The 141596-nt window shown below is 27.8% G+C and overlaps 21 protein-coding genes and 1 long non-coding RNA gene across 37 annotated transcripts in view; 13 read left to right on the top strand and 9 right to left on the bottom strand.

Annotated features, from left to right (window-relative positions):
• LOC122521533 (myb-like protein Q) overlaps positions 1-34369 on the top strand; it is a 42700-nt gene extending 8331 nt beyond the window's left edge. Inside the window, 7 exon segments of the mRNA XM_043642389.1 lie at positions 23232-24362; positions 24365-24652; positions 26449-26620; positions 30834-30895; positions 31457-31589; positions 32236-32350; positions 32720-34369. Of these exon segments, the coding sequence (XP_043498324.1) occupies positions 23232-24362; positions 24365-24652; positions 26449-26620; positions 30834-30895; positions 31457-31589; positions 32236-32350; positions 32720-32821 (2003 nt within the window). The 3' untranslated portion in view covers positions 32822-34369.
• A 4720-nt stretch (positions 34370-39089) lies between these two features.
• Positions 39090-46128, bottom strand: LOC122521532 (protein PF14_0175-like). Of its 2 annotated transcripts, XM_043642387.1 has the most exons (14): positions 45970-46128; positions 45659-45729; positions 45413-45551; positions 45162-45339; positions 44951-45064; positions 44628-44864; positions 41487-44540; positions 41288-41405; positions 40990-41188; positions 40699-40882; positions 40436-40597; positions 40198-40365; positions 40029-40121; positions 39090-39922 (listed from the first exon to the last, which is right to left on the bottom strand). In XM_043642387.1, the coding sequence occupies exons 1-14, from the start codon at positions 46012-46014 to the stop codon at positions 39672-39674; spliced, it is 5013 nt and encodes a 1670-aa protein (XP_043498322.1). In that variant the 5' UTR covers positions 46015-46128; the 3' UTR covers positions 39090-39671. The 2 variants fall into 2 exon arrangements, with proteins under 2 accessions (XP_043498322.1, XP_043498323.1); XM_043642388.1 differs by lacking the exons at positions 39090-39922; positions 40029-40121; positions 40198-40365; positions 40436-40597 and having other exon boundaries at positions 40726-40835.
• Positions 46129-46471: 343 nt separating this feature from the next.
• LOC122521043 (SH3 domain-binding protein 5 homolog) lies at positions 46472-50298 on the bottom strand. 2 transcript variants are annotated; one of them, XM_043641430.1, is made up of 8 exons: positions 50119-50298; positions 49993-50046; positions 49534-49596; positions 49293-49430; positions 49022-49183; positions 48648-48945; positions 48404-48567; positions 46472-48299 (listed from the first exon to the last, which is right to left on the bottom strand). In XM_043641430.1, the coding sequence occupies exons 2-8, from the start codon at positions 50038-50040 to the stop codon at positions 47352-47354; spliced, it is 1821 nt and encodes a 606-aa protein (XP_043497365.1). In that variant the 5' UTR covers positions 50041-50046; positions 50119-50298; the 3' UTR covers positions 46472-47351. The 2 variants fall into 2 exon arrangements, with proteins under 2 accessions (XP_043497365.1, XP_043497364.1); XM_043641429.1 differs by having other exon boundaries at positions 49993-50298.
• A 35-nt stretch (positions 50299-50333) lies between these two features.
• On the top strand, positions 50334-52275 carry LOC122521044 (cAMP-dependent protein kinase catalytic subunit). Of its 3 annotated transcripts, none has more exons than XM_043641433.1 (6): positions 50334-50479; positions 50602-50739; positions 50919-50954; positions 51101-51279; positions 51392-51540; positions 51955-52275. In XM_043641433.1, exons 2-6 carry the CDS (start codon positions 50629-50631, stop codon positions 52131-52133), a joined length of 654 nt encoding a protein of 217 aa, XP_043497368.1. In that variant the 5' UTR covers positions 50334-50479; positions 50602-50628; the 3' UTR covers positions 52134-52275. The 3 variants fall into 3 exon arrangements, with proteins under 3 accessions (XP_043497368.1, XP_043497367.1, XP_043497366.1); XM_043641432.1 differs by having other exon boundaries at positions 50919-50966; XM_043641431.1 differs by having other exon boundaries at positions 50919-50978.
• Positions 52276-54147: 1872 nt separating this feature from the next.
• LOC122521101 lies at positions 54148-55488 on the top strand. The gene is made up of 5 exons (XM_043641542.1): positions 54148-54327; positions 54403-54550; positions 54620-54749; positions 54831-55174; positions 55254-55488. Exons 1-5 carry the CDS (start codon positions 54309-54311, stop codon positions 55465-55467), a joined length of 855 nt encoding a protein of 284 aa, XP_043497477.1. The 5' UTR covers positions 54148-54308; the 3' UTR covers positions 55468-55488.
• Positions 55489-56612: 1124 nt separating this feature from the next.
• On the bottom strand, positions 56613-61343 carry LOC122521028 (merlin). Of its 2 annotated transcripts, XM_043641409.1 has the most exons (9): positions 60472-61342; positions 60238-60367; positions 59950-60155; positions 59513-59740; positions 59213-59422; positions 59004-59110; positions 57956-58085; positions 57551-57886; positions 56613-57466 (listed from the first exon to the last, which is right to left on the bottom strand). In XM_043641409.1, the coding sequence occupies exons 1-9, from the start codon at positions 60568-60570 to the stop codon at positions 57089-57091; spliced, it is 1824 nt and encodes a 607-aa protein (XP_043497344.1). In that variant the 5' UTR covers positions 60571-61342; the 3' UTR covers positions 56613-57088. The 2 variants fall into 2 exon arrangements, with proteins under 2 accessions (XP_043497344.1, XP_043497343.1); XM_043641408.1 differs by having other exon boundaries at positions 59004-59422; positions 60472-61343.
• A 2902-nt stretch (positions 61344-64245) lies between these two features.
• LOC122521299 (cyclin G) lies at positions 64246-69476 on the bottom strand. Of its 2 annotated transcripts, none has more exons than XM_043641887.1 (8): positions 68790-69476; positions 68326-68564; positions 66224-66346; positions 65877-66128; positions 65370-65786; positions 65029-65283; positions 64704-64915; positions 64246-64431 (listed from the first exon to the last, which is right to left on the bottom strand). In XM_043641887.1, exons 4-8 carry the CDS (start codon positions 65994-65996, stop codon positions 64386-64388), a joined length of 1050 nt encoding a protein of 349 aa, XP_043497822.1. In that variant the 5' UTR covers positions 65997-66128; positions 66224-66346; positions 68326-68564; positions 68790-69476; the 3' UTR covers positions 64246-64385. The 2 variants fall into 2 exon arrangements, with proteins under 2 accessions (XP_043497822.1, XP_043497823.1); XM_043641888.1 differs by lacking the exon at positions 68326-68564 and having other exon boundaries at positions 68790-69166; positions 69315-69476.
• Positions 69477-69570: 94 nt separating this feature from the next.
• LOC122521297 (putative glutathione-specific gamma-glutamylcyclotransferase 2) lies at positions 69571-71623 on the bottom strand. 5 transcript variants are annotated; one of them, XM_043641885.1, is made up of 4 exons: positions 71445-71532; positions 70363-70531; positions 70127-70250; positions 69571-70042 (listed from the first exon to the last, which is right to left on the bottom strand). In XM_043641885.1, exons 1-4 carry the CDS (start codon positions 71462-71464, stop codon positions 69741-69743), a joined length of 615 nt encoding a protein of 204 aa, XP_043497820.1. In that variant the 5' UTR covers positions 71465-71532; the 3' UTR covers positions 69571-69740. The 5 variants fall into 5 exon arrangements, with proteins under 5 accessions (XP_043497820.1, XP_043497815.1, XP_043497816.1 ...); XM_043641880.1 differs by having other exon boundaries at positions 69571-70250; positions 71445-71623; XM_043641881.1 differs by lacking the exon at positions 71445-71532 and adding an exon at positions 70607-70904 and having other exon boundaries at positions 69571-70250; positions 70363-70533.
• LOC122521298 (eukaryotic translation initiation factor 4E type 3-like) lies at positions 71526-73638 on the top strand. The gene is made up of 6 exons (XM_043641886.1): positions 71526-71677; positions 72324-72444; positions 72629-72736; positions 72810-72932; positions 73328-73427; positions 73523-73638. The coding sequence occupies exons 1-6, from the start codon at positions 71526-71528 to the stop codon at positions 73555-73557; spliced, it is 639 nt and encodes a 212-aa protein (XP_043497821.1). The 3' UTR covers positions 73558-73638.
• A 2951-nt stretch (positions 73639-76589) lies between these two features.
• On the top strand, positions 76590-79653 carry LOC122521296 (rhythmically expressed gene 5 protein). Of its 2 annotated transcripts, XM_043641879.1 has the most exons (5): positions 76590-76680; positions 77060-77109; positions 78109-78280; positions 78388-78480; positions 79117-79653. In XM_043641879.1, the coding sequence occupies exons 1-5, from the start codon at positions 76656-76658 to the stop codon at positions 79455-79457; spliced, it is 681 nt and encodes a 226-aa protein (XP_043497814.1). In that variant the 5' UTR covers positions 76590-76655; the 3' UTR covers positions 79458-79653. The 2 variants fall into 2 exon arrangements, with proteins under 2 accessions (XP_043497814.1, XP_043497813.1); XM_043641878.1 differs by lacking the exon at positions 76590-76680 and having other exon boundaries at positions 76975-77109.
• A 1022-nt stretch (positions 79654-80675) lies between these two features.
• On the top strand, positions 80676-81768 carry LOC122521293 (transcription elongation factor SPT4). Its single transcript, XM_043641876.1, has 4 exons — positions 80676-81062; positions 81154-81260; positions 81412-81467; positions 81573-81768. Exons 1-4 carry the CDS (start codon positions 81000-81002, stop codon positions 81689-81691), a joined length of 345 nt encoding a protein of 114 aa, XP_043497811.1. The 5' UTR covers positions 80676-80999; the 3' UTR covers positions 81692-81768.
• A 215-nt stretch (positions 81769-81983) lies between these two features.
• LOC122521291 lies at positions 81984-85424 on the bottom strand. Its single transcript, XM_043641873.1, has 6 exons — positions 83559-85424; positions 83083-83485; positions 82800-82966; positions 82579-82720; positions 82351-82493; positions 81984-82240 (listed from the first exon to the last, which is right to left on the bottom strand). The coding sequence occupies exons 1-6, from the start codon at positions 84702-84704 to the stop codon at positions 82016-82018; spliced, it is 2226 nt and encodes a 741-aa protein (XP_043497808.1). The 5' UTR covers positions 84705-85424; the 3' UTR covers positions 81984-82015.
• A 386-nt stretch (positions 85425-85810) lies between these two features.
• On the top strand, positions 85811-101748 carry LOC122521294 (serine/arginine repetitive matrix protein 2). Its single transcript, XM_043641877.1, has 10 exons — positions 85811-85979; positions 86650-86887; positions 87645-87749; positions 92204-92485; positions 94424-94549; positions 94827-94905; positions 95808-95863; positions 95961-98072; positions 98444-98617; positions 100180-101748. Exons 2-10 carry the CDS (start codon positions 86658-86660, stop codon positions 100331-100333), a joined length of 3318 nt encoding a protein of 1105 aa, XP_043497812.1. The 5' UTR covers positions 85811-85979; positions 86650-86657; the 3' UTR covers positions 100334-101748.
• On the top strand, positions 88341-89225 carry LOC122521295. Its single transcript, XR_006304733.1, has 2 exons — positions 88341-88717; positions 88923-89225. It is a non-coding gene; the product is annotated as an uncharacterized LOC122521295 (long non-coding RNA).
• A 1143-nt stretch (positions 101749-102891) lies between the features above and the next one.
• On the bottom strand, positions 102892-104261 carry LOC122521292 (peroxisomal membrane protein 2). Its single transcript, XM_043641874.1, has 5 exons — positions 103982-104261; positions 103764-103859; positions 103308-103455; positions 103111-103230; positions 102892-103022 (listed from the first exon to the last, which is right to left on the bottom strand). Exons 1-5 carry the CDS (start codon positions 104077-104079, stop codon positions 102915-102917), a joined length of 570 nt encoding a protein of 189 aa, XP_043497809.1. The 5' UTR covers positions 104080-104261; the 3' UTR covers positions 102892-102914.
• Positions 104262-104409: 148 nt separating this feature from the next.
• Positions 104410-109785, top strand: LOC122521290 (DNA excision repair protein ERCC-6-like). Its single transcript, XM_043641872.1, has 15 exons — positions 104410-104676; positions 104965-105203; positions 105284-105654; positions 105923-106000; positions 106067-106196; positions 106288-106440; positions 106516-106643; positions 106762-106916; positions 106990-107304; positions 107377-107574; positions 107663-107812; positions 107927-108037; positions 108128-108331; positions 108395-109295; positions 109482-109785. Exons 1-15 carry the CDS (start codon positions 104575-104577, stop codon positions 109646-109648), a joined length of 3402 nt encoding a protein of 1133 aa, XP_043497807.1. The 5' UTR covers positions 104410-104574; the 3' UTR covers positions 109649-109785.
• Positions 109786-109972: 187 nt separating this feature from the next.
• Positions 109973-112630, bottom strand: LOC122521140 (NEDD4-binding protein 1-like). Of its 3 annotated transcripts, XM_043641609.1 has the most exons (7): positions 112389-112630; positions 112006-112167; positions 111771-111934; positions 111561-111617; positions 111017-111479; positions 110736-110945; positions 109973-110652 (listed from the first exon to the last, which is right to left on the bottom strand). In XM_043641609.1, the coding sequence occupies exons 2-7, from the start codon at positions 112125-112127 to the stop codon at positions 110442-110444; spliced, it is 1227 nt and encodes a 408-aa protein (XP_043497544.1). In that variant the 5' UTR covers positions 112128-112167; positions 112389-112630; the 3' UTR covers positions 109973-110441. The 3 variants fall into 3 exon arrangements, with proteins under 3 accessions (XP_043497544.1, XP_043497543.1, XP_043497545.1); XM_043641608.1 differs by having other exon boundaries at positions 111561-111934; XM_043641610.1 differs by lacking the exon at positions 109973-110652 and having other exon boundaries at positions 110781-110919; positions 111561-111934.
• A 720-nt stretch (positions 112631-113350) lies between these two features.
• LOC122520719 (zinc finger protein 26-like) lies at positions 113351-117968 on the top strand. Its single transcript, XM_043640944.1, has 3 exons — positions 113351-113628; positions 114986-115129; positions 115497-117968. Exons 1-3 carry the CDS (start codon positions 113494-113496, stop codon positions 117312-117314), a joined length of 2097 nt encoding a protein of 698 aa, XP_043496879.1. The 5' UTR covers positions 113351-113493; the 3' UTR covers positions 117315-117968.
• Positions 117969-119577: 1609 nt separating this feature from the next.
• LOC122520718 (zinc finger protein 2 homolog) lies at positions 119578-125284 on the top strand. Of its 2 annotated transcripts, XM_043640943.1 has the most exons (7): positions 119578-120208; positions 120289-120405; positions 120487-121731; positions 121877-122092; positions 122407-122637; positions 122949-123130; positions 123226-125284. In XM_043640943.1, the coding sequence occupies exons 3-7, from the start codon at positions 120526-120528 to the stop codon at positions 123662-123664; spliced, it is 2274 nt and encodes a 757-aa protein (XP_043496878.1). In that variant the 5' UTR covers positions 119578-120208; positions 120289-120405; positions 120487-120525; the 3' UTR covers positions 123665-125284. The 2 variants fall into 2 exon arrangements, with proteins under 2 accessions (XP_043496878.1, XP_043496876.1); XM_043640941.1 differs by lacking the exon at positions 119578-120208 and having other exon boundaries at positions 120270-120405.
• Positions 125285-128212: 2928 nt separating this feature from the next.
• LOC122520720 (sulfotransferase 4A1-like) lies at positions 128213-131865 on the top strand. The gene is made up of 6 exons (XM_043640945.1): positions 128213-128861; positions 130351-130450; positions 130592-130787; positions 130895-131021; positions 131107-131201; positions 131295-131865. The coding sequence occupies exons 1-6, from the start codon at positions 128651-128653 to the stop codon at positions 131616-131618; spliced, it is 1053 nt and encodes a 350-aa protein (XP_043496880.1). The 5' UTR covers positions 128213-128650; the 3' UTR covers positions 131619-131865.
• A 157-nt stretch (positions 131866-132022) lies between these two features.
• On the bottom strand, positions 132023-136221 carry LOC122520717 (glutamate--cysteine ligase catalytic subunit). Of its 2 annotated transcripts, XM_043640940.1 has the most exons (10): positions 135794-136221; positions 135471-135699; positions 134681-134790; positions 134422-134607; positions 133898-134070; positions 133573-133790; positions 133099-133467; positions 132669-133019; positions 132419-132600; positions 132023-132307 (listed from the first exon to the last, which is right to left on the bottom strand). In XM_043640940.1, the coding sequence occupies exons 2-10, from the start codon at positions 135618-135620 to the stop codon at positions 132130-132132; spliced, it is 1917 nt and encodes a 638-aa protein (XP_043496875.1). In that variant the 5' UTR covers positions 135621-135699; positions 135794-136221; the 3' UTR covers positions 132023-132129. The 2 variants fall into 2 exon arrangements, with proteins under 2 accessions (XP_043496875.1, XP_043496874.1); XM_043640939.1 differs by having other exon boundaries at positions 135471-136221.
• A 2737-nt stretch (positions 136222-138958) lies between these two features.
• Positions 138959-141266, top strand: LOC122520905 (glycine-rich cell wall structural protein 1-like). Its single transcript, XM_043641224.1, has 3 exons — positions 138959-138985; positions 140125-140745; positions 140829-141266. Exons 1-3 carry the CDS (start codon positions 138971-138973, stop codon positions 141048-141050), a joined length of 858 nt encoding a protein of 285 aa, XP_043497159.1. The 5' UTR covers positions 138959-138970; the 3' UTR covers positions 141051-141266.
• Positions 141267-141596: the final 330 nt, after the last annotated feature.

Genomic DNA, 141596 nt, shown 5'->3' with positions numbered 1-141596 from the left:
TCCTGTAAATATGCAAAAATTTTTCTACGATTGTAATAATAACATTCTCGTTAGAAATGATTTATTTTTTGAAGGAGTATTACACACGTAAATATATAAAATTATTAATTATTATTATTATTATTACCTGCATTTCGCAGAGAGCGAATTATGGCATATTTCGTAGTGTAACTTTTCACATGACAGGCAACCGTTGCGCCAAAACACCGTTGTCATGGGAAACGTGATTGACGTCCGATAAGGGTTAAATGTTTTTTAATATCAGAATTAGTATAATATCTATTAAAGTAAAAATAATACAAATTATGTTTATTTCAAAATGACATATATAATAATATACTTCGAATATTACACAATTTTATTAGATGAAAATATTTAATATTCAAAGTTATCATTAATCATTCATTATTAATTATTATTTAATCGAAGAAAATGTGTACATTGTAGTTTAGAAGTACAGAATATAATTTCGACATACCGTATATTATTTTTTGTTAACACGTTCCGTGCCACGTGTACCACCGGTGGTACACGTAGTCATATTTATTTAATGCGCTAAACATCAATTATTTCAGTTAAAATTCATTTATTTTAACGTTTATGCCAAGTGGATAAGTTTCAATTGAAAATGTTCATCTAATAAAACATTAAATGTACATTGTTTAATAAATCCAATTATATTTTATATTTAAACAAATGTACTTCGCATCATTTTTACATTAATTCGTATTAAATTAATTCTGACATTAAAAAACAATTTAAATAACAGCAAAAACAAAGAATGATGAAATTGTTAGATCTGAAAAAATCGGATGTTCCCACTGTTTTACGTGTTTTTAATATCACACACAAACACAAACACACATATCACAAAATTAAAAATTTCGTCGACGATTCATATATTGAATAGGTTGTGTGTACGTTTAGCATAAAGCAATGTTCAATCAAAACTCTGCCGCACGGATGTTGCTCTTCCAAAGCTATGATCAACTTTCTGCCGCAACATTTCCGTTCCAACCACTGCGGCACTATCATGTCAGTCATTTATGAAAATCTAGACGGTTGTGTATAGTACCTGGTTTATTTCTTTATTGTTTTGTTTTTTTTTCAACCATAAAGCCTGTTACATAACCGTCCTTTCTCTCTCTTTCTCTCTTTCTAATCTGTTGAATTTTTTAATTATCATTTCTTGATTAGCATGAAGATTAAAATAATATTTTACAATTAGATTTCGTTGCATTAACAGTTTTCTCGATTTCGTATGTTTATTTTCTTCTTATTTGTATTTTGTATATATACGAAAATTAAAAAAAAATTATCTTTTTCGATGTTAATTAAAAATTAGAAAATTTGTATCTTACAAGAAAATAACTTGAATTAATAATAATTGTGCATTAGGATTAATTATCTTTTTATCGGAAATGTTCGATATAAATATTATCTTCATTTTATTTATTAGAAATATTTATATATGAATAATAAAATAGAAATAAAAAAAATAAAATTGATGAAAAATATGTTGAAAAAAGCTTAAAAAAAGTAGAAAAAGTAGAAAAAGAAAGAAAAGAAAACAATACAGATAGATTTCTCGATCATTAATTGCTCAATTCTCGTCTCAGTTTCTCGTCTCTCGTCGTTCACAGAAAAGCTCCTCTTCCTCGTATGAAAACATAAAAAAGGTTGTAGGATTGGAGGGGGAGAAAGCTTTAAGCATTATAGATTCTATGCTACGAGCTTTCCGTGCACTTGATTTATTATTAACGAACGCGATAAACTCCACGCTCGAATGCCACCTTTTATACACCCCCACCCCCACCCCTATCCCCACCCCAACCCGACCTCTACACCAACATTACGTTAGAATCTTCCGCAGTGAGTTTTAGGTATACGGTGAAAGAGGTTTCGCCAAAGAATTTCGATCCGTGAAAGGAAATCAGATGCAAGTGGGTTAAATTTAACATTTTTTAACCTATTCTTCGTTTTATTCTTCGAAAGAAATTCTTTTTAAGGGGGGATAGGAGGGTAGGGGGTTACTAACCTCATCATACTTTCTTTTTTATTATATACATATATAAATTCACGTGATTGAATGTCAACATATATACCAAATACTTCGGTGAAAGATCGAATATATTTGGGTTTATTTTTATACAGTAATATTACGGACATACACCAGGCGACCATGTGAATCTTGACATTCTTCAATTTCGGTCTTTCACGATAATACGTTTATTTTGAAAGTGACTTAAGTCCATTTGTCAGTTGTTTGTTGGTAACTGTAGTAACATGTACCACCTGGAGTTAGCTGTCGTAAAAAACATTTTACGAAAAAAACAAAAAAAAACAAAACGAAGTTAGGTCAGTTTCAAAATAAAACGGCTCATGTATATAGGTATATATGTATGCATATTAATTAATATTTAGATATTCATGAAATTAATAATAATTTGAATTAAATAATATGTGCCCATCATAATTGGACCATTAATTTTGAAAGTGGTGTAAGCCCATTTATGAAAAAAATGAGATATCACGTAATTCATGCTTAATTTATGCTTAATGATTTAGACCACTTTCATAATTATGGGCACATATATCTTGCATATCTGGGAAATGATGTTGAACTATAATTTCAAAAAAAAATACCAAGAACCAAAAGTAAAAATTGTTATTTTTCGTGAGTCTAGATTTCGAGACCCTTGTAATCCTAATCTCTTCACAAGAGATTTAAGAGTTTTAACAGATGATCAGACATTTCTCAAACGTTTTTATTTTACAAAAGAAAACTTATACACTTTGTATACTAATCGAACACACTCCTTATTTCTAAACGAAGTTGAAGACAAATTTCGAACGATAAGTTACACGCTTATGCACATAAATGCATTCATAGAGATATTTGGAAAACACAACCAAAATGGGGGGTACACACGTACGTCAATAAAACAGGCACCCACATATATACCACATTAACACCGTTATACAGTGTATACAGAATTATACAGTATGTTACAGAGTATACAGCGTATACTCAAATAAAAAACTAAATAATAAAAACAAATTTAAAATTGGTGGAAAGGGGGAGGAGGGGGAGAAGGAGGAAGATATCAGAATCAAACAGAACACACATACGCTTAGGCTAATATTTTATTTTTATTTTTACTTTTTTTTTAATATCATTTTAATATTTACAGTAATATTTTGTTCACAAAAAATCTCATTGTTGTTTAGAATACCTGTATACATTTTTATATATACATATTTTATAATAGTAAATTTGTCGATACCAGGAATACGAATTTGCATCTTAAAATGCGTGGATTAGAAAGAGAGAGAATGAAAGAGAGAAAGAGAGAGAATGTCAGTGCCCTTGTTTCAAATTTTTAAGTACAAATTCTATTTATATGTTATATGTATATATATATATATGTATATACTAACCATAAGTGAGCTGCCAGTCGTAAGAGAAAGAGAGAGAAAACCAAGAGAAATAGTAAAAAGTCTTACGAGACGAGTTCTCCTCGTGTGTCTGGCAGACGCGTATCCCGTCTCGCAGCCGCGTTTCCAGGAAGTGACGTCAGCCGACGACGCTCTTATGAATTAATTTGAGGAAATCAAGACTCTTTCTCTTTCTCTTTTTCTTTCTCTCTCTCTATCTCTCTCTCTTTTTAACTCTTTCACAAATCTTCGTAGTGTTACGTTGTTTCCGATACTTTCTCGTATTTTTATACCACTAGCCAATAATAAGAAGATAGAAACGATATTAACATCAATATTTTTCAATTGCAATGAATTTTTTTTTGTATTTTTAATTTTCTTTATTATACACAATGATTTTCATTTTTTTTCACCCTCATATTTTATTTGTTTCGCAATCGAAATTGATTATTAATGCCAATCAATAGAAATATTTCGATATTTTCTCTTCATTTCATTCAGATATTTTCTATTTATTTATATATTTCTTTTTTTTTTTATTTATTACATATCTAATGATTTGAATGATATTTGAAGTAAATAAATACTCATAATTGGTGGTGGTGGGAAGGGGGGTTGTTGTATCGAGTAATAGAAATAATGGGATGTTTTTTATGTTAGTCAGTTTAATTTAATTTATTTAATTTATTACATATGTAATGATTAATTTCTAGTTAATGTATGATATTTGAAATGAATAAATACTCCTAATTGGTGGTGGGAGGGGTTTTTGTATCGAGTAATAGAAATAATGGGATGTTTTTTTGTTAGTCAGTTTAATAGAATTTTAATAATTAATTAGTTTCTTTATCACATATAAATTATATGAAAATATGATTGAAAATAAAATAATAATAGGAAATTGAAAACGAGTGATAATAATTTATAAGAAGATTTATTTTTGGAACGTTTACCGTACGTGACGTAACACGCGTTTCACGTTCTATAAGAAAAAACATATCTATTAAACATGCTTACAATTAGATATATAAAGGATCGTTCTTACGTTAGATCATCGTTATTTTCTTCTTCCTCCATCTCTTATTCTTCGTCGATCCTCGTGATCGCAATGAAAACAGGTAATAAAGAAAAAAAAAAAAGATGGAGTGGGGGGGAAGAGTAAGAGGAAAAAAATTGAGAAATAATTTATTGGTGTCTATCTGTGATATACTTTTTCGTGTTTCCTCATTTTTCTGAGTCATAGATAACACTGATGGAAAGTATCTAATGTATAAGAAAAGTATTTATGAGAAATACATATATATATATATATATATATATATATATACATGCATATGTAAATACGTACGAAGACGTAACTGCATTGCATGTTTCTCTCTTGGAATTTAATTGGGGGGGGGGGATAGTCGTGTATTATACGAGTTATTACGATAAGACACGAGTAGACAATTTATAAAGTAAAATGTTTAAGGAAAATAAGATAAATGTAGATTTCATTTTCCTTAAGATAATCTGTTTTCTTTGATATATGTGTCACTTGACATCATTAATCACCCGTTTATTCTTACAAGGGATACACTTTAAGTATTTTTTTATTTCCTATTTTAATTATTTGAGGAGGAATTTTTGTTCGAAAGAGTCGTAAAAAATCGATTTTTTTTCTTTTTTTTTTTTCTTTTCTTTTTTTTATCTTTTCGCAAGTATTTATCTACTAGAATATCTGCTTCTTTCAAATTAATTCGCATTTAATCACTGCGTCATCAGTTAAATCAAATTTTTATCGCCTTTTTCTCGAAACAGCACTTTTTTTAAAACTGGTATCCACGATTTCTCGTAATCTATTTGAACAATTTCGCACAAATTGTGCGTACATCTTAAGCGTGCATTTTATTCTCGTCTAAACTAGAATTAAGTTTAAATATTTATTTTTATTAATTTTATAGCTCTTTTAATAATAATAAAAAAAATGCATTAATCAGCATAATGCAGTTGTTTTTCAATAATTTTTCTTTCAAACGAATAGAACGATCATAAACATGGTCACCGAGTAACACTGTATCTTTTACATGCACTTTAAAATGATTGCTGTATAAGTGTTGGTTTTATAAAATACAGCAAAAAAAAAAATTGTTGAATGATACTTAAAATGTATATTAATAATATCTAGAAAAAAAATCCTGATATAAATAAACCTTAAATAATTGTGCACGAAAAATCGAGCTTCTAAACGATAAATGGGGGGTGGGGGGTCTCCTATGAAATTAATAAAAAAAAACAAAAAAAAGAAAACAATTAAAAAAAACATTGCAACAAGTTTACAAGTGATATTGTTGCAATAAATAGGACACAAATAAATTTTCAAATATTTGATAAATATATCACTGACCGAAGAGAAAAAAGAATTCCGTGTCCCTGCCCCTCTTGTCTACTCCCCTCGAAAAAGGAAAACATTTCTCACATTTTATAAAGATTAAATCTTACCGGGGGATAATCTATTCACGTGTTAAAATGGGAATTGGAATTTGTCGGAATTTCGTGCACGAAATCCTGACAATTCACTCGAAAGAGAGCAGAATAAGCAGAAGAAGCTGAAGCAGAAGCAAAAGCAGAAGCAGAAGTAAAATCAAGAAGCAGAAGAAGAAGAAGGGGAAAGGGGGGATGGGTGGGGGTAGGGGGAAAGGGACTCCCTGTAGACCAATTCTACCTACCGCTCAAATTAATGGCCTAGAGAATGTTGTGTGCAGACGGATATAGCTGTTTTGTGCCAGACCCTGTAACAAGCTGTTTGACGTGCAAAGACGCCGACAGAAGAGAAGTGTGGAGGGTTTTGGCTAGTAGGGGGTTGATGCTGGTGATGGTAGCGTTCAAGGAGAAGGGGGAAAAAGAGGGCATGCCAATGCAGTTTAGGATAATTGACGAAGATCTGGAAGTACTACGAGAGGAGCCTTGAATCCCTTAACAGAATGAAAGAGAAAGAGAGAAAAATATGCCAGGTGTTTCATAGAGTACCATAGAACGAAGCCACCCTTGGATTTTCTCTCTCTTTCTCTCTCTCTCTTTCTCTCTCTCTTTTTTTCTGTGTCCAAAGAGACCAACCACGCGCTCCCTCACGCCCTCCCATCCCTTCATCCCTTCCCATCCTTCAAGTTCCTCCATTTTCTCGATCCTACTCTCGATTCCCTTTCTCTACTTTTTTTTTTTTATCTTCAATTTCGACCATTCCTGTTCTACCGGGTGTCAATCTCTCTCCTCGATATTACTAAAATTTTTTTTTTTATATATATTTGTAATTGATCACATTCGGGTATTAATTTTATGGGTGTATGTAACAGAATTTGATATGTGAGTAAAGTGAATTTTCAATAATGTGATATTGATTTATAAAATTGAAATTATATTGTTAAATATGAATTAAATTTAAATATATAAATGAAAAAAATTATATAGGGGGTACATATAAAGAAATTTAATATTATATAATAAAATTATAAAATTTAATTCTTCAATCACATTGAGGTTATGTTAAAAAAAAGGATTATAATATATTTAAAATAAAATATTTTTTGAAATGATGAAAACGAAAAAGGGGAAAAGAGAATGTCATATATAAAATTCTTGAATGAAAAAATTATAGGGGGGGAGTACATAAAAGAAATTTGATATTATATAATAAAATTATAAAATTTAATTCTTCAATCACATTGAGGTTATGTTAAAAAAAGGATTGTAACATATTTAAAATAAAATATTTTTTGAAATGATGAAAATGAAAAAAAGGGGGGGGAAAGAAAACGTCATATATAAAATTCTTCGATGCACTAACGGAATTTGATAATGTTATTTATCGTGACAGATATTTATCGTTAAATGACTCATTTAAGGATCCTACGATGAGTCAGTTGAAATTTTCTCAAAAGTAAATACTTGCATACGTGTAACAGAGATAATATGATGAAAATTCTTCTAATTGTTTAGTAATCTATTTCCATGTGATACTCATTCGTGGTATTTAAAATTAGCTCGAAAGTGGGCAGACGCTACGAAAATGTGTATGTGCGTATATATATAAATACATATTTGTAGTACATATGTACATTGTACAGTTATAGTTGGAAGACTAAGTCATCATGTTTGAAGCATCGAGTCACCCGGTGTATTATACCGTAGAAACAGCAACGAACACCCAGAAGGAGGAAAGGAAAAGAGCTCTAGCCTTCTGTAATATTATACCAACGTGTATATAACGCATATACATACATATCTAAAGCAAGTAGGAAAAGAGGACCGTTTGCATTTTTTCGTATGCATTATTATACGGTTATAGTTTAATGAACTTTGTTTTCCATCAGATTTTACTTTTCAACCCCAAATATGCTATAGAATAATAGTTAGAAAAATTAATACGAGTATAGAATTATATTATAACATTAAAGATTGTATTAATCATAATCACTATGATATTTAATATGAATTAAATGAAAAAACAAATTTATCTTAAAATAATTGATAAAAGATTTATCTGTGTTATTTAAATCTAACATTGTACACGTACTTTGCTATCAAAAAGAAAAACATACACACATATATACATATTTTTAGATATAACGTATATAAATAAGCGTGTGTATGTTTGTCTCTTTAGAGGATTAAACAGAAGATATAGATTAGAAAAAAAAAGTACGATATGTAAGTACATATGTTGAAGAGAAAGTTGAGGACTTTGTGAGGATGAAAGAGAATTATCATTATTATCGTGGTTGTGTCGTTGTTGGTCGTTGTCGTCGTCGTCGGTGACAGCGGCGTTTCCTCGAGGCCGCCAAGCTAGAAAATTCCAACATTCTTCGGGCTTCCATATCCATTTCGAGTTTAGCGAGAATCGATATTATCGTCCGCGTGGTCCGCCGAACGAGGTGCGTAGGCGTCACCTATGTATAAATGTATATGTACATGTATGTACATATATATGTATGTGTGTATGTATATGTATGCATGTCGGCGGCGCACCTTGCCAAATCCGATTTCTTCTTTGTCACGGTCATATCGCACACTTTCTCATTTTTTTTTCATCGCCACATCTTATATTACATATAAATTCAATTTTGTATATTTGATTTTTTGTTTTATAAATAATGAATTACGAGATTAATTACGCTAAACAAAATTTCAATTTTAATATACAGTCAATTTTCAATAATTTTATATTATGGGGGGATATATGGGATGTACGCGTGTGTATTTGGAAGAATAAGATCTCATTTTTTTTTCATCGTCACATCTTAAATTACATATAAATTCAATTTTAATATACAGTCAATTTTCAATAATTTTATATTATGGGGGGATATATGGGATGTACGCGTGTGTATTTGGAAGAATACGATCTAATTTTTTTTTCATCGTCACATCTTATATTACATATAAATTCAATTTCGTATGTTTGATTTTTTGTTTTATAAATAATGAATTACGAGATTAATTGCGCTAAACAAAATTTCAATTTTTAATATACAGTCAATTTTCAATAATTTTATATTGTGGGGGGATATGAAGATGTACGCGTGTGTGTATTTGTAAGAATAAGATTGAAAGGATGAAATAGAGAGAGAGAAAGAAAAAGAGAAAGAGATAAAGTAACGGTACGAAAGAGATCGGGATCGATAAATAGCATCGGCATCTAAACGAGTCAGCATTATTATCATCGTCTCCAATCAGCAGCCACACCTTTAACCATCTTTATCTTCGTCTATCTATCTCAGGCAAAAAAAAAAACAAGACAAAAAAAAAGGGAATCAGGGAATCTCTTTTGATCATCACCATACCACCCCCTCCCATGTCTTTTCCCCCTGCCCTTCCCCGAGCTCACATATAAACACATTATACCTCCACCAACCAATATTACATCTAAATGCATATATAGTTAGTTTGTTCTGGAATATATATATTTACTAAATTCCATGATATATGCGTCAAGAATTCCTCGTCTCGTTACATTTATAGATTTTACAGAAAGGACATCTCGTAGGCTGGCGTCGGTCGTTGTCATCGTCGTCGTCGTCGTCGTAGTCGTAGTAGTCGTCGTCTCGAGCAACAACTATAACTACACAACGATGCGACAGTCGACTGCGTCTCTTACATTATTAGTCACCATTTTGGCGAATAACGTAGACGCCGTTAGGCCTACCTAAAGACTCTTCAACAAAAATACGACAAAAAAAAAAAGAAAAAAATAAAAAGTAGGAGAGAAAAGAAATGAGATGTACTTTTCTAAAAATATACACACGCAACACAGTCCATGATATGCAAATCATTGGCGTATAATTCTTATCCCCACTCTTAAACACTAACGTTCTCATCCATCTCTCTGTCTCTCTCTCTCTCTTTCTCGCGTTTACTGATTCTTTCACTTTATCACACGTACACAGATACATGCTTTATATATATATGTACATATTATCGTATCTGGGTCAATGTCGTGTCGGTGTCATTTTGATTTATGCACTCCAATGCAGGGAGTCTTTCCAGTTACCCGTACGACATTATCGGCAACTGCAATGAATATATATAATAAATGTGCTGATATTTATATGATTACGAATTTAATCTAAAAAATAGAAAAATATGTATTTTATATGATTTATTTTATATTATAAAATCCATATCGATATAAGATCTATCCCTTAATTAATTAAAAATAATTAACTGATTATTAATATATTCCAGATTTATCCCTTTTACACTGAAGTTACTTTATTTACAAAAATTTGTTTAACAGTATACGACCTCCCCCCCTATTCTTGTGTGATATATATATCCATTTAGATATCAACGAGTAATTTTAAAATGAATATGTATCATTTTTTAAATTCACACAAACTCTTCCAACCTTAACTTAAAACTTATCCCTAATTTAAAATTTGTTTAATTGTAATCCTTAACTTATGACAAATCGTTTTAAAAGTAATACGAATACGCGTTTAGATCAAATTCAAATGATTAATTTTGATTGATGCGTTCACGAGATATAAATAAAAATTATCTTCAATCCTTTTTTATTTTATTTTATTATTTTTTTTTTTTAAATCCTCTTCTTACAATTAGTCATCCACCTTTGTTTTTTTCGATCGATAATTTCGAATCTCTTGTAAATTCGTAGCACGCGCCTGTAGTATAACGAAAATAAGTGTATTACGATTACTATGTAGAGACGCATATATAGATACAACACAGGTGCATACGAATAAGGATTCTCCTTTCTATAGTTTCGATATTAATATTCATAAAGAAGGCTTCCACAGCCTTCTGGTGTTATCGATCTCCTAATCTTACACTCTATCTATCTTTCTCTCTCTTTTTCTCTCTTTTTCTCTCTCTTTTTTTTCCTCTAACGATCGATGATAACTTCCTTGATCGTGCACAAGAGGTTTGAACCACTCCCTGTCGTTTCAAATGAGCTTGAATAGAGAGGGTGAATAGGGATATACATATATGCGGATATAACACTCTTCTTTTTCCTTTTTTCTTTTTTTCTTCTCTTTTTTTTTTATATATACAGAAGGTGGTACGAATATGGCATGTCCATTTTTTATTTTTATTTTTTTTTTTTTTTTTTTTTTAGTATAAAAGTCTCAGTATAAAACTTATCAAAATGATGCAAAGGGTTAAATACCTTGATGTATCATATTACTACCCTATCTAATATTCATATGTTCTTTTTTATACACGTATACACTTATATATATTACATAATATAAATCTTTTCAATGTATTAGGTTAGCAACTGAGTTCCCGCCATTTTTTGTAAATTTTAACAAAGGAAGAATACATCATTGTTCTTAATTACTCGTTAATTTTTATTGATAAATAAACTTTGAAAAATTTTAAGAAAACAGCGAGAACTAAACATTAGTTGCCAACCCACTACAATAATCCCCACAGAAGTACATAAATATGTATAAAAATATTTCAAACATAACCTATTTCTCTCTATCTCTCTGTTTTAATTCGGACATCATCGTGTGTGGCACGAGGCCTAAAAATCGGAACGATTCCTCCAATTAGAGTCGAATCGAACTGAACCGGTCCGATTCGAATATCGTATGGGATCAACTTGGAAGGTGTAAATATTGTTGTAAAAGGTTCGACCTTGTGTTGTTGATACCATCCAAACCTCGTTACGAGAAACTTTTTCCCCCACTTTTCTTCCTTCTCTTTCTTCACCTTTTTCAGGTAAATTGGTAAAACCGGATAACCGACGTAGAGAATCGACCTAAAGTGTTTCGAGAAGAGTAAAATATATATATATATATAAAAGGGGGGGGGAGAGAAATGGGGAAGAGGGGGGAGGGGAAGGCTTTAAGAAGCTAATCTTCTAAAGACAAGGCGGATTACTCTTAGGTCCGTTCCGGCAACTCTCTCTCTCTCTCTCTCTTTCTCCCTCTCTCCCTTTTTCTATTTCTCTCTTTTTCTTAACAGAAGAGTCCCGGTGGCTCCCTTTAATTTTCCCGCCGTCCAATTATCTCAGCATGCTTGTGCTCCAAAGTAATATCTATCGACGGAACGATGGAACGTTTTAACGATTTCTTCTACCTCCTTCTACCTCATCCTCCTCCTCCTCCTCCTTCACCTCTTCCAACTCTTCCACCCTTGCTGTCCGCTCTTTCTTTCTCATCGAGAAGACTACCACCCCTCTTGTATTCCAAACTGAATGAAACAAAAGTTGGCCTTTGGTATATATGTGCTCATAATTATGAAAGTGGTTTAAGTCAAAATTAAAATAAAAAAATTAGTTTATTAGTTATTTCACAGCACATTATTTTCAACTAAATAAATTCAATGTAATTTTCACGATATTGTGAAAAATGAACCGTTAATATTATGTAGAATTCATTTAATGTTCAAATGTAATTCTTTAAATATCTCGAAACAAGAAGTATATGACTTAGACCACTTTCATAATTATGGGCACATATGTATCTTTAATTAAAATTAGAAGAAGAATATATATATGTATTTATTTAGTTTTTAATTAATTTTTTTAAAAGTCACGAATACGTCTCATATATATATACGTATCTATTTAATTACCTCTCTTTTATAAAAATTAAAAAAAAGAATTCTTATATTTTTATTGAATTTATTTAATTAACATCGCGATCTTATCTTGTTTTTTAATTTATGCACGCCACGTATAGGTGTTTAACTTCAATGAAAATTATAGAGAGAAATGTTGTTATTGTTTTATTTCATTTTAATTCATTTATAGAATAGAATCGTAAAATTTTGTTTGCGTGTTTTCTGTTTGTACAGGTATATATATCTTTAATATGTATATAAAAAAGGAAAGTCTTATGTATTTTATTATTTTTTTTTTAATTCATTTTTGGTAATTAACTTATCTAGTGACACTCCCAGCTTATCAAGCCATTAACACACCGCAATAAGATATACAATTTAATTAAATACAAATAGTGGTATACAAATGTTTACAATTTATTTAAAATTTTTATACGATGTACTGTCGGGGAAAAAATTGTATGAATTTTATAATTTAAGTAATACTTGCATGCATCTGAAAGCTAGCTTAAACAAGATTTTGATATTAGTTCGTTCAGTCAAAACTTATTGCATCGCGAGAATGAGTATAAATAAAGAAGAAATTCGATACGTTTAGAAATTTTATTATAAAAAAAAAAGAAGAAGAATACAATTCTAAAAAACTGATAAATAAATTATTGATATTTATTGTCAAATCAAATTTTAATCTCAACGATACACCTCGCTTTGATTGATTAATCACCGAAAAAGTCGATGAAAACATGAACAAAATTGAGAAAGTTATGATATCATTAAGAAACAAAGAACATTTTAAAACCATTTAGGAAAATCTGAAAGATACAAAATATAAAAAAATACTCGGTTCATTTTTCTATTGAAACGAGAAAAAAATTATTTCCCCTAATTCGTTATATTAAATATATTCAACGAAATTCAATTATTTCTTTCTCTCTCTTTTTATGCATGTGTATATATGTGTGTTAATATTTCTGATTTATAAAGCCCATGATTTAATTGACCTTAACCGTTGCCCTTCGACCACGTATTCCTTCTACTTCTCTTATTAAGAAGAATACAAATATGATAAAGTATTCATCATTTTTTTTTCTTTCTTACTCTTCATAAATGCACGCTCTAGTTATTTATATGCCAGTGTATATTTTTACCGTTGAACTGGTAATTCGAGAAAATTTGTCATTGTCATTTGTATTATATAATATCCTCCACTATGTGAATGGTCGAACATCATGGTCCATGGGAAAAGAAAAATTAGTTATTATTAACCTAACGTGGATTTACCGGATTGCTTAGAATAGCAAGAAAAGAAGAAAAAAAAAAGTAGTACTTTTGGATTAGAGTGACAGTCATGTTAAATTTATGTATATGTGTTTGTACGTACGTGTGTGTGTGTGTGTGTGTGTAAAATTTCTTTTTCTTTCTGACGAAAAATAAATTAAGCTATAGAATCGCATCTGGAGTACACAATAGTGAATAATAAACCGGACCGTCGTACGGAACTACTGCAATTGGCAAATGAAACAGAATAAGAGGATTGGCTTGGCTATATTATTGGTCACAATAATTCCCCTTGAGAAAAGAAAAGAAAGAGAATGAGAATTCGGAAGCAGATTTTTCTCGGATGACGACACAACGACTGACTATATTAAGTAAGGGAGAGAATAAGGGATCTCTGAATGGAGATGAAACTAATGGGAAATAAATACGATAGCATCTAATAATCTCTTTCTTACTTTATTCCATTATTTGAATATAACGACATTTCTGAATATCGTCTAATCTCGTTAGAAATTTGTCTTATCGCAAGAAAAATCGATAATATTAATGAAAGAACCAAAAAAAAAAGTGATGAAATTTAAAATGTTTTATACGCTTATCTATATATCTCTAATTATTTATTTTCTAATCGTCTATATATTATATTTTTCCAGTCAGAATATAATATTTCCATACAAAAATTGTCAACAAAAGCTCTAAAGTCAGGAAACACTTTTTTTATCCGCCCCTCAGCCTGATATTATGTGATTAATTAAGATTTATAGGTTATGTTGAAATATATCAATAAGAAAAAGAAAAAAGAAATTAAAACGATTGGTTGCGCAATTATATCATTTTGATATTATTCGAGATAAAATGTAATTTATGAAGTAGTGTATGATTATGTTCAAAGTGATATCGATCATTTAATCAAAGTAGAAAAAGATAGGAATGTTAATTTGAAAAACCAATCAAAACTCGATAGGAGGGGAATGGAGAGATAAAAGTGTTTACTTCCTGATATTTATTCTTCAAGATTGAATATATAAATAATTTATCTAACTAATCAAATTTGATCAGTTATATCGGGAAGCAAACAATCGATAGATTATTTTCATTAGTGTAAAAAAGGGATAAGCATCGCGCGATTTAATCGAAAAACAAAGAATATAATGATTGAGACAGAAAAAGAAAAAGAAGAGTGTGCCTTACCGGCTGGACATGGGGTATGGTCGACGGAAGACCATAATCGTGCACGTAATGAACCATCTGCGGCTTCGGAGACCATGATGCAGCGAACACCATGTGCCGGCTGCCAATGATACTCCGTAATTCCATAATATATTGCAATACGCTAACTCGCGAGATTTTTCATCTTAAATCTTTCAAATGTACAAAATGTACGTATTAATTCCTCCATTTGCAACGCGTCGGATTTTTGCCACACATGTGTTTGAATAATTATTTATTATAATTATTTATTATATAAATAATTATATATATTTTTCTTTATTTATTTCTTACTCCGCCCCTTTCGGGTTTGGATGGTATAATTATATATATATTTTATATAATTATAATTATATAATATAATATAAATATATTATATAATAATTATAATAATTATTTATTATTTATAAATAAAAATTATAAATATGTAATAAAACAAATTGTTTTAGATAATAATATTTCAGAAATTTTAAACAGTACTAATTACTTTTTTTCCCGATTTTTTAAATAACAATAACATTGAAAAAACTTACCCCCGTGGCTTTAGAAAATCCGCTATACTGACGGAGTGTTATTTATATTTTATATTATATATATATATATATATATATATATATATATATAAAGATAAATTTATTTAGGAATTTTTGCTGCAATATATATTTATATTAATTGATTAAATTAATATAAATATATATATATTAATTATATATTAATTAATTAATTAAATAAATATAGTATATTATTTCGTAATTTTGAAAAACTAGAAAGAAACTAGAAACGATCGGGCAGCAGGTGACACCAATAGTATATGTACTTTTCTATAGTTCTCTACAATAGATAAGCTGATAACTTATCGTTGAGATTTTCTACGGTGTGTACACCGATGCCGGCGCAAACAAGATAAACTCGCTAATTCCACGAGTCGACTTTGTTCAACGTTCGAGGTCATCAAAAAAACGCAAAACGGGGGAGACAGGGGAAGAGAAAAAAAGGAGGGGGTTGGGGAATATTTATTTTATAATACATAATGAGACCGAAAGATTGCTACATTTATTCCATTAAAATAAGAGAATAATTGTTTAAATATTAAATTACATTTTTTAATACGTTTAATATAATTTGTAAATGCTATACTATACTAAAATATTATATATATATATAGTAATTTAGAAAAAGACAGAAACAAAGTTCGATTTTATATTAATTTCTAAATAAATTTATTCCAAATATTTATTATATTTTTTCTTGATCTTTCGTGTACAAGAAAGAAACGGGGTTCGTTGCTCTTACAATATTAAATCGTGTCGCAATAATCGCTCACCAAAGACAGAATAAACCGCTTTCCGAAAAGGAAGTACTCACTTTTATATTGTTTTATTTTTCTCTTTCTATTTCTATCTTTTTCTTGCCCGCACATAACCGCCATAATATTACGGGGAACGTCATTTTTCTAGAAACTATTCATTAGTAGAAACTATTTGCGTCGCGTTTCACGTGTATACACCACGGTTTTAAGTACTTATAAATTATATATGTATATATGCATGCATGCATCTATGTTTATACATGTATGTATGTATATTCTACGTAATGTACATTGCAAAAGAAATCTTACACATTCCGCTACTTGTTCTTCCTTTTCCATTTCCCTTCGCTTTTTCCCTCTCTTTTCATTCTTTTCTAATCATCAATCTTATTATAGAAACTTTCACGATCGAAATGATATTCTAAACACGTATTTAATATGGGGTAAGGTTATTTAAGTTGTACCCCCATAAGAAAATAGGCGTATGATATATATATAAACAAGAAATGTTTGTATTTTTCATTATTTCATAATATGTAACATTGATTTCATTTATTTGAATGAACTTCGAAATAGTTACACGTTTTTTCACAAAATTAACAAAATTTTAGAAATGAATATCGCATAATTCAGGATCTTAAGTCGTACCTAAGAATAATATTATTTAAACAAATATAATTAAAGATAATATTTATAGATAATAGTTAAGTAGAGAGAGTTTTTTTTACAATCGTTACATAAATCGCACCACCCATATTTTACATTTTAATCATTGAATCATATTTCTTACAGTATCCGAATATTTTTCTGAGTTACTGTATATATTCTTTCTTTTTCCCATAACTATTATCATTATTACGAGTCTAATAAATTACGGTATAAAACTAATAAAAATATTTTCTAGAAGAATCAATTTAAAAATATATCTAATTTTTAATAGTATTTTTATATTGTTTTCTGATAAATCACATGATACAAAAATTAGGCAATTATTGAGTTACACGTATACGACACGGGTACACATAAAATATTGAATTGTAAACGTTCCAATATTTTTCAATTCTGTCATAATTGTCGGAATATTGATTTTTGCATATACATACGTGTTTTACATATCTTTGATTTTATTAGGTTTGTTTTTTAAAAATTTGAGATGATGTGATTAATATATTATATTACTTAATATATTAATATATTAATATATATCATATTATAGATATATTATAGTACATGTCTACATAAAAAATGAATTCGAAATAAATCAAATAAAATTGACAGGATAATAATCATATGATGAAATTTCCGTTTCTCAACTGAACTAAAGAAAAACAAAAAAAAAAAAATCAGCTTCTTCCTTCCTATACTAACCGCAATCCCTCTCAATGATGACGATGACGATGATGAGGAGTCTGATAACTTTTAGACAGCTCTTCCGTTTAAGTGTTGAATAGAAAAACGAAGTAGGAGGTCCTTCAAATGTAATAGGGAATGTGCCAAGAATAAGTGGAAGGGTTAGCTTTGAGCAATTCGATCATCGAGATAACAACACGCACGCGTACACTCACACACACACACCTCCCACAAAAAAAAAATAGAAAAAGGCTAAGAAGAAAAAAAAGGAACGTAGAGAAGAGTACTTTCGATGGATTAATCGATCGAATCCAGATGGATACAAGAACACCCTTATAGAAGGATAGGTTCTTAAACGTTCAACTGGACCTCGAAAAAGGGCGCACCCAATCGAGAAAGCGTGTGTTCCTATATGTTCTGTGTGGCAATGTAATATAATGCAATGTGTGTATTTCGTATGTGTGTATGTATATATGTGCGTACACCCGTTGTTCAAAAACGGGACCGCACATGTTCCACCTCGTGCGGGCCGGTAGGTATTCAGGGCGTGCAGCTGCCGAACGCCCTTCAACGTCATTACCTGCTCGCTTTTCGCAACGCACGCTTGCTTGCTTGCTTCCTTGCTTGCTTGCTTGTTTCCTTGCTTGCTTGCTTGCTTGCTTGCTTTGCTCGTCCTATCGCTTCTTTTAGGACGCAGGCACGCGCCCTATAAAATTTACTCTCTCTCTTCAACCCCCCCACCCCCCACTACCACCACCTCCATCATCACCACCGTCATACCACAGTCATACCACATCAGTATGCCACCCCTTAGGCCCCTGCCTGCCACCGTTCGGAGACCGTCAGGCCCATCATTTCATCCCTCCTTTTATTCCTCTTACTTTTTCTTTTATTTTCGCCAAGTTTTTCTTCTTTTCTTTTTTTCTTTTTTTTTTCTTTGCATCGCTTCTTTAACTCACCCTCCCCCCCCCTTTCTACCTTCTATCCCTCCAATTGATTTTTTGATCTGAGTATGTGCGATCTTTTTTTGTATTATTTTGTAATATGATCAAAAGTAAGATCTATGAGTCATCATTTTCTTTTTTTAAATATTATTTAGAAATTAGAATTTTTATCTGATTAAAATTGATGTTACATATATATGTTTCTGTGTGTGAATAATTTTTTCTTAGTATTGACCACTTATCAATGCTGATATTTAAATGATTTTTCTATTTCAAGTAAAAATATTTCAAAATTACTGATCGTGTGTAAATATAAAAATGACCGTTTAAAATAAGAACCAGTCGAAAAAATATATATCCATTTAAATATTTAAAAGAGAAAAGTAATAAAAAAAAAAGAAAAGAAGTAAGAAAAAAAAGATAATTAAAATTTCGTCATATAAATAAAAAAAATAATAAAAAAATAAAAAATACACATCGCTCGTGTTCGGCAGCTGCGATCGTCTGAATAGACGTAAGAGGAACATGTGCGATCCCTGGCTTCTCGTTTACGTAAAAAAGAAGAAGAAGAAGAGGTAGAAGAAGTAGAAGTAAAAGAAAAGGAGAGAAAGAAAAAAGAAAGACGCGAATGCTTCTTCTTTGGCGTACTATATGTGCATCGTTGCACACGTCTGACTCGTGCCAATGACGATAGGCGACGACTATAGTCGTCGTTCATTCCTTCCTTCCTTCCTTTCTTCATTTGGTGGTCAAGAAACGAAGATATCTCTTAAATATACAGGACTTTATCTGCTTCTTCTTCTTTTTCTTCTTCTTCTTCTTCTTTTTCTTATGCTCAAATCAGAAAAAAGAGAGACCTTTACGAAATTCTTATCGTTCCTTCATACGTTGGTAGGTTCGTTGGTTCGTTCATTCATGTACTTCCGGGCGCGTGCCACTATTTAAGATCCTTTTCGATGTCCTTTGAAGGGATTCTCAGCTGCAAGCCACGTTCCACCCCCTACCCCCACCTATATCACTTCTCGACCTCGTATTTATTCTCATATTTATTTTTTTCTTCTTCTTTATTATTTATTTATTTCCAAATAGATTATCTTTTGCAAAATATCGAGTTATATTATTTCTAGGGATTAATAGAAAAACTTGATATTTGGTAAAAACAATACACCACAAAAATTTTATATATAAATTAAGATTATATATATTAATAAAAATATATATTAATTATTAATAAATTTATTAATAAATAATTTATTAATAAAAAATGATGCAATCATAAAAATATAGTATTAAAAAGAAAACTAATATGTTTAAAAAAAAATTATGGCAAAATTAAAATCTTTCCTATCAAATTTTTGCATACATGTACTCACAAATTTACAATACCTTCAGATATCTTATCTACCTACATAATGTCCATAAAATCTTATCGAATTATATATATATATATATACACATATATCCAATCTAATAACGGTATACCTTTAAACAGATAAACCCTGACATAATTATAATACTTCAAGTATCTCATAAATATATATTTTATTTATATACATAACATATATCATTCTATCTTATAACTATACATATAACCCTCGTAAAAGTTTAATGCAAGAAAAAAGAGAGAAGTTGCACGCACCCCTCTTTTATATTCGACAGTACTAGTCTCTAGGATCTACTTTGGAGATATCTCATGAACGTTTCAGCTGGTGGTCGTTTCGAAAAATAGGGTGAATCGTTAAAGAGAGAAAAGAGAGAGAGAGAGAGAAAGAGAAAGAGAAAGAAATAAAGAGGAAGGGAGATGAAGACGACGATTTCGAGAGGGGCCTTAAACTGTCCCAGACATCATCTCTCTCTCTTTCTCTCTCTCTCTCTCTCCTCCTATTACTGGAGGGCCTCCTGCACGAGCCAGACGCGTGATGAAATTTTTTTTTTTTTTTTTCAAACGTCCCATAACATATTCGGACTTATACGTATTTCCGTGTTTAGACGACGAGACACGCAGCTGGTCCTCTGGACTAGTCCTCTCTCTTTCTCTCTCTTTTGGAAAATCATTTCTTTATTTTTTTTTTTTTCTTTCTTTCTTCATCCCCTATCCCTGACTATCTTGTATGTAGTGTTCCCCCCCCCCCCTCTTCCTAATATTAAAATCGAATATCGTTTGTATGTATATATATATACTTACTTTTATGGGTATTATATATATTAGATAGATTTTCTATCGTAGAAGTTCGTGTGCGACAACGATATATCACAGTTGTGCATTGCGACACTCTTGACACTCTCTTTCTCCCCCCCTCTCTCTCTTTCCCTCTCTTTTTCTCTCTTCTGTGCTCTAATATAACACTTATTTGCACTTGACTTAGCAGCTTTTTACTAATCGTTAGTAAGTTGGATTCTAGAACGTTCTAAATGTCGTGTAATAATAATAATAATAATGTTTAATAGTTACGTACAACGTGAATGGGATTTGTGTAACTTTTCTATTTTTATATGAAAGAATAATTTAAATTTATTCAAATTCACGTAAGATATATAAATATCGTTTGAATATATTTTGAAGATTTTGTGGTTTTATTGAAAAAAAAAATAATAAATTATCTTTTTTTTTTTTTATACATAATAATGTAAAAAAAAAATATATATAGCTATAAATATTCTTTCTGAAGAAATAAAAAAAATTGTATTATTCAAATTCACATAAGATATATAAATATCGTTTAAATATATTTTGAAGATTTTGTGGTTTTATTAAAAAAAAAAAATAATAAATTATCTTTATTTTTTTTTTTATACATACTAATATAAAAAAAATATATATATACCTATAAATATTCTTTCTGAAGAAATAAAAAAAATTGTATTAAACATTAAAAAAAAACCACATAGAAAGAGAGAAGAAATGAGTTATGAGTACTTGTGCACTCGCAATAAATCCTTTTAAAAAAAAAAGAAAAAGAGGGTATTCATTGCTAACGATAAGTAGGTGACACGGCAAGACACGAAAAAAGAATAGAAATATAGAGTGAGAAAGAGAAAGAGAAAGAGAAAGAAAGACAATGCAGTCATCAGCCGGTGAGTTTAAGTACGGTCCACAGCCCACATGCAGTTCTCTTAATAATTGGCTATTTCCCTTTCCTCAACAGAGACGTTAAATGCCTCGGCGTGTTTCTCTCCTTCCTTCTAGTTTCTTCTTATTCTTATTCTTCTCTCCTTTTTCTTCTTCTTCTTCTCCTTCTTCTTCTTCTTCTTCTTCATCTTTATATCTTTCTCTTTAGAATGAAAATTATCTCAAACGCGTACACACACACACACACACACACACACACAAATATTTTTTCTCGCTCTCTTTCTCTCTCTCTCTCTCGCGTATTTCTGAGTATATTATTCTCATACTTTTTAAATTTAGGTTATTTTCTAATTGCACGTATTCATAACTTCCGTTTAAATTTTAACCCAACTACTTCCTTCTTCCATCTTCCCCTTCTAACTCTTACTTCTTATTCTTCTTCATCTTCATTTTCATTATAATAATGATCATTCATATACCTATACATGTATACAATAATTACGTGTATGGTTATTATGATAATATTCATATTTATCAATTTTTTCTAAATCTCTATATTTTATTTCGATAATAGAGATACACATACAAAGTTTTCTGTTTGAAATCAAACATATATGAAAATTTATCCTCTCTCTCTCTCTCTCTCTTTCTCTCTCTCTCTCTCTCTCTCTGAATCTCTTCTTGGTGTTCTCACGTACAAACATATACGTAGAAGAAAGCAGCCGTCCTTTTTTCACCGGCTACGTACAGAACACCAGGCATTGTGTTATAAAGCTGTAGAAAAAAAAATTTCTCTCTCTCTCTCTCTCTCTCTCTCTCTCGAGAAGCAAAGCGTCAGACACATAATGATCCTTTATATTCCTTCGAGGACCTTTCCTCTTCTCTCAGGCTGCGCCTGGCACGGAGTTAAGTCAATAACGGCGCACGCTTTAGGGAATCCATAATTCGATAAACTTTACACAAACCGGCTTGTGCAAAGCCTACGAATGACTGGGGACTACTCTCTAGGAAAATGCAAAAGAGACAGACGAAAAAGGGAAGATTGAGAGAGAAAGAGAAAGAGAGAGAGAGAAAAGTGAGAGAAAAGAGGAGGGGGTGGAAGCAGATGGTTAAAAGGAAGGAAGGAAGGAAGGAAGGAAAAGGATGCCACTGTGAAAACAGCTTTCTTTCACGGTAAATGTTTTCAAGGCAAACAAACCCTCCGGAGCGAGCACATACCTTTTGCAAAAGAGCATTTGCGCTTTTCTATTATATCTTCTAAATATTTACAAGTTGTTTAAGGACGGGTGTTAGTGGAAGGGGGGGGTGTTAGTGAGAAGTTAGAAAGAACTCTTATAAAACGTTCAGCTACGTGTACATATGAGTGAGAGGAGATAGTACGGATATTGATATAGATATTAAGAGTGCGAGAGTTTGTGAGCGAGCGAATGAGTGGGGGTAAGAGTATACTCGAGTAACACACTCGAGTTGTTGTTAGCCCTAAGGGAGAGATAGATCGAGTAGACTTTGGCCGAGATATAACACACTGTAAACGTGCGGCCTGTTGGATATTTGGTTACAGGGAGGCGGCGACACGTGCGCCGGAGTTCTGGGCCAGGTGGAACGGCTCGTGCTGTCGAGGAAACAGAAAAAGCTGCTGCTGGGACGGCAACGATGGTGGCAGCAGCAGCAGCAGCAGCAACAGCAACAGCGGCGGTTGGTCCGACAACGACGGCAACGACCACGACGACGGCGACGACCACGATGACGAAGATGACGAAGATGACGACGTTAGTGGCTGGAAGCAGCAGCAGCAGCAACACCAACGACAGCAGCAGCACCACCACCACTACCAACAACACGATTGGAGGTGCCCTTATGGCAAACGGGGGATGCCAGATGATAGGAAGAGAAAACGGGATTATCGAAGAAGTTAGTTGTAGTTCGTCGTCGATCGTGGACGATGAAGAACTCTGTTGTTGCGATAATAATATCAACAGTACCACCAATAACAGTACAACCACCAGTACCAATAACATCATCATGAACGACGGCAGCAAGAATTATCATCGTTACCAACAATATTATAGGCATCATCCACGTATTCATTGCTGTCATCAACGTAGAAACATTGATGTCGCTAATCCAACGAACGATGAAAATATGATTGAAGATTATAGTCATTTCGAAGAGGATTATTGCACGGATTCGTTATTATCGCATTGTTCTGAAGAAGAACAACGACAACAACAGCAACCGTCATCTTGGGACATAGCAGATTTACGTTACCTTCATCGTCAACATCATTTGCATTATAGTTATTGTCATCAACTTGCACATCAACAACACCGTCATTATCATCAGCATCATCGTCAAGATTGTCAACAGTATCAACATCGTCCTCATTATAGGCATCAACAACATACTCATCATAGTCATCATCATCCTCATCATCACCACCACCACCACCACCACCACCATCACCATCACCATTACCATCAAAATCATCATCATCGTCATCATTGTCATTACCACCAACAACAGTATCATCAACAACAGGACCAACAACGACAACAACCTCATCAAAGTCCTCATCATCAACATCATCAGCAACTAGATGATCTTCAACAACGTCTTCGGAAGGAACGAAGACGAGAAAATATTTCTCATTCTTCTTCTTCTTCTTCTTCCTCTTGTTCTTCTTCTTCTTCGCTTCTTCTTGTTCTTCTTCTTCTTCTTCGACGACAACGACGATGACGACAACGATGATGACGACGACGACGACGACGACGACGACAATAACGACGACAACCAATACCAATGATAGCGACAGCAAGAGCAACACTTCTTCTTCCATATCGTCATCGTCACCTATTATTCCTCTTGTCCAACCTGAAGATAGCAACACATCTAGGAGTGTCACTGCCGTTATGAGAAGAAACAAGATTCAACCGTACCTCGCGACATTACTCATCATCTCCTATACCCTCTTTGGTATGACAGGTTAGTGTCCAAATTTACAAGTTTTCTTTTTTTTTTTTTCTTTTCCTACTTTCCACATTTTCATTCTTTTACCAACAGTTTCTTTTACATAAATAATATACGTACGACAATCAGCATTCGGCGACGTACGTAATTATATTATAAACACGATGATAAATCCAAATAACGATTCAAAATAATCAATTAAAACTAGCTTTCTTTCAACCGTAAAAAAAAAACAAAATAACTGAAAATTAACTCGAAACGTTCCTTTTATCGCATAACCACTTTTCTCTCTTTAATAATCATCCCAGAAAACCCTTACTTTTTTTAAGCAATAATAATTTCACGATGATACACGCGACGAATTACGAGCCGCGCGCGTTCGCCTGTGATGTGATGGTATATGTGTATGTGTGTGTGTGTGTCAGGTGACAGAACGGGAGGCACCAAAAAAAAAAGGAAAAAAAAACTAACAAAATTACCCAGGCACGCGTACGATGGTAGTACCCCGGTCCTGGTATTTTGTCGACTTTTATATTTAAACAAAAGAAAAAGACTGTGAAAAAAGGGGGGTCGAGGGGGGGCAAGAGAGATAGAGTCGAAAATAAAATCGCGTATACGCTTAATTTTCATTACTTTTCTTTTTTTGCTTTTCTTATTATTATTATTATTATTATTATTATTATTATTCGTTATTCTTTCCGTAAAATTTTTTTTTTGTGAGGTCACGCACGCCAAACGGCAGATTGTAAAATTGCAACAGGTGACAGATAGAGAACGCCGCGAAGCGCTCGATATATTTTACTTTTTCGGGGGGCAGATGCAGGCAGGAGTGCAGCAGTTTTCTGGGTACGAGAACGCTCTGTTGTACGTACGAGGAAGGATCCACCTCCCCCTCCCCCGTCCCGCCCCCGCCCTCATCCTCACACCCATCACCACCTCCACCTCCACCTCTACTTTTACTTCTACCTCCTCGTACTCGCGCACGTGTGTGTGCTGTGTGTTGTGTGTGTGTGTTTGTACGCATACGCAGAAAGATACGAGCACGTGTGCTGAATTGTATCCGATCAAAGTTGCTAAAAAAAAGAATTAGCTAATCGTGACGAGAGAGAGAGAGAGAGAGAAAAGAAGGGGAGGGGGGAGGTTACATCGAAAATACCAAAATTGTGAGTCCGTTAACCCCCACCCACCCCCTCCTATAAACCTGAAAACTGTGAAAAGTTTGTAAGACGTATATTCGACGATTCGATTGTCTTGACAAACGCCCTTATTTTTCTCCCTTTCCATACCTTCCCCCCTCTTTCTCCTCTACCAATAATAATGGGATAAACGATCTACGTCCATTAGTTCAAGTTGCGATTTAATCGCATCAGACGTACCGTTATATACCTCCATGTGTACATCTATCTATCCTTTTCCATCTTTCTTATTTTCTTCAATCATAATTAGCGAATTTTTTCATTCGATTTGGTCGATCGATCTTTTTTTTTAAGATTGGTGGTGGAGAAAATAAAATAAAAGGGGGCGGTGGGAGGGAGAAAGGATCTTTTTCTTATCTTATTTTATTTTATTTTATTTTATTTTTCTCTCTTTTTTTTTCTTTTTTTTTCTTCGTGTATATTTATTTCTTACAACAGTAATTTATATAAATAAATAGAAGAGACAAAAGTTGTTGATAGAATTTTAGAATGTAAATGGAAATTATTAATGTGTTATTTATTAGTTTCTCTCTCTCTCTCTCTCTCTTTTTTTTTTGTCTAATCGAAAAAATAATAATAATTGTCCTTTTTTTGTTATGTTTACACAAAATACAGATGCCTGTTCGTCGCGGTCAACACCAAAGCCACGACCACCAACGCCGACACCTCGGCCAAATATCACATTCCACATGTATACGTGTCCTCCGGATTATGCGCAATGGTACTGCTTAAACGGTGCCACGTGTTTTACAGTCAAAATCGTCGATTCCCTCCTCTACAATTGCTTGTAAGTATTTTTTGTTTTCTCTTTATTATCAATTTTTCTATTTTATATACATATTTAAATAGTCTAATTTTTGTTCTTCTTCTTCTTAAATTCCAAACTAAAATCAAAAGTTATTCAAAGGGTAGTTCGACTGTAAAATTCTGACACTTTATATGACATAATCATTTCATTTTTTAATATAAAAAAATTTCAGAGTAGTAATAAAATAATGGACAAATCAAAAACGAGGAAATTTAGGGACTTCTTTTATAGGGAATAATATGCCACGCAAAGATCAATATTTTATCTTTTTATTCTTCCTTTTACGGATTCGAGTTACTCATCTTTACGAATACCTTTTCACACCTATCCTTTTTAACTTTTTATCTCTGGAAGTCAACAGCTCGCGAGTTTTTTCTTTTGTTTCTTCGAACGGGTCACCGATTCATCCATTTTATAAACCGTGCCCACGTTGCTTGACTTTGTTGATCTAAAGGGAAACTAGTAATCAAACGTGATTAGGCCACACACATATACATTGACTAATTATTAGTTTATTATATTAAATTTAATTTTAGGGTGAGGTTAGGAAACCTACCCTCGGTAAAAACAATAAATTGTTCCTAGAAATAGCAATAAAAAAAAAAGAAGCTATTATAACAGGACAAAAGTCCTTATAAAAAAGAGGAGGAAGAAGAAAAAGAAAAAATTAATTTTTATTAAAATCGGGTGATATAATATCATTTTTACATAATAGTATACTGTATATGCTGTATATTAAATATATATATATATATATATATATATATATATAATTAATATATATATATAATTAATTTACATAAATTTAATATAATAAATATACATATATAATTATATATTTTATATATTAATATATATAATTATAATTATTACAAATAATATATATATATAATAATATAATAAATTTATAAAATATTAAATATTAAATATTAAATTATATAATTAATTATTTAATTATTTATTTATTATATTAATAATAATATTAATTATATATAATGTATTATATTAATAATGATATTAATATATTTTATATATTTATTATTAATTATTATAATATATATATATATATATATATATGTGTGTGTGTGTGTGTGTATATTTCATAAAACTTCCGATTTCACATAATCCGTGCGTCATCCCGATCACGAAGAACCAAACGACCCTGGCCACGATCTATTAGTTTTCTCATTACAGAAACCACGAACCTACATACTATTATCTATTAAGAGAGAAAGAGTTCACAGAAAGAGACATACAACATTTAACAGTCTATCTATATATATATATATATATATCTGTCCACACATATATACATATATATATACAATATATATTTAACAGTCACAGTGTGATCTAATACTAGTTGTAATGATAAACGCGTTCATTTGATTGCGTCAGAGTAAGTACCTAGTTCGGGTTCTGTTGCGACATGAATCGACATATATAGGGAGAGAAAAAAATAGAAAAAGAAAAAAAACTACGAAAGGAGATAGAGAAAAAGTAGCAAAACGTGCACAGGCAAGAAGAGAGTTAAATAGGTGTACCTTTATAACTACTACATATCTTTTATATGTTACTCTTCATACACCTATATATATAAATATACTCTATATACATATATACATACTCTACAGTTATATTTATAGAATACATACACTGTAGTAATACACATATATAGGATCTGTCGAAGCGAAACGAAAACCTACATAGGACACATAGAGACAGAATCGAATTAACTTATTCGTTTCCTCTGAATCACACAATCAAAGGTTACACCAATGAAGGGTGTGTGTGTGATGTGTAGTGTGTAATGTGTATGTGTGTGTCAGAAAGAGAGAAAGAGAGAAAGATCTCCGTGCTCGGTCGACAAAGCAAACACCGTGGGAAATAAAAAGTTCTCTCCCCCTCCCTCCTCCCCCCTCCCCCTTTTATCCCTGTTCACTGAATAACACCGTACGAAAAGTTAATCCCGTTTCTTTCTGATATTATGAATATCGTTATATATATATTGATATTGAAATTTTCTATTATAATAACATTTCTGCATACTCTAGTATATACTTGTTATACTTGAGAATAGGTTTTAACGTCCAAGTGACTAATCAAAATTTCTTTTCTTTTTTTTTATTTTATTTTTTTTTTCTTGCTTTGTATTATTAGGTTGTGCTGTATTTTACTCTTAAGAATTTTGATTTTAAATTTCCCTGTTTTTTTTTAATTGTTACCCCCCCCCCGTTATTCTTCTTTTTTCTGTTTCAAAAGAAACATATAAAAATTTCAATAGAAATTTTGTCATTTTCAGAAAAAAATTTTTTTTTTTTCTTCCTCCATTCTTCTCAGAATTCTTCAGAATTTGACGATAACAAAAAGAAGAAGAAGAAGAAGAAGAAAAGGGAGGGAAAAAAGAAATCAAAAAATGACCAAAGCACAGCGGGTGGGGTGGGGGGGTAATATAAAAGGATTTTAAGAATTTATTGAAGTTAAGAAAAATGATAGAAAGAAAAATTGGTTACTTATTATTTTTGAGTAGTCAAAATAATACTACAAAGGAAGGATCAAAAAATAAATAAAAAGGTAACATAATAACGTGATTCTTTCTATTCTAAGTGAAAGAAAAGGAGGAATTCGTCGTCGGTGTCCAGCTTTTTGTAAAATTTACAGCGACGACGGCTAGTAGAAACTACCCCGATTATTGTTGATATAATAATAATAGTAGTAGTAGGAATATAATATTAGTAGCATAGTAATAGGAATAACATAAAGCAATAGATCCTGATTGTATCCAGAAAAGGAAAATGTTGAAAAGGAGACCGCGAAACCTAACTCTAAACCTAATCCTTGCTACCTTTCCTCTGGCACGAACTACCAAAATTCCAGACATGTGAGTCCTCTGCGTGTCTAACATGTGCACGTAAATCCGTACAATCTTTATTTTTTTTTTTTCCTTCTTTATCTCTATCTTTTTCTTCTTCTTTTTCTTTTTCTATTTCTTTTTATTTTTATTTTTATTTTTCTTTTTCCTTTTCCTTTTCTTTTTCCCTTTTACACTCACGTTTTAACCTTATTCCCCTTTCGCCATTTACCGCACCCTGAGAGACGTGTTAAACGTTTCTAAAGAAAATCGAAGGAAAGACACGGATAGCACGGATTCTTGGCGGGATACAAAATAGGACGAAATATTTTTTCGGTGACATCAATGCTCGCCAAAGAAAGATCCTCCAATTCCTTCTATTTTTTTTTTTCTAACGACCCATTCTCTCTCTCTCTCTCTCTCTCTGTATGTCTATCACTCTTTTTTTATCTGTCTCTTTTTATTGATTTATTTCTTACTCTCTCTTTCTTTGTTCTTTTCATCGTCATTGTATCTCTTTATCTTTCTTCTTCTCTCACTTATTTTTATTGTTTAATTTTTCGTATTTTTTTCTTTTTTTTTTCTATCTACTGTCTCATTCTCTTTTTTCTTTTTTCTTCTTTTAATTTTTATTTTTATTTTACTTTTTTTTTTTAAATTTCTTTTCTCTTTTATTCTTCCGTTTTCCCATTTTCTGTCTACCCTCCCCCCTTTTTCTCTCTTTTCTCTGTTTGTTCTTGCCGCTCTACTTGAGAAATAAAATCTTGCGAAGGCGATCGAGCGTCGAAATCTGATCAAGGAAGCGAAAGAATCCGGAATAGTACTGAACGGACACGAACTCTTTCTCTTTCTCTTTCTCCTCTCCTTCTCTGGTTTTAACTCTCTTAATTATTCGCGAAACGCCACAAGGAGGAAACGAAGGTTAAATTAAAAAAAAAAAAAAGAAAAGATTCTTGCTCGTTAAGAATCCACCTCGTGTGAGAATCCTTTTAATTAACCGCCTTTAATTATCTACCCGCCTTTGTAAACTTTTTTTATTTTGTATTGTTTTGTTTTCGTTTAAACCAATATTAAAACAATCTTATCGTTCTTATTGTTAGTTAATCCGTTTGAAATTATATGAACTATCGTAATTAATTATCTATATCCATTCGTTTAGAAATTCCTATCACTATAGAGACAATTCTAATATTTTAAGGATGCATTTTTTTTAATTCTCATATCGTATTTTGTCATCCTTTATTTTTATCTTATATTAAATAATATTTATCTCGTTGATCTTTCATTCTTTCATTCATTCATTTGGATTAATTTGTTTTTTTTATCTGACTTTGATTATAGATGTGCTAATGGTTATATCGGGCAGAGATGCGAATTTAAAGACTTGGATGGTTCCTATTTACGTAAGTACATTTTTTAAGCTTTTTTCTCACACATACTTACATATACATTTCAACAATTAATTCTTAATTCTTAAAAGCTATCATCAAATGTCGTTACCTTAAACTAAAGTTTGTTACAAATGACTATAATAACTGATTTATCTCTCTTATGATGATAATTGAAAGACATTGTTATATATAATCTCATATAAATTCTCATAATATTATTAGATCAGTTGTTTCATTGTTAAATAATATTTTTAAGTAGATTTACTTGAATTAATAATAATCTTTATAATGATGTTACTTGTAATATTCAAGAAATGTTAGTATTATATCAGTCGTTACATAGAATGAATCAAAAATTCCTAAAATCTTGTAATTGTACAATCAAAAAATCAAAACGAACATTAGTACCCAAGAATAAAAGAACAACATAATTAATTTTTAAAATAACATTAAACAACACATTTGGGTGTCATTTAACTTGTGTAATAAATTTTTTAAATGTAAACTCATATAAAATAATTGTAGACATTGAAATAAATAAAAAAAAAACAAAAACAAAATTAATAATTGCAGCTTCTCGTCAACGCGTAATGTTGGAGACAGCAAGTATCGCAAGTGGTGCGACGATAGCAGTCTTTCTCGTCGTAATCATTTGCATAGCAGCTTACATCCATTGTAAGAGAAAGCAGAAGGAACTGCGAACAAGGTAAGATACAGTAAAATGGAAATAGTAGTAACAGTAACAAAATTTTATATATATGTATGTTACCGTTAAAACATGTAATCCGTAAATTTAATCAAAAATAATCAGCTAAATCGTTAAATAACTATATTGACCTAATAGAGTATGAAACAAGGCAGAATTACATGCTTTAACTAACAAAAAGTAATATAACAATTTATATAAGAAGCAAGAGTAAATATAAAATTGAAATTTAAACTGTAGATTAGATCTGATTGAACAGCACAATTAACATAACATTGATTCTTAAAGTAGCATTATTGTTATAAGCAAAATCTAATTTTGAAGATTGGTCAAATCTCAATTTCATATTTTAACTACTCGTGTCTCGTGAATTCATATTTTATCTAGTTTCTTTTTTCTTTAAAAAATGAGCTTAAGGGTATAATAAAATTCTTTTTATATGCTTTCCCTAAAACGCCTAGTTATTTCGTGTAAGACTTAGGCTTTTTATAAATTCATTGTATTTTTCTATAATCAATACTTTAAAGGTAACGTATATGTATATATAAAATGAAATTTTCGACATAGCATTTTAAATCCCTCTCTTTTGTTGAAGGCACGTTGTAGTAAATATTTAATGTTTCCTTCTTTCTTTATATGCCATCAGTAGTAACTGCTTCGACACGGTGGATGGACCCGGTCGAGATCCGGAGCGGAGGCCGTTTAGCAACCAAGGCCGCTCCCTTATGATCTACATGGCTAAGAATCCTCCCAACAACTCGGTAAACATTATTAATTTTATTTTATTACTTTTAATCTTATCTTATTTTATTTTTCTCAACATTTATTTGTATATTATATATTTATTATTAATATATAATAGTTAATAATTACATACATATTAATTAGTAATTAATATGTAAATTTAAAATAAATATATCAAACATGTAAATATAAGATTTATTTAATAAATTATAATATATTATACTATATGCACAATATATATAAATAATTATATATATATATTTTTTATATTATATTTGTTGTGTAGTTTTCACAAATGTTGTTTTTAAATTAAAAATAGTTATATTAATTAACCATATAATATTATTATATAATAAATAAATATAAATATCTTTTGTATTTTATAGGCATTGATAGAGCAAACAAAAATGCCTGAATGGAACCGAGTAGAAACAATGGAAACGACGATAATGGCATCAATAAGCGAGTGCAAACGTTCGAGCCAATAGCCAAGATCAAATTCGTGTCGGCAAAAGAAGAAAATGATTTATTATGATAAATCAAGAAAGATTTACTGCCGATACGTTGTTAACGATAATCATCTACAACTAAAAAATCCAGATTCGGACAATATTATCAATAGTTGTTCTTGTCGTCGTTTAATTAACGAAACTCGACAAAAACGAATAATAGAATCGTCCAAAAAAAAATCACCATCATCTAAGAGGTCATCATTAAGGTCGTCATCATCATCGTCATCGTCATTATTTAAGCTTACTAGTTTTTCTAAAATGACGTCTGTTCTTTTACGTTTCGCATCGTTCCTTTCTTTTCGCGAAGATATACGGCCCTGAATTCATTAGAAACGAACTATTTAATTAATAACAATTGCCACAATGAACAAATACATTTTTTCCTACTATTACTTCATATGAAATACGTTCGAGCGAGAATTTGGGGACAAAACATATATATATATATACATAAGAAAAATTATATGAGATAGAGAGTATTTCTTACATTAAAAAGATAATACTCGAAATAATATATATGTTTATATTTGTTCTAACGTATTTCTAATGTTATTTTTTTCGTGAAACGGCTAGGCTGAATATGGTGCTAAATACGTGACACACAATTTCCACGATCGCTTTTCTTTTTTATTTGTGTGTTTTTCTGGGAGGAATTTTTGTTAACAAGACATTCCTATTAAAAGCGTTGTTCTTAAAAGATGCCTATCTCTATTTTTGAATTAAGTGAGACGATACTTTAATAATGAGCACATAACTCTCGTTGATGTAGCTATATGCATATATGTATATGTATATGTGTGTGTGTAATTGTTTAAGAACCCTTACTCTCGACAAAAAAAATATTATTTACTATATTTTTTTTATTTATCCATTCTTCATTCGTTATTCCGGTATTTAATTTATCAATGTACATTAGATTGTGTGCAATTTTCTAATCACACACGATTGACTTATTTATTTAGGGAAAAAAAAAATTGAATTTTATTCAGAAAATAAGCGCAGGACACACACACACGCTGCTTTTGTTGTTATTATTATTGAACATTAATGACAAATTTTGCAAATGTACCGGCATTCCTTTCTTTTTTTCATTTTCTTATCTTTTTTTTTTTATTAAGAAAAAATCGATTCAGTTTTTGAATTATATAAGGGAGTAATATCTATAATAATTAAAAATTAATCAATTAAAAAACAAATACTTTCATCGAACTTTATAGAATTTTCATAGTTACAAGAAATATTTATATGAAGCATAAGTTCCTAGGTGATCTTAAAAATCAATTAATCTTTTCCAAAAAGTGTTTTAATATAATTGAAAATAAAATAAACAAATATTTTCAAACTATAAAACTACTTAATCCAATTTGTAAAACTAAACTGTCTATTAGTTAGAAGTTTTAAAAAAATATCTCGGAAAGGAATAATTGATTTTTAAAATCATATCTCTCTAGGACTTTCGTCCAGCCCCTTGTATATTGTTTAGTCTTGCGCCTTAAAAAAAATAAAAAATAAAACAAAAAAAAATAAAAATTTAATGACACTAAAAAATCATACATACACACATGTTTCGAATATAGTGAAAATTGCTTTCAAAATTATTACTATCAAGAAAAAATAATATCTCAAAAATATATAATCTTATATTTCATTTCTTATTTTGTTTTTTTTTCTTTTTTCTAATTTTTCATCTTATATATTTATTACGTAATATATTTTAGAGAGGAAATACAACACGTGTATGTATATATAATGAGATAAATGGACGGATATAGAGAGTGACGCGTTTAAATATTTATTACATGATTCAGTGTGTTAATTTTCTTTTATTTTTGTTTAATTTCCTTCCTATTTTTTCTTCTTCACTCATTTACACCTATCCTTATTTTTGTTTTATGTTCTTGTTTTTTTATTTAATAAGCGATGCGAGGATGCGATCACTAAAAAAGGACCATTGAGATGATGTAAATAGTAAATTATACTTTCTAAGGATTTTGCCTACGCACCGTCCACGATACAGACATATATATATATACATATATGTATATATATATGTATATATACATATATATGTAATTTTTTTTTTAAATATATTATATATATATTTAAAAAAAAGAAAAAGAAATGAAAATGACTGAAAAAATAACGAGCCTTTCGATCGTTATGATTTGTCCTCATGAAAATAAAAAAAAAAAAATAAAAAAATAACTTAAAACTAATTTACATTTCATTATATAAACGGGTAGAGATAGATAAGAAGTAAAAAATGTTTAGGTCGATTTTTTTTAAATAAATTATTCTATTTCAAAAGACTTTCAAAGTACTAATCTTTAAAATTTGGCTAATAACACGAGCCTAGTAGATAATTTTATAAATTACAAAAAAAATAGTAAAGAATTAGCCTATTAAATGATTTCAAAAAAGGGTAATTAATTTTTCCTAAAATTCAACCAAAAAACATTTTTGATTCTTCTCTCAGCCTGTATATATATGAAGAAAAAAGTTATTACGTATTTAAAAATATATTTTCTTTTTTCTAATTCTAAAAAAAGCATCCAAATGAAAATATATGCTTTTCTCTCCCTCTGAATTTTTTAATGAAAGGGAGGAAAGTTGGTAGAGGGTGGAAGGGAGAATTTTTGTTGGCACGCTTTATTAACAAATTTGTGTCCAGCTTCTGGTCTTTTTATTATATTTTTTAAACCCGATTTTTGGCAATTGAAAAAAGAAACCCTTTCATTGATTAGGATCGACAAAAAAAGGGAAAGGGAGAGAAACACAGAAATGTTTTCGCGAGCATATATATATATATATATATATATATATATATATTATATGTACATATATAAAAATTTGTATATGTATATATATATGTATTTACAAGGATAAATAAGATATATAATATAGCACCGTATATAATTTATATAAATATATTCCTAATCAATCGAATGAAACAACAACAATAACAATAACAAAAAAAAATAATAGTGTACGTTTAACTTAATATTGTTTCTTTCATTTTATTATTTTTATTTCTATTTTTTCATTCTAATTTATACTATATACGTGGTTCCTAATTTATTATCATTATTCTTTTTTGATTATTATTATTATTATTATTATTATTATTATTATGATTATTATTAATATAATTAATATTATTTTGATTATATATATTATCATAAAAATATTATTATTATTAATTAATTAATTAATTATATTATATTATATTATATTATATTATATTATACTATACTATACTATCATCATCATTATCATTATCATCATCATCATCGTCATCATCATCACTATTATTATTATTATTATTATTATTATTATTATTATTATTACTATTATTATTACTATTATTATTATTATTATTATTATTATTATTTTTATTATTATCATCCATTGAATATCGATAAGTATCTCAAGATGAGGATACGTATGTAATTAATGCAGTATCTGAATAAGTAATTACAATTGATTGATGTAAAAGATTCATTGCAAGATAAAATTGATGACGTTTGTGTATGTTTGCCTGCGTGAGTGCGTATGTGCGTATAATGTGTATATGTGGCATACACAGTCCTTTGTGACACTTGTTTCTTTATTTTTTGTTTTATATATATTTTTTCTCTTTGACTTCATCCATGTGACGTAAAAAGATCACTTGTGATTTGTCGAATTCCAAGTATTGAGAGAAAGAAAATATATAAATTTAAAGGAAAACAAAATCATTTAAAGATAGGAAAATGGACATTTGTGCTTCTAAAAATATCTCTCAAAGCGTGTACATATATATTTATATGTATGTGTATATGCATACCGTTTATTTAAATAAAAAACTAAAAATACATATGTATGCATGTATATACGTATATACATACATATTTAATAACACATTTGACCGTAATTACGCAGAGTGATATAATAAATGAATAATTAATATTTTAGTACATTAGACAGCGCCGGACATAATATAAATATATATTTATGAGTGGGGTGTGCGAAGGGAAGAAAAACTATCAGATGTTAAAGAGAGCGCGTAAATTTAAAAACAAAAAAATAAATAAATAATAATAATAATAATTAAAATAACAAGTTATATATAAATTATGAAAATATGATTCGTGTTACCATTATCATAAAATCAAATAAGCTAGCTAATCTCCCTACATGCATAAAAACGTAAATAAAACTCAACTCCCTCGTTGCATTCATAAAAACGTAAATAAAAACAACAATAATAATATAATATATAATTTCTTTATCGAATCAATTTTCGACTAAACGATTATAATTAATTTATTATTATTATTATTATCATTATTATTATTATTATTATTATTATTATTATTATTATTTAATAAATGCTATTGTCATCATAATAATATTTTAATAAATATATAAATATATCATCTCTCTCTCTCGTGACCATGATGTCATTTTATCATGGTATAATCTTGATCGTCGTAATTATGACCATCATAATTATTTATCGTCATCGCCATTTATCTGTGTGACTGTATGTGCCTGTGTGTATGTGCGTGAATGTGTACACGATGAGATACACGTATATGGTGCTTTTTTGCTCTTATAGAAAAGATAAAAATATTCTTCATCACACCCCTACAACTACCATCATTACCCCACCCTAAGCCTCTCTTATTATGATTAATAATTAATTATGCGTGCGCTTTATGACGGCGAATGGTTGGTACCACGTCCGACATACAAAATAAATAAATAAATACATAAATAAATAACTACATATACCAAAATTCGTAACTCGCGGTATGCTGTCCGTTTTGAATGTACCAAAGACAATGTCGAATTAAACAAAAATATAATAAATAAAAAATAATTATTATAACAAATATAGATATTCACAGAGGAGAATGGAGCCTAGTATTCTTTAAACTAACAATATAATAACCGAGAGAGAATATTATGAACTTACTATTGAACGATAATAAAAAACAAAAATAAGAAGGGAAAGAAAGAGAACAGAAAAATAAAAAAGATAGAAAGAGATCATTGATCGGCAACGTTACATTAACAAAATATTGTTATTATTTTTGTAAAACAAAAAACATGTACATGTATTTAACATGCTCTTTGCGTGTGAAAGCTAAATATGTTGATTATTATTATTATTAATATTAGTATTATTATTATTATTATTATTATTATTATTAGTATTATTATTATTATAATTATTATTATTATTATTATTAATTATTATTATTGCTACAATTATAATTAATTATCGTCATATCATCCTCATCTGTCGCGATCATCCCTATTATTATTATTATTTTATTTTAATTATTATCATTATTAACGTTATTAAAAAAAATACTATCATCATTGTCCTTGACACATCACTCTATCATTATTATTATAACTATTATCTCTCCTTTATTATATATTATAAATATTTTTCATTATTAATATTATTAATTATTATTATTATTCATTGTCATTATCATTTTCATAATTCATTGACCGTTATTTTTCGACGTCATCTTATTAAAAAAAAAAAACATAAGAAAAACAAAAAGCAGAAAAATACTATTAAAATAGCCTTGTAACACCTTGTTTCCCAAAAAATGTTCAAATGCATAAATATTGAAACGCATTGTGTATGTTACAGAAAATTTAATATATATTATTAATATATCCTGTGTATGGGGAGAGGGGTGTATGGTCAATCACACGTTCATATATATATTATATATATATATAGATATAAGTTAACTTATTAATTCGTGAGTATTGTTTTATTTCTTTTATTTTCTCTCTCTCTCTTTCCCCTCTCCCTTTCTCTCTTTAACTATAGTTAAAACCTCGCCTTAACTCAGGAAAGTCATTATTCACTGATATTAGTGTTTCCACGACTAATCAGTCATACATTATTAACTTTCCTGGAATATAAATATATCCCATGGAATAGTTCAATAATATTTAACTTGTGAGTTATAATTATAAATTCCGCACTATGCATTTATCTATCACTGTAAACAATAATAACAAAAATAGATAAGCTAGCTATCTCTTTGTTCTTCTGTTGTTTCCCAAATTCAACAAGTTTTCATTTCCTCCATTTATATATATATGCTATTATTAATATTATTTTTATTAAATCAAACCGAATATGGATAAATATCATATTAACTAAGCGTTACAAGATGGTATAATATATGTATTACAATTTATGTATATTAAATTAAACAATTCCATATCTGTTACTATCACACGTTATATATTTACACTTTATCTTTATACAAAGCGCACTGCATGGGTGATCTATTATTTCTAATACAAATTATTTAATTAACAAATATTAACTGAGATATATGTAAAAATTATGAATCAAAACTATCGAACACAAAAGTTAGGAATATTAATTTTTCACTATTTTTTACAGAAGAATATTTTAAAATATTTAATATACATATACCACATAAAAAGCAAAAGAAAAAGGGAGACTAAGTAAATTAACAAAATTTTAATTTGTCTATTATATCTCCTTGTCAGTATTAATTCTAAATCGTAATCTATTAATACTTGGTATGTGCACATTAATATCAAAATCTTTTAAAAAAAGAAAGAAAAACAAAGGAAATGAGAAGTTAGATTTTAGATATTAATGCCTAGTCTTCTATAAACATTTTTTATCGCGTTCAATTATCATATAGTAAAAAATTATTTAAAACGACTATTTGTACGAATTTTTTGTCTAATTAGAGAAGCTCCTAAAAATATTCTATTACGTTTAATTATGTTATTTATTCTTATTGTATACATTATGACGAGGTATGTATTACTTACTTATGATCTTTACATTATGATCTTTAGATTCTATTTGGGTTAATTTTCTTTCAACAGATTTTAAATATTTTTTCCAAAAAGCTCTTGTTCTTAACCTGAAGAGTGCAGAATATTGATCTATAGTTGTAGCTCTTAAAGATTCATTTGGGATCCATTTCATTACACTATTTATAACTTTCATCAAGTCGTGTCTAGATAAACTTAGTAATGCTGATACTATGCCTTCCTGTTGATCATGGGGGCCTAATTTTAAAAATAATAGGAAAAGAAATATTACAGCATTTGTGTTTAATATTTATAACATCGGATCAAATGTTATAATTAAAATATATCAATGTTTTTATATTACCTTCTCCCGAATCAAGTAAATCTGTAAGTTGTTCGACAGTATTTTTTACAATTCCATCCTTATCTTCTAAAGGGAAAGTACGCATAAGGTTGCCTATACGAAAACTAATGTTATTATAATTTCTTATTGGTATAGATATGATTTTTATATCTTTTCAATAAAAACTTACCGAGTAAAGCAAATACCTCCTGCACATACACATACTTTCTACCGACTATATTTGGTAACAAAGTGCTCCTTATAATATTATTATGAGTCCATAATACACCTTCCTTTTTTGCAAGCAATATTACAGCTGTTCTCAAACTTTCAGTATTTTCCTTAGATTGACTTCCTACTAATAAAATATATATTTATTAAAACATTTTATATATTTTTATATACCGTACATAGATATTATATCTTACTTTCAAAAGATCTTAATAATTCTTCTACTAGATTTTTAGTTAAGTAACTTCCTTTTTTATAATTAAAATACATTGATAAGAAATTTTTTAAACTTTGTAACTGAGGTAAATGATTAGCCTGTAGAGACATAATACAATGCGCTATACACTTTGGTAACATATCTGAAATGTAACAATTTATACTTATGATTATTAATTTACTCTTAATTATGTTTTATTACGTGTATACTATAATATAAATATACATATGTACATGTACCAACCAGTATTTTCTGTAAACTGTGGAAATACTTCTGGCCAACATGTCAATACTGTGTAAATAATTGGAACTGCAGAGAATCCGAGACAATATAAAGCATCACAACACAACATTCTAAGTTTTCCTCGATCCTTTTGTATCCTTGTTAGAGCAATGTATAATCGTATGAGATTTTCGATTTGATAAAACTAAATAATTAAATACAAGTATTTTCATGATATTAATGATCTTATAAAACTAAAAAGAAAAGAAAAAATAAGGAATATTAACGTAATTAAAATTCACAATCACATACCGTAGGAGTGCAATTCAATCTAAAAATTTTAAATTCGATTCCTGCTTGAACGCATTTTATCACCGTAGGTACTTTAATTTCAAGATCAACTAATAACGCTACAATTTTTTGTTGAACCGCTGTCATTATAGGTGCTGGCGGTGTATAAGTTTTATCTAAATTATCATTTCTTTTTATAAGCATAAAATTCACTATACCTCTGTAATAAAAAAATATACAAATATTATACAATCATAATTTTCATTCCATTTAATTGATATATTCTCCAAGAGAAATTTTATAATATATATCTACGTACTTGGCTATAATACGAGCACTACATGTAGAAGACAATTTTTCAACGACATCTTTATGTACAGACATAGCCCAGTCAACATTGTTTACAATTTTGTTTAATTGCTTATGAACAAACTTATCTGAAAAAAAAAACAAATCTATCTTTGAAAAATATTTTAAAGATTATTATAATATACTGACAATAGAGTATAACAATATACCTATTTTTTTATACAATGATTCTTGCTTCTTCATTTCTTGTCTGGACTTTTTTAATCCTTCGTGATGTAAATTTTGTTGTAAATAATTTTCTAGTAATACAATGGGATTAACTAAAGAATTTAAATTATTATCATCAGCATGTTTATTATTCACTCTGCTATTCACGGAAGCAACTTTGAAATCATTGATTATCGTATTATGCGATTGAATATTTAAATTATTATTAGGCTTTGTTGTGTTTATTGAATTTATAGACATTTTAGCATGTACTTTTATATTTTTATAATTACCACTAGTCGATAAATCTTTGTCTATTTTATTCAATTCCATTACTTTGCTTTGCTTTTGAACGTCTGTATTTATTATCCTTTTTAACTCAAGATTATGTTTGGAATCAATTAAGGCACCTAATCCTCTTACAGGTAATCTTAGTGAATTATTTGCTACATTTTGCAATTTATTCTCCGAAGAAGATTGACAGGTATCATTAGAAATCTGATAATCTTTTAAAGGACTAAGTAATTCAAACATCGGATAATTTATACTTGTATCTTTCATTAATTCATTGATTTTTTCTTCAGTTGTTATAATGCTATTATGTTGTTCTTCAGCGTTAATAATTAAATTATTCTCTTCGTCTGGAGGTATTTCAATGACCTTTTTTGTTTTCATATCAATGTTATTGGATTCTAAATTAAATTCTTCTGTTTCTTGTATACTTTTGTTAAGTATCTCTGCAGTTGCTTCTTCTTCAACGAACATAGAAGTTTCGAGTCTTGTCGCTTGTGATTCAATGTTACATTCAGAATGGATTGAAGTATCGATTTCGTTCAGATTTAATATTTGTGGTTTTATCAGTACATTTTGAATCGGTTCATTAATTTCATTATTCCAAAACTTTTCACGCGTATTTCTAGAAATATATTCCTCATTTAGAAGATCAGTTGTTTTAAACTTAGAACAGTCTAAATTGATACTTTTTAACATTTTATTCTCTTCATTGGAAATAAGTTGTTGACATGATTCAATGTTTTCTCTCTTGACTTTTTCATTAATATTAATAAGTGCATCCTTATCTTGCATTAACTTTGAGTCTTTTAATGAAGTCATTGTAGTAGTAAAACATTCACCTTTTGTACTCTCATTTATATCAGTAGATATAGCAATCGAACTAGCAGCAGGCATTTGCTCATTTTCCATTAATGTCTCTGATTTATCTGTTAACTTTATTTGCGTTTCATTGTTAAAAGTGTTGTCCGACAAATCTTCAATTAAGTCTTTATCTATTGCTTTTAATTCGCTAATACTTTTCACCAAACTTTTTTTTATTTTATTATTTGTATTACATACAGGTTTAGGTACACACTTTTTCTTATCACTACTTTTATCTTCTTTAGTTATTGGTTCATTTGAATCGAACAACTTTAAATTTCCAATTTTAATTAGACGACGAGACCGCAAATTATTTATATTGCCCAACAATCTAGTACGACTTTTATTTGTAGCAAATACGCACTTAAATTTGGGAATTTTCTTTATATTCAATCTAAGCTGCTTTTTTGGATATTTCCTGTTATTATTTTGCTTTTCGATATATTCAGTTTTTGTTTTGTTTAAAGATGTACAATCTAATATATTTGCTTGTGCCTCTTCAACAGACTCATCGTCCATTTCTTGAATTACATTTGAATTTTCATTACTTAATGTCGATACTTCCTGATTACTCGTTTCCGCTTCATGTATTATACGTTGTTTTTTTTTAAGCACAACATCTGAATTAACTATCTGAACATTCGATTTGCTATTTATTTTTTTTTCAGTATTATTTTCTCTTGTATTTTCAATGATATTCATTGCATTGCTTTCAATATTGTGAATACTTTGATTATTTTTCTCCGGAGTTAGCATATCTTTAATTAAATTCGATTGATTTAATTTATTCTCAAATATCTGTAATTTTCGTTTCCGGTTCTTAACAGTGGTATTAATTGCAGTACTATTAGAAGTAGAATCTGAAGTATTTACATGAATTGGAACTTTATCGATTGGATTTGATATATCTTCTATCGTGTTTTCAGTATTATCAGATTCATTGGTAGAAGGAATATTTATTTGCTTCTTAGTGTCAGATACACTTGACTTTTTACTCATAGAAATATCTGCACTTAATACGGAAGCTATACTGCTAGTAGGGTCTAAATCATTAATAGTATCCTTACCGGTAACAGTAATAGTCTTATGTTGAAGAAAAGTGTTACTTTTAAGATTTATTGGTTCTAAAATAAATCGAGTATCACGTACTGGTAGTATTTCAGTAATTATCGTGGAACTTAAACATTGTTTACCATTTAAACTATTTGATTTCGATATATTATCATTTGCAATTTCAATTATATTATTGCAACATATATCTTTCTCAACATTTGTATTGCTTGAATCATTATCTAACACTAAATCATTGTTAATAAGACTAGGTGATTTACTTATATGATTATTTGATGTAGAATTATCAGTTCTTATAATTTGTTTGTAACAAGGTACAATTGAATCCACTTTCCAAGCATCATTAGATGCGGACACAATCTTTTGTACTCGTTTCCGGTTTATCTTTTTTAAAATAAGTTTGCGAGCTTTAGATTCATGTTTTCCCTTTCGAATTTTTTTACTGCTACGTGTGGTTTCCTTCACATTATTTACTTTGTTTAAAATCAAATTAAGCAATGAATTATAGTTTAACATGTCATTATGAAAATAATTCCTGTATGGTGATGGTTGGAAATAATTATAATCTGGTGGCTCCTTCTTATGAGATTGCTTCTTTATCTTTTTTTCTAATCTTTTCATCTGATTTCTTAATTCATCCATACAATGCGTTAAAGTTTCAGTAGTTGTCTGTTGTACTGAGTTGACAGAAAGTTCTTCTTTTATAACATGAGGATTTTGATCTTCCTTTAATGCGGATGATATTTTGGATAATTCAAATGTACTATTATTGGATTTACTTTTATCTTTTGATGGATTTTGAAAATTAAGTCTTTCATCATTCCTCTGATCTATTAAAAAAAGAATCATATATACTTTGTTTTAAATATCAATATACTTCTAGTTATCAGTAAAAAGAAAAACAGTAAAAAATAAACCTTCTTGAACCTCCCTATATGGAGGAATTGGCTTAATCATCTCTTTTTTTGTAATCATTGTCTTACAAATTGCTTTAACAGGATCAGAAAATAAGTTATCACAATTATCACAAAACAAAGGATAAAAATTACTTTTCTTGGTTTCAAAAGACAAATTTGTTATTACGCTTTTGTCAGCCCGAGTAATTGTACTGTCATTTATCGTATTCACAGCAACATTTACTTTTGATATTAAATCTGTAAAATACAATGAGATCTAAATTCTTAAATGTACTTAATCACTTCACTTATGTAACATCAATAAATATTATTGAAATACTAACTTTGAAAATTACAATTTGTGCCTTTTTCTATCCCTTGCGGTTTATTTATTTTCTTTTTTGAAGAATTACTATTCTTAGCAATCTTTAATAGATTGTCCATTTGTTTGATTTTGTCTGGTAATATAATTTAAACATGATATAAAAGAATTTGATATAAATATTTATATTCTAATCGTATGTGTATATTATTATGCATATATTTATCAGGTACCTTTTAATACAGATTTTTCCACTTCCCATCTTATTTTTTCATCCGCATGTTTAATTTCTACTTCCTTCAATTTAGATGATAATTGATGCAAATGTTGTTGATTCCCAGCTAGTTGAATTTCCTGTGTTTCTGTCGTACTCGACAAAGATGTAATTTGTTTCTCATATTCTGTATTTTGCTAATAAAATTAATTAATAATATTTAATTATTATAAAACTATATAAATATTCTCTCAAATAAATTTTACTTACAAGTTCTAATTTAATAACTTTTCCCAATACTCCATTGTAATTAGTTCTCAATGTTTTGTTTTCTGTATGTGCCAAGTTTAACTCTACATTTATGCGATCGCATTCTTTCACTTTATCATTGTACTGTCTAATCAATTCGCTAACAAATAATTATCACAAATAATTATATATGATTATACACACAACAAGAATATTTATATATATAATAAATTATAAAAATATAAGTATAATATAAAAATTACTTACTGCGTTCTACAAATTTTTCGTTTTAGTAGCAAATAATTCTTTTTTAATTTACCTAATTCGTCATTGTCGTCCTATAATAAAAATATTTAAGATACATTATATTAAAAAAAAAAAAAATTTATGATCATAAAATTTAAGAATTAAACTTAATTCGAATAATTTTTATTTATTTATATATATAAAAAATTACATACTATATTAATTAAATTTTAAAAATAACTAACAATGAATCGTAAGAAACATAACCTCGAAAAAATTATTATCTTTGAATTAAACGATATTGAAATAAACGTGGTATATTAGATACTTACAGTAGCTTTGGAATCATTATTTGAATTCACAGTTAACGTATCCATTCTAATTAAAATGACAAGTTAAAATAAAATAATTAATTATTAATACTTCTCATAAAAAACAAAGCACGTTTTTTCGGCATTACCGGCATTCTCCTACGATAACAAATGAATATTTCGGTATTATCGATAGATGGATTAATATATATCGATATACGATATATCGATATCAATTTTTTAACTTCGATATATTGCGAGAATTCAAAACTTGTTTAACTGTGCACACTAGAGATAATTCGAGCGAGTAGTGTTTTTTTACATAAAAAAAAAAATTAATGTTTTTTAGCCAGTTTTTTTCAAAAAATCTGTGCGTTAAGGGGTTAAAATAAACACTTTTCTTACTTTCCGTGACAAATATAGATTATTATAAAAAGAATTATTAAACATATATAAAATTTACGAATAACATAAAAAAAATATTCGGAATTTATTACAAATAAAAATAAGAAAACAAATAATATATAAGAAATATCAAACTGTTTAATAAAATTCGGTAATATCTACAAATGACAAATTGTATAATTCATACATAATAATATATATATATATCTATACAGAGTGCTTCAAAATATAAGTTCAGGTGTTTCAGTACATTAAAATAAGAAAAAAAAATCATACAATCATATGCCTAGTATGACCTTGTTCCCGCATTATAACTTTTTTTTTATTTTAGCGTATAGAAACCACCACTAAAGTTATACCTACATATGTGAAACACTCTGTATATCAATACAAATAAATATATAACGACGTGAGCCTTAAGCTCGGAATTTACAGTAAATAAAAAGAAAGCATCGAAAATTTAGGGAAATCCAATAAAAAAAAATAATTAGGAAACACTCATATTTCTTACTTCCATATCATACCTACGAGCCTACAAATATAAAGAATTCTTATAATTATAACTAATTTTATCTATACATGTATAATATGTATATAATATTAAATTATATATTTATTAAGCAGCTCACGCATTAAACCCTGTTACTGAATTATACTTAACATTCTTTCTCTTTTCGGGTCTATATATTTCTTTATTAACGAATAGATTTATCTTCGAATGTTAAATTCCATTCATTTATTTTTATAATGTTATAATTATATATGTTATTGGATATTATAGATTAATTTTTTTATTTTTTTATTATTATTGTTTCTTTTTCTTCCTATATGAATTTCTTCAAAGTTCATCACAATGTCAAAGTATCACTTGAAATTATTTTTGTTAATATATTTTTGTGTTTGTTTGTTTGTTTGTTTGTTAGATTAATTATCATATATATTTCTAGCTAAATATATAGAGACCAAAGTTAGAATTATTAACTTACACTTTCTTCTGTTTATTTAGAATTTAAATCGTTCATGCTACTACTTTTTTCTTTTCGCGTTGGAAATGACGTTGTTGAAATACCAACTAATGATAATAGTGGCAGTTCCTTTATACTAGCTGATTTTTTTCTTAATCTTTCGAAAGAAGTTTTACATTGAATTCTATGTAACTCGTTGTTTGATAATCGTTTAGTTTTCGATGAAAATAAATTAACCGATTTTATTGGTGAAGAATTGGCACTATAACAAGTAGATGTTGATAAATTGTTTAAACTAGGACTCGTAACATTTGTCATTACCTTGTCAATAAGATTAGATTCTATACAATCATATAATTTTGGCATACTGTAATTATGTTTAATGTCTTTTAAATTGTTTATGGCTTTCGTTTGAGATTTTGAATTATTCAAATCAATTTCTGAGATTCTTTTTGATAAATACGTAGTAGACGTGTTTGAATTTACTACTTTCTCTGAACTTTTTACTGTTTCGATAGGATAATTTTTTTTGGTATTAGATTCCTTATATAAAGATTTAGTAATATCATTGATATATTTTGATCTTACTTGAACTGAATTGAAAATATTATGACATAATGATTGCAAACTTGTTGAACTTGATACAGATGGTACATCGATGAATTTTTTACTTATTTCTATATTTGTAGATTGTTTCTCTAATGAATTCACTGTACGTTCAGAAGACTCTTCGCTTTTTAAATTATCTGTAAAATCAATCATATTGTTCTTATCCCTTAAATGCATATCACATATATTTTTATCAAAGACGTCTCTTAACTTTCTCTCATCATTCTCTGAATCTTTAATATTAAATGGAGAACAATTTAATTTTTCCATACTAGCTTGTAACTCTAATTCCCATTGATTGGATGTAGCTTCGCTACCATCTACAGATCTTCGACCAAGATGCCCGATACACGATGCAATCTTAACATCATCCTGAAATTAAAAGAATTAAATATATAAAAATATATATATATTACATATTATAAAACTGAATGAAATTTTATTAAAAAAAAAAAAAATAAAGTTCTTATGCTGACATTATCTCGTTGATGGTGAGTATTTTTCCGATATTCATTGTCTATAGTAGACGTTATATTTTTATGATTTATATTTTCAAAATCCATTCTGTATGTCATATTATCTCCTGAACTAATCAATTCTGCACCTACACCTGGTTCTCTCGGCCCATTAGCAAGGATATCTATAAAAAGAAGTAACAAGATATATGTTTGCAAGCAACATATATTACAAACATAGGCAGACTTTTTGTATCAATGATACCATTATCTTTTCTTTGTTGATGTATTTGATTACTAATGTCTTCTAAAATACGAAGACTCGATGCATAATTATGTTTTGCATCTTTTATTGCTTTCTGCAAATACTCCACTCTTTCTTTTTGCGTTGTTAACATTTGATCACATTGAGCTTTCACCTCAAAGTATGGCCTAGATTTAATGATATAACGACGATATTTCTCTTCCAACTGAAATAACTTTTGCTCCGCATCTTGAAATATCATTGCTTTCCTATGATGTTCCCTACCGCATTCTGCTTTTTGATTTTCCGCATCCATAACCTACACATTATTATTTATTTATTATAATCTTATTGTACAGGTTGAAATACTGAGATAAACAACAAAAACTATTTACTTTAATAGTAGCATGATTCAACATGTCCTGCCAAGCTTGATCAAACTTCCATTCATGTTGATGCGATGTAAACCTTGTTTCGGCCAAGGCCACAGTTTCTTTAGCAGCTGCATGTATTTCGCTAGCTCTTTGAAATAATTGAGCTTGTTTTTGGCATTCCACCTAAGTAGATGTAATCAAAAAAAATGTAAAATAAATATTAAAAATTTTCCTCTCTCTCTCTCTCTCTTTTTTATAAATATTATATCTATACTTATATATCAAGACTAACTTGTGCTAAATGAGCTATTTCCAAAGCTTCATAATAACATCTTGCTTTTTCAATACATGTTATTCCTAATTTGTCTGCTACTTCTTTCAATCGCCTTGTCGATTCAGAAAGCAATTGTCTAAATGCGGTATGTGCTTCCTACATACACATATATATATATATATATATAAATATTAACAATTATAACGGATAAGAAAAAAGAAAAATAATCAAAATGAGATATCTTATCTCATTAACTCACATCTAATTCAGTCTCAAGTTTATTAATATCATCTGTAGCATTGTTTAAATTCTCCAACTCGATCTAAAAATGAAATAATTATATCATCTTAAATCATAAAATCATTATTGTCAATAAAATTATTAAATGAAAATTACATAATAATGTAAAATAATATTACATTAAAATTCATAGAAAGAGAGATTATGTTATTAGTCATATATAAAAATAAAAATTCATAATAAAACATAATAGCATAGATAACTAGGCCATTGTACCAGGTAACAAAGTAGTACGGGCGTTACTTACAAATGTCAAACGTACATAACCTTATTTTCATATAGATCAAATATCTATGCGCGATAATAAAATAAATAAAATATGATAATACATGAATAAATAAATATAAAAACAAATGAAAAATATATATAATAATGATAATAATAATGTTATAATAAAAATTAATATATTATGAGTCACCTGTATACGGGGATCTAAAGATCCTTCGGCGTCCTCCGCGACGTCCATAGTTCGCTTTTTGCAACATTTAATAAATGTCAACTTTAAAATCACATTGTTTTATTCATAATATTCATTAATACATACGCATATTATAATAATCTCAGGAAACTTTAAACATTGTCAATGTAATATTGTAGTATACATATTTAGGTTCCCATGTAATGCGTAATTAGAAACTTATTCACATTTCGAAGCGGCAGACATGTATATACTACTCATTGTAGTCAAGACAGGTTATCCAACAGTTAGTAGTAAGTAGTAAGTACTATCAGCCACAACCAATACTAGCGCTATCATGATATAAGTCCACGTCAGATCTGCATGGCTGTTTGTAAAACTTAACCTGAAACAGTGAACAGTAGTGATCTGTTAAGAAAGAGAAAGTCACATATATAAATACATATTCATTTAAATATCTTCTCTTTCCTTTCTAAATATAATTAAGGTATTTTTTATTTTTTTCTATAATAATCAGAATAATAAATTTTTCATTATAAACAAAAGAAATTGTTAGTATTTATTGTTTGATTGACAATACCAGGTTTCTTATTTACCGGTTTGTTACAGTGATTATTTTCAAAGCAGTGTTTCAAAATGTATTGGACTCTGTGGTTACTTATGGGATTTTTTGGAGTAGATAATACATTTGGACAAGGTCAAAGAATTGCACCAGGTGTACCTCCTCAACATTATCAAGTTCAGCAGGTATACATTTATTCTTATTATCCTTAAGAAACATATGGTATACTTGGAATAAGAGATTCAATGTTTCCCCGTCTTTTAAAATTGTATTTATTATAAAAGAAAATCATTTCTTATGTTTCAGTTAAAAAAATATTTTTTATTTTAATAAAATTTATTTCTTTTTTTCTTTTTCTATATAGCCCAATCAGCAAATGCACCAACAAGTACCACAACAAGTACCACAACAAGTACCACAACAAGTAAATCAGTAATTTAATATATAATGAAAATATATGATTAATAATATATAACAGCTCTGAATTTAATCTTTTATTTAATTTAATTATTGTATTGATATAACACCATACATATACACACGCAGCAAGTTCCAGTACAACATGTGCCAGTTCATCAAGCACCACCTGTACAACATGTGCCAGCTCATCAAGTACCTGTACAACAACAGGTACCTGTTCAAGCCCCTGTACAGCAACAAACGTACAATCACAATCATCAACCTCAACAAATACTTAATGCTGCCAATATAGCTCAAGAAAAAGCGTGAGTAATAGTAATTTTATAAATAAATTGAACATCAACATTTACAAAATATTAAGTTGAATTTCTTAATAACTTGCTATTTAACTTGTATTCAAAAATAATATTCTTTTAGTCATATCGCAGAACATATGGAAGTTCCAATCGATACAAGTAAAATGACGGAACAGGAATTGCAGTTTCATTATTTTAAAATGCATGATTCAGATAACAATAACAAATTAGATGGATGCGAATTAATAAAATCTCTCATTCATTGGCATGGTAAATATAAAAATTATATTTTTACATGAATTAGAGATACTATATAAGCAATATGTTGTATTAATAAATAAATAATTTTTTGATACCGGGTGAGTCATTTAAAACAGGCCATCTGAATAACTCGATTGTTAATGGTGATATAAAGAAATGTTTCAGCCGAAACTTACTTGATTTCGAGGCTGACGTAATATATGAAAGTCAATTCATTATTTTTATCATTGTCCCATTTTTATTTTTACTTAAAAGATAAAAAATAAAAACGTACCGTATAATAATACGTTACACTTACACAATATGGAACTATATCATTCTCGAATCCAAGTAAGTTTCGTCTGATATATTTTTATCTATCATCAATAGCAATCGAGTTATTTAGGTAGCCTATTTTAAATGCTTTACCCGGTATATATATAGAACAAAGTAATAAGGAACCTGGAACACCGAATGGCGGAGACAAATTATTTAAGGATAATGAATTGATCAATTTAATCGATCCAATTCTTGCTGTAGATGACATGAATAGGGATGGATATATAGATTATCCAGAATTTATCCAAGCACAGCATAATGCTGCTGCTAACGGTCGACAGTAATAAAAATAATTTCTTGTTATGGAATTACAGAAAAAACACATTCAAATTATTTCTTATTAAAAATGATACATTTTATATCAGTTTCATTAATTTTATATATGTTGAGATTTAATTAAATGCTTTTGCATTTCATATAAACATACTCTTATAGTTTTACATCTTGTTTATGGTTATAAGACATTTTTTTTCTATAGCTTATTATATAGTCAATATTACATATATAACTAAAAATCTACAAATGAACAGAGATGATTAAAAACATTGAGTATACAATAAGTTACACATACACAGACAAATCTATATTTTGATATGTATTAAAAAAAATTAAATTAAAAAAAAAAATATACATATATATATATATACATATATATTATATTGTGTATATGGAGTGTGAAAAAGAAAATATACAATTAATCTTTATTGCTATACCATATAAAGTAATTATCAGTCATAAATATCAAGGTAAAAAGTAACTTTTATAAGGTGTATTGAAAATAATTTCTTTACATTCAGTCTATCATATTATGTATTCGAAAATATGCAACCAGTTGATTAGATTAAAACAACGAAAAGGTGTGCATATAAGAATATAAATTAACGTATATATATATTACACAGAGTTGTAAGTATAGTTGCTAACAAATTTTTCAGGCTGCTAATATTCATTTTAAGAGATTTATTTGCTTATTTAGCTGGTAATTTTTTTCATCACTCTGTATATATAGCATAATAATAATAATAATAATAATAATAATAATAATAATAATAATAATAATAATAATGATGCTATTACTTAAATTATAGAAAACTGAAATTAATATCCGTAATAAATATTCACATGTTAACTATAAACATTGGTCTGTATATAACTGTGATATATATAAAAAAGATTATTATCAAATATACATACAGTAAATAACTTTTTGATATTAGTTACTTGAACACTTAGAATATTAATTTTTTATACAAATGAGATAATATTAATTGTATATTAGAATTAATCTCATATTCTCATATTATTAATAATAGCAGTAAATAATAATAATAATAAAAAGAAAACAAAATCTGTATCTACAGTTGTATTCGTTGCTAAGATACATATATACAGTGAGTCACAGAACTATTTATACTCGCTTCCACTGTTAATTTTAAATAATTGATATTTGCTTATACTTAATGTAGTTTTAAAATTCTTATGCCTAGAATTCAATAAAGGATTATTAAACTTTCAAATTGATATAAGCTTTATTGCAAAAAAATATTTTAATGCTAGATAAATATAATTGTACATAAATGATAACAAAATTGGTCTCACAAAACTATTCGTATCTACACAAGATATAATAGTAATATAATTAATTTTTTAATAAATGGTACTTAGTTAGCCCTTCTTCGCATTTTTTAATATTTGTGAAATGATGGGACATATTTTGGTGAGATTAATTTTGTTATCATTTATGTAAAAGTAAACTTCTTCTTACAATAAAATGTTCTTTTGTAATAAAATTGATATCTACTTAAAAGTTTCATAATACTAAAATATATTTCTATCTATAAAAATTTTGAAACATTGCATTATAAGTAAATATTAATTGTTTAAAATTGACGGTGGAGGTACGAATATTTCTGTGATTCGCTATATATTTATGTATAAAAACTATCTATCAAAAATAATTGTATTAAAGTAGTTTCTATGTAATATGAAAACAAATATATTAAAACAATTGCATAATATTATAAATACAATTTTACTTTGGATTTTTTTCTATTTTTATGCGTCATAAATGTGGCAAATGTTTTTTATTGTGAAAAAGAAACAAGATATTTTTCTAACGATATTACAAAATAATTAAAAATATTGCTTTGTGTGAAGATGTATGAAACAATGAACGATAGAAATAATCTTATGACTTCTTATGTAAAATGGTCTAAAAGGTGCATATATTGTGATGTATAAGTGCGTTTATTTGTATCAGATATATTTTTGCTTTTTCCTTTAATTTATTATCACATATTATTATCATTATTTATCCATTGAATTTTTACTTCTCGTTGAGTTATTGAATTAAGTTATTGACTTGTGAAGTATAGAAGACAAAATGAGAACAAATCCATACACATAGGCTCGCCATATTCCATCAACGCGTTTTGCAGATTCGACAAAATTTGTACAATATGAGACGTGGCGAAGAAGGTAAATTACACTTAAGTATAAGAATTTTTTATATATATATATTTATACTACTATATCAATATAATACATTAACAGAAACTGAAGAAATAAAAGCGGTAAAAACAACATGCTCAAAATGTAATAATGATAACGATAAAGAAAGCACTTATAATTTTTCACACATACAAGATTTATGTCCTGCCGATAGAAAGCGAATATCATTATTAATAAAACATTTGGCAAAGTAAGCTATAATTATTCTTATTTACTATACACTATATTATATATATATAATATATTTATATATACATAGATGCACCCGTGAAATGCACGAAGTAAAATCTGATTTAGCTGTGAGTGAATCGGAGAAAAAAGCTTTACTAGAAGAATATCAAATATTTCTTAATCGTCATAACTGTGAAAAAAAACAATTAGAATTTGAGGTAAACTTTATATATTTTATATATTTTATTTTCTTTCTTACTTGTTATATTCTTATTTATAAATTTCCTTTACATTTTTAGCTCTCCGAAGCAAAAACAAAAGGAACAAGTTTAAGAATTCAAATTATACAAGCGCTTGAATTGTTAACGTGTCAATTGCTGGCACAAGAAAAACAATTTATGAGTTTAGTTGAAAATGTAAGAGATCTTTTATGTGAGAAAATAATTATTCATGAGATTCTTAGTCAAAAAGAAATAGAGAAAAGTAATCTTATAGCGAAAATTCAAAGATTGAAAGAATCTCTTAAATTAGAGAAATTAATGCATTCCAAAGATTTAGCACAAAATTTTCTTAAAAATAAAATGGTCGATAAAGCATCTCAAACAACCGATGATCTTCATTTGTATACAAAATATGACATTAGGTATTAATGCTATATTTAATACAATGTAATTTTTCTATGCGAAAATAATTAATAATGATTCAATATAAATGATTTTTAGAAGATATAATATCAAACCGAATCTTAAACGTTCTCAAGATATAAAAACTAAGAGTAAAAGCGATTTGGATGAACCTACTAGCGATGGAACACTGATGCGTGATTTATTTTTTAGAGTACCAAATGTTGAAGATAATGAAAGTTTATATTTGATACCAACATTATCAAAAGAATTTAATCAGATTAAGCCTTCTACTTCTTTTATATTCAATTAAGTATATATAAAAAAAAAAAGACAAAAATAATAATACATTTGCCATAAAACATATGGTTTATATAAAAAAGGATGTCTAAAAAATGTATGAATACATAAGTAAAAATAAATCGTTTAATACTTAATACATTGAATACTGATATTAATTTAAATCTTTTTATAATTATACTAATAACGTTTACATTCTATAATGAAAGCATAACTGGAATAAACTAGCTGCTACTAATTTAGAAATACTATGAATGAATTGGTCAGAGAGAAAGAAAGAGCGAAAATATTTTAAAAATTATTTTAAAAATTTCATATAGTATTTAAATTATTTTAAACTAGATTTAAAAAAATAATAATAATAAACTATAGCAGTATTTGTTATTAAATCCACACATTTACATTCATTTCCATACAAACGTTCCATACGCTCTATACATATAATGTATGTAGTAATTATTGTTGAGTCATTTCCAATATAACAAATTCTCATTTCTCTTACTTAACGTATTTTGCAGTCTATGGCCATTAAAACACATTTAATGATATCTATAAATACATTATTATATAATATGCACATATAATAATAAAATATATAAGCACACATGATATAGATTTTAATAATTATTTCTTTTTTTATCGTATATATATTTTTAAGGCATTATTATAAGGCACTTTTCTTTAAATATTAAAGAAATACAAAATAAAAAAATAATGATATAAGCTAATTATTTTAGTATATAATAATTATTGGAATACTTTTCAAAAATTTATATCTTATAGTATCATTCTGTGAAAACTCTATTGCTTCGAAGCACTGCTATACACAGAGATCTATTTTATATGACAATGTATTTTTATATAAACAAATAAGAAGAGTTCTTATTTACACAAATTAAAAATTTTCCAATGAATCTATATATACTTTAATTTACATTGTGTGTAATATTTTGAATTTATGTATTGTAATAATATGAAAAATCCATAAATAAAAGGATATTATCTTATATACTATTATATTATTTATTATTATAATTATTATTATATAATATATAGTATATAATATATATATATATATTATATAGCAGAAAATACAGTTGATTCAAATTTTCTAAGGAATTATTACCGAAGATTTTTATTATACTTAATTTAAAAGAAAAATTAAATATTTAAAAACTAAGATGTAAACGCATTTATCGTATATATAATATATATTCATTGATATCCCTGTATTTTAATACCTACAGGTATTTACTTGATTCAAAGGCATATAAATCAGAGAAAGTACATATTATTGTTCTATTGTCTTTCAAGATAAAAGTTTTAAAACTTTAAAATTATTATTAAGAGGTCATCATTAATAAATTCATAAAAATATAATCCGATAATTGGCATATGTTTACACAAATTTCAGTAGCTTAATGATCATTCTTTGTAACAAATTACTATTAGCGTTTGATAAAAAAAAATATAATAGAATACATATACATAGCCATTTCTCATTGCTTTTTTTAGCTATAGAAGTATGTAGATATAAGAACAAAAATGAATGTTTTATTAATAACATTCAAAATCGTTAATTCCTATATTTTGTATAACATAGATCCTTTATACTCTCTTAAAAAAAAATTATATTATAATTCTTCAAAGAAAGCAACTCTAGCTTTAGTAGAACCTGATTTAACTTTTTTCAATGTACTATATTTATTTTCTCCAAGTCTCATCTGTTCCTCATGTAACTGATCTAATTCGCACTGTTTCTCACCAACTTTCATGACTTCTATTTCAGATCGCAATTCTCTTAATTGTTCTTGTAAATGTTTACTCTTCTCCCAATAGTCAACTCGTTCTTTCTCTATCTCTAATGATAGTTGATCTACATCACCATCAGCAATAAGATCATATGAGGTTAAATCGGATGGTAAAGGTTCAGTATCTAATTGCAAATTTTGAAGATCCGCTTGTAAATCTGATGTAAATACTTGTGTCGAAGGGAATAGATTTGGAACAGGCTATTTATAACAAAAATAAATGTTACTATTTTGTACATAATAAAAATTAAACAAAAATATTTATCTAAATTTGACTTTACTTACTGTTATAGCAGCAGTATAAGCATTTCTACTGAGGAATTCTAAAAGCTTTTCTTTAGCTTCTTTTTCAGCAATGCGTGCTCTTAACAATTCATCTTTCAATTTTTCTGCCTCTGCAGCTCTTCTCTCTGATTCTTGTACCAGTCTTTCGGTCAATAATTCTGCTTCCCTAGTCTTCCGTTCTAAATGTACCTTTTCTTCTTCAGCTTTCATATTGTTCAACCGAATTCGTGTTATTTCTTGTTCAGCTTCTGATGCTTTTTGACTAAGAAGCATTGCTTCCTCTTCTGCAACTCGACTCTTCTCAGCTAAAAGATCTGCTGTCTCTTCGGATCTTCTCTATACGTGAAGATTTGAAAATATATTCTATTATATATGCTACAAACTGTATATTATAAAAATTCTTACAAGAGCTTCATTCGCTAAACGAATTTCTTCTTGATATTGTAAAAGACGTTGTTCCATAGCAGCCTTTTCTCTCTCAGCAGCTTCCCTTAATTGCTTTTCTCTTGCCAACTTATTTCTTTCGACCTGTCTCCTAGTAAGATTAGTAATCAATTAAATACTAACGAATTTGAATTATTATTCTCATCAAGGCTCCTAAGAACTCGTAAAATTTTTCATTTAGTTTCTTATAAACTTGCTTCGAGACTTGTTGATTTTTAAATTCGCCTTTTTTTTTACATATTTTATAATTTATAAATTATTACTGATACAAAGTCAATTCATTAAGTAACAAATAATAGTATGCAAACCACATTTACCAATAATTCCATTATGGTAGTACTGAAAATATGTATGTCTTAAATTTTATTTATATAATGTATATGAGTGCTCAGGAGTCTCAATGAATTATGTATAATTCTTTTATGAAGAGCTATTACCTGAAACATTCAGTAAATCATAGCATGTAGTATCGATGAATATACATATTTACTGTGTGTATTGTGATAAATATATTACTTATCTACAATTAAAGAGTATTTTAATTAAATCTGTTCTTTTTACTGATGTAAATAAAAATGACTTGCATAATTTAGAATCAGCATTTAAAAATTATGTTTTTTAAATTCATTTTGTATATTTTTAAATATATATAATAAAATAATATGTATATAAGTCATCTAATTTTCTTAATACCCCCGAACCATTTTTAGAGAAGTATATTCTAACATACGAAGATACTTTCGTTGTTTTAAGGTCTTCTAATCCAAAGCACATCCAAGTAGATGGATAAAACCTGTCTCAAACTTTTTGATAAAAATTAGTAAAATATAAATAAATTAATTTTTTCAAATATAAAAATAGTATCATACCTGAGCGATGTAAAACAATTGTAAGTATTAAAAAAAATAAAAAATCATCAATTTAATTTTAATTTGTATTAGCTTTCTTTAAATCTATTGAACTAAATGACTAAACTAATAAATTAAAAAAAAAAAATAAATATGTTTACCGTGACTTCTCTTCTTTGGCTTGAGCCTTCATCTGCTGTACCTCCATGGAGTCAGGCTTGCGTCTTCGCATAAATAGATCATGGTTGCCAATACACAGGTCCAGGATCTTAACAAATAATATGTGAGCACCTTCGTCACTATTATGTTCCTCCAACCCTAAAGCTATCAAACCCTTCACCCAACTGGCAACATCTGACTGTTTTTTTACCAGTTTATTCATGCGAACTTTCTGCGAGAAGAACACGAAGTTTGGCGATGTCTTTTCCACTGGTTTAATGACAAACTTCTTATCATCGAAGCTAATATGTCGAATTTCAGACCACGTAAATGTAGTTTTAGGAGCGAGCTTGTTTTCTTTTTCATAGATATTCAGTCCCAATGCTGTTACACCAAGCCACAGATTTGTTTCTTTTTTGTTCTAAAATTGAAATACAAAGACGTATTCTTAAAATTTTATAAATCAAGTAGCATTATTTAGAAATGATAAAATTTGATTAATCTTACTCACACTAATAGGAAAATAATTCACACCATACATATCCAGATCTTGAGCGATTTTAAGATATTCCATTTCAGCCTCGTCTCTAGACATTCCACGATGATCAGCATACCAAATTTTAATTCTATCTTCCCACATTTCAGCAGTCATTTGATATTGATCTATGACTCTTTGTGGAAGCAGATCTTCACTGGCCAGCATTCCTGGGCGGTATGAAACTTCATCATAGTCCCCATACTAACAACCGTGCAGTAATAATTACAATCAAAACCAATCAATATCTACATATACTTTTACGCCTATGTATAGATTAAACTTATCTGTGCCAAAAATCATCATGTAAGATAAAAATCAATGTAAAGATAAGTTCAATTATCCATGCAAAAATAAACAATTTTAACCCATACGCGAAGAAAAGAAAACTTACGTAATATCTTTAAAAATACCTTTGCCTGTACAGCATACGAAGCAAGTAAAACAGAAGCTTCTGGAGGACAATAAATGTCCATCGACAAAATAGCTTGTTTCACTTGAAGGAAGAATAAATGTTGTGTAACTTCTTGTACTAATTCTTCAGACACATCTTCGGGATAAAATTTAGCCAAAAACATAAAAGGAGTAGTGGGTTGTTGTGAAATGCCTTGATCTTGAACTACAATTTAAATAACATATTTTTTATAATAAATACTACGATATACTAATAACAAATGCAATTTAATCCCAATGAAGTTCACCTTTTTTATCTAATTTCAACCAAGATATAAATCCTTTAGAATCTTCATACTGAAGACCAAAATACCATGTTTCCCTGAGTCCAATAGTACGGCACACTAAGTCAAACAAATCCCTTCCTGTAGATCTCCACTGTAAAGATAAATTTAAAAATATTTTATAGAAAGAAACATTAGAAAACAAAAAAAAATATTTTAAAAAAAATATTAATAAAAAATTAATCATAAATCACTAACTTCCAAATTAAATTCCAATTCTGCATCCAAGGTAGAAACTTTCACTGGAAAGGATTTCCCCGATTTTTTCCTCCGAAATTGTGGCATTTTACTTTTCATTGTATTCACTAAGCATTAGAGAAATTGATATAACCAATTTCTAGACATTTTAAAATTGTAACAGACATTCTATGTTATAATATGATATTGTTGAAATATGTAGTATATTCATGTGTTATTATTGCAGAGAAGTAGTAGGATTAAAATAGACATCACAAAATATAAGTAATCTCTGATGAGTTAACCTTATTTACACATGTTTTAATATTAATGCGGTATAAAGAGGGGATCAATTCACACGAAAAAAAATACATTAAATATAATATATCTTATTTTTACTACGATGTTAATAACTAAGAGATGTCATATAATCTGTCACAATAAAAGTGTTTCAAATATTTGAAAACAAATCTCGTATCATTTTCACTACTGAATTAAAGATATCTTCTTTTATTTGCATCCAATAACGAAACGGATATCTTTCATTGACCAATAGCAGCACTGAATTAGCGAATGAATTTCTTCACTATATGCTTACGAAAAGAACACGATCGTAACATCGTTAAAGATAAATAATCTCCATAAAAAATATCTAATTATAGTTGTGATATTTTTTTATTGTAAATATAGATTCAAACTATAAACAATTTCTCCCACAACTCCAACTAATCACACTACAAAGATATGAAAATTTATCCACACTGTTCAGAATGCCATCTGGTGAAATTAAATATTTGTAAACAATATGTATACTATAAACATATTAGAATTACAGTAAATTCACAATGTAGTTACTGTCTCGAGAATGAGTAACTTCTCCAAGTGAATCTCAAGGGACGCCATTAATAATTTTAAAGCCAATGGCGACAAAATATTTGTACTTATTAATCATCAAATAATTTTTAAGTCAGTGAGAACTGAAGCCCGCGAAATTTTAAAATTGTTAAAAAAGCGTCGAAGAAGTCTATTCAACTTTTTAACTTTCTTATAAAATATTTTTATTTCATATAAAAATTTTATTATTTTTGTAGGAGGAATAAGCATATAACTTATTATTAAACATAAATTCAAACAATATAAATGAAAAAAAATAGATATCTGACTTTGTCCTGTTTGTTTATTCAACTAGTCATAGTTTAAAGTTCAATGAATTTTTTTTTCTTTTTTAATCAACTTTTTGCAAAACGTATCTCAAAAATGAATTCTCTTTTCGTTTTAATTCTTATATACAGAACATATTATAACAGTTAGAACTTAAGAATTTATATAAAATAATTTAAACATAGTAGATATTAATTTATTTATCATGTAAATAAAGGCAAGTTAATATATTAAAAAAATAATAATTGTTTACATAATTTTATGTTTAATTTTTATCGTTTTAATTTCTCGAGAGATATAACTCTTATTTTGTAATCCTAATATCATGATTAACTTCGAATTAGTATAAGTACTAATGTAAGTAATTTTACATGTTATATAATTATGTGTCTAGTTTTTTATTTTGTGTATATACAAAATTAAAATAATTATAATAATTATATTATAATATAATAATTAATATAATTATAATAATTATATTATATATCTATATAGATATACTATACTAAATAAATTTTTTTTACAAATTTTCTCTTATATTACGAAAATTTTTTATTTTTTTTTGGTATTTCTAATAATATCACAAAGTATTTATGCTATTTGTTATATATAACATATTTCATAAAAGAAACCAATATAATTGCTTATAGGTATTATTATATTTTCAATAGCAAAAATATATTATAATTATATATATTTTACATAATTCTTAAATAATATTTTTATCTTAATGTTATGATAACTAAATCTTTTTTTATTCTGAAATATTTTTCTACAACAAAATTAATGTTATTGTAAATAATTTATCAGATTCAGTAAAAAGCTAGTTCGCATTTTTTTACAAAAGACTAAAGTTTTGATTATGTAAAACGTAGGAAACAATTGTATATACCAAAACAAAACCATCAACAACAGTTAAAGTTGAATTGTATGCTAAAAAAGTATTGCTCTCGGTTTAGTCAACTTATTACCAAGAACAGCAAGCTGCCGTCAATGCGAATAGACTTTTTACTCAACCTAAATACTTATATAAACTATTAATGATATTTAAGTTTTTAAATACTATTATATTAATTCATTTTTTTAAGAAATATTCATTACTAATTTAATGAAACATTTTATAGTTATGTAATAATCGTCTTAAGAAGTAATACGTGTAATAATTTCATAATTCTTTTTATATGAATGTGTACTTAATACATGCAAGAAAAATTTGTGCATTAAAGTTGTTCATTAAAATAATTATTATAAGAAATTAATTCATGTACTATATATAAGAGAATATCATATTTTGATAATAACAGAAAATATATTCTTATAAAAATATTATTCATAAAAAGTGATTATTGAGTATTAAAAGTTGTGCTTTTAATTGGTAATACATAATTATTTTCTTGTATACTTACACAAGATAAAGAGAGCATGTAATAAATATTGATAAAGAATTTTCATTAGAAACATATAAAAAGTTATAAATATAAATCCCAAGTTAATTATAAATATAAATATAATCCAAAGTTAGTTATAAATATAAATCCCAGATTTAACAAATTATAATATTTTGGAAATTTCAAATTTGTAAGTTTAAATTATTAATAAATAAAGTCAACAATATTCAATATAAATATTATATAAAATCTTTTCTCATAACACAATATTTAATAATAAAAATCTTTTTTAATGTACATGTAATTTTTTTCTACATGAATGATTTGAATTTATTTATTATGAACAGTTATAGAAATATATGAAATATAATTAATAAAAAGTAAATGCTCTCAATACTCAAGATTACATTATTAAATCAATTAAAAAATTATATTATGCACATGCATTTCTACATATATATGTGTATTTTTATCATCCAACTCAAAAACATTCGTATCATAAAAACTTTCAAGTAAAATCATTCTTCTATGTACAGACAATTTTCAGATGTATTCAATTTTTTTTTCTTTCGATATAAATAGAAAAAAATCGATTCTATTTCAATAGAACATGATCAAGTATTTTACATTCTTACAATTTTTATTTTTTTTGTTTTTTATCTTTTACAATTACTTATAGTATGATAGTAAAAGATATAATCTCTTATCATTATTATTGATGTAAACCTATCAAATATTTTATAATATCTTTTATTGTTTCATTATTTTGCAAGGACCACTCTCTTGTGTGTAATATATAATGTATAAGTGCAAGATTTATCTTATGTACTTTAACATTTTTCTTTTTCTTTTTGCTCTCCCTCTTTATTAAAATAATACTATAAATATACAATTTTAAAATATCTGTCAAAAATGTATGTTATATAAACAACATATAAATATATTATATTATATAAATTTTCATTTTATAGAAGGAGGTAAATCGATTTTTTCTCTTTGTTTGTTTTTTCTATTATATTTAATTCCTTTTCTAATATATTAAAATATTTACAACAAATAATTTTGGTTCGCATAATAAAAATAAAAATTATAATATTTTCCCCTAATTCATAAATTTTGTATTTTCATTTAGAAAATAGACCTTAGAAAAATTCAAAAATAAATAAAAAATAAAAACAACGAACAATTATACACGTGTGTCATGCCCTTTCAAATAACACGATAAGATACTGACTTACATTGAATGATTTTCCATTTCCAAGAAACGCACAAGGTCTATATCATTTCTATTATTAAATATTATGTTGGAAAATGCTATTTTAAATCCTAATTCGTCCAGATACGATAGATCTTTCTTGCTTATTATTCCCTTATAAGCAAGATATATTAACGCCTCTTGTTTCCATGACGACGAGAGAACTTACGGTTTTTTCTAAAATAGGTTAACAAAGATCTTAGTTATGCATAATAAAAATTATTAAACTTAATAATATATTTACCTAGATTAATAGATAATTAAAGTAATTAAAAAAATATATTTAGAGCAATTGCTTTATAAATAATCATAATATGAAGCCATAAATTGGTCATAAATTGGTTATAAATTGGAGTCCGAATATTTTTTGAGGTTACTTACATATTATTATTATATTTATCATTTATATACTTAAAATTTATTTAATTAAATAAAATGTCATAATTTACCTTATTCTACTTGGAGATGGAACTGAAGTGTGTTCAGCAATGACAGGTAAAACAGAAGTAAATTTATCAGTTGGACGCAAAAGACGTGCTGTACGTGAAGATAATTTCCATATGAGTCTTTGTCTATGTGGCGTTTGTTCTTGGGCATTGTATTTCTTTAAAACTGCATTTACAGCTTCATAAGTAGAATTATAGGTGCTACCGACTGAAATCTTTTTTTATAAAATAATATTAACATTTACTTAATAATATTACATTTACTATTTTAACATAATTTATAATCATCACATTGCTATCTATATATATTATATATATATAGTCATACCTTACATATTTGTTGTATTTCACAAGAAAACTCTATCAGTCTTAAAATTTGATCTTTTGTTACAGATGAATTCATAGTAGAAGGACCAGTATTCATAGATGTTGCAGAAGTATTAACATCTTTATTTGCATCTAATCGTTTAAGGGTTGCTTTTAAATATGTACAGATTAAGACCAAAGCTACTTCCGCTGGCCTTAAACTTGCACAATTTCCATTGCAAGCTATCATTTCTAATCTTAGAAAAAGTTCAGATTCCTATAATGCATATATATTTATATAGATATAACTCTTAGAATTTTAAAAATATTACATATATTAAAGATTATTTTAGCAATATTCACCATAAAAATATTAGCATATAAATCACCAATACCCAAATGCAATGCAAAAGTATGAAACATTGTATTGAACAAACGTAGAAAAGTTAATGATGTAACTGGCTGTATATCCGGTACCAATTCTAATTTATTACGTATTACTTCTGACATACGCTTAAGATCTCCACCAGTACACTTGCACTGAGAAATAGATACCAAATGATCAGCATCCAAAGATTGAGCCATTTGAACTGCTGCGATATGAAAAGCTGCCACACTGATGCAAGCCATATGTTTCGGTTTGGCTTTCATTTTAGTTAAAAACCGATCCATCAAATTAATAGCAAGAAAAAATACATCAGATGGTAAATCATACCATACTTTCAAACATCTTAATACATGAGCAGACCCATCCCGTGCTTCGATAGTAATCTCATCATTCTGTAGCATAGATTGATAGTATTTTATATTTCTTGCCTATATAAATATATGCGATATCTAAGATTAAGAAATAAAATGTTAATAACTTACTTGCGTTGTAGTGAGTAGTTGAAGATCAGGTTGATATTTAACCTGCAGCACCAAAGCTTCTTGCAATTGTTCAAGTAGTGGGTGGATCGCATCCGGTACAGGAAAGCCTGATATGTCCATTCTTATGTTATGTGACAAAACCGCTTGCTATGAAAACGGTGAAATTTTAGTACACAAATCAAAACGTTATTGATTGAATAACTAAAAATTCTAGTCACTCAATAAGAATGGCACAACTGGCTGGCCTTATATCTGTAAAATAAAAATATATAATATAAGTACATATATATATATATATTGTGTTAAGAATTTGAATTTTATTATAAAATAGAAGAGAGAGAATATACCTTTTTTGATATTTAAGTTTATCTCATGATATCCTTCTTTAATTTATCAGTACATAATAAGATTCAAAGAAAATTTCTTTGTGACGAATAGTGCGTTATATTTATTCTCCAAAATAAAAAACTCTGCAAGTAATCATGATTTCAAGGTTATCACAACATTCACTTATAAAAGAATCTACAAGTATGATCATTTCAGGCGTAAATAGATCTTGATTAAAATTGGAATGAAACGAGAAGTTTCGCGAAATGAAAACAAAGGAAGCAAATGGCATCACATGTTTGTAATATTTTCTCTTAATATATCTTATCTAACATTGACTAAAATTTCATTCGTACAAAAGAAAAGTTTTTATTTTGCATATACGTAATATTGCGTCGCAATTGCGCCTTACGTACCGAAATATACAATAAAAACTTAACGCGCTAGCTTCTTCACGACATTTTTCATCAATTTTTTAACGAACTATGTACATATATACGTTCATTTTGATCGTTACACTACGAACATCATTAAAAATGTTTGGATAAAATTTCATATATAAAAATATTAACGCATGAAAGATCATTTGTATGTATTGAAAAGTTATTGTTAAATTATTGAAAATACGTGTTTATGACTGTTTTTTATTTTTTGCGTTCAGGACGATTCGATTTCCATTTTTGGTATCTTCCAATGTAATATAAAATACTTTACTTTCTTACACAATATTTTTGCAAACACACCATAAGAAATCTCACATAGATATGAGCTTATAAGATAATTCATGAATAAATATCAAATCACATAACTTTGTAGAGCTACATTTCGTAATATGGAATTGGAAACTTGGTGATTATTTACGGCATTGTGAATAAAAATCTTGACTTAAACATATTTAAAAACAGTTACTTGGAAATATCCAAAAAATGGAAATTAATAACAGCTTTAATTTCTATTAAACAAACAACCTAAGAATAAGGCATGCACATTTTGCAAAAATTTTTATTAAATAAATTTTCAAAAATTCTTCTCTTCCAACTATAATTACCGGAGCTTAATCACATTAAAAATGTATGGGATAAATGAGATAAGAAAATTCAGTAAATTCCAATTGTAAATTGAAAAAAAGACTCTAAAATAAATGGGCAAATGTAACTATACAATAGTTATTTTTTAAATTATGAATAATATATCAAACAAATTAAGACATGTACTATAACAAAATGATTATACCACGAAGTATTAAAATTATTTTCTGAATATTAATTTACATTAAATAAATAATAAATGAACTTTTTGTCCAAATGATTTAGTGGGCCAAAAATATATTATTTTGTTTAATAATTTTTATCATCCAATATATATAAAAAATTTTAAAATAAATTATATATTTTTATCAAGATTAATAAATGACCTATTGCTAAAAACAATAATCAGAGTAATTGCTTTTATAAACAATCGAAATATGAAGCCATAAAGTTGGTCATACTGTAGTATCCGAATATTTTTGTGAGTCACTATATATATTCTTTCTTTTTTCATAACGACCATTACTTATACGAGTCTAATGAATTATTGTACAAAACTAAAAAGAATTCTTGAACAAAAAAAAATTAATTTAAAAATATACTTAATTTCTAATTGTATCTATATATTTTTTTTCAGATAATACAAACGATACAAAAGTTAGACAATTATTGAGTTACACACACAAGCACGCATGTATATACACATAAACACAAAATGACGCAAGTGAAATACCTATATTTGTATAAAACATAGATAAAAAATATTATTATGCTTAAATACGGGTGATAAAAAGAAAAGAAAATTAGATTAGTTATCATCCAGAAATAAGAATTTTTGAGAGAACAAATGAAAACAAGTAAAATTAAAAACAAGCACAAAATATAAAATTTCTTTCATTCCTTCTGACATATATAAACCTACATATCTAATTGTAAGTGTTACGAAATTTTTCAAAATCATTCTTGAACAATCACTATACTATTTTACCGTTTTTATTTTATATTTAAATAAATGTACTATATATATAATATCAGTAATATTACTAACTAAATTAAAATATTTCTTGAAGAAATAAACAAACAAGTTAACTTACTTGAAAAGAGAAACTAAACGAAGAGAGTATTGTTCGTATGATCTTCTTTAGAAAGAAGAAGACAAAAGCCAGGAGTATATAGTTCAAAGCGTCAATGACCAACAGCAAAACGAACTGTCAGTCGCAAATATATGTATATATATATACGTATATATTTGTGTGTATATGTGGACCCACAACGTTACACACACAACACACACTTTCGTCCAAAACTTTCGTAATCGAATCTTTTAAATCCTCTTGGTACAAATATAATATATATACATTACACACAATATAAAAAGAATTATATCCCTATTATTTTTTTATATATACATAAACGAAAATTATATATATGTGAAAGAAAAAATTGTGAAAACAATCGAATGATTCAATTGAAATACTTCTACTTTTATTTCTTTCGAAAATAGATTAACCAAATCTGACGCAATAATTCAAAAATTAAATAAGAGTAGAATACAAACCATATAAACCGTATGGTATCTAGTATCTTCTTGAAGAAATGCGTGTACAGTAGCAGAGAAAAAACAAAAATACGTTGTAAGAAAAAAGTCGATACTCTGTTGAAAATATTCTTTATATATATATATATATAGATCTTGTCTTCCTTCGAGATCGTTCACGTGTTATAAAGTTTTTTAAAGAACTTCGATTTCTATAGAAATTTCATTTCACACTTTATTTCCATCGGTCGATAACATTAAAACAAATTTCAATTATTTTTTTAATTTGATTACACAAATATAATTATATATATTCATGTATATATATATATATGAAATAAACGTTGAAGCGGTGAAAATGTGTTCGAATTCGTCACCATCGGTCACCCCGTACTTTTCTAGAAAGAGGAAAGATTCTAGTAAATTTTATACAATTCTTACTATTAATGGAACTAAGCACACGAAACCATAGACTTTGTTATTTCTCTCTCTTTTTTCTCTTACGCGTACTCTTTTTCTCACTCACTCCCTTATCAGCAATATTACCTCTTCTCTTTTAGCCACCATCACACATTATATATTTCTTTGCCCTCCCCCTCCCCCTCCCAATATCGCTCACCTCCTACGCATGTGATACAGTGACATATAACGCGAAAATATGAATTTTAAGGATGGGATTGAAAATCAAATTAAACAATGTATTCATATAGATTGAATTTATATTTTCCAAAATTGTATTTATCATGGAATGAATATTTTTTTTTATACTTTAAATATGTTTTATATATGAAATATTTTTTTATATGCAAATAATTTTTTTTATTACTATAGAACAAAATATTTCTTTATTTTGCAATAAATCTGAATGTTAAAATTTAGTTAATAAAAAATTATTATTTTTCAAATAATTTTTCTTATAGAATTAAATATACTTTGTATATTGTATATAAATAAGTTTTCTATACATTAATATTATTCGATTATTTCTTTCTCTGAATCTTTTTCCAACTTTTTCACAGCTTCTTCTAATAAAAACAGATATTCGTCGTTGGCATTTGGAATTAAGGTACGTACAACAGATGCTAATTTATAAAGATATTCTCTATTTGATCCGCTAGGACCATGTGCATTAAATATACAATTTGCTAATGTCTCCATATTTTCAACGCCTACATAATTAGGATTATCTTTGCTTCCTATGTAAATTGTCAGATAGAATGGATCTTTATCTGTAATCGGCTCTATAATTGTATTATTTGTATTTACAATATTGTCTAAGGAAGTAGAAGAAAGACTTTTATCAACATCGCTAAGACTAGCATAAGGATAAAAGAGAACGGTATTCCTTTCATAGCCACCTTTTTCTCTGAAGTCTAAATGTGCAACAACATTATCTACATTTTCACCAGATATTTTGTAAGCAAGACCCCATACTTCATCATTTGGATTGTCGGATGGAAGCAAGGTAACAACACGGCCAGGCTAAAAGTTATATATGAATATATATTATATGACTAAAAATTCAAAATAAATATTAAGAAGATAGATTTAAGAACTTTTTATTAAATAATTATATTTTTATTGTTGAACGCACCTTAGCGGGTGTTCCTCTGTGATCTGTACTTTTTTGATAAAACCGTCTCACATATCCCTTAATATAACCAATGATTCTTTTTTCATAAGGAAAATCAACTTTCCATATAAGAGATCCATAACCAAATACCCACATATTCGTTTGTTGACAAGAATTTTTATATTTGGATCTATACAAATATTCTATTTTATATTTTTAACGAATCTATTTAAACAAAAATTATTTAATTTTTAACCTAACCTATATTCAACTTCATATGTCAAAATTTAATATATACAGTTGAAGACTTCGATACATATGCGCACGTATACGCACGTTTTAAAGAACTCATACTTTCGTTTTAATTATAGGATAAGCAATCAAACTTGACAATCGTGCAAATAAAAAACCATATCTATATCTAAATACATAAACCTCTTTCCGTCACCACATTGTTCATCATTGAATAGCATATCAAGTATATGTATATATATATATATATATGTTGTACAAACTTTTCTTTTGTGACAACGTTCCCGCGCAATAGTAACTGCGCATTGTTAAAAGTATGATGTATGTGTGTTTAAATATAAATCATCAGAAAACTGTCCTTGCGTATATTCATAGTATAAAATTGAAAATATTTTATATATGTAAAAATAATTACAATTTATATGCATAATTATAAAATAAAGAAAAATGTTTTAAATTAACCATATTTTAGGTTATATCCAGGATACAATTATTTTGAAGAGTAATAGTTAAATGAAAGATATAAAACAATAAATAAGTTAATATTTATTATTAAATATTATATAATATCGTATGCGTACATATATATTTTTTAATTTTATTGTTAGTGTATATTATTTTGTTGTTTAAATAAAGTTAGAAAGATAATTAACAAGAGGTCGCTTTAAGGCTGTTTGTACAACATGATAATTATACAAATAGTTATTGTTTATCACATTTACGTCGGTGCATTAGACTATATTTTATAAACATAATTAGATCATAAATTTGCTTTCTTCTTTTGTTTTCATTTAAAATTATACAATCTTTTTTTTATTAATATCTCACTTTCTCCCTCTTTTTCTCTTTACCTTTTTTCTTCCAATCGCATATGTGGCGAGAAGTGTCATATGATTTCTGAAATAAAAACAAGTGCACATTGCGTTTCGAAAATGGCCGCGGTACAATGTGAGTCGAAAGATGACGATTCCCAATCAGACTTGTCAAAATCACCGGTATTTTCTAGCAAAACTGTTAAAGCGATAGAAGAACATGACACCACTGGATTACCGTTACAATCTTCCTGGACATTTTGGTTAGACAAGTGAGAGAACAATGATTAAGTTTTATACGCATGTACCATTTATGTGTCTCTATAGCACTTATACATCCGAAATTCTCTTTTTAAAACTTTCTCCTTTTCCTCTCTTTCTTGGCTGTTTTTTATCGTTGTTTATTTATTTTTATTTATGGACTAATGTAAACAAAATGTTTATAATAAATAAATAGATGGGATATTAAATCAACACTATATACAATTTTTAATCTGCAATTTTGGATGAAAAGTGCTATAAATCATTATATATTATCATTGTGACAATATTTGCATGCACAATTCTATATATTCGTCAAATGATCTTATGGATTTTTATTAATAATAATATTAATGCCGAAATTTGACAAAATCGTATAAGATCATATATATTTTCTGAAGCTTGCAATTAGAGAAACAATTGATACGATTTGAAAAGAATATTTATGCTCTAATATGATCAATAAATCTTGTCATTTAAATATTTTAACTTTTATTCTCTATTCACTTAATACAAATCATTTCATTGTTTACATAATTTAAAAAAAAACCGTGTTGCATTGAATAATATTTGGCTCAAAAAACATTCATTGATAACGTAATAAAATTAAACAAAAAAGTGTAAAAGAAGTGACAAAAAAATTAATGAAATTAACAGAGCTATTTCTGGTACAACCGCCGAAGAATATAAAGCCAATTTAAAGAAGATTTATACTGTGAATACTGTACAAAGCTTTTGGGCAGTCTTCAATAACATTCCAAATGCTGCTGAAATACAGGTATTATCTTTTTGACACACACGTTGTAAATAAATTTTGACTTACATTGCTATAGTAGTAAATTGAAATAATGTAATATGGAACATTATTTTTTTCTGTCATAACGATAATAAATTTTAGTACAAGAAATGATATTATTGGTTTTATTATGATAAAGAAGTATTAGGTGATATCGTATTCACAGGTTAAATATAGTTATCATCTGATGAGAGATGATAGATATCCTATATGGGAAGAACCTATCAATCAAAAAGGCGGAACATGGAGATTAAAATGTCATAAGCTTGACACTGTAAGAGATCGAACTCTTCATGATGTATTTAACTATTTTATTTGTTAACATTAAATTTTTCAATATTTTCTAGGCTAAAATTTGGCAGGAAATAGTACTTGCGGCTATTGGAGAGCAGTTTTCTGAATGCATGGCAGAAGGAGATGAGGTCTGCGGTGTTACTGTCTCTATCAGGGATAGGGAAGATTTGATACAGGTGCATTTTTTATTTTCTTTTGAATAATTATGCTAACACTTTAGAATATGCTGTACATATTCCTGTAAATCATAATAGATAAATAGATAAATCATTTATATCCATCACATAAACCTTGTAAGCCATATTTAGTAACGTAACTCCTCAGTGTTGCCTACCTCTGTCATATCTCCTTTCATTTACAGTGGTGTTATTATTCCTATTTTAGAATCCTCTGGCATCTCTCCTCCTTTCCATATTTTCCTCAGTAGTTCTATAAACTTATTCCCTAACTTTCCTCCTATGTACTTCCATGCTTCATTCGGTATTCCATCTTATTCTGCTGTCTTTATCTTCTTCAGCCTTTTTATTTGCACTTCGTAAATCATAATATTAAAAATATTATATATTTTCAGATTTGGAATGTAAATGCTGCCTTGGCTCCTAAAGCTACGATTTTACAAAGGGTTCATGTACTTCTACCAGAAGTAAATTTTCTTACTGAGTTTTATAAGGGTAATATTTTTTAATAAATTTTTCTTTCTTTTCTTTTTTTCCATTATTTATTACTAAACATTAATTTTTTCCATAAATATATATAATTATTTCAGCTCATCAATCCCATCATGCGTATGGTCGATGCTAATATGCATACAACATAAAAAAGAAAAAAACTGTTCAGTTAAATATATAATTTTATTTGAAAGAAATATAATAATATTATAATAAATAAATAATATTAATAATATAAAATAATAATAATCATAATAATAAAGTGAAACGAAATATGGATTTGAAAAAAAGAAAAGAATAAGAACACTGCACAGAATAAGCCATCTAATGTACATGGCAAAATTATACAGAAAAATCCGAAACCAAAGAGAAAGATTGATAAAAATCACAGAACCAAATAAGCACATTCGGCATAATTAAATGAGCTGAAACAGACAATAAAGGATTAAATAGGACTACACGAACAATGCTTAACAAAAATAGAATGCACCACCTAAAAGCAGTGATTAAAAGAATAACGTTGTCCAGAAAAACAGGAAGATAAGGTTAATAGCATAATAAAATTACATAACACAAAGTCAAAAATCTTTTGACACACTTTGACAATAAAAATTACACAACGCAGTAATCAAAACTTCATACCTCATAACATATATATCCCATATGATACAAACATAAAAACAAAAGAAAAATAAATTACTAATAAGGTACACCCCATTAGCAATAGAAATAAAAGATATATGGAAACAACAAGACGTAAAAATAGTGCCAATAGTCATATTAGCAATGGTAATCACACTGAAAACGCTCGGATAAAACCTAGCAAACATAGGAATCGATCCACAAATACGGAATAAAATCGGATGAACCGAATCGTCGGAAAAAAGTAATATGAAATATAAATAAATAAAATTCTATCATTGTTTTCCGTAATTGTAAAGTCAAAACAAAATATTTTACTGAATCTTTTTAATTTCAATATTTATAAATTATCACGCCTACATATAAGTAATTGTTTTACATTGCTTCTATCATACAGTGTTTGTTAAATTCAAACATAATTGTTATATTCGCTTTTTTACATGCACAATAACAAAAAATATATATTTTTATATATCTGTAATTAATCTAATTATGTGTGTATATATTCATATATATAGAAAGAGAGAATACATGACCATTGTCATTATTCGAGAATGAACTATAATTGTTTATATATACAAGACAAAAAATGTATATATATATATATATATTTATAAATGCAAATAATGTTTTTCTTTTTAATTAAAATTTTTTATAACACAAAATATACTCGATTCATATACAACAGGTAACACCATCAATTTATGTGATATTGGTAATCAAAAGTGTTATTTCCCCTGACGTCAACAGCGAAATCTTTTAAAATGAAAACACATTTTGTAGGAATTTCGAGATCATTAAATTATATCTAAATCGTTTTTAATGTATGCGTCTCGCATCCTTCAAGATTGATGTCATCGAGTCTCTACTTTCACAAAAAAAACACGATTCTAATATACAAATTTGTAATTTTAAATTCAATAGGCAAACTTATTTATACCTTTTTTTTATGAAATATAAATTTTTCTAATAATTATTTCTAGATCAAAGCAAAAACTAACATAAAACAAAATTATTTTATTAGAGATTTTACATGCCATATAAATAAAAAATAAATTCCGTTATATGTATGTTTTGGCTCACATTATTATTCAATTTACTATTCGGACCAAAACCAGCATGCAGATTTCGGATAAATATACGAAAGGTACGGATATAGGAGTCTGATAGCGGTCGTATTGGCGCCGGTAGTGAAATAACCACGTGTTTTATTTATGACACCATTAAAGATTTACTAATCCTTTAGGCATGTCTTGCACATTTATTTGGAAACCGATGACAGATATATCAGCAGGAACTATGAACCGATATTAACATTTGTTTGCATATTGATAGTCTTGATAACATTGATTTATTATTTTCTTGCTAATTATCAAAGTAAAAAAATATTAACATATTTTTTGTTCGTAAATCACAAATACTGTACATATATATTTATACATATATATTACTACATTGAACGAAAAGGTAATGACATTTTAAATAATATACTCGATCAGTAATAAGTTTTCCAAAATATTTTCTTACTTGTGTTTCAAATAAAATCCGATAAATATTAAAATATTAATAAAATAAATATATATATATATAGCTAAAAATTAGTTATAAATTATTATCAAGAGAAATTATAAATTTTTTTTTAATTTTAATACTATTGCATTAGGTCATTCTTGGGACAAAAAGTTTATTTAAAAAAATGATGGAAGATATTTACATGACACCTATATACACATATATACGTATCTATTACATATATAGATATAGTTTTGTGATAACGTCATCGAACAGTAATCTGAGACATAAAAATATGATGCTCTCACGGAAGCATCTCCGGTATTTCAAGGTATGGGAGAAACCAAAATTTTTTGACGTCTGCTATTCGATGACGAAGTCTGCTTTTTTTTCAAAACAGCCATATGCCTTATTAACATTAACACATCGAAATATTGCAGGTAAAAGTTGTTATCAATTAAAATTCCTTTCCAAGGCATATCCATAAGTATATTACAAAGATTATCTTTTCTATTTCTTTATTTGTTTAATGATTTATAATTGTCGAAAAATAACGTTACATCATAAATATATATTTATACATATAAATAAAAGTAAAAGTGAGAATTTGTCATTGTTCGTTGTATACAATTAAAATAACATATTTTTTATTTACGTTTTTACAAATGACAATGATGTATATATGTATGTAATAAATACATTATATATCTACTATAAAAAAACGTGTAAAATATATTTGTTTCAATTAATAATATATATGTCGTGTGATATGTGTATATCAATTGAGATATCTATTTAATACAAATGTTCCCCCCAAAAAGGTAGTGCAAAGTACAGCATTTCCCCCACCCCTCTACCTTCTGGGGGGGAATTCTTTGATAAAAATAAAGTACAAATATCCGGTACACATATATATATATATATATATATATATATATATGTATATGAATAATACATTGGAGAAGCGACACGATTAGCGCCAACTATTATGTAGTGGGAGAAATCGTAAGTAGCGCCACCGTTGCGTAGTAGAAGGAAGTGGGGGTACCGCGAAACACACTTGTGGTAGAACATAAAATGAAATGTTTTGAACGATTCGAAGGTAGTACTGTGTCAATCAGTTGTTGAGAACGTATATATATATATGTATATATACATAAATATATATTCGTGCAGATTAAAAATTAGCTCTCTCTTTTTCTTTTTCTTTCATCTATAACACATTACGTTTAACTAAAATATAAGTAGTGTAGTGTTTTAACAGTATATATATATATATATGAACAGATAATAAATTTTGTGATATATAATTTTTCACTTTTTCACAAATTTTCAATGATATATGTATTAATCCTCGAGTGAGATATACACATATATACACACACATTAATATATATTATATTAAACATTAAAAAAAAACAAGATGAAGATTCTAATGATTATTGCCACCATTTTTTTCATTTCTTTTATGACAATGCAAGTCATTGGATCAGCAATACCAATGTGGGAATTCCTTTCGAGAGAAGAAAAGGTGAGTAAGATAATATTCGAAGTATGTATGTAAATATATGAACGTCTTTAATCATATATAATCATTATATATATTTATTAGACTTTATAATTATATTATACGAAACAGAACACATAACTTTTCATTAGATAACAAAGAAAAATTTTGTAAATATTGAAATGAACTAATCATTTTAATTATTTTATGCTTTCACCTAGAACCTGTGATCAAGAAATATTCTTTTGTTTTTTTTTTCTTTCTTTAAAATGTAATATTTTATAAATAATAATTGAAATATGTTTATTTTATCAAGAATAGTATACGATGCGTAAATACGTGATTAACGTTCTCCAGTTGAAGTTCAAGCTTACACACTCGACCTAGTACTAAATATCTTTCTATTATAATACATATATGTATACACGTGTATATATTGTCTCGTATAATCAACACGAATCTTAAAGTTGATTGTCCTTGTATTTTCTTCAGATTTCAAGGTTTAATTTTCTACCGAGTATTCGTATAAATACCAACACACACACGCACAAAGAGAAAGAGAAAGAGAGAGTATTATAATTAAAATGTATAACATATATATATAAAGTTGTAATATATTACTAAATAATATATATATGTATATATAATTATTTTATAAATTATAATACTATATAATATATGTTTATATAAAAATTTTCAATAGGTTTTTACGTTAGGTAAATGTAAGAGAGCAATAAGACATATACTAACATTATCATTGTCTTTCCGCGCTAATTATTTTCTATTCGATTGGATTGTCACACTCATCCCCGCTTTCTCCTAATTTCCGGAATTACCGAAGGGGACAGATTAGATTCTCTAATGTGGTAAAACACATTAAAATTTAGAAAACTCGTTCGAAAAATCACATCATTTTTTGTCCCATTTACTTTCTTTTCCTCCATCATTTCTATAAATTAAAATGATTACATTTGAATTTTATTTATGTAATCTCTATATAATCGATAATTTTATAAATTGCAGATGAGCCGTTTGTATAGATTGTTTACTCAGCAAGTGGCAGAATTTTGTGCCGATTCATCGAGACCAGATTGTAGTAAGAATTTCTTAATTACCGGTATACGAAATCTTGATGATATAGACGACAATGTTCTTGATAAATTGGATCCGTATCAACGTGGTGCTAGAGAAATAAGTAAGCATACATATACTTGTATACATAATTTTATTATAGCTTATATATAATATAAAATTCTAAATATCAACTTGATTTCATACTGATTTATATTTATTGGTCCACAGTTTGGCGAGTTTTAATAGGAACAAATAGAATTTCACCTAGGACAAGTCAAGATATCAATGGAAATTACTTTCCTACAAATCTACTTTTGATAGGTACGAAAAAATCATTAGTAACTTTTTTTATGGTCTCATGATTTTATTCGAAAGATTTATTGGATGCTGCTTAAGAATTAAACGGGGTCACTTTTCTCGAAAGTAGAAAAGAGAACTCTCTTCAAACGTACACTGTAGCTTTCACATTTTCTCTGTGCTCCATATTCTATATACAAACCTACATCCCCATACTTAAGAGAGAGGGGGCTATTGTTAATTCAATTTATTTTGTCAAACGAGTATTAATATCTTGACGGATTAATTATTTCGATCAACATCTTTCTCATGTCTTGTTCTTTTTTTGTTTTCTTTGAAACAATAAGTTACAACAAGTACACTATTATTTAGGATGTCCCCACAATCGTTTTACCGAAAAAACGAAAACAAAAGAAAAAAATCAATATTAATTTATTAATAGAATTACAATATTTTGTTTTTCAATTCAAGATATAAATCATCAATTACGGTGTTATTAAAAAAGTATGATATCGCCTCATGAGATATTTGCTAACTAAAATTTTATAATTTCTTAAAAATTCGGTAAAGTGACTTTTTGGACAATATATAAAATAATAGTATATAAAATATTAAAGTCATCCTATGTCAAATGTATTATCTAATTTGTGATATTTACAGGAAACGACGATAGCGAAACAAATAGTATAACAGAGGAAAGCATGCCAACGAATGATTACATTCCCGTTGGTCCGTATTTGATTGGACCAATGGTAACTCGTGTTTATCCGGATGGACGTCCAGTTCCAGATGATCATAAGAGATTTCAACCAAGGGATGATGATATTGACGAAATAAAATACACTGTGGTATTACCTTCGATAAGTGATATCGAGACAAAGTTTGATAGAACCGGTTATAGAAATAAAGTTCTTAATAATGATAGAAAAGATATCTCTTCATCGAGATACATAACACTTAGGCGAATATCAATCGAAGATCGTGACGGAGATTATCATTGAATGAATATTATCGAATCCTTCAAGTATTAACATATTTGAGACAAAAAAGAAATTACAACTTGCATTTCTGTTTCTATATGTGAGGAAAGAAGATCGCTTCGTTCATGTTAGAGAGAGAACGAAGACTGATTTGATTGTCGAATTTTTGAAAATTAAAGTGTATTTATGTGGATGAACATCAAAGGGAGGAGAAAAAGTTATGAATAATTGAAAGATCGAAGTAGTAATACTTTTGGGACATTGTTAAAACAAAGAGTATGAAATCCCACCGTTACCAGCCAATTGTGAAAAAGAATTTTGTTTCTTTTTTATATATCTTTTCTATTATCATTCATTTTTTTGTTATCTAATATTATATTTTGATTTTTATATTATAAATGTAATGTCATCAAAAAGTACGTATAGTAATGGATTAATTTGATGATGATTTATAAATCATCGAATCTTGTTTGTTTTGTATGATTAGGGATACCCATAAGTAATATCATATTTAGTAGATAATAATTCTTTTTAAATTTGAGAAATACGACATTACTTATGGGTATATACTCCCAATATTTATATATATTTATATATATACGTAAATTTTATATGATGAAATGACGAGTATCACGAACAATTTTTATACGAATGTGTTTATAAAAACGCTCTATTTATACATGTATATTTATAATATGTAAATAGGAAATGTGTAACAATAATATGTAAATAGAAAGTATATTAATTATTTCCTAAACTGTATTGGTAATATTTAAAACTAACTAGGAAAAATGGCCGAAAACCAGTACATATGGTTTTTTTACTCTACAAATAAAACGTATTTTATTTATTTTTAGTCAATCTTTTAATACAAAATTATTTGTTTTTTTCAAGATGAACTTGTTAAAATTTGATTAGGGTGCCTTGAGAAAACCTGGTATCACCAGGTATGTCGGGAAAAGAAAAAGTTTAGGAGCCACTAATCTATGAGATTGTAAAGAATTTTGTTTCTCAGAGTAAAGTCCCTGGGAAGTAATCCCTAGACATAGAGAGCGTGGGAGTCGGCAAGGAATCTATGTCGCAGAGGGATGACACTTAATGCTTTTAGATAGAAATGAATTTTGATAGCAAGTTGACTGAATTAATACTATAACTAATTATATACTAACTAAGATTTAAGTACGTGTGATTTTATAAATAAACAAATGAAACAAATAGTGCCACTAGAGAGCACTAGTGTTCTCTAGTGTTTCTAGAAACACTAGTACTCTCTAGTGGCAATAAAAATCATCCTCTCATAGTGTATATACGTAACACATTTATAACACTGCGATTGTCCTCCTTGTATATGGGCTTCGTGTTTTTTGATGATATGTAGTGAGATCATTTGGGACGCTTTCTTCAGTCATTCCGTGTGCGTTAAGTGTGCGCGTACTTTACTGAATGATTCACGGACAAATATACGCTAACCTATATAAAAGGACGTGAATCTTAAACATAACCTATAAGTTATCCAAAAGTTAGTAAACATTTTTACAAAAAAGTGGATAATTTTATTATACTATGGAAACGGTGCCAAAAGATTTACGTGGTCTCAGAGCATGTTTAGTATGCTCCCTAATCAAGGTATGTTATTTTTATAGAATAAGTTTTAAAATATATTCAACAGATGTTTTTTATCAGTTATATTTAATACTTTTTTCTTTATTTATATTAGACTTTCGATCAGTTCGAATTCGATGGCTGCGATAATTGTGATGAATTTTTACGTATGAAAAATAACAAAGACAATGTCTTCGATTGTACAAGCTCTAACTTCGATGGGTAAGTTTTTATTTGAATATTTTTAATATTTATAATTAAAACTTTCATTTCTGGAATTCATAACAATATTTTTTTCTTTTTTAATTTATAATTATTTCATTTTGTTAAAGAATAATTGTTAATATTTATTTCAATTATTTTTATATTTTAGAATGATTGCCGCAATGAGCCCAGAAGATAGTTGGGTGTGCAAATGGCAAAGAATTAGTAAGTAATCAAATATTATCTATAGATACTTCACATTTCTTACATAGAATTTGTAAAATTTCTATGTATTTCCTCTAACAAACTCAATATGTTCTTTTTTTTCAGATCGCTTTTGTAAAGGTGTTTATGCAATATCTGTATCAGGTCGACTTCCAGCTGGTGTTATAAGGGAAATGAAGAGTAGAGGTATCGTCTATAGACCACGAGATACAAGTCAAAGATAGATATATTCTAATAATGGTATTTAATATAACTTTTTAGCTTACAAGTTTTTACAATATTTTCTTAAATATAACTATAAATATGTATATATATTAAAAAATACTATAAATACTATAATAATTAAAGGATACTTATGTACAGAATATTATAATAGACAGAGTACGCTTCTAATTTGGTTTATGTTAGATATTTTTGTTATTAAGCTAATAATAATGTCCAATGCATTATACATAACAGTATCATTTTATTTTACGGAAAGAATACTGTATTTATTTTTGATTAAACTACAAAATGTAACTCGAAATATAACTTTATTTAAATTAATGTCAAATGTGATTATTGGTGGAACATATGTTTGTAAAGGAATAAAATGTGGGATACTGTATCGCGGGCAATTGATTGTTTACACAATTGAGCCACAAATTTGCACAGGTTACATGATAATTATTTTCATTATAAATTATTTTGTCACTAGTAATGACTGTTAAACAGAGCGCGCAAGAAATGCATTCTCCTTGATGAAGAGGCCAAGTTGGTAGTTCTGTTACAATCTACAATAATATAGAAAGTATACTTGTTGAATTAATAAATATATATTTGTATAGTTATATTATGTTAGATGTGTTAGTGTGAGGGTGTATCTATGTATATAATTTCTTACTGGTATATTTGCATAAAAGGGTTCCATTTCTGCCCAAATTCTATCAATATCCATAAGAAGATCATCAAATCCAATAATATTTATATCCATTTCTTTATAAGAAAAATTGACTCGTCTACAAACTGCTGCAACTTCAGCTAAATCTATAATAAAAAGAGATATTTTATATTTAATATTACTATATTTATCTATATATTGCTTTATAAAAGGATTACTGAAATTACTTACTGCAAAGAAAATTATATCCTTGCGCAGTGTTTAATACTTCATTTAAAATAACTTCAGATGTTATGTTATTAAAAATATTAGCTGCAATCTGTAATAGTGAAATACAACTTTCCATATATTGTTTCCATTCCCAATAAACTGTCTGAAAAATATTATACATGTATATAAATATATACATTCATTTTTATTTTTCTATTCAAAATTTACTGATATTCTTGTACCTGTTGCGTAATTTGGGCTATTTGATCTTCTTCTGAATTTGTAGGTAAAAAAGACTTTAGATCTAAGCTAGGAACAGAACCTGATCTTGTTATAGTTCGATCAGATATTCCATTTATCAATTCTATACTATTAAGAGATATAGCATCTTCCATTTGAATAGGTTTACCTGAATGAAATTTAATAATAATTAATTTTTTATATAACCATCCATTAGAAATATTTCTTATATATATATATATATAATGAAAATGTATAATTAAATATTTATATATATTGTCATACCTGGTTCAATCTTAGGTTCAAATTTTTCATTAATTCTTTGTACTTCAACATTGTTTTCAAATTGGACATTGTTCAAAGATTTTGAAATATCTTCTATAACATCAATACCTGCTGTATTATTATCATTGCTATTTGTAAAAGATTTTGATTCAAATTCTGTTATTGTATCTCCAAAATATCCAGGGCTCGATTTATCCAAAATAAGATTAATATCAGTAACTATTGTTTGTTCAGCAGAAACAAATTCTCCAAATTCATCATTTGATGCAGTAGAATCAACGGAGTTTATTTTGTTTGATTCTGATGTTTCATTTACTAATGCACGCAGTGCACTATATTTATCTTCCGTAGATTGTAAATTCATTAAGTCTCTTGGATCAGATTTTATCTCTTTAATATCAGCCTGCAAAAAGAATTATTATTTTAAATGATAAATATTCTAAATGATATATGTTTAATTAATTTTTAATATATACCTTATCAGCAGATTCTACTTTACATATAACAGATCTATTACCAGATAATTGTGCATTTTCTAATATATTAGTTTTAAGACTTTTCATAGTTTCCCCATCTTCCTTTGGTAAATCATTATTTCTTATAATAGTATCTTTTAATATTACAGTTTTCGACTGATTTTTTATTGCACATTTGGGAAATAATTCTGATAAACGTTCTAATGATAAATTTTGAGAGACAGGATTTAAAGATGATAAAGAAGCATGCGTTTGTGGATGAAAGTTCATAGTTTTAGAATTAGTATTATTTCTTTTAGGTTTCTCAACTGGTTTCTTAACACCTAAATTATGATTTGCTAATCTACTTCCAATTGCGGAGCCTTGTTTCATATCCCAATTAGATATGCTAGGCGCATTATTGACAATAGGTGCGCTTTGAAATTCAGAAAAATCATCATTATTATCCAACGTACACGTATTACTTTTTGTTTCCAAACGAATTTTATTATATTTGGAATAATCTTTAAGACAAGTATTTGAATTAGAACTTATCATTAATGTAGAAGACATTTCATTGTCTAAATAAGGTGTCTTCTCTGATACATTTGATATCGGTAAATTGGAATCAAATGCAAATTGGCCAGTTTTAGTTATTTTCCCTTTAATTTCGGACGTATATTTTTCTTCTAAATTCATAAATCTATTATTAGATTCTTCCTTCTTATTAGCTTGATATTTTGATAAAGGATTAACGACATGCATTGCAGATTGCACATTTAATACACATTCTATGTTTAAATAAGGAATTGGCGGAAATGGAAGTAAATGTAAAATGTCTAAGCTATTAAAGGTATAAGATGCTTGTGCAGCAGCGACAAGAGCAAGTACGATATAAAGTTCTTGTTCCGTAAGTTGTCCAGCATATTTTTGATTCGCTAAATTCCATATATGACCTAACACTTCCATCGAGAGTTGGCTCGTAAGTAATAAAGGAAATACTTTATTAGTGTCGACTAAAACTTCCGTCTGCAATCCATTAGATTTAATTCTATCTTCTCTTACCGATTCCCATACAATTTTATATATCGGTGGTAAAATGGCAGAATTAGCCCACAGCCAAGTTGGTAGCTGATTTAATTTTTTATCCATGTGAGTTTTATTCATTTTGTTATCAGTGGAGTTAAACTTTGATAAATATTTTCATTAATCCAACAACTTGTCAATAAAGGACAATTTTTTTTGTATTAGCATTTTTTGTGTTAAAAGATATATCATTGTTTAATACATCTAATATAATAAATAAAATATATAGCATCGCGTTAAATGTCATTAGACACATTGCCCATAAAATATTATAGAATTTTATGAATATTTCGTTAAAATACATATACATCACATATTTCTGTACTCAACACAGCTGGCTCGCCCTTTTTAACATCACTAAAGTAGTACACAAATCCAGGAATTATTATTATTCATTGTAATAGACAAAAAATATCATCATATGAATGAACAAAATATTTCATGACTTTATGGTATATTCAATACTTTTTAAAGACAAATTATATTTCCTTTAAACTATACTCGAAAATTTGTTGATATACATAACTATAAAGAAATACAAACTAGATACGTGCATACACGTATAATACTTCCGCGTACAGCGCTTTAACAGTTTGTACTGACGTCATATTAACAATTAAAAAGAAATTACTCTTATATCAATTGACACACGATTGCGAGGGATGACGACGACGAATAATTTATTAAATTTTGTATAATTTCATATCTTTTAATTATTTAAATTGATTCCGAAATATAAATATTTTTGGATAGATAAGAAATTATAACCAGGAGCGTATTAACTCATCGATTATTGGTAAACATTTAATTAATTTATAATCAGTATTATTCATATTTTTATTAGTTATGCAAATAAATTATAAGACAATATATGAAAATTATATTGTAAGAATATATATTTTGAGAAAGATATTTTATATGTATATAAATAACATGTAAAAGTTTAAAAGGGTTATTTTTTGCGAATTGTTAATTAGAATAATTTTATTGTATAAATGTACAAAAATAAAAATAGAAAAAAATAATTAAATATTGAACATGATATATTGGACTTGTAAAAATTTTATTCGTTAAAATTAATTAGAATATAAAACATTTCTTGAAACGTAAAATAATTGATGACATGCGTACTAATAATGTCATCTTCTTAGGTCTAATATGGTGCCACCTTGCGTTGAAATTTGCTAGTAGTTGTGTTATAACGGCAACGCTATACAAAACGTGGAGTGTTATTCGCGCTTTATTTTCGGGATTGATCATTCTTGAATATAAGTTTACGTGATCTGTATATAATATAGGTAGAATTCTTGATATCTTCATTGATTTCTACGCAATAACTCGGATGAAGTTTGAAACGTAAGTTATTTAAAATGTATTTGCGTCAGAAGTTATTCGATCAATAATTTGCGTTTGCTTTATTCTAACCTATCGTTTAGTTCTCTCTTCTTCTTCGTATTATATGTTATTTCTTTTTATACCACTTTTTCTATCATAAGGTAGCTAATTATTTTTCTTAAAACTTAACTTTCTTAAAACTCTTAAATTTTATAGATTAAGTTTAAATCTATGGAATAGTCAATTTCTAAATATTTCTCTCTCTCTTTCTCTCTCTTCTTTCTCTCTCTTCTTTCTCTCTCTTCTCTCTCTCTCTCTCTCCCTCCCTCCCTCTCTCTCTCTCTTTCTTTTTTTCTCGAGGTATGTAGTGTATTTTTGATTAATAGATCCCCCTCTTCCACGTGTGTATATATATTCGTGACACACATTACTTTAACATTAAATAAAGTTTAATGGAGAACAATATAATAACATTTAATAACAATATTTAAGTATTCATATAACTGTATAGATTATATTTGCAAAATGTAGAATTTTTAGGTTATGAAATTAAATATTTCAATAATACAAAAAGGAAAGAGAAAAACAGTAAATATTCCAAATAATAAATCACTTATATTCAATTAATGTTATCATATAATTATATATGTATTATATAATAGATAGTTTATAAACAATTTTTATTACTTAGGCTATAAAATGTATAATGGTATTGGCCTACAAACACCTCGTGGATCTGGAACCAATGGACATGTTCAAAGAAACTGGGCTATTGTACGTAAGACGAAGGACAAAGTTAATTACAAAACTGATGAAGGAAAGATAGAACAAATAAATAAACAACCTAATAAGGAGATTCTCGATCATGTCAGAAAGAGGAAAGTTGAAGTTAAATGTGCAGAATTTGCTGACGTTTTGGAAGAACAAGGGTAGATATATTTTTATGCCCTTTTTTTATTATATTTTTATTGTTTATATTCATGTATAATCATTCATTTGACACCATTGATAAGATGAAACTACAAAAATGTTTACTTTGTACAGGGTGATTCTTGAAACTGGCACTAATCATTGTACTTTTTTAAAGTAAAAATAGAAAAAGATGATAGAGGAAAAAATTTAATAGCATAATGCGGCCTAACTTCTTATTTTATATTTGGATGCACCAATGCATCTGCCAGGTGCAATCGCACTTTACTCTTTAATGCAATCTAATTTTTTTTTTTTTTTAAACAAATCTATCCCTTTTGTTATTTTGCGGATAAAAGTACTAACCCAACTAAAAAAAATATATCAAAATATTTATACTGTACGAGATATTTGACGTTTTATATCGGTTTGTTTGCATCAATGCGTCCACGTCAAAAATAATAAAATAGGAAGCTAGGACGTATTATGTCATATGATTTTTTCCTTTATTATTTTTTCTGTTTTTACTTTAAAAAAAGCAGTAGCTTGTTTTAGTTTCAAGAATAACTCTACATAATAATTTTTAATATCGAAGCATGATTTGATTTTAATATCAGTAAAAACAAGAAAGCATTATATAGGATTTTTTTGCTATTTTGATTGTTTTTTTATTTAGTTTTTAATATTTACAATTATTTAGTTAAATTTTAGCAAGTATATATATATATGTTATGCTAATTAAAAATTTACTAACGATTATAAAATTCATTTTTACAGATTCACAAACGAAGAAGTAACAAAGAAAGTTGAATCTTACCGTTTGATGTTAATGGGAACAGAGATGAAGACAAATGCACCACGTGACGAATTTGGCCGTATAAAGTAAGTTTTCTTCCTGCTATCGAACATTTCCTTAAATATTTATTTTTTAGAATTATTTAAATAGAAGAAATTACTATTACATTTTTTTATTATTGCAACAATATTTTTGTTTAATCGCTTGAAAAAGTATTATAATCTTTTCTTAACGTTAACTTGGATAAAATCGAATATATTCGCGATTGTTCTGCAGAAGATTAAAAAGGTTTCTTTCCAAGGCCTTTCGTACATAAACCTACATCGTTATAGGATTCATATTTGACATTGTGTCCATATTGCAAAATATCGTTGCAATTCAATGATAATAATATTATTTATATAAATATATTAATAATATTTATATAATAATATTAGACAGAATTTACGTTTTTCAAGTAAACCTATAATCAATGATTTGTACAGAGAAAATCTATACAAATCATTCATACATTTATATTCATACAAGCAAGGAAGCTATATATTAATTCGTATATTTTTAAATAAAAATCTCTATTAAGACACAATTTTATCAAATAATTAACAAAGTATATCATTTGGATTAGTAATACAATATTTTATCAAGAATAGAAATTTCCATTTCTCTCTTTCTGTTATTCTAGTGTAATAGGATAGATTAATCAATTAATTAAAATTGAAAGATTATTAAAGGGGTTGTATACACCCTATTTTCCTTCCTTCCTTGTTTGGGTCATATCGACGTATTCTATAGCGCCGGCGCTAATCGTGAGAAGGAAGGGAGGGTGGAGAGTTGGGGAGATGGAGATGGGTGAAGAAAAAGGGGGTAGTTGGAGGGATGTGTAAGAGACGACGATACGAGTTTATTCTATCATTCGAGGGACGCTATCGCAGTGCGAGAATGGATCGCGAAGATGCGACGCTATGCGTCAAGAAATATCGACGAAACCATCGTAGAAATATCGAACATTGAAAAGATCAACAAAACAACGGACAGAAATTAAAATAAACATAATGTAATCGTATAATTAACGTAAAATCACAAAAGTCTTCCATTACTATATTATATATATATATACACATAATATCGATATATATACATATATAGATACATAGATACATATATATATATATAGATATATGTATATATATATATATACACATACATATATATATAGATATATATATATATATATTTATATATACTTATGTATATATTAGATATTAAGTGTTAAGATCGTGTTGAGAAAAGTGCTACGTTAGATTTCTAATGAATGTGCTAATAAAAAAGTGATATTTCTAATGTGAACACAAGCATCTTTCTTCGAAAAATCTTGTATACAAAAATTAAAGGAAATTTCTACAAGAAATATAAATCGTAATATCCGATTTACTCTGAATGGTAAGAAGAATGTTTTTTATTTGATATAAAAAAAGAAGAAAGAGAAGAATATTTAGCAGAGAATCTTGATAATATATGTGAAGAGAGAAGAATGTGCAAAACGTCGATATTGAGAATATAAATGACGAAGAGATGAATAATATTAACGTTCCAGATATCCGAAAATAAAGGATTCGACAATAGCTAGTGTGCCTGATCCAAAGTCTTCCTTATTATTTAAGCTGGCGATCTCAATGATCTAATAATGTTTGCGTCTGTATGTGTATAATTAATATACATATAATTATATATATATATTATACATATAACAAAAATATATATATATATATATATACACGATAAGAAAATCATTATAAAAAATAAGGAGTAAGTATTATGTGAGTGAAATTATAGTTAAAATATAATTAAAAATAATGATGAAGATGATATCAAATTGTTGAGATAAAAAAAAATCTCGATTGAGATAAATAAAATAAGACAAGAAAGAGAAATATATAGATGCATTGGATGAAGAAAATAAATTTAAAAGTAACATCGCACACAAACGTTTCCGGCGTTCTCAGCAAATAATTGTTCTACCCAGAGAAAGCAAGAAGATTTCGAATACAAAAGGCTTTCTTGAAAGTTTCTTTGAGTGTATGTGTTTGTGTTCGTGTATATATATATATATGTGTGGGGGATGAAATGAGTACAATAAAGGAAGGAAAAGCATTACGCTCGCTATCCTATTCAAAGTCTTGTTACACTCGTTTCTTACTCTCTCTTACTATCTGAACTATTACAAATGCCTTTCATATCAAACTGGGTTTCATTTGATGTGTGTCTTTTTCAATCTCATCATCTTCATCATCTTGATACTAATTGTAACATTGAAACTGAAACATTTAGTTTCCTTTCTAATCTCTTACAATAGAGATGAAATATAATCGAAGATCAATTTATTCTCAATTAATTGAAATATAATTTGGGAAGAGTTTATTTGTGTGTATATTGGATACAGATATATAAATATTTTTAAAAAATATCCTGCAAAAGGGAATGAAGAAATAAAAGAAAAATATCTTCTTTACTTACACTGAAGATTCAAACAAGGATATATTTGTTTAAATTTTTATCTCCTATAATTGAGATTATATGTAACCGAAGATCAATTTATTTTCAACGAATTTGAAGACTCTATTGCATTGAACGCAAATACAATGAAATATTTTAAAAAAGAATTAAAATAACGTTTCGAAAAGAAGATATAAAGACATAGCAATATTTATTTGAAAAAGCAACTTCAACAACTACTTTTAGTCATTCAAAAACGAAGTTGTTATTTTTATATATTATATCATTAGAGGGTAATGACTATGTCTACAACAACACCTACATCAACGCAAAAAGTAGCCCGAGGACGAGGGCCGGCAGATGGTCGTGCGTTTTTTGAAACGTTATGGCGTGGTAATTTTTTCCTCGATCGACAAAAAGTTTTCAAACGTGGCCGTAAACGTAAACTACAAGCATTAAATGAAAAGAAACGTGCCCAATTACAAATGCGACAACATTGTTGTTGCTGTCAACGTATACAACTGCACCTTCTTGCCGGACGGGGAAACAATGTTCGCTCCGTTGTTAGGTAAACTTTTAGCGATATTCCATTGTTTATGGCCTAGTAGAACAACAGAATAATCAAACGTTTTTATTTTCTTTTTTTTTGTATAATAATTCATATAACGTCAAAGTTATAATACAATTCTTTTCTATTCATTGTAAATCTTGGTATGTTTAAATTAATTTATATAAATGTCGTAGATACAAAATAGTAATATTCGATTTAATGAATTAAAACAAAATTATTTTCTATAAAAAAATAAGTATTTTTGAATTATATATACATATAAATACAAATACAATTTTTGGATATTTGATTTGATTACAAAAAAAAAAAGAAAAAAATCTAATGATTTAATTTTTGTACTCATGCAAATAATAAAAATGATTTGAATTTTTGAGGTACATTTTAATATTAGAAAATTTTTAAAAAATTTTCTATATGAGATATCTTCAAGAAAAAAGAAATATTTTAAAAAACCCTACGCACATACACACAGACACACACCAAAAATAAAAATAAAATAATTTTTTTTCTTTCGATGAGAGAGAGGGAGAGAGAGAGAGACTACTAATCGAATTTCGAATTTACTCGTACGTAACAAACGAATGGTGCGAAAGGGATAGCGGAAAAGTGTATACCACCAGCTGGATTGTATTGATCCGTAGAGTCGCGAGCATTGGGGGGCGAACGTAGGGGTGGTTTGAATGCTCTCCTCTCCTCCACCCCCAGTCCGCTGCACCCTTTACCCCTACTCCAATCTCTTGTCGTTCGAAGCTTTCATTCTCCGCAAAGAAGGGAAACAGTTCGGCGGTTCCTCGGGTATTCTACGTTCTTTCTCCCTCTTCCTTTCTCTCTCTCTCTCTTTCTCTCCATCTCTATCTCTATGTTATGTCACTTTTCCTCCTCCACGTCCTCATACTCCTCCTTTTCATCCAAATTCACCTTCAGCAGCAGCAGCAGCAGCACTACCACCCATACCATTTCCTTTTTTGCCACTAGTAATCTTCGTCATTGTTATCCATCGTCATCATTGGAATCTCTTTAATAATATCCAACTGTTTCATTTGGTCCTCTCTTGTTTTCTTCGATCCATTCATTTGAATAAACCGCCAGTGAATATTTCAATATAACAATAATAATTATAGTATTAATAATAATAGGTATAATAATAAAGAGAAGAAAGTTTTATCAACAATGACTGTTAAAATATCGTCGCGGTAGGTTTATACTTTATATTTAAAATCACGATAAAATTAATAGTTGTTGTGTTATTGTTAATGTTATTATTATTATTATTGTCTCTCGTAAATTTATTTTTTATTATTATCGACCTGATCAAAATGCCAATATTGAAATTATTCTCATTAGTGTCGTTATTTTAATTTTTAAAATATATACATTACTTACAATTATTTATTTTTGATTAACCATGTTAATAATGATTATAAAATGCAATTTTTAAAGAAAAAACAAATCTTATTTAAAACGATGAAATTTCAGCGTTCGAGAAACGCATCAGATAGCTGAGGCACAACAAGAAAAAAACGCTAAATTACGGGAAGCCTTTGGAATATCAGAATTCTTCGTGGAAGGAAGTAGCCTAGATCCAGAAAGGCGAGCACGAGAAGCCGAAGCAAGAGCCGCAGCGAACAAGGTTTACGAATTAGTTCGTACTCCTAGCCCTGCTCCGGATACTACCTCTGCTCCAGAGAAGAAGAATAAAAGAAAACGTTCTGGTAGCACATCCAAGAAGAAAAAAGGAAAGAAGCATAAAAAAGAAAGGTATAAAACAATAAACTGTGCAGAAGTCAATGGAGACTGGACTCGGATGTTTGCTATATTTTATTGTTAGATGTGTACACACACACATATTATATATCTATACATGTTATATATATATATACACACGCGCGTATATCTATGTGTGTGTGTGCGTGAGAAGGCAGAGAATGAAACAGTATATATATGAATATTTATAAATATTTTTATAAAAAAAAATATATATATATATATATACACATGCATACATAAATTTATTGGATTATAATATTGATATTATGCCGTCGTTAATGAATTATCACGAAAAATATTAAAAAAAAAAAAAAATAAGAATCTTCAATATTCCTTAATAGTATCAACGCGGTGACATATACGAGTCGAGGCTCCAAGACTGCACAATCCTTACTCCTTGTAGTTCCCTTCATTTTTTCTTAATTAATTATTCATTTATCGCAATTATCCACTCGTTCATTTGCTTATTATTACACGTCAACTTATCGGATTCTTGAATCATTACTCGCCTACTATTTCATGCCCCATACAACTTTCTCTGTTTCAAACAGAACTAAGGAGGACTGAATGCCTATCTAATAGGCTTTTAGTTGGTAAGTATGGATGTCGCGTACATTTAACGAACAAAAAAAATTAACGTTTCAATAAATAATATGTCTTTGATCGCGAAAGAAATTGTCAAATTGTTGCATTTTTTTCATTGAGTATTAAGGTGTCCTTTATCAAAATGTGTATAGGCGCGAAATTTAAACTATTATTAATATTATTCCATTTATTGTAATGATTTTTCCTTAGAGGTAAATGTTTGTTGCATTTTATTTATTCTTGTTTTAAATCTAATTAATAATAATACATATCTCTTCTCTTATCTTTCATTAATTTCAATCTCTAAATAATTAAAACAACATCATTCGAATATCATTGGCAAACATTTACCTGGCGTACAACACTAAGCACAGGTTTAATATAACGCACAATTACGTTGCGTACTACATTCATGCATTTCTATCTTTGTTGTTGTTATCGATAAAGCTTGTTGTTAATGTCATCTCTCTATTTTTTTCTGACAAGTCCGTCCCTATCGATGGTTATCAAGGTAATGCTAATCCCATATTATAACAATACTCCTCATACTTTGTATACTTGTCTTTTTCTCAAATTTTTTTTTGAAAGATTTAGTTTTCTATACAAAAAAAAGATTTCATTTATTATTATTTATTATTTATTATTTATTATTATTATTATTTATAGCTTTTATAGAAAGTGTTTTTAGAAGAGAGGCAATGAAAAAAAAAAACTAAATCTTTCAAACAAACAAAAAATTAAAAAAGAATATATTTAAAAAAGCAAACAAATACTCTTATGTAGTCAATTCATTATCTATGTATAGCTGGAACATTGTGACTTTTCACCTGTGCATTTATCGTTGTTTTACGTCTTTATTATTTTCTTTCACTTGGAATTGCAGTGATATATTAATCCTCACGGAAATTATTTATGAAAGTAATTATTATACACTGCACTACCAAAAGTTATTATCTAAGTTCGATATTTTTGTTTAATCTTTTTTTTTTTTTATTTTTTCAATTTTGGACTATAACTCCAATACTCAAAGAATTTAGTGTGTAAAATTAAATTGGCAATATATTTTCTCACTCGATTATTATTCGCTGTTATATACATGTGGTTAAAAGTATTAAGCGTGATGAGGTAGCTTATGCAGAGTTAGAGTGAAATACTCGTTTGTATATATACATATATATATACTACAAAGGCTTTCTTTATTGTCAGCACAAGGTATGCACTTGTCGACAGGAAGACGCCCACTGCAAGAATTAATAAATATATATATATAAATATCATTAAAAACAAATTCATAACAATTATCTACGGAGAATCTTTTAGGCTAATGCAATATGAATTTCATAGGTCAGAATCTCCAAGAACGTCTAAGAAGAAAGAAAAAGCTAAGAAAAAGAAAAAGGAGAAAAAACACAAAAAGGTAGAGGCCAGTTCTTCTGACAGTGATTCCAGTGATGATACCGAAGAAAGCTGGTAATTATTATACGCATATTTATATGAAAATATGAAATTATAGTAATAATCAAATAAGAAAGAGAAACGTAAAATTGGGAGTGAGAATCAAAGTAGAGAAAAGTAAGAAAGAAGAAGGAGAGGGGAGAGCGAAGTATAATATAAGAAATTATGTTAGAGAGTTGTGGAGGTGAAAGTCTTGTAATCTTTGGGATGTAATAAATATATATATAGAATACATATAGAAATAAGAAAGAAAGAAAATAATCTAAATATTATTTTATATGATTTTTTATAGTTCGTCCGAAGCTGAATCAAAAAAGAAGAAGAAGAAGAAAAAGAAGAAAAATAAAGCTGAAGGAAAAGAAAAATCAGAGGTAAGAAATAATGTTGTAATATTTAAAAAAAAGATTCAAAAAAATGGAAAAAAAAAAAAAAAGAAATAGTATGTGCAAAATTTCCCCTGCTCTTTTTCTATAACGCACGCATGAATACGGATACACGATAAACGAGCAAACGCAGAAAGGTGAAGCATGTAATGCCACAGCATGCAATATTTTAATTTTGTTATATTGAATTAGTTGCGAATTTACATTAAATTTATCCACATATTTTTATGTTTATATTTATTTTCTAATTTGATACGATTCGTGATTCGCTCCATTTAATTATCTTTTAACATTTTTATCTGATTTTTCAAGTTAACAGTCATTATTTCTAAGTATAAATCTCGGTATGTTTGTAATTATCAGCGCCATTTGACAGGATACATTCCCTAAGTGAGTACCAGATATGCCGCTACTCGTGTATTATACGTATTAACAAATTTATTATTTGTACGAATGTGTACGAATTTTTATGATTGTATTTATGTATATTTCACATATTCGTTTTGTAACAAGCACTATCTATTATTATTATTATGCAATAATTTAGTTTAGGAAATTGCTTATTCTTAAACAAATACTCGTATTATAAGAGATATGTGTACTCGTATTATAAGAGATATATATACACATATTATTTATTTTTCATTTACGTTACAATTAGCTTCTGTCTCAATATCGTTAATGTATTATTATTATCAATATTTCAAGTTAATTTATTTAAAAAAATAATTAGAAAAGGAAGAAAAGACATTAATGTATTAGTTAAAGAAGAATAAAAATATTAAAGATATTATAGGAATAAGCAGATTTCTAAGAATAAGCAGTTGCATGATTGATGTAAGATTATTAGTTTTATGACTTTTATTAATATATAGTTTATTTTTTTATAGAAGAAAAAAGCAGCGTTAAAGAGGAAACATCAGTCAACGGATAGCTCTACGGACAAGTAAATGAAATATTTTCTATTCTATATCTAATATAATTTGTCTTTTGAGAGTTCTGTTATAAATAAAGTTAATTATGTTATTTCTAATTTATTTTAGTTCACCAGAGAGGCCAAAGAAAAGTGCGAAACATGATAAAGTCGTTATAGAGAAGAATGCAGCAATCGATGAAAGTGAAAATGTTACTAAAGAATATAAAGTGAATAGGTCTCCAAAAAAACCTGTGGAGAGATCATCTCGCAATGAAACACCACCAATAAAGAAAAGGGAATCATCTGCAAAGAAAACTATTAATGCAGATAAAAAAGACAAGTCACCACCAATACTACATAAAACTCCACCACCTAGACGTCATAGATCTCCGTCTAGAGGAAGAACGGATAGAGGAAGATCTCCGAGAAGATATTCGAGATCACGACGCGTTACGTCATCACCAAGAAGAAGAAGGATTTCAAGATCACCACGACGTCACAGTAACAGATTTTCTATATCAAGAAGTAGAAGTCGTTCAAGATATGATCGTTATGGATCAAGGCGTAGACTATCTCCAATACATAGACGTAGGAGATCAGATTCTCGTAAAAGATCTAGATCTCCAAGAAGACCAAAAGAAAGAAGAGACAAATCACAGGAACGTCGTAGAAGCCGTACTAAATCAAAAAGTAGATCTAGACGATCGTCTTTGAGTTATTCACCGGTGCGTAAAAATCCGGAACGTTATAAGGATATATTAGAAGATAAGAAAAAACGTGAACAACAAAAGAGAGATCGTGATAATAGACCAAAATCTCGGTCAATATCAAAAAGTAGAAAATTACAGCAAATGATTACTCCCCGAGTAAGTTTGAGATCTTCTAGCGAAGATGAAGGTGATATAGTAGACGATGAACCTAAGCAAGAGGATGAAGAAAAGATTAAAGAATTAAACACATTGAAACGTTTACAATGTGGATTGGCTGCTAAGGCTAGAGAAACATTAGGGAAAAAAGTGATAAGTCCTGTTAAAGTTAAATTGGAAAAGAAAGAAGAATCAATTTTCGACATAGCATTACCCGTGGAACCACCAAAACAAATTGAAGAACCAACCAATTCTTCTTCTTCTTCTTCTTCTAAAGAAAAATTAATCTCACCTGTACACTTGCTTCCTGTTGTACAATCACCGGTTTCCAGTCGATCACCTTCACCAGCATTACCATTGACTCGTGAAGAAGCTGCAATCAAAATTAGATCACCAAGTGAATCACCACCGCCCTTATCGCAAACACCATTGGATAAAACTACTCCTAAGTCACCAGTTATTTCAACAACAATGGCAACAATATCGATAACACCAACAACGACAACAATAAAACAATTTTCTTCAGGCTCTAGTAATACCAAGAAAAGTTCTCCAATAATTCTCCAAAGACCTTCTCCAAAAAGTAATTCTTTGACGCACTCGCCATCTACTATGATTTCTCACAAAGATATTATGATAAAATTAAGATCTCCAAGTGAATCACCACCATCCTTACCAAGCGATACCATTCACAAATCTGACACGAGATCTAGATCTCCAAGTTTATCAAAGAGAAATTCTCCAATAGCAAGAAAACATTCTTTGAGAGATAAATCATATTCCAGATCTCGATCGAGGTCATATACAAGGTCGTTATCTTTGGAGAAGAGGTCTTCCACATCACCAAGACACCGTTCAAGATCTTTATCAAGAAATAGATCGCATTCGCGTGCTCGTAGTAAAAAGTCAATATCACCAAAGCACAGACCCTCGAGATCTGTCTCTAGATCAAAGAAATCACCGAGTTCTCTTCAAGCACACTCAAAAAGAATTTCAAGATCAAGATCTTCCTCTAGATCAAAACACTCTCCATCTAGATCCGCTTCTAGATCTAAAAAATCACCTTCTCAGTCACCTGAAAAGTCAAGATCTAGAAGTAGAAGCATATCATTGTCCAAAAGATCCAGAAGCTGTTCTTTATCGAAAAAATCAAGAAGTAGATCACTCTCTAAGGGATCCAGAAGTTGTTCGATAACTAAAAAATCAAGAAGTCGTTCATTGTCGAAAAAATCAAGGAGTCGATCCGCATCTAAAAAATGCAGAAGTCGTTCGTTATCGAAAAAATCAAGAAGCCGATCTAGATCGGCATCTAGGATGTCAAGAGAGAAAAAAAAACGAAGTAGAAGTAGAAGTACATCGCGTTCTTCTGTCAGGTAGGTATTAAATCCTTTCTATATTTACAATTCTTACTCCTCCTATATTTTCTTACATGTTTTGTGTATGCCTTATACATTAGTGCTACCCAGTCTGTTGGATACTTTGGTACTGTCTAAGATACTCGGATATTTACAATCCTTTGAATAATTTTTATTTTTTTATTGGATAATTAAGTTATGATTAGATATCTTTACTTTTTCTATAGAAATATCTATAAATCAACATTCTAAGGTAATAAAAAAAGTACCAGGGTATCCTCCAGATTGTAATATTATTCTATATCTCAAAACAAAATCGAGTATTGAAAATGCCCAAGTTTCTATTTATTATTCTAATTTTGAAATTGAAATGAAAAAATTATGTTTAGTTCGACAAGGCATAGTCGTCGTAGTTTCTCAAGTTCTACACGATCAAGCAGCAGTGCATCAAGCAGATCTTCGCGCTCAACTTCCAGCAGTTCAGGTTCTAGTAGATCCCGTTCACCGTCTATACCACGTCGTCACGGTTCACCTAGTTTTCTTGATAGACGTCGGATTACAAGGTAAATTGTGTAATTAGAAAAGAACAAAATTCTTGCTATTATCATAGCGATATGTTTACACACAAAAAATGCACCAAGGTAAATCTGTAATATCCCTTTTATCATCAACTTTTTCTCTCTCTCACGCGTAGTTTGCTTTTTCTTTTGTTTAAGAATATATTTTTATTTTTTATTTTTTCCTTTCCCTCCATCATGATTATTTCAGTTATTTTTTAATTTAAAAAAAATGACATATCTTATAGATATTATTTACATTGTATTTATTAGCGTACATTATATAAATATATTTGAAAAATAAAATAAAAAATTCTGGAAATATATCCAAAATAATAATAAACAAATTTTTGTCTACAAGTTTTTCTCTTTTTTTTTCTCTTTCTCTATCTCTCTTTTATAAATATTTTTATTAAGTTATTTATATATTATATTAGGTAATTTTCTCTAATACTATTTTGTGTTTGTTATGTCAAACAGGGACAGATCGAGGAGCAGGCATAGAAGATAAAACTATGGCTACACTCAGACATATTTGTTACTTTACTACACAGTTGACATAGCAACTCTTTCATATTGGTCTTTTTTCTTTAAGACAGGAAATAAGTTATTTTGTGATTTCATTTGGAGTTCGCAATTAGCGGAACAATATAACAAAATTGATTATATATATTGAGAAATTGCATAGCTTAATTAATTATAAATGCAAATCAAAGAAATATTGAATTGTTTATTTAATACGCTTTTAAAATAAGTGTAAATGCAGTTGTTTTCTACAATATTTAAATAGTTGTAATTCCGAGTACATTTCTTCTCCTCATATTCTTATAATGTGTCCAACAAAATTTAGACTAAATCAACAAAGTATCCCAGTATTCGCATATACACATTTCTTTTTTTTATAAAAACCAAAAATTATGTTTCATTATAATTTTTCCTTTATATATATATACTCATTATAAATGTTATGTAGATGTAGCATGTGTGTATTTTCTTTATAAGTTATTGTAAATTTAAATATTTACAGTAGAAATTGAAATCCTTTTTATTTTATTTTAAAGTCGAACACATGAAAATAAAATATTCATTTATCTTAGTATTTTAAGTGCTTCTTTTTAGTACGATCATATTATTTCACTGTGTTTATAAGTAGAAAAAGAAATATATAGTTATAATTTTTACAAAGGTAAGTAACACACATTTTTTTTTTGCATGATTCACTTTCACAAATTGCATGATTCGTTTCATAAGCATGCTCGCAGAAAAGGCAGTTCGATTGAAATAATAATGACAATTAAATAATAAATAGTATATATATATATATATATTTAACAATGCTAACAAAGTAATATGTATTAATATGATAATATATTATCAAAAATTATTTAATGATATTTCTCATTCGTGTTAATTTAATAATTAAGATGTAACTCATAACATTTTTATGCCGTAACACAATTGATATATAATATATAATAAATATAATTTATAATCTCATTCAGAATTCACATTGGGGAGCTATATAAGTCCCTCGTTTTTGTCATGATATTTACACTCATTAATTTTAGTGCCAGGAAACGACCGATTCCATATCATCGACCAACTCCAACGCCGCCTTCATCACCAAGTAGTTCAGAGAGCAGTAGACGCAGTAAATGGTCGAGTCCAAGTCGTCGATCAAGCTGCTCTCCGAAGAGTCGAAGTCCATCTTACACGCGTTGAAACGTATTAATCGAATTGTCCTTAAAAAAGAACATAATGTTCCTTTCCTATTGTATCAAATTTGGAATAAGCTCTCTCATTTGTTTGATTATATAATAGCACATACATAACAAAGAGATTGTCCATAATTTGTTACATATTTTATTCTATTCCAAATTTGATAGACATAGTTTAAAATCTTTTTAAATTCATTATGAACAAATTTGCTCTCCCCCTTTAATCTCTTTCTAACTTGGTAATACTCAACAATGGTTGCTCTCATCTCATAATATTATTGATTTAAGTATATTAGTATTATTCCCCTTCCGGATAATTGATCCTTTTTTCAAAAATAAAAAGTAATACTAAGATTATTATAGATCATATTTGTAGTCGATACGATGCATGCAGTTTGGCAGAACAATACTATAAACCACTTTGTATAGTAAAGTAAAGCTAAGTTAATATAATATTTATTTTATTATAATTTATTCGACAACGCGTATCAAAAACGTTGGGAAAAATGATATTTTAATATTAATACTAATGTGCGTAACTTATGAGACTTTTATAAAATAAAGCAGAAAAGTACTTAAGTTATATCTTCTAGTCATGAAGTAATGGAATCTTTATAAAAAAGAATTATGTATGTCCCAACACCATAAACTTGAACATTGTATAAGCAATATAAGAATAGGAGATTATATCATTAATTACATTGATACTAAACATCTTTACACTTTAAGGATTTATATAATGATTTAATCTTTATTATTTCTAAATGAAAAAAAAGAGGAAAATAATAATAATTCTCCATTTTAACTGATAATACTATGTATGTACATCTTAGTAATTACTTGATTGTGTAAAGTTGTTTGTTATATAAACACGTGCTAGTCAAATTTTATGTAATACTAGTGAGAAATTATGTTTTTAAAGATTCAATTTATTTGAAAAATGATTGTAAATCACTTTTTCTGTGCAATGTTTTCCTGCCATTACTTGTATAAAATAGGTGTGCCTATTTTTTAGAAAGACCTTAATTTGATTGGATTTAGTTTAAATTACTTTCTATAAATATAGATAATAGTGTTCACTCTTTAATTTATCTATTTATTAAATTATATATATATATATATATATTAAGCTTTGTCCATGGTAAATATTTGACAAAGCACGGAGGGAATCATAGCAATGAATATTTGTTTGCAATACTCCACTTACCTATACATAAATAAGTCAAATATTATTTGGTTGTAAGACCAGGCAGCGTACCAAAAGACATAACTAGACTCTAGTCTTATTTATTCAAGAGTTAAGTCTTAAAGATGTATGTATAAGGTTGAAAAAAAAATCATGTTTGGAAAATCTACGTTATTTATAAATAGAAGAGACCTGTATAATGTTAGGGCTGAATAAAGTACTATAAAAACATATAAAATATTTAACATCTCTTTCTAATTATTGTTTTAGATGATCATTATATTTATATATCATTCTATTGAAATTTTATAAAGAAAATTCTCATTTTCTATATATATTCGTGGTAGTAAAATAATACGATAAAATTTATTGACACGCATGGAAAAATATTTTTTCTGAAAACAATTTATAACAGTACTTTATACAGTCCTAAATAATATTTGTTTATTGTATAACGACTGATACAACTTATCAAATATATTTGTCAATCGCAGTGGTGATAATGACTATACATATCTATATTATCTATTGATCATTCTTTTAAGTCTTTAAAAAATTTGATATATATAATAGTCTATTCAACTACAGTTATCCCTCCATTTGCGTGAATTCATTTTAATGCGTGTAAATTTCCAGAACTCAAATGTCATCATTACATGCTATGTGAAATTACAAATTTAGGGATCCTTTGTTGTAATTAATTTCGTAATCGTATAAACTTATCTTTCTACCCTAATAAGAGCAAAATATATATTTGAAAATGTGGAACAAATCCTGATTTTAAATGGCTTTTTATGATTCTATTTACGTACTGTTTTCATAGAACTAATTATCAGTATAAATAGAGGTATATCTGTATATCTCTTTAAGTACATCATCTTTTGCTGTAATATATCTTATATTTAGTTAAGTTGAAATCATTAAAATTTTTTCTATTATTACAAACAAACGCTTCCTTTAAGAATCAGAATTAAAATAGATAAGTATCGATATGTATAATTTTTCTCGTATTATTCTAAAGTACACCACTAGCTTTTGACAGCAATATTTGCTGTTTATGATCTAACTGCATCAATTGTTATTACCATTAAAAGAAAACAGATATATATATATATATATATATATCTGATAATACCTGATCATTCCTGTAACATATTCTGTATTGTTGTTGTGTGATTAAATCAAAACTTGAACATTAGTGCCATTTATTTATTACACCAGTAATTACATTTATTTATAAACAATTTGTAAACAATACAATATTATCTTATGAAATTCATTCTAATGAATAGTTTATTTATTAAAATATATGTATATATAGGTATTATTTTTATTTAAATTATTTAATTATTATACATCCATGCGATTAAATTAAAATCAATAGCATTATATTAAAATATTATTTCTTTGAGTTCTTATCAGCAGCAGCAGCTGCTGCTTTTTCACATTTATTAGAGAGATAAATTGACCATATAAAACTGATTAAATCTAATATTAACGTGCGTAACTAAAAGAAAACGATGGGAAAAGATTATTAATATATTAAGGGGAGGAAAAGAGGGAATTAATATTAAATTAAAATTTTATATACATACCAGTAGAGGTACATATTTAACGTTGATGTATTGAAGTAATGTTAAGTATTTCAGATTAGCTAGAAGAACAGGCCAATAAAGTTTGTTTAATTGTTTCTTTGAAGCTTTATGAGATTTACCCTGTTAATAAAATACTATATTAAACTGCTTATATTAAAAAAGATTATATCAATCGTTCATAGGTTAACAAAATTTACCTCTAATCGAGCAAGTGCATATAATGTTAATGCTTGAAAGCAAGGTGTATAAATGAGTCTTTCTATCAGAAGTAAAGTCAACGGATTCTTTACCAGGAAAGATGTGTATGAATAAAAGAAATGTGGTACTGTACCACCTAATAACAATCTGTAAGAATATATAATTATAAATGTCTTAAAATATTAAAAACAAATGTAATATACGCAAAACAGAAAGTAAAGAAAATTGCTAGAGTTATATACATTGTCATATCATTTAACTATCATACAAATTTTTGTCATTTAATAGGGTCAAATTTAATTATTAAGAAAATTTATTTCAATTATAAGAAGTTAAACAAGAATCAATTGTTTTGGAAGTAAAAATTGAAAATATATTCTAGAAGTGAATTTAATCGTTTTGGCTTGTGAACGACTCATATACGTGTATAAATAAATAAAGTATAAATAAATTACCCAAAAAGACCAAATGCAATAAGTTTATCTTCATCTATAAATTTATTTCCACTTAATTTTTGTTGTATTAGGTTTCCCAAAGCATTGATGATGCAGCTAAAAATAGAAAAGTTTTATTAGTTTCTTTTTTTTATGACATTAAAAACATGTAGATATAACTATACATTACAAACATATTGTGTATATATACATATATATATATATATAAATCTAATTACCTTGCAATAGCTTTTGTTTTAATCGGATTAGTATAAAGGTATTGAAAGTACACACTTGTTAAATTAAAAATAATTTCTCTTGGTTTAGAAAACGCCATTTCTAAGAAAATATTTTAAACGAACCTGCAAAACAGATAATCTATTAAACTGTAATAAATATGTAAGCGTTGTTATAATAGTTCGAGAATGTTCTAATAAAAATATTAGCATAAATGCAAAGGTACAAAGTGCAATCATAATTGACATATGTATATACAAAAACAAATCTATCAGGAATAAAATTTAATGACAGAAAAGTTTTTTTAGAAGAAATTTTAATAACAGTCATTGATTTTCTATTGGATATATATTTAATACGTAAATATGATATTTATGTAAAGTTTATCTGCAAAGTAAGTTTACATTATGTCAATTTTATGTTTTCACCGGCACCTTGTATACGTATTCTTATATATAGATCAGATGTGTATAATGTGTGTGTGAAAGATCTCACATACAAATTCTACCTCATGAGTAACATCAAATTTTAAAATTACATACAAAATTGAAGAAATTGGAATAAAATTTAAAACTTTTTTTAACTATTTATTCTTATGCACAACACTATGGAAAGTTGTGAATTAATAAATGAACTTGATGAAAAGATAACACGGAACGAAACTACACGAGATTTGGATATTAATTCATCGATTGAGGTTACGTTTGTTACCTCTTACAAATTATATAGATTAAATATTTTTCATTTTTATGTCTAATGATTCATATTTACGTTTATATAGTTATCGATTTAAATCAATATTATTATTACCCGTTGCTGTTATATTATAAAAATGATGTTATTTTGATTTATTAATGTTATCGTTTTTTAAATAATCATGTGATTGTAATCTTATTTATAACTTTGTATTAAGTTCATGAGTATGTAAGCGTTAATGTAAGTGTATGCATTTTTCAAATCAATGAAATATTATCTATTATTATAGATTATATCGGTGAGAAGCGAAGAAAGTATTCTTCGACAAGCATCAAAGGAGATCGAAGAATTATCTAATAATTTACATCCAAATCAATCCAAATTTCAAGACGATGTATCAATCAATAATATTGAAACAGTTATTACTAAGAGTAATAATGATAAAGAATCGTTACAAGATCAAGTTAAGACCGGAGAAATTACACCATTTCAAGCAATTGAGAAGCATAATATAAAAGCGGAAGAAGGGTAAAATAAAATGTTTATGTCACAATCATATTTAATTAAATATTATATTGAAAAGAAAAGAAATTTTTATATTCTTCTAGATCTTCTGATAAATTATCTAACTTATTGGATCTTCAAACGTATTTTCAAAGACAAGCTGAACTTACTAAACAAAAGAAAAATTTGAAGAAAATGTCAAGACCGTTAAATAATGAAGAAAATAATTCAATACCAAAGAAAAAAATGAAGATAGAAATTAATAAGCCATTTAAATCAAAAAATAATAATTCTAGATCTTGTTCCAGTCGAATGAAAACAAATTCTGTTAAAGATTTAGCCAGTACTTCTACTAATGCAAATAAGAAAGAATGTATATCTATAAAATGTGATGCAAAAGACAATGCGATGTCTGACGATGAAATGAATCGTTCTGGAAGTGAATATTTTCCTAGCGATGATGAAGGAGATTCTGGTAAGTTATATATATAATATTGTTAGTTACTATTCCCCAGGTAAAAAACAAAAAACTTAACATAATCTTATAAGTAAAAAAAATCAACAGAACATAACAGTAATTAATACTATAAGAGCTTTCTAGCTCGTGGGAAAATATTCCTTAAAACTATTCCACTCCTGAGGGTGGTTCGCAACAATCTGTATATAAACAGAACTTATAAATTATTAATTTTAGTACTAATGCAAGATCAACCAAATATTATATGTAATATGTTATTATTTAGATATGGAACAAAGAAGAACTACTTCTAAGAAGATACATAGTAATAGTTCAAAATCCAAATGCACCAGTACAAAGAAAAGTATGTATTAATATAATATAAGAGTAATGCGTTCTCTTTATTTTCTTATACGGTTTGTATGTTTAGTATTAGATGACGGAGATGAACAGATTTACTTACAAAGAGTAAATAAAAATAAGAATATGAAAAATGAATCTGTACATATGGTGGATAATCTATTTAAAGTACCTCAGTCTATATGGAAAAGATTATATAAGTATATAAAATATCTTAAAAATAATAACAAAAATAAAAATATTATTTTTTTTAAAAGATAAATAAACATAATTTATTAAATTTGTCTACAGATATCAGAAAGTTTCTGTCCAATGGTTATGGGAGCTTCATAATCATAATTTAGGTGGTTTATTAGGAGATGAAATGGGATTGGGCAAAACAATACAAGTTATTGCATTTCTAGCTGGTTTAGATTGTAGTGAATTACTTTCTGATGGAGGAAGGTAAACATTTATATAATAAAATTAATCGAAAATTGTATTTAATGATTCATATTTAATTTCTATTAATGTGTATAGATTTAGAGGACTGGGACCAACATTAATTATTTGTCCAGCAACTTTGATGGAGCAATGGGTAAAACATTTTCATGACTGGTGGCCTATTTTAAGAGTTGCTGTACTACACCATTGTGGAACGTATGATGGTAAGAATTTTATAATATAAACAATATTATATTATTATATAAATATAAATATATCTATGTGTATATGTGGGTGTTGTATATTTTTGTTTAATAATAATATCTTTTTATTTATTCTTAGAGGATCCTGAGAGTTTAATAAGTTCCTTAACAACTGGTGGTATATTGGTAACATCGTATTCAGGTATGCTTAAGCACAACAATTTACTTACAAATACTCAGTGGCATTACGTAATTCTTGATGAGGGTCATAAAATAAGAAATCCTCAAGCAAAGGTGAATAATGTATAACTTTGTTGATATTTTTTGGACAAATAAATAAATAAATTATGAAATATAATTTTTATAGATAAGCAAAGCAGTAAAGGCATTTTCTACTCCTCATCGTTTATTATTAACTGGTAGTCCAATGCAAAATTCATTAAAAGAATTATGGTCTCTATTTGATTTTATCTTACCCGGAAAGTTGGGCACATTACCTGTGTTCTTGGAGCATTGTGCTGCACCTATTACTCGTGGTGGTTACGCCAATGCTACATCTATTCAACAAGCTACAGCATTACAAATAGCAACTATGCTTAAGGACGCTATAACACCTTATTTACTTAGAAGAACTAAAGCAAATGTAAAACGTCATCTTAACTTACCGGAAAAAAATGAACAAGTATGTTTATTAATACTTGTATTAGATAATTATATTCTCAGTATTAGATTATTATTTTTATATATGTTTCAGATATTATTTTGTACTTTAACAGATGAACAGAGAAAATTATATAAAAAATATTTATTATCAGAGGATGTATCATTTGTTTTACACGAAAGAAGTTCACTTCAAGAAACTGGGAGATACAGAGCTCGTTTGTTGATAGCTTTGTCTGCACTTAGAAAAATATGCAATCATCCAGACTTGTACCTTTACACAAAACAAATGGTAAGATTATAGAAGTTAATGATTTTATTTATGAAATATATGAAATTTATCAAATTATTACAATGTTTATATTTAAAAACATATGGAGGATTCAGATGCAGATATTGATTTGACAGAAGAAGACCTAGAGAAATTTGGATACTGGAAACGTGCTGGAAAAATGGTTGTAGTACAGTCTTTACTTAAAATATGGAAAAAGCAAGGACATAGAGTATTATTATTTACTCAAGGAAGGCAGGTTTGTGTGCTCTTTTATTGTATTTTTTAAATATTGCATTTATTACAAACAATCTAATTGTAAGTTATGAAAATTTCTATACAGAATAATAATAATTTATTTTTTTTTACACAGATGATGCATATTTTAGAATCTTTATTACAACGAGAAAATCATTCTTATTTAAGAATGGATGGTACTACACCCATGTCTCAACGTCAAGAAACTATTTACACCTTTAATAATGTAGATATAATAATTTATTCTCTTTTTTTCTCTTTCTCATATTTGATGTTGATGGTAATATAAATAAAATTATTTTTTTCATGTTTAAAGAATACCACGTATTTTATATTTCTACTAACAACACGTGTAGGAGGATTAGGTGTGAATTTAACTGGAGCAGATCGTGTAGTTATTTATGATCCTGATTGGAATCCTGCAACTGATGCACAAGCGAGAGAACGTGCCTGGAGAATTGGACAAAATAAAAATGTTACTATTTATAGACTCATTACTGCTGGTACTATAGAAGAAAAGGTAACACAATATTTATACATTGTCTTTTTCTTTTTAATATTAAAAATAAATTTTTTTGTACAGATATATCACAGACAAATATTTAAATTATTGCTTTCGAATAAAGTTTTGGATGATCCAAGACAAAGAAAAATTTTTAAAACGACAGATTTAGTAGAACTATTTAATCTGAATGAACCTGTAAATGGACAATCTTCTGAATCAGATCGTTTGTTTAAAGATTCTAAATTAACACCCACTTCATTAAAATTCTCTTCGAATAAGATTAAAAAAATGAAGAAACTGGCTTCGACTCTTAGTAAAAATATAAGTAAGCAGATGATAATAAATGATCTTACAAAGAAAATGGATGATCCAGAGGATAATATCAGCATTACCAATAAAATAGAAACTAATAATTTAAATAATAATGATAATAATCTTAATGCATCTGAAGAAATTAATTCTGCTAATGTAAATTTGAATGTGACTAGCACTTTATCCAATCACAGTAATAACAATAACAATAACAATATTAATAATATTTCAAGTACTCAATACAGCAGCATGGCATTAGAACTTGATGGTAAAAATACAAAAAAAGATGATCTTAAAACTGATTCGAGTTCTGATATGAATTCAATTTCTAAACCAAACCATTTACAAAAAGAAACATCTTTGTCAGATATAACTGTGAATAATACGAAAGAAGATGATACTTCAGAAGTTAGTCAATTAAAATCGCAGACGAAAACTGAATGTTTCACTGACAATATTAACGAAACAAAATTGCATGATAATCTTGATAATAAAAATTATCACAAACAAAAGAAATCACGCACAAAAAAGCATAATATTTCTGCTTTATTTGAAGGCGAGCATGTATCTTATTTGATAGGAAGACGTTTAATTAAATCACATTTAGAAGAATCTCCACAAGTTTCTGATGACGAATATGTGTTAAAAAAATTATTTGCCAATTCAAGTAAGATTTTAAAACATTGTATATATATATTATCATTATCACCATATTTTTAAAACTATAAACTTATTCTTAAATAATATATAAAACACATATTATTACTATTATTTATTACATATATTTATAATAAAATATAAAATATATATAATAAAAAAATATAAAATAAAATATAAAATAATTTCGTTTCAGCTGTAAGCTCAGCTTTTGAACACGAAGCTGTTTTGTCAAATACACATCAAAATGTAAGTGATGAAAATGTAATGCAACGACTGGCACGTGAAGCAGCACAAGAAAGTATGGATTTTGTTCGTAAATCCCGAAAATGGTGTTCGATACCAACATGGAATAAATCTTAATTTATAAGAACTGATATATTTATAAATATATATAATAATATGATTTAAGACTGCTATTATCATAATACAACAAATTTTTTGCATTTTTTTTTTTAGAACTGTATTTTTAATTTATTATTATACATAAATAAATAATATACACACATGTTGTATAAGAATATAATATAATAGTAAATATCTATATGTATATACACATGGTTACATTTCTGTTACTTAAACTTTTATAAATCAAAAAATCATTTGATAGAATTTGGAATTGATAATAAAAGATATATAAATTTATTTTTGCTGATCTTTTTTAACTAAGATTTTGTTTCCTTTTTCTTTTTGGAATACTCGTCTTTTATATTATATATGCATGGTTTTTTGAGGTATAGAAATTTAACTTGAAAATTATTTTATTATAACATACATATTTATTATATATGATTAAAAAAAACAACAGGCCCCGTTTTGGTTGTGTATTTATTACACTATTAATTTGTCAAACTTTATATAGAAAATTTAATTAGAAATAATAAAAACAGATTAGAATACTGTGTGTTTCCTTAAACACCATGCAATTTTTGTTCGAAACATTTTTCCGTACAACAAATAATTTACAAGTTATTTGAAGTCGTCATGTTAGGAGACTCACCCTGTATATGAATTATATAAAAAAAAGGGACAATATTTTATTAACTTTTAATTAAAAAACTTATAAGAAAATAATAATACAAAAAAGAAATATTTTATAAATCATTTCAGTTTTGTATTGGTAATTACGTATCAAAATTCCTAATCGATAGAAATGTTATGAATCATGTCTCAGAAATTGAGCCAATCTAGGACCATCCCTTCCTAACGGATCATCAGGAAACATAACATAATTTCCCACAAAAGTTGGTGCTAATAATCTGTTTTCTATAGTATCACGCCATTCTGGTTTTTCTGTGTATAAATCTCTATATTGATCTAAAGAAACAACTATGCCTTTACAGATTGTTGCATATTCCAATATAAACCTAAATAAATATTATTATATACAATAAAAAGATTTTTAAATTGTGAACATAAAAGTGTATAAACATCTACATATACAACTTACCGATCATCATAAGGAGTAATATTTTTACCACCTATGTTTCGACTTGGTGTGAAAACAACTATTCCTTCCTTCCAAAGTTTTTCAAGAAGCGGATGAGAATGAGATCGTTTATGTTGAGGTACAAATACCTTAACAGAATGTCCTCTTTGTTGAAAATAGTCTATCACCAATTTCAATCCTATTTCTGAAAATACTTTGCCATGTGTGTATCTAAGAAAATAAAAATTACTTTCTGTAGATACAATTAAAATATTTTCAACATAAAATTTAATATTACTTACGCCATTGCGACATTACATCCATCAATAATTATTTCTCTTAATTTCTTATCTTTAGTGTGCGTTACTTCAGTTACTTTGTCAGATTGTACCTTATAATTATTAGATTGTTTATCATAAAATTTTGCACTAATCCTTTTCATATTTTTTTGTGGTTTTACAGTAATGGAAAAGTTTGGCTTGAAACAATCAGGTAATTGTAATCCAGGTTTATTAAATAGTAGTTTATCTTTGTTATGTTGTTTTTTATGTTGTTCTTTTTCTAAAGTTGATTTTAAACAGGTTAAATTATTAGAATTTCCATTATAATCTATCATAAAAAGTCGTTGTAGGTTTTCCTCATCTGAAACGTTATCTTCCTTGTCTATTTCATTCGATATAGGTTTCACTGTTGATGAACTGTTTATAGATGACCATACTACAACGACGTCATCCAAAGATTCATTTAATGTATTATTTAAAGTTTCTGAAATTAAAAAGTAGATTTGATTAAATATATGTATTATTAAAGACGTTATTACTATCATGATTTCATTGATCTACGCACTTTGATTAGCACAGCTTTTATGTGAAACTTTAGATCTCAAATTTCTTGATTCTGAAACTATACAACATGATTTATCAAGATTCGATAATTCTGTAACTTTTTTTCTTTTTCTTAATTTACTATTTTCTATATTATTAGCAATCATATTAGAAATAGTATGTTTATTAGCTTTACGTAAAACATTAAATGATTTACAAATTTGACCAATACTTGAATGAATAATTTCATTTTTGTTATTATTTTGAGTCAGACATTTAACATTTTCGGTATGTTCATTTTCATTGTCGCTTATAATGATTACACTGTCATTTAAAGATGTTGATATTCTTTTACTATGTTGAAATGGTGTTGCTTTGTTGACTTCAGACTTATAACTGTAAAAAATATCACAAATATAAATATTTTTTTCACTGAAAATTTGTATCATAATATAATATACAAATACCTTGCTTTAATTAATTGTAATCCTTTATCATATGGCATATTTTTTTTGGTTGGTTTTTTAATTGTAACTCTAGAATTAGATGTTTTCACAGGCATTTGCGGTTTTTTTTTTTTATGTGCCATTTTACTTTGTGTTTAGATTTAACAGATTAATTATTTGTTGCTATAGATATAATATTCACTATTATTATCGTATATAGACAAATTGTGAGGTAATGTTTATATTTATAAAGTAAAATTATTTGTAATAATCAAAAACATGGTATAATAATAATAAAAAGAAAAATTTTCTAAAATACTTATACATTTCAATATTTGATATTGAAATGGAAAAAAGATTACATACAGAATATATATAAATTTTTTTTATATCGTTTTACTTACATTAATATTTCAGTTACATGACACTAAAAATTAACCTCAATCATCGAAATGTAAGTGTTGTAAATGTATGTAAGTATTTCCAAACATCTGTAATTCTCAATAAAGTAATGAGTCTCTGTCTTTCACTCAGAAGTTATAAAATAGCTTCAAATTACAATAGCAATAATATTGCTTTTATTTTACTTTATTTTGATATCATCAAATAAGTATAAAGATAAAAATTGGAAAAAGTAAATTATACTATCTCTCTCTCTCTCTCTATGTTGTATATATTTGAATTATTTATATATATACATGATGGGTAGGTAGTAACCAATCACATTTGATGAAAAAAAAAATACGATACAAGATAATTATTATTTAGTTCTTAATAATAATTATATCATATTTTTATTTTTTGCGAGATTCTGTATGTCCATGCGATGTATGTATATAGGAACAAAATAAAAAAAGAAAATCCAAATCAGAATTTATCTCTTCCTACTATCATAGCCAATAGAAACTTATCCAAACGAATTCACATGATATATATATATTTGTTAGTAAAAATAATTTTATTTGAATCTTATTATTTTAATAGATATAACATATAATAATTATAATTAATAATAATTTGACAGTTAATATATATACAATTAATTCTATATCATCTTTTCTTCTTGGGTTTCGTGATTGGTCAGTATGAAAAAACTTACTAGTCGTTTGACTAATAAAATAGATGGAAATCACGTTCCTCGCTTCTTATTGAAAAGGAACTTGTATTTAGAGAAGGAACAAACTGAACAGTAGGGGCGGTGAACCTAAACTCTGCAAAGCGCGATCGCATCTCTGCAGTTAAGAGAAGGTAAATGGTAACTTTAAAAGTAAGAATTAAATTTTTTATTTATTTATTTATTTTTATTTTTTATATTTTTTATTTTCAAATAGATTCGATGAAAATGTTATTGTGGAATTGAATTAAATTAACAATCGAGAAGTAGAGAAAAATAAAGACCGAATGATCGGTATAATTGGTAAATAAATAATATTGAAAAGTTGGCGTTGTTTTTCCTAACTTGTTAAATAGTCAGAAAGGTATTCAGCCAACCTTAAAAGTTAAATAAAAATGGAGTTGGAGAAAGAAGAAGCTCGAGTATGCAGACTATGTGGTCAACATGAAAAAATTTTTATCGATGTGTTTGGAGAAGAAGGATTGAAAAGGTTACTTGCCACGAAAATACAATCCAAAATCGACATTGTGGTAAGTAATATTTAAGGTAAGAGCAACGATCTATGTAAAAAGCTATGGGGTCCGGGCCCTCATTGCTTCTTCAGGGTTAGGAGAAGGGGACTAGAAAAATGGCCGAAAAGTAGAAAAACGTGAGAGGTTTTTCAACATGTGTGTGTGTGATGTGTGGTGTGATGTGCGCGCGAGCACGCGTGCGTGTAGCACACTAATTTAAGTTATTAAAATTTATTATGAATATAGTATATCTTTTTTCATATATATTATTTATTAATGCTATTTAAAATAATGTTTTAAAGCGAAATAATTTTTATTAATTATAATTTTGGTGGATTTGAGCTTATTCATTATGCATTCAAATTCTATGCTAATAAATAAATAAACAAATAAATAGGAATAATATTTTGAATTAAGTAATATTTATTTTTATATGACAGATTATTGATAAATTTTAGTATTAAGTCAAACAATGGAAAAAATTATACAAGGTGATAAGCAAAAGGGTTTGATATTTCAAGGGCTTATAGTGCTCATTGAGACGAGTGAAAAATGTTTAATTAACACGGGTCCTAAAATCAATCCTTTTGCTGTAAATTTATTTTTATTATTTATGAACATTCAATATTGTAAACAAATCTTTTGATAATATATTGAATTTACGCTGAGGAGTTTGCTTCAAAATACTTTAGTTCAAGGTTGTTAAGATAAGTTTATTATGTAAATAAGCAAATATTATTACTAATATGAAAAAAGATTATTTCATAGACGCAAAAATAATATTAGTTCATTAAGTATGTAATGTTTAATTTCAGACTGAAAGTAATCAGATGTTTCCTACTTAACGATCTAATACACATGAATCATAGATATTCGATATATCTTTTTTCCATTTGAATGCAATTCTGAAGTCTATGGATCATGGATTAATGTATACTTTCAAATATTCCTTGAACTAGTTTATTTCTAATCAATGAGACATTTTTTACTCATTTTTGTGAATAGTATAAACCCTTCAAATATTGAACCTCTTTCTTTATCACTCTGTATATATGCTACATAAATGTGTATTATATATAGATATAAGTATATTTTATCGTAATATGATAATGATAAGGTTTGATCGTTTAAACATATAATGGGTACTATATTTTCTTTTTTCTCTAATGTTGTATCTGTAGAGCGGTAGGGTTCAGGCTTACACTTATATTTATATTTATATATACAATTTTTTTGTCCTTAGACAATTATAAAAATTCCAGAGTGTTTATATTTTATTTTCTTAATTGTGAAACTCTTAACTTTGTCAAAACATGATCCTTCTCAAGAGTGCACATTACGTTTTTAGTACTTAGGCATTTTGTTTAAATCACAGATAGATGAAAAGGATCCTCTGCCCAAGGCGATCTGTCTTCAATGTCTGGGCAAACTCGAATTCGTTTGTGACTTTCAAGAGGAGTGTCTGCGCACCCAACAAGCGTTACGCGAACGATACAATCTACCACCCTTAACAGAGATTGTAAGTGAGCATTTTATTTTATGTACTGCTCTACCGCTCTCTTAGGATGCAACTAAAATACATAATCTTGTTTATCTACCTCACATTTGAACAAAATATTAGAAGTTTAATGATGTACAGGTTTTATAAATAAGATTAGCTTTTTCATGCTTTCCTTTAAAATCTACTTTTGATATGTATATTGTATGCAAATTAAGTGGAAAAAAATATAATAATATTGCAAATACATATATGCGAATGATTTATATATTTTGTTTATATGTTTTTATCACAGGGAAGGCATGAAAAAGTAAATTGATATTAAAATAAAAATTATATTAGATCGGATTTCTGATACCCATCTATGTTTAATTCGATCTATTCCTAGGATGAAGTAAAGAACGAAGATGCTGCACCAAGTACATCGACAAATAATAATAATAATATTGACAAAAATCTTAATTCTTCGCCTAACAAGACTATAAAAGAAGAAGATCAACGTGTTATTAAAAATCATACAAAGCCGCAAAGAAATTTAAGAAGTCATCAACATACATTCAAGGATAGTAATGATACCTCCAAATATCAAAATACTGAAGATAATAATCAGCAGAAAGTGGAAGAATCACAGACTATTTCACATCCTGAAGTATCTCATACACGCTGGCTTAGAAGTAGACAAAGTGCAGATGCAACGACTACCCAGAATAGTGCAGATAGTGAATCTGACACTCCAATTGCAAATCGTTTAAGAAGTCATAATAGCACTATTTCTCCAGATAATAATGTTAATTGTCACAATAATACTACAAGTGAGAATGTTGAAAAGCAGAGTGGAAAACAACAACAAGATTCTCACACTATTCAAATTCCAACAACAGCACTGAACAAACTGCTTACTATTGTCTCAAGTTCACCAAACATAGAAGTTTCTGTAAAAGAATCAAGAAATCGCCATAATGATGCAGAAGACATTAGTTTTACTGTAGAATTGTGTAAAAAAAAGTGTGATAGTATAGCTACAGTACGAGCAACAGTGTTCCCAGATCAAGGCTCGTGTTTAGTAGATACTTCTATCATAGAATTACTTGAAAATCATAACAGTGTCGAAGCAAATAGTATAATTAGTTCTATTATTAGTGGTAACTCAAAAAGTAATACAATCAAATTAGAGGACTTAACAGAATTCGAACAGAGACTGGAAAATTCACAAAATCCTGAAGAATTATTTAGGATTGATGGGGAAGAAATACGCGTAGATGATAATGTAGAACACATTGTGGCTGACAATCAAAATGGATATGTTTGCAAACTTTGTAAAAAGTTTTATGAACGAAAAGATAAATGCACAGTTCATGTTAAAACTCACCTGGGTATTAAGCAATATACTTGTATTCTCTGTAATGCGAAATTTGTTTGCAAATCTGATGTAATGAAGCATATTAGATGTTCGCATACTAATCCTAGGCCAATACAATGTCCAAAGTGTCCAAAAAGATTTAAATCCAAATTTTATTTAACTGAACATGATAATGTTCATAAAGGAATACGACCTTACAGTTGTACAGAATGTGAGCAAAGTTATCACCATAAAGTGTCCTTACAGATTCATAGAAAGTCACATTTACCGCCACAAAATTTGGCTTGCGAGTATTGTGGTAAGGTGTTTCCTTATCGTACGCGTTTACTTAGCCATATTGCCAGTGTTCATTTAAAAAATCGTCGAAATTTTCGATGTCGATTTTGTTATAATCTTTATTCAAGTTTGACGGTATTAAATGAACATGTAAAAACGAGACATGCAACAACGTACACTTGTGAAATTTGTAGTAAAACATTTAAGGTGGCATCTAAATATAAAGCTCATGTACTGCAACACTCCAATCCTAAACCTTTTATATGTAATATTTGCAATAATAGATACGCATCAAAAGCATTCCTAAACGAGCACTTATTAAAACACGAAGGTTTGAGGAAACATGTTTGCCAAAAATGCGGAGCCACTTTTGCACAAGCTAGTCACCTTGCAGCTCATCGCCATGTACATGGTGAAAAGACACACGCTTGTCCAGAATGTGGAAGAAAGTTTAATAGACGTGACAATATGAAAGTACATAGAAAAAGACATTTTGAATCAAAAAAGACTGATAATAAACAAAATATTTCCACTACTGACGAAACATTAAGTGCATCGAATGAGAAGTAATAATAATTATTTGATTACTTAAATTCATTTACAAATACATAATGAATTTTCCAAACAGAATGTTAATTAGAAGACTTGAATAATGAAATGTGAGATTGATACATACATATGTATTTGTATATAAAATGCATAAATATTAATATGAAGCTCATTTAGGTCATAGTCAAGAATAAAAATAAGTTTTTGTAATATTAGAATAATGTACACATTATAGAGATTGAGAGAGAGAGAGAGAGAGAAAGAAAGAGAAAGAGGGAGAGAGAGAGAATATTAGAGGTACATTAGGGATACTGTATACATCGTTGAAGGTATTAGAAATTTACTTTTTTTTTCTACTATTACTTTTGCTTAAATATTATTATCATCAACTTTGTATGCTTTGTTTTATAATGATACAAATGTGTCACATTAATTTTATTTCATATTTTAGTTTTTATTCTTTACTTTTACATATTACTATTTGTATATTATGTTATAGATATGCATTTGACATGTATAGTATTACTTTCTCTTTTCATTTTTATTTGATTATATATACATTTATATAATAATACTTGTGTGCATAGAAAAAAACGAAAGGAATGAATTTATTGAAGTTGCTATGAAAATGATGTTAGATTTATAAGTTCTAAATTAAATAACAGAAAAAATTGGTACAGTGAATTGGCAAATTTAATATGATTTATAGTATAAAATTAATTCGTTTATTGCAATTTTATAAAATTCATTGCGTTAATGTAATGAAGAAAAAACTTTTTTGTTTCTATAATTTTTTTTTTATTATGCAATAAATTTAATATAATTTTCAACGAGCTTTACAGTATTAATTGAAAAAAAGGAAAAAGCTAAGTATAGTATATGGTCCAATCTTTTTTTTATAATATTTTTTTATATTTCCTAACTGTCTATTTAGACATTTCGTAAATCATAAATAGATCAATTATGCATCAATTTTATGTCATGTAGATTGCATTTTATAGATGAATGGCATAACGACTGATTTAATCTGGACTTCAAAAAGTATATAAAAGATAATAATAATAATAATAATAATATTAATAATAATAATAATAATAAATTTCTTTATTTTTAATTTATTTTAATTCTAATGTTATTATTATTGAGTAAATGATCTTTATTATCACCAAAATTTGTTTTGTAAATATTCGTTTGTAATAAAAGTATGATACAGTAATCCCTATATTTACGTGGATAATTGGTTCCACAAAAACAGTGCTTAAATGAAACTTTGAAAAGTTTTTTAAAATAAGGATTTATTCTACATTCTCAAATATGTATTTAGTTTTTATTGGGATAGAAAAGTAAGTTTACGCGATTATGAAATAAACTATATCGAGGAATCCTCGAATTTAGGTTTTTATATAATGTATCGTGGTGACATGGACTCTGGTAATTTAAGCCTATTTAAAGTGAATCCACAAGGGAGAGATGGAATTTAGAGGGATTACTGCATATATTAGCGACAGTTCTTGCAAAAAATTGCATATTTCAATGTAATATGAGGCGGTTTAGTAAATTATGTTTATTATTAATATTTGGACCATACACATAAAGTTTAATAGTAAAAACTTACTCTTATAATGGCAAAAGAAACACAATAGAAATTTGTTTCCAAAGATTATATTGATTGCGCACTAATAATCTTTTTTACAACACTACGCAATGTGTTCAGAATCTTGAGAATGTATAGTATATAGAGGGCTTCCAAAAAACAAAATACTCTAAATATTAAAGTAGAGCAGACCAAAGGGGAAAAGGGGGTGAAAGAATTTTCTATATATTTTTACACAGATTATTAGAGTATTTCAGAAAACTTCCAATTTTTGAAGTCTTCATAAAAAAATATATAGTCCGTATATACTATATTTTTGGATATATTTTATTACATACGAATTATTATACCAAAACATGATGAGCTGCTCTAGAATTATACATGTAAAAATGAAATAATGTATAAATTTCTTATATGAGAAAAGACACAATGAAATTTAAGTGCCTTAATCGAGAATTTCTTATTAAAATGTATGGTCGTAGACTTAAAAAGATAATCAATACAAATGTAAGAAAGTGATAGTTAATGAGATATTACTCTCAAATTTGAAATTATATTTTGATTAATATTTTTGCTAATATGTTACTATAAGAAAAAAAAAATAGACTATTAATGTTTCTTAAAGAAAAATAAAGAAGTAGCTATATGTATCTTTGTGTAATATGGTATCACATTTTTCGCTTGTAAGAAAGATACGTATATATATATATATAGAGTAATTCTCCGAAACTATTTCAGTGATATATACAAAATAATTTCTATTTTATAAAATGTTTATATAACTTGAACTATTTTTTGAGAAGGATATGTTGTACTTTAGTCCAATGTAAAAATATTATTGTTATAAATAAGAATATTTTTAACGATGCTAAGTAGAAAATAGTGACTCTTCTATATTTTTCTTATTTTTTTTTTCTTTTTGGCCAATAAAAATGTTTCTCAATTCCATGGCTGTCGTAATAAAGATGTAATATTTTGGGGTTTAAGATATTTGTTCATTTTTTATATATGCCTCTTGCAATTATTTGCAAAAGAAAATGACATTTTATATGAAATAATAAATTTTCCAATTTTACAAATGAATTACATTGTATGAAATTGTACATATTAATGCTTTGAGCTCTGAATACTTCCTGCTGAAGCTAATCGTATGAACGATGCGCACCCAACAATTGTGAACGAAATATTTTTTCGCTAATGTGAACTTTGATGATTAAATATAATGGGTGCAGTTAACAATAAGTTATGATTGTAATTTTTTTATACCAAATTAAAAAATAGATAGAAGTTATTATTGAGCATTAATTACTTATTAGAAAGGGTAAAATTTGCAACATACCTTAATTTGAAAATAAGATATAATAACTTAAAATTAACTAAAGTTTCTTTCAAATGTTTCAGATTCAACCAGATGATGGATTACCACATACAGTATGCCTAATTTGCATAGGAAAGATCGAATATTTGTGCGATTTTTATGAATATTGTCATGATATTCAACAACGCTTTTTATCTAAAGTTAGATATTTAATTTACTTATTATATTTCGAGACTAGTTTTTAAATAAAATCAATTATAAATATTTATTTTTTTTTTTAGCAAAATGAAATTGTAAACGATAAAGTCAACATAGTTTACATGAAAAATGACGACGAATTTGACAAAGAAAATACTGTTCCTTCTTCTAGAAAATGTAGATCAAATAATAGTTTAATTACGGCCATACAATCAAATATAAATAAAATGAATAAATCCTTCCTTAAAAAGAACTGCAAAAACGTTATAGAATCAGTGAAAACTTCTTTTTCGGGTGAAGAATTATTTACCAGCATTCCTGAAATAATAACTAAAACGACTGAAGAAACTAATCAACAAAAAGTATCAAGAAAATTATCATTAAGAGAAACAAAAAGTGTTGCTTATAAGACAACCTGTTCTCCTTCGATTACAAAAAGAAAACGAAGAACTTGTGTCAATAAATCCTCAGTTAATTACACTGATCTTGAAAGATCTACAAATGTAAATGAATCAAAAATAATACAATCTAATGATTCAAATGAAATCAAAGCATCTATGTCTAATACTAAAGACTCTCCCAAAGAATTCTGTATCAATAATGATCAATCTATCCATACAGATAGAGCAAAAAAAGTATTCAATAGAATCCGTGATAGGAATGAAAACAATTCGAGTAATAAAAGTGTGTGTGAAGTGAAAGCCAAAAACATAAAATGCTCTTTAATTAAAAGTAATATGATTAGTATGAAAAAAGGAAATTCTGATCATATTATATCACATAAAATGCAAGTTTCAGAATCAAACCAACTTGTTTCGATTTCCAATGACGTATTATCACAAGAGGCATCTATAATGAAAACTGAAATGAATAAGACTGTATCAAATACAAATCCTTCACTTGGAGACGAAGCAGAATCAAATGAACAAATTACTGCTAATTCAACAATGAATTATACTCATATATCCAAAACTACTTCTCACTTTGTAAAAAATAAATCTTTTATGGCACAATTTCAAACAGAAGTATTTAATGAAGTACAATTACCGACAAAAGAAATAAAAAATAATTGCAAAATGAATATTATCCAAGAAACAATTAAACATCTTCAAACAAATTTCAATGAACGATATAAGAGAAACAAAAATTTGAGTAAAATATCTAATTTGATAAGTGATGAGCAGAAAAAAGAAATTGAGACATATTATGAAAAAGATATGACAGTTGTTGATTCTGAAATTGTCGAAAAAAATCTAACGATTAATAATAAAAATAATATTAAATGTAATATTTGTTCATCATTGTTTCGTAGATTGGATAAATGTAAGGTATATATTTTATGGAATTTAAGTTTTAGATTATTTTAAATAAATAAGTGAAAGTAATTTCTTACTAGATAGTATTACTTATTAAAGTAATATATTCGAAAAAGAAATTAAAATATCTCTAAATGCATATGATTCGTAATTTTAGGTTCATGTTTGGTCTCATTTAAATATGAAACCATATAAATGTAAGATTTGTGATTTTGCAACTGGTACTATAACCAATGTACGTTGTCACATTAGAAAACGTCATTTAGGAATCAAACCTTTTGGGTGTGAAAAGTGTGGAAAAAGATATAATGCTGCAATTCAATTGGAAAAACATTTAAAGACTCATAGCAGTGTCCATTCATTCCAGCATAAGGTTTGTAAATTTATGTCAAATATTGGATTCCCATAAAACAATTCATAAGCAAGTAGAGATAAAATTAAAATAAAAAAAATATTAATAAAATATATTAAAACTTAATTACAGAATGTACTGTATCAAAAAATCAAACAAAAAAATTCATTACTGTAGTCGAAATAATAATACTAATTTGCTGTAATTGAGTTTTATCGTATATGATGAAATTTAAAATGAGTTAGTCATATTTGGTGATCAAATATTTTTGAGAGTCATTGTACATATATTTATATTTATCTAATTCTTTATAATTTTTTTATTATCAATTATAGGATATACATTGCTCTGTTCGCGAAAAAGATTTTAAATCAGAGGCGAGATTGCAAACTCATATGCTTACTCATAATAAAGATAATCTTGTGATTTGTAAAATTTGCTGTGCGTATTTTTCTAGTGAAATGGCATTAGAAAGGCATATAAAGAATATTCATACAGATCAACATGTATGTCGTACTTGCAACAAAAGTTTAAAATCCAGGAAAACATTGTTGAATCATAAAAATGTAAGTCATTATTCTATAAATATATTTATTTTATTAAATAAATGTCTATATAAGTGTACACAATATATGGACATTTTACATATACGTTACTGTTAAAACATGAACTCCGTTTATTCATGAAATAACTAGCTATTATTTTATATTCATAACGCTGTTTTATGAATATAAAACAATTAGTTGAAGTGTATAATAAAATTTTCTTATATAGGCTTTCCTTAAAACGTCTAGTTATTTCATTAATTACTTAAATTATTAATTTTAATGGTAACAATTTAAAATTTACGAATCATTTTTTAATTTTTATTTTATAGGTTCACTCACCTGCTAAATATAAATGCCATTTATGTTCTAAAGTATATAAAAGTAGAAATATATTAAATGACCATATCTTAAAACACAAAGGCATTAGAAAATATAAATGTGAAATTTGCAGTAAATCTTTTGCCCAAAAGTCGCATCTTGATACACATAAGGCAGTACATAGTAATATAAAGTAAGTATAATGAAAAGATAATATTTTTTTTGTTCTTTAACAAATTGTAAACCGATGTATAATAATAATTATATTTTAATTGTTACTTATTTTAGATACCACTGCCCTGGTTGTAATAATTCTTTCAATCGTCGTGATAATATGAAAGTGCATACTAAACGGTGTAAAATCTTTTTAAGCAATCCTGAGTTGAAAGATCTTTTAAACAAAAAGGAAAGAACTATATATACAAAAAATATTAATGATGAAGTTACTCCTGACACAACTATGATTGCAGTTAAGAATAACGAATCCTTAATTTCTAAAGAGACTGATACTAATGTGATACCTAAAGATATTATTATTGAAAAAAATAATATTAATCAACAGAACAATAGTCAATATGTATATAATGAAAATATACAAAATAATGATACGATAAGAAATTTGGATAAAAGGAACCAGTTATATGGATTATTGACTGAGAATGCGTATGATATTAAACAAGAAGAAAGTACTGTGATCCAAAACGTTCTTACATCGGATCGTTTTTAATTTTTTTTTTATAATTTTTTTAATGTTTTTTTCTTATCTTCTTTTTATTTATATATCTTCCAAATACGTGTGAATTTATACAATAATTTCTTGTCTACGAGAATTCCTCACATTTAAAAATTAAATTTTAAATTAATTGAGCATTACATTTGTCAACAATGTAAGAAAATGCCTTATAAGTGCTTTATTATGCCTTATGATGAAAACAAACGGAAAAAACTGATTCAACAAAAATCAGAGTGAAATATAAATAGATTCTATACTGTAAAATGAGTGAGAGTAATGATGGCAAGAGCACAAACACATCATGGTCCTAGTTCCAGACCATAGATATGTGTAAAATGCGATCAAGATCATGATACAGACACTAGCAGAAAAATTGGGGATAAACCTACTAAAAAGAGGAAAACCAAGCAAATAGAGAAGTTTTACACACATTGTTATCTTTGAAACAGTTAAATTTATTGGGTCATATTGCTTGCACAATATATGGTTCTGATGAACTCCTGCTACCTTGTAGAATTAAAAACAATTGGTGTCTTATCAATTTTGCTCCCCTCTTGCAAATATGCTTTGTGCGACAAAATACATTCAACCAATAACAATTAATTAAAAATTTCCTATAACTCGAATTTATATACGAGTAACATAACTAACATATTAACCATATCACATGGTTACAGTATAATTGGTAACATTTTACAGTATACGGGAGTCTACTGTAATTGATAAGTACAACTTAGTAATTTGTAGAAAATGATAATAATTAAGATAAGTTATTTAGAAAGCCGTCAATTTTAAATAATTTGAAATTTAAAAGATTTAAGTCAATAGTCTCATTTCATTGAAAAAAGTTGTTTCCATAAAATTACTAAAGTTAAGCACAGTTAGTACTTGGATGAGTGACTGCTTTGAAACTCCGTGTGCTTCACGGAGTTTAGAACTTCGAAAGATTGCAAGACAGCCTATATGGGAAGATATAAAAAGTTCCTCAAACCCACAAAAAGAACAGTAATATTTAAGAAAAGTAAATTATAACAGATATTATTTGGTTGTTAATGTTGTTACGATTATTTTACAAAGTTTTTTAACTGCTTTTTTATATGAAGAATAGTATAATTATACAAAAATTAATATAAATATTTTAAATTTTCAAACATTTAGTACAATTTTAATAATTAAACGTAACAAGAGTTATCTTATGAATTAATAATATTGTTGAGTAAATATAGACCATTAAGTTATGGAATCGCGTATTAGGTCTAAATATTTTTTTGTTACAAAAATTGATAAATTTCTAAATAAATTGACCTATATACTTACTTATATAATAAACGAAAATGTAATTTTAGAAAGAAATTTTCTTTGTTGTTGCAAAGGAAATAACAACTTGGAAGAAAAAAAAATAACAAAAATAGTTGGTAACAATTATTTTTAAAAGCTTTCAATATTTTTTTTTCAATCTTATAATAATATAGTTTAACTTCATCATTAATCTTCTTTTTATGATTAAGTTGTTCAGATTACATAATTAGATGAAACACATAGATAACGTATTTGCCAAAAACAGCTATAACCAAGAGCATATTTATACTTAATTGAAATGCAACACGAAAAGACGGATTATTTTAAATAAATTTTTAAGTATATTAAAAAATAAAAAAGTAATGAAGTTCCTGCAAACTATAAGATTTAAAGAAAAGAGAACACAAGACTGTTACCTTAATAATATCATAATTATAATTATACGAATATAACACATATTTATATAATTCTGTATTATTATAGCAAAAAATGGTTAATGATGATGATGACGATTTAATAAATATATATTTTATCCTTTATATCAACTTCTTTCTTTTTTTTTTTCATCTCTATCTCTATCTATCTAATCATTGTGTTTAAAAAAATACTAACATTTTTTTATAATTCTCTATTATAATGTATTTTTTTATTGATATATTATAATTTAATGGAGAAAGTGTACTATACAGTCGTTAAAGGTGAAAGCTTTATATTTGGCCTAAATCCCTACTCAAACTTTATTTTCCAAGTCTAATGGCAATCCATATCTCACTAGTTTATCATTTAAACTTGTGACGAGCGGACGCACGTGTTCTTTAGATTATTTCTTCGTTTATTTTCAATCTTATTAAGCAACGTGTATGCATATTAATTGGAGCATACAGTTACTCAAATAATATAATTATATAAAGTGAGTATTACTGTACAAAATTAAACTAATAATATTTGTATAATTTGTTCAGACATTTATTTTCGAAAATATTGAATATCAAAAATTACATTGCTCAATTAATTTCAATTTTTTTTCTGTAAATAATTTGAAATATACGATCTATGCTAATTTTGGGGTGATGAATTTAGTGGAAAAAACAGTTAATTATCTAATAAAATCCTGGGGCACGTCTAATAAATATGTAGATTTACTTAATTTTTAGTTGCAGAATTTAATGGAAAAATCAGTTTTTTCCTATAAGGTCACAGTATACAGGGTCTTTCGCCTGATTCGACCATCTAAAATATATCGTTTATTTCGTACAATAGAAAAAAATGTCTGAGGACAAAAATATTCTGTTCGAAGGTGCCGATATAGTGATGGGCCGAATTTTTTTTTTAAGTCACTTGAATTCGTTTTTTTATAAGCTATAAGAATATTCTAGTATAAATATGCAGTCCCATTTAAAAAAAATATGATGACCTTGATATCGCAAAAACAATGATCTTGAAAAAACATTCGACCCATCACTATATCGGCGCCTTCAAACATTTATATACTTTTATTATATTAGGTCTACCGGAAAGTCCTGTCCGTTTTTGAATTGAAAGAAAATAACACAATTTTCATACAATTAATAATATTTATTGTAGAATATACTTTCCACCGTTACTTATGATTACTTGCCAGCGTGATGGCAACTTGTAAATGCCATTTTTAAAAAATGATTTATTTTTAGAGGCGAAGAACTAAACACTATCGGACAGAACTTTCCGGTAAACGTAATATATTTAACGAGTTTAACTTGAAAGCTTTATTTATAACAAGCGAATTAAACAAATACGAAAATAATGTACAAAAAACGCCTGTACCTTATAATCTTACATGTTGATATAACAGGGGGAATACCCGGTCTTTTCATGTCTAATAATTGGTTATTCTTTGTTTTTATTATTTAAATGTTCTTTAGTATCAAAATCAATTTAATATCCATTCAAGATAAGAATAATACAAAATACATTTGTTTCAAAATTATGTATATATTAATATACTTGGAATATTACACAATTTCGATCTGATATTTTATTAGATCGAAATTTCAAATGCAAAATTATCACTGGTCAGAATTAACATTAAAACAAATGTATTTTAATTTAAACAATCCTAAATATTAGTGTTCGATATACCTTAAATGATTGTGTTTATTAATCGAAAAAAATGTATATTATAATCTATAGAAACACGGTGAATAAGTTCTACATACCGTTCTTTTCGAAATCCACTGTTAGACTGGCTCATTGTCCTCTATGAGAGTTATTTAAAATTCTTTTATTGATTCTTGTTTATATGACTTTCTGAAGGCTACATATGTATAACATGAATAATATTCATAATAAATAGATAAATTTCCTCCTTTGGAAAGTTATATAAACAACAATCAATAAAAGAACTTTGAGTTTGAAATCTTCATCTAATAAAATATCAGATCGAAATTGTGTAATATTCCAAATATATTAAAAAATATGTAATTTTGAAATAAATGTATGTTGTATTATTCTTATCTTTAATGGGTATTAAATTGATTTTGATCCCCCCCCCCCCGGTTATATCAACATGTACGATTATAAGGTACGGGTGTTTTCTGTACATTATTTTTGTATTTGTTAAATTCGGTAATTATAAATAAAGGTTTCAAGTTAAATTCATTAAAAACTCTTCAAGTTTTTTGACATCGGCACCTTTTTTTATTAGTAATTGCATTGAAAAGACCAGAATTTTATCGAGGAGCAATGCTAAAATTTAAACATCATTACGACGAATACTTTCTAGAAGCGATGTTTTTAAGTCAAACGTTGAATAATGCCAATTTATTGAATGGCTGGAACTAGGAAAATATGCACAACTTAATAACTTACATGAGACTTTGAAATTAATTAACATTTCTATTTGCATCTTTGAATTAGAAATTAAATCATTAATTTCTTTAATAATTATTTAAGAAATATGCCATATCCCCACTCATTTTTCCATACATGAACCCATCTCGCAATAACTATCGATCGACTATAGATACTATATCATTCTTTATGTTCTATCTTTCTATCTCTATACTTAATATCCTTACCTATATATTCTATCTCTCTATCTTTGTAGTTTTCCTATCTTTAAAGTCTTCTTCTTTTCATATCATTTCATAAAAATATATTGTTATCTTTATTTAAAAAGTTATACTTCAGAACGTTTACTAGATCATAACAAATCCTACGCATTTATATATCTCCTATATAAATTTTAAATAAATTATTCATAAACTGTGGTCGTTTTTTGTTCAGCAATTTCAAAAAATATAGTATTTTTAAATATAAGCGTTTAAAGTTTCATATTTCTCGGAACGTGCTGCATGGGAGTAGGAGTAGAGGGACTCTGTGACACTTCTTTCACTGTATTTCAATACTCTAAGAAACATTTTAAACCAGAAACAATATTAGATTTTTTGAAAATTTTAGTGGCATTACTGATTAATAAAATATCTAAAAATTTAAATAACTTAAAAATCTGATGTGCTAGCAAAATTTAAATAGCAAATTCCGATTTTACACAAGAAACTAAGTAATAATTGATATACGACACGTCAACTGCAAAATGGCTGTTAACTAGTGTTATTGTTATATGTTACAGTTAACGAGTTTTTGTTAGTATATTTGGTTTTGAAATTTTGAAGAAGATATTATACAGTAATAATTGACACAATGAACAAATTAACACCACCCAAATACGAGTTTTTAAATCCAGAAAAAACAAAAGAAATGTTACAATTATTCAAAGGTGAAAGAACCGGTTGGGTGTTGGTTGGCCCGAAAAAATATTTCTTTCCATATAAATATACAGAACAAGGGGAAGGATTTTATAATTTTAAAGCAAGATCTAGTGATATTTGGGTAATTACATATCCAAGATCAGGTAAATAACTATTTATTTTTGTATATGTGTGTGTCTTTTTAAATAAATTTACGATTTCTTAAACTTGGTTTGCTTACACTTGGTTTAACGGGACACATCAATTAAACGCATTTCGAATTTCGCAAGGAATATTACAGAAACCGTTTACATTTCTCTCCTATCACTTATATCAACTTTTATTTATTTAACGAGATAAATATACAGTTAATCACAAAAATATTCAGACACTAGAATAGATTTAATATTTATGTTCTGTATTTTTCCATACTCTCATACTCCCATCATCTCCATAAACATAAAATTTGCTTTCATCGGAAAAATAATATTATTCCACCTACTATTTTCTTTAGAAATGAAAGTTTTAACAAACCGAAGTCTCTTTTTCCTGTTTATTACATTAATATACGGTTTTCTCCTGGCTATCCGCCCATTGTAATTTTCTACACGCAACACTTTTCGCATGTTTTCCGGATGTACAGTGATACCACTTTCTTCCTTATAGCATTATTGCTATTTGTGGAGCACTTATCTATGATTCTTTTTTAATTTTTCTAATAATGTTACGCTAATCGCGAACATTTAAAATTCGCGGATGTCTACTTTGACGAATAAAATTAATTATATCTTCATTTATATATATATATATTTTTATATGATGTTCGCGCTATAGTATTTTTACTAATTTTTAAGACTTGAATTTTACGATATAATTTTCCCCTTTTCCCCAATGGGAAATACCTAACGGTTGCATATTGAAAGATGTGTTTTTATTTTTGTATTTTTGTTATCTAGATGTTCCATCATAGCATAATATATTTTTTAAATCACTTGTACATTTAATTAAATTGCAGAACATAAATATCAAATTCATACTGGTATTTTCGTGATTATATATCTAAATTTATTTTTTTTTAATTCTTGTAATTTCGATTTTTATGTACCTTCAAATGACTTATCTTTATAAAACACTTTTGTTTTATTTCTGGACGTAAAATACGCTGATAAGATATGTACGAAAAAATACTTGAAAATGCAGTCATTAATGCATAATATAATTTCCAATATCTTATAAAAAAATAGTATTTACATAACAGACAAGAAAGTCATACTTGAGATAGAAGCTTACTTGTAACTAATGATAATTGAAGCAAGCCGTTAGTAAATTTTATATGAATGAATTACTGAAAGACAAAAACAACTATCATTCAGAAATAAAATCATATCGAACAAATGATTATATGAATTGTTATTCTCATTTTAACGTACTGTAAGCATCCCTGAAGTTACGTCCGCATATTTTGAAATACCCTGTATATTTTATATATATATATTTATTATTCTATATAGATCGAATTAAATGAAATATTATATAATCATTTAATATAATATGGATCTTTGGTTTTTTTCTTTATCAAGTTCCATCCTAGTAAACGATAATTTTGCGTCTCTCATCTTCTCATTGCTGATAATTTTCTTATCTTAACTATAGGAACTACGTTAACTCAAGAGCTGGTTTGGTTGATAAGTAACAATTTGGATTATGATACAGCTAAAACTAAATATCTTTCTGAAAGATTTCCATTTTTAGAGTAAGAATGAATGTCTGTTTATATTAAATAAAAAAAAATTTTCTGAAATCTATCTTTCTTATTAAAACTGCATAAATATATATATATATATAAACATATGTATATTCGTACAATAATTTATATTTGAATTTTATATTATAGATTTAGCTTATTCCAACACCCTGAGGTTACAAATGAATTTATAGAAATGAATAAAGGTGATTTAGCTAAAAAAGAATTATGCAGATCATTAGCAAAACCTGGATATGAAGTTTTTGAAGAAATGTCTTCACGTAGATTTATTAAGACACACTTTCCATTTAGTTTATTACCCACTGTTTTGGAATCTGGTTCCAAAGTAAGATAGTTTTTTTTTTTTTTAATTTTTTTCTTCTATTCGATTCAACATCTTCAAATATATCTATTATATATCGTATAAAATAAAAATTTTATTTTTATTTTTAGATAATTTATGTGGCAAGAAATCCTAAGGATGTAGGTGTGTCGTGGTATCATTTGAATAAGGATATAAAAACACAGGGATACCTAGGAACATTCGAACAATTTTGGAATTATTTCCAAAATAATCAAAGTAGGTATCGCTTATATAAAAATATTATCTTTCCAATGAATTAATTGGTATCATATAACTAATAGAATTTTTCATAAATTTATAGCTCCATGGAGTCCATATTGGGAACATATAAAAGAAGCTTGGGCATTGAAAGATCACCCTAATGTTTTGTTTATGTTTTATGAAGAAATGTATGAAGTATGTATATGATATTGTAAAAATATTTACTTTGTTTTATTTTATTATGTAATATAATATAATATTTAATATATATTTACTATTTTTGTTTAGAATTTACCGAAAGCTATTAAGAAAATTGCAAAATTCTTGGGTAAAGAATATAGCGATGATGAAATAAATGAACTTGCAACGTATTTGAATATTAAAAATTTCCGTAAAAACCCAATGGTTAATTTATCAGAATTAAAAGAATGTAATATATTAGAAAAAGAATCTTTTGTCAGACGAGGATTAAGTGGTGGTTGGAAGGACCTTTTTACACCAGAATTAGAAAATCAAGCAAATCAATGGATTACAGAAAATTTAAAGAATACTGATTTGAAATTTCCAAATGTTAACAAAAACTTGGATTTAAGCTTAACAAAAAAAGATTAATTCAATAATTTTCAAGATTTTTAATCATGTTTCTGTTAAAATATATATGTATATAAAACATCTAATAATTAACAAGTACTTTTTATTGAATATTCAATATTTTGCGGTACAACTATATATCATAAGAATTCTTGAAAATTTATGTTAATTTAAAAAATCTTATTTTGTTATGTTTATTCAGCACCACTTTCTTATTGCATAAGAAAAAAAGAAAGAAAATGTAACAGTACATATTTAATTATACAGAGAAACTTGTTTCATTTAAAAATACTGATAATATATATTTCAATTATTTTCTTAAAACTTTCAATACATTTTATGGAATGTAAATTATAATAATATAAATATAAACAAAACAAAATTCCAAAGCATTAAAAGCAAATCTGTTTTTTCCTTTTTTTTTAAATATAGACATTAAGTAACATACGTACAACGTATATCTAGAATAAAATAAATTATAAAGTTTATAATTATACCTGCAAGAAATTGGATCATAGTAAAAATACTATTATTAACAATCCATGTTCGGGCATTTTTCTGCTTTAGCAACAGCTGGCGGTATTGTTTCAGTTGTTTTAGATGCTATGCATGGTCCAAGTAATTCTGGGCAAGAAACTTCATTGGATACAATACTATCTATCTTTTTCATTAAGTCGTAGTTGATACGTTGTGTTATGACAGAATCATGTCTGTATCATAGATATAGATTTAGCATTAATATATTGTATAATTTTTATACAAAGTGTTAATAGTATTATTACTTCGATAATAAAAATAATAAAAAAATTAAAATAACTAACTTGTATTCTGGATGTGATGTTACTTCTTTTCGAAGCCATGCAGCTGTTGTTAGAAGTTCGCCAGATGCACGTCTTTGAATTAATTTCATATATCTTTGTACTGTACAATGTGTATCGGCATCTACATCCATATTAGCAAGATAAGAATTAACTAATGGTATTAATCCAGGAAAAACGCCATTCTGTAAATATATACTTATTTTACATAAAATCTTAGCATTGAACTTAATAATTTTATTGAATTAAGTACCTTGCCATTAATAATTTCATTAATAGTAAATTCATCGTACTCCTCTTCTATATTTTCTTTTTTTGCAGTATTTGATGTTATATCTTTACGAAACCAAAACTTTTCATTTTTAACAGCATTCCTTTTTTGTGCTTTAGCCATGTTTTGATCAACTTTACTAATTGGTATAAGTAAATTTAATTTGTAACTGAGTATAACTCTCGTCAACAGTACGATAAAACAAACAATAGCTGCATTTTCGAAATCTGTTATTTGTACTTCGCATGGTCGAAATTCAACACGCCATCCTATTGAAGAATATGGAGGTGGTGGTTTGAATCGCATTGTTTGCCAATTGGTTGATTGAATATTCTATAAAGTTATTTATGTAATATTAAAAACTAAAGAAACATGAAGATTTTTGAGTAATTGATTAATGTCATTTACTTACTTCAAAATGATCAGTATCTTCTAAATCATTTTGATGTATTTTTTCCGAAAATAAAGATACAGAATCCCTAATAAACAGATGAGCTATATGTTGAGCAAGTAACCTATCAATACCATTATCAAGTAATTGCTTGTATATCTCAGTATCATATATCAGTGGAACATCATTATATTTATCTCCTTGTTCACTGAGGTACGAATCGATAGAATCATATCTAGATTTGTGAATTCTGAATTGATTTTCTTTCAAAGGTTTCAAACCACGTTCTTCTTGTGTTCTGCAGTCAACTGAGCAAGAAATGACATTCCATCGACAATCAACATCTGTTATATATCCACGATAAAATGGGCTAGCAGCAGTTAAAGCCAACTGTCGAATGTTAAACAAATGTCTGTAAAGCATGCACGAACAAGTATTCTAACTCAAAATTCTTTTATTTGAAAATACATTAACTAATGACATTGGATTACTAACCATGATTGGACATAACGGAGTTAGTTGATCATATAACGTTCGTCCTTCATCTATATTACAAGCTTGGAAAGTAAGCTGTAAACAACAGCATCCCATTCCAAAGCCCATAGCATCCATATAAACATGATCTACCTTTGCTGCTTTATTACTGGATCCATCGTTGTCTTGATTTATGAAATCTTCTTTAAACGGAGAAGGAACATTTGTATCTTTGAAAACTATAAAAAAAATACTTTAAATAAATACTTTAAATAATACATTTCCCCATGATAATATAAAAAAAAATTCATATATCTATCAAGATAAAATTTATCAAAATACACACTAGGAATGTTTATAGAAACTTTTTCTCCTCGACGTTCTCTAATATTTTTTGTTAATGTTTTGAAACGTGGGTGTCCAGGGAATATTGCTTCGTCTGGAAAGAACAAACTTCTGGAGGCACCAGCATTTGGCGTGGGCACAGCTGGAGGGTCTGTAAAATCTGATGCTCCTAGCCTAAAGTATATATATTGCATAGATATAAAAATATATAAATTGAATATATAAATAAATATATAAGCTGTTCTCTTATGAAGTGGAATAAATCTATTCGTTCTTATTTTTAAATATTTAAGAGTTTGCATTTAAATCGATTTAAAAATATTGATAAATGTTAATGATTTTGAGTAACGTATTTATTGCATAAATTAATATGCATATATAAATTAATTGCATATGGCACTCTGTGCAGCCAATACGCTTCCACAGCTCATATATTTCGGAGAGTTTTAAAATAATTTTATATAATGCATATATGCATTTTTTATGCAATTAAAATGTGATTAACTGTGACATTAATTCGAATACCTTGGAAAATTGGTCAATGACATTAATACTTCTCCAGGTTTTAATAATTTTGTCGCTTCCTGTCTACGATAACGCATATTTGCTTCAACAACATTAAAATGTGCTAATAAACCTCCATATGGTTTTCCTGGCGTTCCTTCGATCATATATGCACCATATTCTGGTCGCCACAATGATTTAACATTTCTATTTAATAAAACAATAAAACATTTAATCGAAATTTTTGATTAATCGATAATTAAAAAAAGATAGTACTTACAATGGATCTTTCTGTTCTTTTTCATTTAAAATTTTTAATATTTCTTCCGCTCTTAAACTAAGCTTTGCTGTTTTTGCTGTGTCATCAATTTTAACTAATACATATTCTACCTGTATAAAATATAATTAATTTTGACTATAATCAATAAATAACTATTGATTAAAATTAACTATATATGAATAATTTGATGATTCTTATAGAATGTAAACATTAAGTTTGTGATAATATTATAAAATATTATTACACAATATGATTAAATTCAAAAGTGTGATTAATGACAAGTATTCCTTCTCATCAAAGTTATTTCATAAAATTCATTTTTATTACAGAACATGATTGTACAACATCATAGTGCCATCACTTTGTGCAATCTATATCACATGTTATCTCTATTAGCTTGGTAATTTAACTCAAATAATAAAGTTAAAAAATATGATACAATTTAATACATTTCATGTAATCTAAATGTCAGATCGCATTTTTCAATATCACGAAAAAAGTAAAAAATTGCAAATAATTGGCATTGCTGTCTTTATTAAAGATTCTTATCGAATAATCGTATAATAATAATGAAAATAATTAATGTCACATCATCGCGATTTTTTTACAAGATAACTTTACAAATAATTACTCATGAAGAAGATAGAAGGAAAATAATAATGAGTTAACAGATGAAGAATGACAAAGCAAAAATGTTAACTATTAAAAGTATTCGAAGTATGTTTGAATTAGATAGCAACAGAAATAATAGTAAAAAAAGAAAAAGGTTCTAAGAATTGATTTTGCGTACCTCATCGCCCCACTTAAGCACATCACCTTGCCTGTCTCTGAGTTTTTTATATAAATTAATGAATTGTATTATCCCATGTTTCCTAACATGATCGGACAATTTTTTCGTTTCTTCCCAATTAAGTGGACTTCCCTCAGATAAAAGTCCCATTATCTTCTTTTAGAGTAGTCTGTTCTGTCTATTACTCGGTAAGCTTTTTCAAAAGTTGCCACACTAAGAAATGTTAATCCTCGTGGAAAACGATACTTTCCGATTAATACCGAGGCCAACCGAACTTAAATACACTAACGTAAGTAAGTAAGTAAGTAGTATTTACTACTTACGTATTCGAGCTGTTCTCCACAGTGATTATGATTCACAGTTTCTTATAAATCGTCTTTTATGCATCTACCGCCATCTCTATTCTAAGAATTATCTGTGTATAAAATATTTTAGACCAATTAAAATCTACGATTTGATTATATACTATATACCTCTTCTATTTGTTTAGAAATTAGATTATTAGGAATAAATATTAATTGTAGGAAGAGATTCAATGATGATAAGTCCTAATTTTATTTTATGTTGATTCGATTATTTATAACTAATTACACATAACCCCACACGTATATACTTTTCTAACGTATTATCAATGTTAGTGTTAAAGTGTTTAACTATTAATAAAAATATATTATCTTTCACAGTTCGTTGAAGTAAACTGTTTCTCGTTGACACACGCAACGTTACCTAGAACGATGATATTAATAATACAGTAAACCCGAAACAATCATTAGATGGCGTGAAAGATGTGTATTAATCGAAGGATTCTCCAAAGATAAGTTCACCATCTTTTTTACCGACAGTGCATTGCAGTGAATGATCGATACTTTACCGACTTTAAAACATAGATGTCGCGAATTGTATTTTCAGAAACTATGTCATACTATAAATTCATATATAATTAATATACATATAATAATAACATATATATACATAAAAAGAGAGAGATTAACTTGAAAATTAAAATAAATGAAAATAATTAAAAAATGTAGATGTTTTTTTATTTTAGTATAGAACGAAAAGCTGCATTGAGTGCACGCATTTTAATGAATGTAATAAAAGAAGACATTTAAAAAAAACAAGAGCAATTAATATTAGTTATATATATATTATATACGGAAAATTATAAATTATTAAAAAAAGATATTTAAATGTATACTTGAGAGTAATACGAAATAAAAATCATTTATTCGATGACGTGAAAGTGAAATGTTTACGTACATGCATAAAATAAACACGAGAGAAAAAAAGTCAACTTGACCAATTATTTTATAGATTTTACATTAGATAAAATTGAAGAAATGAAAATCTTTATAAAATGGTGTAAATATATTTTTGGACAAAATTTTGGATAGCTATTTGAATACTGAACGTATTTAAAATTATGAATTACAATTTTGCATTTAATGTTACTGTTTTACCTTCACTTAATTTTATAACAATTCTAATTATTAGTATTATTTTCTTATAATAATATAAAAATAATGTTATTTATTGTTTACGTTAGTATCAAATTATCGTAATATTATCTGGATTAATTGATAAGAAAATATAACTTTTGTTAAAAATCGACTATTTGACTCCAGTCACACTTATATATAGTTATATTTTTTATTCTACATTTTTTTCTTATATTTCTAATATTCTACACACACAGATATAAATATGTATCGATAATTATGACAATGTACTAATTATAAATAAAAATAATTTTTCAAACTGATTTTATAATATATATTTTATATATTACAATTATATATACTATAAAATATATTTTTTTGTTCAATTCTGTGTTCGGCAGAAATATATAAGAGATGGCATTAATATTCGGGACAAATGAAATTGGAGAGTCCGTTCTCTCCCTCTCACGTGGAGAGCATCCAAGACGCTGTCCGATGAATACTCTCTATTTCGCAATCGTGACTACACTGCGATGAGAGTTAGTTGCTAGCGCTAGTAGCGTCGTCTCCAGAAAACGATCTAACGAAAGAACGAAAGAAAGAACAAAATATCCCTTCCGTTCTCTTCCTCTTTAAAACACACAGAGTAATATGTTTGTATGAGTGACGTGCCTTGGTACACTATCACCGGGCAAGGTTAACGTTTCGTTGCTGCTCGGCCGCAGCAACTTACTGCCATAAGAAAACGCAACGTGACTGGTGATCCACTTTTGCCACTGAGAATGCTATGAACGTCGTAATACCGTCTATCCATCTATCTATCTATTTATCTATCTATCTGTCTAGTCGAGAATTAAAGAAAAAAAAAGACAACAATAATAATTATAACTAATTATTATTATGAGGAAGTATGCGTGATTTATTTTTGTTTTTATTTACATATTCCCTTATTTTATTGAAATCACTGATGTAACAGGTACTTACAAAGCTATCTTGGCTTGGTTAACAACGTTTTCATGCTTCGTTGAAGAAACGTTCTGTTACCTGTGTCTCCAGTTACCAGTATCTTCCTGCTACGTCCACTTTATTTGAATTGAACTCGATAGAAATGGAAAAATGTTAGTTATTTCGATCATTAAGTAACTAAGATTAGAAATGAGATTTTTATGGACGTTACTGTGTTAATGTATTTTTTAACAATTATTAATTAAATTTAATATTGTATACATATATACATGAAATTTATATTAATTAATTTATTTTGTAAAACCAAGTCTATTTACTGGACCAATAAAATAAATAAATAAATCTATTTATCTATTTACTATATATATACGATATATTCACTATAGCAAAAAATATGGGAAAACCTATTCTTAAAAATAAAAAGGATAGAGTAGATTCTCAATATATATATATATATTATAATTAAGATTTGATTTCTCTATAAATATATTGATGAAATAAATATATATAATTTATATAAACATTTCCTAAACACACGTATTGAAGAGTGTCTTGAATTTTGAAATCTTTTCTAAATTAAGCAATGTCTTTGATGGTACTATCGAGAAATTGTGCAATTCGATGAGAGAAAGAAACTTACTTCTATTTAAAAAAAAAAAAGAAAAAAGAAAAAGACACCTTCAAAAATAAAATAACATAAAATGAAATAAATAAGAAAAATGTAATGAGTTAATGAATAGAATAATACGAACGTATTTACCAGGATATCAAAATCGTTTAATAAGTAATTTATTCACCGGAAGTATGATGAATTTGAATCGGAAGTAAGTTTACGTTGCGAAAAGTTGCGAAGAAAGAGGAAGAGAAAGGGGCAGCAAACGACAAGGAAAGAAACAGAAAGAGAGAAAAAGAGAAAGAGAAAGAGAAAGAGATAGAGAGAGAGAGAGAAAAAGAGAAAGAGAGATTCGCAATAGCTCCGTCGCATCTCATAGGTGATGGTTCCCAACACGAGTGGGGTCCAAGCTGGCCCGTATAAAAGGGGATCTCAAGACAACCACGGAGCATCAGTCCTCATATCAAGGAACAGCAGCAATCATGAGGGCATTCATGGTGAGTAGTTACCATCCTCAACTTCCTGCTCTCTCTATCTATCACTCTCTTTTTCTCTCTCTTACATTTAATTTTTCCATCACGTAACATCTATCACTCGGTTCCATTACTCGGAACTAATTCGATTTATTCGATTATTTAACGAAGAATCTCAGAATCTCACCGAGTGCTTTCCTTTCACAATTTTTTTTCTTTTCTTTTCTTTCTCTCTCTCTCTCTCTCCCTTTTGTCCCTTCTTTTTCTTTTTATTCCGAAAAAATTAAATTGCCAATAATATGTCTGTCTATGGATGAATGAGAAATCGAAAAGTATCATTCCATTCACGCATCTCGTGAAGTTAAACTCTCCTTCTTGTTTTTCTTCTTTTTTTATCGAAGAGAAATGACGGGGTCATCGACCTACAATTTAAATGGATTTATAGAAAGAGAAAAAATATAGTTTTCTTCAAATTTTCCATGTCGGCCATCTTTATCAGTTAAGATGTTAACTAATCATAATAATCTTATTTGATATAAATATTTTATTTTATGTTTTTATCTTTAAAAAAAATAGAAGAATCCTCGTGAAAATTCTTCGCGTATATATGCAAGAAAGTAATACTTGTATAGGCTTTCTCGATTACGTTTCGAGAATGTTCTTCTTTTTTTTTCTTTTCTTTTTTTTTTCGAAAGCGCGGGATAAATAGGAAAACACATTCTAATTTGGTACGTTGTTGAAATCTTAAAGAGTTAGAAAAAACGCGTAATACTCGTTTTTATGTAACAACCTACCTTCGAGAATTTCACTGCGAGCAAAATATTTTACATTTTTCGTGCACGTGTTTATAGTTTAAAATGCATTTTGGTATAAAAGCTTTCGAAGGAACGGTGAAATTTATAAAAAAGAAAGTAGGAGAATGGAGAGTAAATTCGTGGAAGAAAAAATAAAGAGAAAAAAAAAACAGAGAAAAATAAAAATAAAAATAAAAATAAAAATAAAAATAAGTAAAGAAGATACTCTCGTAGTTTCACGTTGGAGTGTATTGAATATATAACGTTAGTTTGCCACTTTCACTCCGTGGTCGAGCGCGTGTAATCGATAGAAACGATTTTCGAGAAGAGAAAGGGTCTCGAGAGTGAATCCTCAATGTGGAATTTCAGATCCTGACGATCGCCGCCGTGGCGATGGCACGGCCAGAAGCCGGCTACTCGTACAGTCAACCAAGCGGAAGTTATGGTGCCCCTAGCGGTGGGGGTGGTGGCGGTGGTGGTGGTTTTGGAGGAGGATTAGGAGGATTGGGTGGATTAGGAGGATTAGGAGGAGGCGGTCTTGGAGGCGGATTAGGAGGAGGACTAGGAGGAGGACTAGGAGGTGGTTTCGGTGGCGGTTCTGGATTTGGAGGTGGATTCGGTGGCGGTTCTGGATTTGGTGGTGGTGGTGGTGGCGGCGGCGGCGGCGGTGGCTTCGGTGGAGGTTCCCTCATCCAGAAGCACATCTACGTTCACGTACCACCACCTGAGGCGCCCGAGGATAGACCTGCGAGGCCAATAGCACCACCCCCGCCACCTCAGAAACATTACAAGATCATTTTCATCAAGGCACCAACTCCACCTACGCCAACTGCACCGGTCATCCCAGCATTACCACAACAAGACGAACAAAAGACACTTATCTACGTCCTTGTCAAGAAACCAGAGGAGGCACCAGAAATCAGTCTACCTACTATTGCCCCTACGCAACCAAGCAAACCGGAAGTATACTTCATCAAGTACAAAACTCAGGTATGTGTATGAAATAATTCAAAGAGAGATCAAATTGAGATTAATATAATCGATTCAATGAAATTTCTTTTTCTTTTTTGCAGAAGGAAGTTACATCTGGAGGTGGTGGTGGTGGCGGTGGTGGTGGAATCGGTGGTGGCATCGGTGGCGGCATCGGTGGTGGTATTGGTGGTGGTATCGGAGGTGGTATCGGTGACGGACACGGCGGATCAGGAGGTGGTGGAATCGGGGGAGGTATCGTTGGTACCGGACCAAGCGGACCAAGCTCGAATTACGGACCACCTGGAGGATCCGGCCCATACTAGTCACAAGACAGCCGAACCGGCCCTAACTCTCTTCTCCATTCACCAAATCACTTTTACACCCACCACGCTTAGTTCTTATTACGAGCGTAATACGACGAGCGCCGATCCTCATCACGACGACGATACGATAATAATAATGTTCTTAGATGCGCGCGAATATACGAACATAACGTTTATAATAATAATGACGATCGCGATGTTGATGGTGATGATGACGACGACGAATACTATGATAGCTAATGATGCAACAACAACAACAACAACAACAACAACAACAACGACGACGACGACGATGATGATGACGATAAAGACGACGACGCCGCCGCTGCTGCTGCCATTGCTGCTGCTATTACTGCAGCAGCATTCGCTGCTGTTGCTGCTGCCGATGATGATGATGATGTTGATAAAAATGACGACGAAGATAATGACGACGATGATAATGATGATGATGACGACGACGACGATGATGATGATGACGATGAAAACGATCATGATAATGATGATAATGATGATGATATTGACGACGATTACGAGGAGTTTTTTATA

The sequence above is a fragment of the Polistes fuscatus genome, unplaced genomic scaffold, assembly GCF_010416935.1.
Source record: "Polistes fuscatus isolate 324 unplaced genomic scaffold, CU_Pfus_HIC Scaffold4, whole genome shotgun sequence".
NCBI lineage: Eukaryota > Metazoa > Arthropoda > Insecta > Hymenoptera > Vespidae > Polistes > Polistes fuscatus.
This window is presented reverse-complemented; position numbering and strand designations above follow the sequence as displayed.

Excerpts from the sequence above, each read along its gene's own strand:
- LOC122521532 (XM_043642387.1), bottom strand. The coding sequence starts at position 46,014 with ATGGATACGTTAACTGTGAATTCAAATAATGATTCCAAAGCTACT. Across the intron at positions 45,730-45,969 it reads ATAATGATTCCAAAGCTACT|GACGACAATGACGAATTAGG; the intron begins GTAAGTATCTAA and ends TTTTTATTATAG. Across the intron at positions 41,189-41,287 it reads AGTGCTCGTATTATAGCCAA|AGGTATAGTGAATTTTATGC; the intron begins GTACGTAGATAT and ends TTTTTATTACAG.
- LOC122521043 (XM_043641429.1), bottom strand. The coding sequence starts at position 50,040 with ATGGACGTCGCGGAGGACGCCGAAGGATCTTTAGATCCCCGTATACAG. Across the intron at positions 49,597-49,992 it reads CTTTAGATCCCCGTATACAG|ATCGAGTTGGAGAATTTAAA; the intron begins GTGACTCATAAT and ends TTTCATTTTTAG. Across the intron at positions 48,300-48,403 it reads CTCACCATCAACGAGATAAT|GATGATGTTAAGATTGCATC; the intron begins GTCAGCATAAGA and ends TTTTAATTTCAG.
- LOC122521044 (XM_043641431.1), top strand. The coding sequence starts at position 50,629 with ATGTATTGGACTCTGTGGTTACTTATGGGATTTTTTGGAGTAGATAAT. Across the intron at positions 50,740-50,918 it reads AACATTATCAAGTTCAGCAG|CCCAATCAGCAAATGCACCA; the intron begins GTATACATTTAT and ends TTTTCTATATAG. Across the intron at positions 51,541-51,954 it reads ATCTCTCATTCATTGGCATG|AACAAAGTAATAAGGAACCT; the intron begins GTAAATATAAAA and ends GTATATATATAG.
- LOC122521101 (XM_043641542.1), top strand. Across the intron at positions 54,551-54,619 it reads TTAATAAAACATTTGGCAAA|ATGCACCCGTGAAATGCACG; the intron begins GTAAGCTATAAT and ends ATATATACATAG. Across the intron at positions 55,175-55,253 it reads TATACAAAATATGACATTAG|AAGATATAATATCAAACCGA; the intron begins GTATTAATGCTA and ends AATGATTTTTAG.
- LOC122521028 (XM_043641408.1), bottom strand. The coding sequence starts at position 60,570 with ATGAAAAGTAAAATGCCACAATTTCGGAGGAAAAAATCGGGGAAATCC. Across the intron at positions 58,086-59,003 it reads GCCAAAGAAGAGAAGTCACG|GAGACAGGTCGAAAGAAATA; the intron begins GTAAACATATTT and ends TAATCTTACTAG. Across the intron at positions 57,467-57,550 it reads CTTATACTGCTGCTATAACA|CCTGTTCCAAATCTATTCCC; the intron begins GTAAGTAAAGTC and ends TGTTATAAATAG.
- LOC122521299 (XM_043641887.1), bottom strand. The coding sequence starts at position 65,996 with ATGGACATATCAGGCTTTCCTGTACCGGATGCGATCCACCCACTACTT. Across the intron at positions 64,916-65,028 it reads AAATACAACAAATATGTAAG|ATTTCAGTCGGTAGCACCTA; the intron begins GTATGACTATAT and ends TTATAAAAAAAG. Across the intron at positions 64,432-64,703 it reads CCATCTCCAAGTAGAATAAG|AAAAAACCGTAAGTTCTCTC; the intron begins GTAAATTATGAC and ends AACCTATTTTAG.
- LOC122521297 (XM_043641880.1), bottom strand. The coding sequence starts at position 71,464 with ATGCGATTGGAAGAAAAAAG. Across the intron at positions 70,532-71,444 it reads ATGCGATTGGAAGAAAAAAG|ATCCAAATATAAAAATTCTT; the intron begins GTAAAGAGAAAA and ends ATATTTGTATAG. Across the intron at positions 70,251-70,362 it reads ACAGAGGAACACCCGCTAAG|CCTGGCCGTGTTGTTACCTT; the intron begins GTGCGTTCAACA and ends TATAACTTTTAG.
- LOC122521298 (XM_043641886.1), top strand. The coding sequence starts at position 71,526 with ATGGCCGCGGTACAATGTGAGTCGAAAGATGACGATTCCCAATCAGAC. Across the intron at positions 72,737-72,809 it reads AATGTCATAAGCTTGACACT|GCTAAAATTTGGCAGGAAAT; the intron begins GTAAGAGATCGA and ends AATATTTTCTAG. Across the intron at positions 72,933-73,327 it reads ATAGGGAAGATTTGATACAG|ATTTGGAATGTAAATGCTGC; the intron begins GTGCATTTTTTA and ends ATATATTTTCAG.
- LOC122521296 (XM_043641878.1), top strand. The coding sequence starts at position 77,002 with ATGAAGATTCTAATGATTATTGCCACCATTTTTTTCATTTCTTTTATG. Across the intron at positions 77,110-78,108 it reads TCCTTTCGAGAGAAGAAAAG|ATGAGCCGTTTGTATAGATT; the intron begins GTGAGTAAGATA and ends TATAAATTGCAG. Across the intron at positions 78,281-78,387 it reads ACGTGGTGCTAGAGAAATAA|TTTGGCGAGTTTTAATAGGA; the intron begins GTAAGCATACAT and ends ATTGGTCCACAG.
- LOC122521293 (XM_043641876.1), top strand. The coding sequence starts at position 81,000 with ATGGAAACGGTGCCAAAAGATTTACGTGGTCTCAGAGCATGTTTAGTA. Across the intron at positions 81,261-81,411 it reads ACAAGCTCTAACTTCGATGG|AATGATTGCCGCAATGAGCC; the intron begins GTAAGTTTTTAT and ends TTTATATTTTAG. Across the intron at positions 81,468-81,572 it reads GTGCAAATGGCAAAGAATTA|ATCGCTTTTGTAAAGGTGTT; the intron begins GTAAGTAATCAA and ends CTTTTTTTTCAG.
- LOC122521291 (XM_043641873.1), bottom strand. The coding sequence starts at position 84,704 with ATGAATAAAACTCACATGGATAAAAAATTAAATCAGCTACCAACTTGG. Across the intron at positions 82,967-83,082 it reads TGAACCTAAGATTGAACCAG|GTAAACCTATTCAAATGGAA; the intron begins GTATGACAATAT and ends AATTTCATTCAG. Across the intron at positions 82,721-82,799 it reads TAGCCCAAATTACGCAACAG|ACAGTTTATTGGGAATGGAA; the intron begins GTACAAGAATAT and ends AATATTTTTCAG.
- LOC122521294 (XM_043641877.1), top strand. The coding sequence starts at position 86,658 with ATGTATAATGGTATTGGCCTACAAACACCTCGTGGATCTGGAACCAAT. Across the intron at positions 86,888-87,644 it reads GACGTTTTGGAAGAACAAGG|ATTCACAAACGAAGAAGTAA; the intron begins GTAGATATATTT and ends TCATTTTTACAG. Across the intron at positions 92,486-94,423 it reads AAGAAGCATAAAAAAGAAAG|GTCAGAATCTCCAAGAACGT; the intron begins GTATAAAACAAT and ends TGAATTTCATAG.
- LOC122521292 (XM_043641874.1), bottom strand. The coding sequence starts at position 104,079 with ATGGCGTTTTCTAAACCAAGAGAAATTATTTTTAATTTAACAAGTGTG. Across the intron at positions 103,456-103,763 it reads ATTGCATTTGGTCTTTTTGG|ATTGTTATTAGGTGGTACAG; the intron begins GTAATTTATTTA and ends ATATTCTTACAG. Across the intron at positions 103,023-103,110 it reads TTAAATATGTACCTCTACTG|TTACGCACGTTAATATTAGA; the intron begins GTATGTATATAA and ends GTTTTCTTTTAG.
- LOC122521290 (XM_043641872.1), top strand. The coding sequence starts at position 104,575 with ATGCACAACACTATGGAAAGTTGTGAATTAATAAATGAACTTGATGAA. Across the intron at positions 105,204-105,283 it reads AATATAAAAGCGGAAGAAGG|ATCTTCTGATAAATTATCTA; the intron begins GTAAAATAAAAT and ends ATATTCTTCTAG. Across the intron at positions 107,305-107,376 it reads TACCGGAAAAAAATGAACAA|ATATTATTTTGTACTTTAAC; the intron begins GTATGTTTATTA and ends TATATGTTTCAG.
- LOC122521140 (XM_043641608.1), bottom strand. The coding sequence starts at position 112,127 with ATGGCACATAAAAAAAAAAAACCGCAAATGCCTGTGAAAACATCTAAT. Across the intron at positions 111,480-111,560 it reads TAAAAGCTGTGCTAATCAAA|AAACTTTAAATAATACATTA; the intron begins GTGCGTAGATCA and ends TTTTAATTTCAG. Across the intron at positions 110,653-110,735 it reads ATTACTCCTTATGATGATCG|GTTTATATTGGAATATGCAA; the intron begins GTAAGTTGTATA and ends ATATTTATTTAG.
- LOC122520719 (XM_043640944.1), top strand. The coding sequence starts at position 113,494 with ATGGAGTTGGAGAAAGAAGAAGCTCGAGTATGCAGACTATGTGGTCAA. Across the intron at positions 113,629-114,985 it reads AATCCAAAATCGACATTGTG|ATAGATGAAAAGGATCCTCT; the intron begins GTAAGTAATATT and ends TTTAAATCACAG. Across the intron at positions 115,130-115,496 it reads TACCACCCTTAACAGAGATT|GATGAAGTAAAGAACGAAGA; the intron begins GTAAGTGAGCAT and ends ATCTATTCCTAG.
- LOC122520718 (XM_043640941.1), top strand. The coding sequence starts at position 120,280 with ATGTTTCAGATTCAACCAGATGATGGATTACCACATACAGTATGCCTA. Across the intron at positions 122,638-122,948 it reads CATTGTTGAATCATAAAAAT|GTTCACTCACCTGCTAAATA; the intron begins GTAAGTCATTAT and ends TTTATTTTATAG. Across the intron at positions 123,131-123,225 it reads GCAGTACATAGTAATATAAA|ATACCACTGCCCTGGTTGTA; the intron begins GTAAGTATAATG and ends TACTTATTTTAG.
- LOC122520720 (XM_043640945.1), top strand. The coding sequence starts at position 128,651 with ATGAACAAATTAACACCACCCAAATACGAGTTTTTAAATCCAGAAAAA. Across the intron at positions 128,862-130,350 it reads AATTACATATCCAAGATCAG|GAACTACGTTAACTCAAGAG; the intron begins GTAAATAACTAT and ends TCTTAACTATAG. Across the intron at positions 130,451-130,591 it reads GAAAGATTTCCATTTTTAGA|ATTTAGCTTATTCCAACACC; the intron begins GTAAGAATGAAT and ends TTTATATTATAG.
- LOC122520717 (XM_043640939.1), bottom strand. The coding sequence starts at position 135,620 with ATGGGACTTTTATCTGAGGGAAGTCCACTTAATTGGGAAGAAACGAAA. Across the intron at positions 133,791-133,897 it reads AGTTTCTATAAACATTCCTA|TTTTCAAAGATACAAATGTT; the intron begins GTGTGTATTTTG and ends TTTTTTTTATAG. Across the intron at positions 132,601-132,668 it reads ATGAAATTATTAATGGCAAG|AATGGCGTTTTTCCTGGATT; the intron begins GTACTTAATTCA and ends ATATATTTACAG.
- LOC122520905 (XM_043641224.1), top strand. Across the intron at positions 140,746-140,828 it reads TCATCAAGTACAAAACTCAG|AAGGAAGTTACATCTGGAGG; the intron begins GTATGTGTATGA and ends TCTTTTTTGCAG.